We start from the raw sequence: 113578 nt of genomic DNA, 5'->3' as shown, positions 1-113578 counted from the left end.
TACTTAGGCTGTATTCCTTACTAAATGAGAAAATGATAAAGAACGCACCAAAACCTGTCAGCGACCTCCTCTGGCAGCTAGATCCATATGGGGTCCATGGGAGGTGGTCTTGGAGGGAAGGATGCTCCTCAAAGCATCTCCTGCAGAGCATCCTGGATAATACAGCTCACCCCCTCCGTGACACACTGGTCAACCTGAGGAGCACCTTCAGCAACAGACTGGTCCCACCAAGATGCAGCACAGAACGCCACAGGAGATCCTTCTTCCCTGTGGCTATCAAATTCCTCCCCCTTCTGTCGTGGGGTAGACTGACTCTCCACCACCCCCCCCCCCCCCACCCTCCAACCTTCCCCCTCCCCCATCCCCAATCTTTGCACATCCCCCATCCTTTCTGCTCGTCACTTTAATTTCATGTTTCATGTATTTTGTGTTTCTATGACAGTCGGCAGATCAATTTCCCTCCTGGGATAAATGAAGTTCAAAGGCATTGTTTCGTAAAAACAATAGGATCAACGAGAGATTAATAAATAGATCAACACAGAATAAGGGAACTTACCCCAGTTGTAATACGGGCAGCCAAGGATCGGAAGTTGCGGGAACTTCGATTATTTAAGCTTAGTTCAAAATTACCAACAGCACTGAAAGAGAGTGGGACATTAACTACAACCCGATTTTGCGTGGCTGTAGTTGGTGATGCTGTTGTACTGGCAGTTGTTGACCCAGGTGTAGTTGGTGATTCAGTTGTACCTGTGGTTGTTGGTTCAGGTGTAGTTGGTGATTCATTTGTACCAGTGGTTGTTGGTTCAGGTGTAGTTGGTGATTCAGTTGTACCAGTGGTTGTTGGTTCAGGTGTAGTAGGTGATTCAGTTGTACCAGTGGTTGTTGGTTCAGGTGTAGTTGGTGATTCAGTTGTACCAGTGGTTGTTGGTTCAGGTGTAGTAGGTGATTCAGTTGTACCAGTGGTTGATGGTTCAGGTGTAGTTGGTGATTCCGTTGTACCAGTGGTTGTTGGTTCAGGTGTAGTTGGTGATTCAGTTGTACCTGTGGTTGTTGGTTCAGGTGTAGTAGGTGATTCAGTTGTACCTGTGGTTGTTGGTTCAGGTGTAGTTGGTGATTCAGTTGTACCAGTGGTTGTTGGTTCAGGTGTAGTTGGTGATTCAGTTGTACCTATGGTTGTTGGTTCAGGTATAGTTGTTGATTCAGTTGTACCTGTGGTTGTTGGTTCAGGTGTAGTTAGTGATTCAGTTGTACTGGAAGTTGGTTCAGGTGTAGTAGGTGATTCAGTTGTACCTGTGGTTGTTGGTTCAGGTGTAGTTGGTGATTCAGTTGTACCAGTGGTTGTTGGTTCAGGTGTAGTTGGTGATTCAGTTGTACCAGTGGTTGTTGGTTCAGGTGTAGTAGGTGATTCAGTTGTACCAGTGGTTGTTGGTTCAGGTGTAGTTGGTGATTCAGTTGTACCAGTGGTTGTTGGTTCAGGTGTAGTAGGTGATTCAGTTGTACCAGTGGTTGATGGTTCAGGTGTAGTTGGTGATTCCGTTGTACCTGTGGTTGTTGGTTCAGGTGTAGTTGGTGATTCAGTTGTACCAGTTGTACTGGAGAATTGTGGTTGTGCGGAATCTGGTGGTACAATGTTGAATGAGGAAAAGAACATTATTAGTCCATAATTTTTGTCTTTTGGAAAGTTCATTTTAATCTTCCCTCTGACATTAATACTTGCATCATCCCACGACCCACAATTTTCTGCTCTATTTGTGTCCTGTTAGGTCCAGTTTCTGTACCTTCACGTCCTTTTGAGACTGATATCAGAGTATTATTGCACTATCTATGTCAGGTGAAACTAGGACTCTGGACTCCAGCAGCATGTCACACATTAAGCCTGGGTACCAGGCTTGCATTACTGGAATTCTGTTTCTTTGGCATATCTGCCTTTGGTGCAGTTACATTAGACATTTGTGGGCGGCACGGTGGCGCAACGGTAGAGTTGTTGCCTTACAGCTTTTACAGCGCTGGATACCCAGGTTCAATCCCAACTTCGGGTGCTGTCCGTACAGAGTTTGTACGTTCTCCCCTTGACCTGCTTGCGTTTTCTCTGAGATCTTCGGTTTCATCCCACACTCCAAAGACGTGCAGGTTTCTAGGTTAATTGGCTTGGTATAAATGTAAATTGTCCCTAGTGTGTGTAGGGTAGTGTTAGTGTGCGGGGGTCGCTGTTTGGTACGGACTCGGTGGGCCGAAGGGCCTGTACATCTCAAACTAAAAAACTAAAGACGGACAGTTACAATGGGTTGGGAATAATCTTTGCCCCAAGGTTCTTGGTGTAGTAAATGCTGGAGTAACTCAGCAGGTCAGGCAGCATCTCGGGAGAGAAGGAATGGGTGACGTTTCGGATCGAGACCCTTCTTCAGACTGAATATATATATATATATACACACACACACACACACACACACACACACACACACACACACATATATATACATATATATGTATGTATATATATATAATGGCTTCCGACCACTGAGCCTTACCCAATGTGTTCCATTCCCCCAGGGTAGCTTTGCATAGCATTTGTCACGTTCCTCATTATACTGATACTTAATTTTTCGACGTTATTTAGACTAAACACTTTAACTCCCCCTCCCATTCCCACACTGACATTCCTATCCTGGGCCTCCTCCACTGTCAGAGTGAGGCACAATGCAAATTAACATAGAAACATAGAAAATCGGTGCAGGAGGAGGCCATTTGGCCCTTCGAGCCAGCACGGCCATTCAACATGATCATGGCTGATCACCCAGAATCATTGGAGGAACAGCACCTCATATTTCATTGAGAGGTCACAGCGGCGGCCGATGATGGCGCCGACCGACGGGCGAGACGTCCCCGTGAAGTAAGGAAGTCGCTGCCAAGGGAAGGAACAAAGGAGGACCTGGCGTGGGGGGACCGCCCTGAAGAACAATAGACAATAGGTGCAGGAGGAGGCCATTGGACCCTTCGAGCCAGCACCGCCATTCAATGTGATCATGGCTGATCATTCTCAATCAGTACCCCGTTCCTGCCTTCTCCCCATACCCCCTGACTCCGCTATCCTTAAGAGCTCTATCTAGCTCTCTCTTGAATGCATTCAGAGAATTGGCCTCCACTGCCTTCTGAAGCAGAGAATTCCACAGATTCACAACTCTCTGACTGAAAAAGTTTTTCCTCATCTCAGTTCTAAATGGCCTACCCCTTATTCTTAAACTGTGGCCCCTTGTTCTGGACTCCCCCAACATTGGGAACATGTTTCCTGCCTCTAACGTGTCCAACACCTTAATAATCTTATACGTTTCGATAAGATCTCCTCTCATCCTTCTAAAATGGGGGGACCGCCGTTGGGGGGGGGAGGCAAGAACGAAGGGGGAACTGGTGCAGGGATGGGGGCCAAGGTATGCAAGGATAGAAGTTCACTGTGACTTGTCTCATGTGACGATAAGGTTTTCATTCATTCATTTTTTTTCAATTGATTCACAGGGTGACAACATTATTAGTGTTATGGAGGGATGTGGGAGGAATTTCCTCTTTGGAACCTTTATTTCCGACCCCTTTCACCTTTACGAGAAACATTGACCAGTCAACTTCAACCTGCTGGTTAGAGTCACAGAGTGATACATTGTGGAAACAGGCCCTTCAGCCCAACTTGCCCACACTAGTCAACGTGCCCCATTTACACTAGTCCCACCTTTGGTGCATATCCCTCCGAACCTGTCCTATCCATGTACATCAGTCTTTGCAACAATCAGGTAGCTCTTGCATTGTGAAATTTGCAGCATAATTTATAACACTTACCACCAGAACTGATGGTCACTGGAATAAGTGTGACGTTTCCTAAATCCGTGCCATTTGCTAAACTATTAACCAATTGTCTCACCACTTCTGACCCAGTGGGAAGTGGGGTGGTATTTCCATACTCTAGGGTACAGTTTGCGATAATGGATCCATTCCTAGAAAAGGTAAATTCATCTGGTTATACATCTTGAACTGTAATATCCAGTTTATTTCATATCCTGCAACTTTTGAGAACCATGTTTAGACAGGAGTTTGGAACAAATGTTGAACTAGTCATAGATAGCCATAATCATACTGCACAGAAACAGGCCCTTCGGCCCAACCCATCCGTGCTGACCAAGATGGCCCTCTCCCCATCAGAATTGCCCCCTCCATCGACTCCTTTTGGTCCAGGCTCAAAACCTATTTCTACTCCCTAGCTTTTGAGGCCCTCTGAGGGGGTGCTGTGAACTGTTTATGTATGTGCTGTTATGTTTGTGTGCCATTGTATGTTCGTCCTTAGTACCTGAACTGATGTGCAGCACTTTGGTCAACGTGGGTTGTTTTTAAATGTGCTCTACAAATAAAATTGACTTGACTTGACTTGACATTTGCCCGCATTGGGCCCATATCCCTTTAAACCTTTCCTAAGATAGACACAAAATACTGGAGTAAATCTGGAGAAAAAAGGTGGGTGATGTTTCAGGTCGAGACCCTTCTTTAGAGTCTGTAGAAGGCTCTTGACCCGAAACATCACCCATCCATGGTCTCCAGAGATGCTGCTGAGTTACTCCAGCACATGGTGCCCTTTTATATATTAACCAGCATCTGCAGTTCCTTGTTTCTAAATCCAGATGCAGAACCATCTTACCCCAAAGGTTCAAAGGACATATGTTACTCCAGCTTTTTGTGTCTCTGCATCTGCAGTTCCTTCCTACACACTTCGTCTATATTCATACCGCTGAGTTGTAAACTGAATGATGCCTAGATTAAGGAGTAATAGCTAAGCCAGGATCCCATTGACTTACAAATTTGAAAGAGAAAATTGGGTTGGATTGGACACACCCTCAGAAAACGCGCCACAAACATCACCCGGCAAGCCCTGAAATGGAACCCCCAAGGAAAAAGGAAAAGAGGTCGCCCCAGGAACAGCTGGAGAAGAGGTGTCCAGGCACAAATGTCTGGGAGTGGTTCAACTGGGGAAATCTCGAAAGACCGAGTGAGGTGGAGGACATTTGTCAACGGCCTGTGCTCCCTAGCGGAGCCAAGGGCTTAAGAAGAAGAAGTGCTGTGAGAAGAGGTTAGGCAAACTTGGATTGTTTTCTCTGAAGCATCAGAGGCTGAGGGGAGGCCTGATAAAATTCTGAGAGGCGTAGATAGGGTAGATGATATATTTTTTCCCAGCGTTGAAATGTCAAATACTAGAGGGCATAGCTTTAAGATGAGAGAGGGGGAAAGTTTAAAAGAGATATGGGAGGCAAGATTTTTACTCAGAGGGCAGTGGGTGCCTAGAACATACTGCGTGGGTGGTGGTGGAAGTAAATACGATAGCAATGTTAGAGGCATTAAGACAGAGACATGCACAGGCTGGGAATAAATGGATTTACACCAATCAGCCAAAACATTATGTCTTGATGAGCCAAAACATTATGACCACCTGCCTAATATGCTGTTGGTCCTCCGTGTGCAGCCCCATACGCAGCAGGGCGCGATGCACTGTGTATTGTGACACATTCCTCCCGTGACCACCATTAAAGTTTTCTGTGACTTGTGCCACGGTAGACCTTCTGTCGGTTCGGACCAGATGGAATACCCTTCGTTGTCCTCGCACATCGATGAGCCTTGGGCGCCCGACACCCTGTTGCCGGTTTGTGGTTTGTCCTTCCTCGGACCACTGTCCACTGGCACTCACCACTGCTGACCGGGAGCACCCCACAAGCCTTGCCATTTCAGAGATGCTCTGACCCAGTCATCTGGCCATAACAATTTGGCCCTTGTCAAAGTCGCTCAGGTCTTTACTCCTGCCCATTTCTCCTGCATCCAACACATCAACTTCAAGAACTGACTGTTCACTTGCTGCCTAATATATCCCACCCCTTGACAGGTGCCATTGTAACAAGATGACCAATGTTATTCACTTTGCCCGTCAGTGGTCATAATGTTTTGGCTGATCGGTGTATACCACGTGGAGGTAGTTGGGTTTACTTGGATGGACAACATAGTGGCCTTTTCCAGTGTGTGGGAAGGAAGTGCAGATGCTGGTTTAAACCGAAGATAGACACAAAACGCTGGAATAACTCAGCGGGACAGGCAGCATCTCTGGAGAGAAGGAATGGGTGATGTTTCGGGTCGAGCCCCTTCTTCAGACTGAAAGTCCTGTTCCTGTGTTGTACTGTGTTCTAGGGTATATTTTCTATTATCAACCTCTGTGGTCTAATGGCAGGACTCCAGCCATTAGTTGGTTCCATGCAGTGGACCTGAATTTTTTTCTATTTGCACTCCCTTTAGGTTGAGGTTAAAAAATGTTAAGTTGATTGACTACCCACAGCCAAGAGATGCAAATTGTTTATTCCTTACCTGAAACCATTGACTATTGCTCGAAGATAATTTGGGTCCGGTCTGTACACAGCATCAAGCTGCAAAAGAAATACATCTATGAGGATTCATTTGCAATCGTTTGATAAATAAACTGCAAAACTAAGAGTTGTTAACCAAACTAACATTTTGAGTGGCCATATCACCGGCCATCGTGTACTGTCTCTCCGATGACTGGATAGCACGCAACAAAAGCTTTTCACTGTACCTCTGTACACAAGACAACAAACTAGACTGAACTTTTGTCAAAAGGCAAACAAATCAGAGTGGGAGCAGGGAGGATAATTTAAAGAGACAGGTGGCTTGACTTCCCAGCCACTTCCATTGCTTCTCCTACCCAAAGCATTTCATACATCAGTTTCAAAATCGGAACAAATAGGCACAGCAAGCAGTTAGCCACCACCTACAGTGTGTTACCCCACTCAGCTAGTTGTTCCACAGCCCTGCAGCTTAAAGCAGCGCATGCTAGACATGTTTTTTTCTCTGGAGAATTATACCTTAGAAATATAGAAACATAAAAACATAGATACATAGAAAATAGGTGCAGGAGAAGGCCATTTGGCCCATCGAGCCAGCATCGCCATGGCTGATTATCCAAAATCAGTACCCCATTCCTGCTTTCTCCCCCCATCCCTTGCTTCCGTTAGCCCGAAGAGCTAAATCTAACTCTCTCTTGAAAACATCCAGTGATTTGGCCTCCACTGCCTTCTGTGGCAGGGAATTCCACAGATTCACAACTCTCTGAGTGAAACAGTTTTTTCCTCATCTCAGTCCTAAATGACACACCACTTATTTGTAACTGTGGCCCCTGGTTCTGTAATGTGTATAAGATCATGAGAGGAATAGATAGGATTAATGCAGTCTTTTACCCAGTGGGGGAATTAAAAACCAGAGGACATAGGTTTAAGGTGAGAGGGGAAATTTAATAGGAACCTGAGGGGCAACTTTTTCACTCAGAGAGTATATGATACGATACGATACAATACAATACGATAGAACTTTATTTATCCCAGGAGGAAAATTGATTTGCCAACAGTCATGAAACACAAAATACACGAAACATGAAATCAAAATGATGAGTGGAAAGGATTGGGAGATGTACAAAAATTGGGGGGGTGATTCAGTCTACCCCACGACAGAAGGGGGAGGAGTTGTACAGTTTGATAGCCACAGGGAAGAAGGATCTCCTGTGGCGTCCTGTGCTGCATCTTGGTGGAACCAGTCTGTTGCTGAAGGTGCTCCTCAGGTTGACCAGAGTGTCATGGAGAGAGAGGGTGAGCTCTATTGTCCAGGATGCTCTGCAGTTTGAGGAGCATCCTCCCCTCCAAGACCCCCTCCCATGAATCCCAGATGGAACGAGCTGCCAGTGGAGGTAGTTGAGGGAGGTACAATAGCAACATATGAAAGACACTTGATAGACACAAAATGCTGGAGTAACTCAGCATATCTGACAGAAGGAATGGGAGGCGTTTCGAGTCGAGACTTTTCCTGACAGGTGCAAGTATAGGAAAGGTTATAAAGAATATGGGGTAAATATTGGAAAATGGGACTTGCTTCAATGGGACATATTGGTTAACATGAATGACTTGGTCTGTTTCCGTGCTACATGAGTCAGGAAGGTTTAAGTTCAAAGCACACAATAAAAATACGAGAACCTCTTTCTACTTGAATGACTTTATAGTAGAAGGTAATGTTTTTTTATTTGATGAGATGGCTCTCACTGAACTTAGGAAGTTGGCAGGACAGTTGAAAGGTGTCCCCTGGTGTTCCCTGGTATGATGTATATAGACCTTGTCATAAATTCCCCTTGTAAATAAGACAATTAAACATTTTTTACTCTCTTGACTCTTGAGGTCCATTTCAGGACGCTTAATATTACATGCAAAAGGTTTAAAGAGACGTGTATCACAGCAGATGTTGGTTTAAAAAGGAGACAGAAAGTGCTGGAATGACTTAGCAGTTCAGGTGGAATTTAGTTTAAGAAAAAAACTGTAGATGCTGGTTTAAATCGAAGGTAGACACAAAATGCTGGAGTAACTCCGCAGGTCAGGCAGCATCTCTGGAGAGAAAGAATGGGTGACGTTTTGGGTCTCGCCTCGAAACGTCGCCCATTCCTTCTCTCCAGAAATGCTGCCTGACCCATTGAGTTACTCCAGCATTTTGTGTCTATCTGGCTTTTAGTTTAGTTTAGTTTAGAGATACAGCGCGGAAACTGCCCCTTTGGCCCATCGATTCCGCGCCAAAGAGCAAACCCTGTCCCACTATCCCACACGCTAGGAACAATGTTTACAAAAGCCAGTTAACCTACAAACCTGTACGTCTTTGGAGTGTGGGAGTGTGGGAGGATATTGGAGCACATGGAGAAAACCCACGCGATCACGGGGAGAACGTACAAACTCCGTACAGACAGCACCCGTAGTCTGGATTGAACCCGGGCCTCTGGCGCTGTGAGGCAGCAACTCTACCACTGCACCACCGCGCTGTCCTAGAATTTCGACAGAACGTGAATAAGTGATATTTTGGGTCGGGACAATGAGTTCGAAGAAGGGTCCCAATCTGAAACATTGCCTATTCATGTCTTTTGGAGAGGCTGCCTGACCTACTGAGTTACTCCTGCACTTTGTGTCATTCATCATCACTGAAGCATTTGCTCAGTCCTGTACAAGTATTAGACTCACGGAACATAAAGACAGGGAAGGAGGCCGTTCAGCCCAGCTGGCCCATGCTAGCAACCAGTGGGGCAAACCAGTCAACATCACTCAGCCAGTTCCCTTGCACAACATTTTCCCAAAATTGTACTCTGCATTTTTCCTTTGAAAGATTGAAATGGCTCTGTCTCTGTCAACGTGGCTTAAGATAGGAAAATCCACTCGGCAAATCTCCTTGGAGATTCAGAGATGCAACATTACTCTCCTGCACCTTCTCATACTTAAAGCACACTAAAAGAAAATATGCCATTAAACATATCTACAGTAATACTTAGGCTGTATTCCTTACTAAATGAGAAAATGATAAAGAACGCACCAAAACCTGTCAGCGACCTCCTCTGGCAGCTAGATCCATATGGGGTCCATGGGAGGTGGTCTTGGAGGGGAGGATGCTCCTCAAAGCATCTCCTGCAGAGCATCCTGGACAATACAGCTCACCCCCTCCGTGACACACTGGTCAACCTGAGGAGCACCTTCAGCAACAGACTGGTCCCACCAAGATGCAGCACAGAACGCCACAGGAGATCCTTCTTCCCTGTGGCTATCAAATTCCTCCCCCTTCTGTCGTGGGGTAGACTGACTCTCCCCCCCCCACCCCCCACCCTCCAACCTTCCCCCTCCCCCATCCCCAATCTTTGCACATCCCCCATCCTTTCTGCTCGTCACTTTAATTTCATGTTTCATGTATTTTGTGTTTCTATGACTGTCTGCAGATCAATTTCCCTTCTGGGATAAATGAAGTTCTAAGGCATTGTTTCGTAAAAACAATAGGATCAACGAGAGATTAATAAATAGATCAACACAGAATAAGGGAACTTACCCCAGTTGTAATATGGGCAGCCAAGGATCGGAAGTTGCAGGAACTTCGATTATTTAAGCTTGGTTCAAAATCACCAACAACACTGAAAGAGAGTGGGACATTAGCTACAACCCGATTTTGCGTGGTTGTAGTTGGTGATTCTGTTGTACTGGCAGTTGTTGGTCCAGATGTAGTTGGTAATTCAGTTGTACTGGAGAATTGTGATTGTGCGGAATCTGGTGGTACAATGTTGAATGAGGAAAACAACATTATTAGTTCATAATTTTTGTCTTTTGGAAAGTTCATTTTAATCTTCCCTCTGACATTAATACTTGCATCATCCCACGACCCACAATTTTCTGCTCTATTTGTGTCCTGTTAGGTCCAGTTTCTGTACCTTCACGTCCTTTTGAGACTGATATCTGAGTATTATTGCACTATCTATGTCAGGTGAAACTAGGACTCTGGACTCCAGTAGCATGTCACACATTAAGCCTGGGTACCAGGCTTGCATTACTGGAATTCTGTTTCTTTGGCATATCTGCCTTTGGTGCAGTTACATTAGACATTTGTGGGCGGCACGGTGGCGCAACGGTAGTGTTGTTGCCTTACAGCTTTTACAGCGCCGGAGACCCAGGTTCAATCCCAATTTCGGGTGCTGTCCGTACAGAGTTTGTACGTTCTCCCCTTGACCTGCTTGCGTTTTCTCTGAGATCTTCGGTTTCATCCCACACTCCAAAGGCGTGCAGGTTTCTAGGTTCATTGGCTTGGTATAAATGTAAATTGTCCCTAGTGTGTGTAGGATAGTGTAGTGTGCGGGGGTCGCTGGTTGGTACGGACTCGGTGGGCCGAAGGGCCTGTACATCTAAAACTAAAAAACTAAAGACGGACAGTTACAATGGGTTGGGAATAGTCTTTGCCCCAAGGTTCTTGGTGTAGTAAATGCTGGAGTAACTCAGCAGGTCAGGCAGCATCTCGGGAGAGAAGGAATGGGTGACGTTTCAGGTCGAGACCCTTCTTCAGACTGAATATATATATATATATATACACACACACACACACACATATATATATACATATATATATGTATGTATATATATATATATATATATATAATGGCTTCCGACCACTGAGCCTTACCCAATGTGTTCCATTCCCCCAGGGAAGCTTTGCATAGCATTTGTCACGTTAATTTTCCACATTATACTGATACTTAATTTTTGGACGTTATTTAGACTAAACACTTTAACTCCCCCTTCCATTCCCACACTGACATTCCTATCCTGGGCCTCCTCCACTGTCAGAGGCACAACGCAAATTAACATAGAAACATAGAAAATAGGTGCAGGAGGAGGCCATTTGGCCCTTCGAGCCAGCACAGCCATTCAACATGATCATGGCCGATCACCCAGAATCATTTGAGGAACAGCATCTCATATTTCATTGAGAGGTCACAGCGGCGGTCGATGATGGAGCCGACCGACGGGCGAGACGTCCCCGTGAAGTAAGGAAGTCGCTGCCAAGGGAAGGAACAAAGGAGGACCTGGCGTGGGGGGACCGCCCTGAAGAACAATAGACAATAGGTGCAGGAGGAGGCCATTCGGCCCTTCGAGTCAGCACCGCCATTCAATGTGATCATGGCTGATCATTCTCAATCAGTACCCCGTTCCTGCCTTCTCCCCATAACCCCTGACTCCGCTATCCTTAAGAGCTCTATCTAGCTCTCTCTTGAATGCATTCAGAGAATTGGCCTCCACTGCCTTCTGAGGCAGAGAATTCCACAGATTCACAACTCTGACTGAAAAAGTTTTTCCTCATCTCAGTTCTAAATGGCCTACCCCTTATTCTTAAACTGTGGCCCCTTGTTCTGGACTCCCCCAACATTGGGAACATGTTTCCTGCCTCTAACGTGTCCAATCCCTTAATAATCTTATACGTTTCGATAAGATCTCCTCTCATCCTTCTAAAATGGGGGGACCGCCGTGGGGGGGGGGGGGGGGGGGCAAGAACGAAGGGGGAACTGGTGCAGGGATGGGGGCCAAGGTATGCAAGGATAGAAGTTCACTGTGACTTGTCTCATGTGATGATAAGGTTTTCATTCATTCATTCATTCAGGTGAGTGGAGAATCTGGAGGGAATTGACAAGAAGGTGGTTAGAACAGAAAATGTGATTAATGGGTAATTGATAGTTGGCATGGACTCTGGGCCGAAGAGCCACTAAATCTTTACTATAAAGGAACATACTCTAATGCAAGTTTTTTTTCAATTGATTCACAGGGTGACAACATTATTAATGTTATGGAGGGATGTGGGAGGAATTTCCTCTTTGGAACCTTTATTTCCGACCCCTTTCACCTTTACGAGAAACATTGACCAGTCAACTTCAACCTGCTGGTTAGAGTCACAGAGTGATACATTGTGGAAACAGGCCCTTCAGCCCAACTTGCCCACACTAGTCAACGTGCCCCATTTATACTAGTCCCACCTTTGGTGCATATCCCTCCGAACCTGTCCTATCCATGTACATCAGTCTTTGCAACAATCAGGTAGCTCTTGCATTGTGAAATTTGCAGCATAATTTATAACACTTACCACCAGAACTGATGGTCCCTGGAATAAGTGTGACGTTTCCTAAATCCGTGCCATTTGCTAAACTATTAACCAATTGTCTCACCACTTCTGACCCAGTGGGAAGTGGGGTGGTATTTCCATACTCTAGGGTACAGTTTGCGATAATGGATCCATTCCTAGAAAGGGTAAATTCATCTGGTTATACATCTTGAACTGTAATATCCAGTTTATTTCATATCCAGCAACGTTTTGAGAACCATGTTTAGACAGGAGTTTGGAACAAATGTTGAACTAGTCATAGATAGCCATAATCATACTGCACAGAAACAGGCCCTTCGGCCCAACCCGTCTGTGCTGACCAAGATGGCCCTCTCCCCATCAGAATTACCCCCTCCATCGACTCCTTTAAGTCCAGGCTCAAAACCTATTTCTACTCCCTAGCTTTTGAGGCCCTCTGAGGGGGTGCTGTGAACTGTTTATGTATGTGCTGTTATGTTTGTGTGCCATTGTATGTTCGTCCTTAGTACCTGAACTGATGTACAGCACTTTGGTCAATGTGGGTTGTTTTTAAATGTGCTATACAAATAAAATTGACTTGACTTGACTTGACATTTGCCCGCATTAGGCCTGTATCCCTCTAAACCTTTCCTAAGATAGATACAAAATTCTGGAGTAAATCTGGAGAAAAAAGGTGGGTGATGTTTCAGGTCGAGACCCTTCTTTAGAGTCTGTAGAAGGCTCTCGACCCGAAACATCACCCATCCATGTTCTCCAGAGATGCTGCTGAGTTACTCCAGCACATGGTGCTCTTTTATATATTAACCAGCATCTGCAGTTCCTTGTTTCTAAAGCCAGATCCAGAACCATCTTACCCCAAAGGTTCAAAGGACATATGTTACTCCAGCTTTTTGTGTCTCTGCATCTGCAGTTCCTTCCTACACATTTCGTCTATATTCATACCGCTGAGTTGTAAACTGAATGATGCCTGGATTAAGGAGTAATAGCTAAGCCAGGATCCCATTGACTTACAAATTTGAAAGAGAAAATTGGGTTGGATTGGACACACCCTCAGAAAACGCGCCACAAACATCACCCGGCAAGCCCTGAAATGGAACCCCCAAGGAAAAAGGAAAAGAGGTGGCCCCAGGAACAGCTGGAGAAGAGGGGTCCAGGCACAAATGTCTGGGAGTGGTTCAACTGGGGAGATCTCGAAAGACCGAGGAGCCAAGGGCTTAAGAAGAAGAAGAGCTGTAAGAAGAGATTAGGCAAACTTGGATTGTTTTCTCTGAAGCATCAGAGGCTGAGGGGAGGCCTGATAGAGGTTGATAAAATTCTGAGAGGCGTAGATAGGGTAGATGATATATTTTTTCCCAGCGTTGAAATGTCAAATACTAGAGGGCATGGCTTTAAGATGAGAGAGGGGGAAAGTTTAAAAGAGATATGGGAGGCAAGATTTTTACTCAGAGGGCAGTTTGTGCCTGGAACATACTGTGTGGGTGGTGGTGGAAGTAAATACGATAGCAATGTTAGAGGCATTAAGACAGAGACATATACAGGCTGGGAATAGATGGATTTACACCAATCAGCCAAAACATTATGTCTTGATGAGCCAAAACATTATGACCACCTGCCTAATATGCTGTTGGTCCTCCATGTGCAGCCCCATACGCAGCAGGGCGCGATCCAATGTTATTCACTTTGCCCGTCAGTGGTCATAATGTTTTGGCTGATCGGTGTATACCACGTGGAGGTAGTTGGGTTTACTTGGATGGACAACATAGTGGCCTTTTCCAGTGTGTGGGAAGGAAGTGCAGATGCTGGTTTAAACCGAAGATAGACACAAAACGCTGGAATAACTCAGCGGGACAGGCAGCATCTCTGGAGAGAAGGAATGGGTGATGTTTCGGGTCGAGCCCCTTCTTCAGACTGAAAGTCCTGTTCCTGTGTTGTACTGTGTTCTAGGGTATATTTTCTATTATCAACCTCTGTGGTCTAATGGCAGGACTCCAGCCATTAGTTGGTTCCATGCAGTGGACCTGAATTTTTTTCTATTTGCACTCCCTTTAGGTTGAGGTTAAAAAATGTTAAGTTGATTGACTACCCACAGCCAAGAGATGCAAATTGTTTATTCCTTACCTGAAATTATTGACTATTGCTCGAAGATAATTTGGGTCCGGTCTGTACACAGCATCAAGCTGCAAAAGAAATACATCTATGAGGATTCATTTGCAATCGTTTGATAAATAAACTGCAAAACTAAGAAATGTTAACCAAACTAACATTTTGAGTGGCCATATCACCGGCCATCGTGTACTGTCTCTCCGATGACTGGATAGCACGCAACAAAAGCTTTTCACTGTACCTCTGTACACAAGACAACAAACTAGACTGAACTTTTGTCAAAAGGCAAACAAATCAGAGTGGGAGCAGGGAGGATAATTTAAAGAGACAGGTGGCTTGACTTCCCAGCCACTTCCATTGCTTCTCCTACCCAAAGCATTTCATACATCAGTTTCAAAATCGGAACAAATAGGCACAGCAAGCAGTTAGCCACCACCTACAGTGTGTTACCCCACTCAGCTAGTTGTTCCACAGCCCTGCAGCTTAAAGCAGCGCATGCTAGACATGTTTTTTTCTCTGGAGAATTATACCTTAGAAATATAGAAACATAAAAACATAGATACATAGAAAATAGGTGCAGGAGAAGGCCATTTGGCCCATCGAGCCAGCATCGCCATGGCTGATTATCCAAAATCAGTACCCCATTCCTGCTTTCTCCCCCCATCCCTTGCTTCCGTTAGCCCGAAGAGCTAAATCTAACTCTCTCTTGAAAACATCCAGTGATTTGGCCTCCACTGCCTTCTGTGGCAGGGAATTCCACAGATTCACAACTCTCTGAGTGAAACAGTTTTTTCCTCATCTCAGTCCTAAATGACACACCACTTATTTGTAACTGTGGCCCCTGGTTCTGTAAGGTGTATACGATCATGAGAGGAATAGATAGGATTAATGCAGTCTTTTACCCAGTGGGGGAATTAAAAACCAGAGGACATAGGTTTAAGGTGAGAGGGGAAATTTAATAGGAACCTGAGGGGCAACTTTTTCACTCAGAGAGTATATGATACGATACGATACAATACAATACGATAGAACTTTATTTATCCCAGGAGGAAAATTGATTTGCCAACAGTCATGAAACACAAAATACACGAAACATGAAATCAAAATGATGAGTGGAAAGGATTGGGAGATGTACAAAAATTGGGGGGGTGATTCAGTCTACCCCACGACAGAAGGGGGAGGAGTTGTACAGTTTGATAGCCACAGGGAAGAAGGATCTCCTGTGGCGTCCTGTGCTGCATCTTGGTGGAACCAGTCTGTTGCTGAAGGTGCTCCTCAGGTTGACCAGAGTGTCATGGAGAGAGAGGGTGAGCTCTATTGTCCAGGATGCTCTGCAGTTTGAGGAGCATCCTCCCCTCCAAGACCCCCTCCCATGAATCCCAGATGGAACGAGCTGCCAGTGGAGGTAGTTGAGGGAGGTACAATAGCAACATATGAAAGACACTTGATAGACACAAAATGCTGGAGTAACTCAGCATATCTGACAGAAGGAATGGGAGGCGTTTCGAGTCGAGACTTTTCCTGACAGGTGCAAGTATAGGAAAGGTTATAAAGAATATGGGGTAAATATTGGAAAATGGGACTTGCTTCAATGGGACATATTGGTTAACATGAATGACTTGGTCTGTTTCCGTGCTACATGAGTCAGGAAGGTTTAAGTTCAAAGCACACAATAAAAATACGAGAACCTCTTTCTACTTGAATGACTTTATAGTAGAAGGTAATGTTTTTTTATTTGATGAGATGGCTCTCACTGAACTTAGGAAGTTGGCAGGACAGTTGAAAGGTGTCCCCTGGTGTTCCCTGGTATGATGTATATAGACCTTGTCATAAATTCCCCTTGTAAATAAGACAATTAAACATTTTTTACTCTCTTGACTCTTGAGGTCCATTTCAGGACGCTTAATATTACATGCAAAAGGTTTAAAGAGACGTGTATCACAGCAGATGTTGGTTTAAAAAGGAGACAGAAAGTGCTGGAATGACTTAGCAGTTCAGGTGGAATTTAGTTTAAGAAAAAAACTGTAGATGCTGGTTTAAATCGAAGGTAGACACAAAATGCTGGAGTAACTCCGCAGGTCAGGCAGCATCTCTGGAGAGAAAGAATGGGTGACGTTTTGGGTCTCGCCTCGAAACGTCGCCCATTCCTTCTCTCCAGAAATGCTGCCTGACCCATTGAGTTACTCCAGCATTTTGTGTCTATCTGGCTTTTAGTTTAGTTTAGTTTAGAGATACAGCGCGGAAACTGCCCCTTTGGCCCATCGATTCCGCGCCAAAGAGCAAACCCTGTCCCACTATCCCACACGCTAGGAACAATGTTTACAAAAGCCAGTTAACCTACAAACCTGTACGTCTTTGGAGTGTGGGAGTGTGGGAGGATATTGGAGCACATGGAGAAAACCCACGCGATCACGGGGAGAACGTACAAACTCCGTACAGACAGCACCCGTAGTCTGGATTGAACCCGGGCCTCTGGCGCTGTGAGGCAGCAACTCTACCACTGCACCACCGCGCTGTCCTAGAATTTCGACAGAACGTGAATAAGTGATATTTTGGGTCGGGACAATGAGTTCGAAGAAGGGTCCCAATCTGAAACATTGCCTATTCATGTCTTTTGGAGAGGCTGCCTGACCTACTGAGTTACTCCTGCACTTTGTGTCATTCATCATCACTGAAGCATTTGCTCAGTCCTGTACAAGTATTAGACTCACGGAACATAAAGACAGGGAAGGAGGCCGTTCAGCCCAGCTGGCCCATGCTAGCAACCAGTGGGGCAAACCAGTCAACATCACTCAGCCAGTTCCCTTGCACAACATTTTCCCAAAATTGTACTCTGCATTTTTCCTTTGAAAGATTGAAATGGCTCTGTCTCTGTCAACGTGGCTTAAGATAGGAAAATCCACTCGGCAAATCTCCTTGGAGATTCAGAGATGCAACATTACTCTCCTGCACCTTCTCATACTTAAAGCACACTAAAAGAAAATATGCCATTAAACATATCTACAGTAATACTTAGGCTGTATTCCTTACTAAATGAGAAAATGATAAAGAACGCACCAAAACCTGTCAGCGACCTCCTCTGGCAGCTAGATCCATATGGGGTCCATGGGAGGTGGTCTTGGAGGGGAGGATGCTCCTCAAAGCATCTCCTGCAGAGCATCCTGGACAATACAGCTCACCCCCTCCGTGACACACTGGTCAACCTGAGGAGCACCTTCAGCAACAGACTGGTCCCACCAAGATGCAGCACAGAACGCCACAGGAGATCCTTCTTCCCTGTGGCTATCAAATTCCTCCCCCTTCTGTCGTGGGGTAGACTGACTCTCCCCCCCCCACCCCCCACCCTCCAACCTTCCCCCTCCCCCATCCCCAATCTTTGCACATCCCCCATCCTTTCTGCTCGTCACTTTAATTTCATGTTTCATGTATTTTGTGTTTCTATGACTGTCTGCAGATCAATTTCCCTTCTGGGATAAATGAAGTTCTAAGGCATTGTTTCGTAAAAACAATAGGATCAACGAGAGATTAATAAATAGATCAACACAGAATAAGGGAACTTACCCCAGTTGTAATATGGGCAGCCAAGGATCGGAAGTTGCAGGAACTTCGATTATTTAAGCTTGGTTCAAAATCACCAACAACACTGAAAGAGAGTGGGACATTAGCTACAACCCGATTTTGCGTGGTTGTAGTTGGTGATTCTGTTGTACTGGCAGTTGTTGGTCCAGATGTAGTTGGTAATTCAGTTGTACTGGAGAATTGTGATTGTGCGGAATCTGGTGGTACAATGTTGAATGAGGAAAACAACATTATTAGTTCATAATTTTTGTCTTTTGGAAAGTTCATTTTAATCTTCCCTCTGACATTAATACTTGCATCATCCCACGACCCACAATTTTCTGCTCTATTTGTGTCCTGTTAGGTCCAGTTTCTGTACCTTCACGTCCTTTTGAGACTGATATCTGAGTATTATTGCACTATCTATGTCAGGTGAAACTAGGACTCTGGACTCCAGTAGCATGTCACACATTAAGCCTGGGTACCAGGCTTGCATTACTGGAATTCTGTTTCTTTGGCATATCTGCCTTTGGTGCAGTTACATTAGACATTTGTGGGCGGCACGGTGGCGCAACGGTAGTGTTGTTGCCTTACAGCTTTTACAGCGCCGGAGACCCAGGTTCAATCCCAATTTCGGGTGCTGTCCGTACAGAGTTTGTACGTTCTCCCCTTGACCTGCTTGCGTTTTCTCTGAGATCTTCGGTTTCATCCCACACTCCAAAGGCGTGCAGGTTTCTAGGTTCATTGGCTTGGTATAAATGTAAATTGTCCCTAGTGTGTGTAGGATAGTGTAGTGTGCGGGGGTCGCTGGTTGGTACGGACTCGGTGGGCCGAAGGGCCTGTACATCTAAAACTAAAAAACTAAAGACGGACAGTTACAATGGGTTGGGAATAGTCTTTGCCCCAAGGTTCTTGGTGTAGTAAATGCTGGAGTAACTCAGCAGGTCAGGCAGCATCTCGGGAGAGAAGGAATGGGTGACGTTTCAGGTCGAGACCCTTCTTCAGACTGAATATATATATATATATATACACACACACACACACACATATATATATACATATATATATGTATGTATATATATATATATATATATATAATGGCTTCCGACCACTGAGCCTTACCCAATGTGTTCCATTCCCCCAGGGAAGCTTTGCATAGCATTTGTCACGTTAATTTTCCACATTATACTGATACTTAATTTTTGGACGTTATTTAGACTAAACACTTTAACTCCCCCTTCCATTCCCACACTGACATTCCTATCCTGGGCCTCCTCCACTGTCAGAGGCACAACGCAAATTAACATAGAAACATAGAAAATAGGTGCAGGAGGAGGCCATTTGGCCCTTCGAGCCAGCACAGCCATTCAACATGATCATGGCCGATCACCCAGAATCATTTGAGGAACAGCATCTCATATTTCATTGAGAGGTCACAGCGGCGGTCGATGATGGAGCCGACCGACGGGCGAGACGTCCCCGTGAAGTAAGGAAGTCGCTGCCAAGGGAAGGAACAAAGGAGGACCTGGCGTGGGGGGACCGCCCTGAAGAACAATAGACAATAGGTGCAGGAGGAGGCCATTCGGCCCTTCGAGTCAGCACCGCCATTCAATGTGATCATGGCTGATCATTCTCAATCAGTACCCCGTTCCTGCCTTCTCCCCATAACCCCTGACTCCGCTATCCTTAAGAGCTCTATCTAGCTCTCTCTTGAATGCATTCAGAGAATTGGCCTCCACTGCCTTCTGAGGCAGAGAATTCCACAGATTCACAACTCTGACTGAAAAAGTTTTTCCTCATCTCAGTTCTAAATGGCCTACCCCTTATTCTTAAACTGTGGCCCCTTGTTCTGGACTCCCCCAACATTGGGAACATGTTTCCTGCCTCTAACGTGTCCAATCCCTTAATAATCTTATACGTTTCGATAAGATCTCCTCTCATCCTTCTAAAATGGGGGGACCGCCGTGGGGGGGGGGGGGGGGGGGCAAGAACGAAGGGGGAACTGGTGCAGGGATGGGGGCCAAGGTATGCAAGGATAGAAGTTCACTGTGACTTGTCTCATGTGATGATAAGGTTTTCATTCATTCATTCATTCAGGTGAGTGGAGAATCTGGAGGGAATTGACAAGAAGGTGGTTAGAACAGAAAATGTGATTAATGGGTAATTGATAGTTGGCATGGACTCTGGGCCGAAGAGCCACTAAATCTTTACTATAAAGGAACATACTCTAATGCAAGTTTTTTTTCAATTGATTCACAGGGTGACAACATTATTAATGTTATGGAGGGATGTGGGAGGAATTTCCTCTTTGGAACCTTTATTTCCGACCCCTTTCACCTTTACGAGAAACATTGACCAGTCAACTTCAACCTGCTGGTTAGAGTCACAGAGTGATACATTGTGGAAACAGGCCCTTCAGCCCAACTTGCCCACACTAGTCAACGTGCCCCATTTATACTAGTCCCACCTTTGGTGCATATCCCTCCGAACCTGTCCTATCCATGTACATCAGTCTTTGCAACAATCAGGGAGCTCTTGCATTGTGAAATTTGCAGCATAATTTATAACACTTACCACCAGAACTGATGGTCCCTGGAATAAGTGTGACGTTTCCTAAATCCGTGCCATTTGCTAAACTATTAACCAATTGTCTCACCACTTCTGACCCAGTGGGAAGTGGGGTGGTATTTCCATACTCTAGGGTACAGTTTGCGATAATGGATCCATTCCTAGAAAGGGTAAATTCATCTGGTTATACATCTTGAACTGTAATATCCAGTTTATTTCATATCCAGCAACGTTTTGAGAACCATGTTTAGACAGGAGTTTGGAACAAATGTTGAACTAGTCATAGATAGCCATAATCATACTGCACAGAAACAGGCCCTTCGGCCCAACCCGTCTGTGCTGACCAAGATGGCCCTCTCCCCATCAGAATTACCCCCTCCATCGACTCCTTTAAGTCCAGGCTCAAAACCTATTTCTACTCCCTAGCTTTTGAGGCCCTCTGAGGGGGTGCTGTGAACTGTTTATGTATGTGCTGTTATGTTTGTGTGCCATTGTATGTTCGTCCTTAGTACCTGAACTGATGTACAGCACTTTGGTCAATGTGGGTTGTTTTTAAATGTGCTATACAAATAAAATTGACTTGACTTGACTTGACATTTGCCCGCATTAGGCCTGTATCCCTCTAAACCTTTCCTAAGATAGATACAAAATTCTGGAGTAAATCTGGAGAAAAAAGGTGGGTGATGTTTCAGGTCGAGACCCTTCTTTAGAGTCTGTAGAAGGCTCTCGACCCGAAACATCACCCATCCATGTTCTCCAGAGATGCTGCTGAGTTACTCCAGCACATGGTGCTCTTTTATATATTAACCAGCATCTGCAGTTCCTTGTTTCTAAAGCCAGATCCAGAACCATCTTACCCCAAAGGTTCAAAGGACATATGTTACTCCAGCTTTTTGTGTCTCTGCATCTGCAGTTCCTTCCTACACATTTCGTCTATATTCATACCGCTGAGTTGTAAACTGAATGATGCCTGGATTAAGGAGTAATAGCTAAGCCAGGATCCCATTGACTTACAAATTTGAAAGAGAAAATTGGGTTGGATTGGACACACCCTCAGAAAACGCGCCACAAACATCACCCGGCAAGCCCTGAAATGGAACCCCCAAGGAAAAAGGAAAAGAGGTGGCCCCAGGAACAGCTGGAGAAGAGGGGTCCAGGCACAAATGTCTGGGAGTGGTTCAACTGGGGAGATCTCGAAAGACCGAGGAGCCAAGGGCTTAAGAAGAAGAAGAGCTGTAAGAAGAGATTAGGCAAACTTGGATTGTTTTCTCTGAAGCATCAGAGGCTGAGGGGAGGCCTGATAGAGGTTGATAAAATTCTGAGAGGCGTAGATAGGGTAGATGATATATTTTTTCCCAGCGTTGAAATGTCAAATACTAGAGGGCATGGCTTTAAGATGAGAGAGGGGGAAAGTTTAAAAGAGATATGGGAGGCAAGATTTTTACTCAGAGGGCAGTTTGTGCCTGGAACATACTGTGTGGGTGGTGGTGGAAGTAAATACGATAGCAATGTTAGAGGCATTAAGACAGAGACATATACAGGCTGGGAATAGATGGATTTACACCAATCAGCCAAAACATTATGTCTTGATGAGCCAAAACATTATGACCACCTGCCTAATATGCTGTTGGTCCTCCATGTGCAGCCCCATACGCAGCAGGGCGCGATCCAATGTTATTCACTTTGCCCGTCAGTGGTCATAATGTTTTGGCTGATCGGTGTATACCACGTGGAGGTAGTTGGGTTTACTTGGATGGACAACATAGTGGCCTTTTCCAGTGTGTGGGAAGGAAGTGCAGATGCTGGTTTAAACCGAAGATAGACACAAAACGCTGGAATAACTCAGCGGGACAGGCAGCATCTCTGGAGAGAAGGAATGGGTGATGTTTCGGGTCGAGCCCCTTCTTCAGACTGAAAGTCCTGTTCCTGTGTTGTACTGTGTTCTAGGGTATATTTTCTATTATCAACCTCTGTGGTCGAATGGCAGGACTCCAGCCATTAGTTGGTTCCATGCAGTGGACCTGAATTTTTTTCTATTTGCACTCCCTTTAGGTTGAGGTTAAAAAATGTTAAGTTGATTGACTACCCACAGCCAAGAGATGCAAATTGTTTATTCCTTACCTGAAATTATTGACTATTGCTCGAAGATAATTTGGGTCCGGTCTGTACACAGCATCAAGCTGCAAAAGAAATACATCTATGAGGATTCATTTGCAATCGTTTGATAAATAAACTGCAAAACTAAGAGTTGTTAACCAAACTAACATTTTGAGTGGCCATATCACCGGCCATCGTGTACTGTCTCTCCGATGACTGGATAGCACGCAACAAAAGCTTTTCACTGTACCTCTGTACACAAGACAACAAACTAGACTGAACTTTTGTCAAAAGGCAAACAAATCAGAGTGGGAGCAGGGAGGATAATTTAAAGAGACAGGTGGCTTGACTTCCCAGCCACTTCCATTGCTTCTCCTACCCAAAGCATTTCATACATCAGTTTCAAAATCGGAACAAATAGGCACAGCAAGCAGTTAGCCACCACCTACAGTGTGTTACCCCACTCAGCTAGTTGTTCCACAGCCCTGCAGCTTAAAGCAGCGCATGCTAGACATGTTTTTTTCTCTGGAGAATTATACCTTAGAAATATAGAAACATAAAAACATAGATACATAGAAAATAGGTGCAGGAGAAGGCCATTTGGCCCATCGAGCCAGCATCGCCATGGCTGATTATCCAAAATCAGTACCCCATTCCTGCTTTCTCCCCCCATCCCTTGCTTCCGTTAGCCCGAAGAGCTAAATCTAACTCTCTCTTGAAAACATCCAGTGATTTGGCCTCCACTGCCTTCTGTGGCAGGGAATTCCACAGATTCACAACTCTCTGAGTGAAACAGTTTTTTCCTCATCTCAGTCCTAAATGACACACCACTTATTTGTAACTGTGGCCCCTGGTTCTGTAAGGTGTATACGATCATGAGAGGAATAGATAGGATTAATGCAGTCTTTTACCCAGTGGGGGAATTAAAAACCAGAGGACATAGGTTTAAGGTGAGAGGGGAAATTTAATAGGAACCTGAGGGGCAACTTTTTCACTCAGAGAGTATATGATACGATACGATACAATACAATACGATAGAACTTTATTTATCCCAGGAGGAAAATTGATTTGCCAACAGTCATGAAACACAAAATACACGAAACATGAAATCAAAATGATGAGTGGAAAGGATTGGGAGATGTACAAAAATTGGGGGGGTGATTCAGTCTACCCCACGACAGAAGGGGGAGGAGTTGTACAGTTTGATAGCCACAGGGAAGAAGGATCTCCTGTGGCGTCCTGTGCTGCATCTTGGTGGAACCAGTCTGTTGCTGAAGGTGCTCCTCAGGTTGACCAGAGTGTCATGGAGAGAGAGGGTGAGCTCTATTGTCCAGGATGCTCTGCAGTTTGAGGAGCATCCTCCCCTCCAAGACCCCCTCCCATGAATCCCAGATGGAACGAGCTGCCAGTGGAGGTAGTTGAGGGAGGTACAATAGCAACATATGAAAGACACTTGATAGACACAAAATGCTGGAGTAACTCAGCATATCTGACAGAAGGAATGGGAGGCGTTTCGAGTCGAGACTTTTCCTGACAGGTGCAAGTATAGGAAAGGTTATAAAGAATATGGGGTAAATATTGGAAAATGGGACTTGCTTCAATGGGACATATTGGTTAACATGAATGACTTGGTCTGTTTCCGTGCTACATGAGTCAGGAAGGTTTAAGTTCAAAGCACACAATAAAAATACGAGAACCTCTTTCTACTTGAATGACTTTATAGTAGAAGGTAATGTTTTTTTATTTGATGAGATGGCTCTCACTGAACTTAGGAAGTTGGCAGGACAGTTGAAAGGTGTCCCCTGGTGTTCCCTGGTATGATGTATATAGACCTTGTCATAAATTCCCCTTGTAAATAAGACAATTAAACATTTTTTACTCTCTTGACTCTTGAGGTCCATTTCAGGACGCTTAATATTACATGCAAAAGGTTTAAAGAGACGTGTATCACAGCAGATGTTGGTTTAAAAAGGAGACAGAAAGTGCTGGAATGACTTAGCAGTTCAGGTGGAATTTAGTTTAAGAAAAAAACTGTAGATGCTGGTTTAAATCGAAGGTAGACACAAAATGCTGGAGTAACTCCGCAGGTCAGGCAGCATCTCTGGAGAGAAAGAATGGGTGACGTTTTGGGTCTCGCCTCGAAACGTCGCCCATTCCTTCTCTCCAGAAATGCTGCCTGACCCATTGAGTTACTCCAGCATTTTGTGTCTATCTGGCTTTTAGTTTAGTTTAGTTTAGAGATACAGCGCGGAAACTGCCCCTTTGGCCCATCGATTCCGCGCCAAAGAGCAAACCCTGTCCCACTATCCCACACGCTAGGAACAATGTTTACAAAAGCCAGTTAACCTACAAACCTGTACGTCTTTGGAGTGTGGGAGTGTGGGAGGATATTGGAGCACATGGAGAAAACCCACGCGATCACGGGGAGAACGTACAAACTCCGTACAGACAGCACCCGTAGTCTGGATTGAACCCGGGCCTCTGGCGCTGTGAGGCAGCAACTCTACCACTGCACCACCGCGCTGTCCTAGAATTTCGACAGAACGTGAATAAGTGATATTTTGGGTCGGGACAATGAGTTCGAAGAAGGGTCCCAATCTGAAACATTGCCTATTCATGTCTTTTGGAGAGGCTGCCTGACCTACTGAGTTACTCCTGCACTTTGTGTCATTCATCATCACTGAAGCATTTGCTCAGTCCTGTACAAGTATTAGACTCACGGAACATAAAGACAGGGAAGGAGGCCGTTCAGCCCAGCTGGCCCATGCTAGCAACCAGTGGGGCAAACCAGTCAACATCACTCAGCCAGTTCCCTTGCACAACATTTTCCCAAAATTGTACTCTGCATTTTTCCTTTGAAAGATTGAAATGGCTCTGTCTCTGTCAACGTGGCTTAAGATAGGAAAATCCACTCGGCAAATCTCCTTGGAGATTCAGAGATGCAACATTACTCTCCTGCACCTTCTCATACTTAAAGCACACTAAAAGAAAATATGCCATTAAACATATCTACAGTAATACTTAGGCTGTATTCCTTACTAAATGAGAAAATGATAAAGAACGCACCAAAACCTGTCAGCGACCTCCTCTGGCAGCTAGATCAATATGGGGTCCATGGGAGGTGGTCTTGGGGGGGAGGATGCTCCTCAAAGCATCTCCTGCAGAGCATCCTGGACAATACAGCTCACCCCCTCCGTGACACACTGGTCAACCTGAGGAGCACCTTCAGCAACAGACTGGTCCCACCAAGATGCAGCACAGAACGCCACAGGAGATCCTTCTTCCCTGTGGCTATCAAATTCCTCCCCCTTCTGTCGTGGGGTAGACTGACCCTCCACCCACCCCCCCCCCCCCTCCAACCTTCCCCCTCCCCCATCCCCAATCTTTGCACATCCCCCATCCTTTCTGCTCGTCACTTTAATTTCATGTTTCATGTATTTTGTGTTTCTATGACTGTCTGCAGATCAATTTCCCTCCTGGGATAAATGAAGTTCTAAGGCATTGTTTCGTAAAAACAATAGGATCAACGAGACATTAATAAATAGATCAACACAGAATAAGGGAACTTACCCCAGTTGTAATACTGGCAGCCAAGGATCGGAAGTTGCGGGAACTTCGATTATTTAAGCTTGGTTCAAAATCACCAACAACACTGAAAGAGAGTGGGACATTAGCTACAACCCGATTTTGCGTGGTTGTAGTTGGTGATTCTGTTGTACTGGCAGTTGTTGGTCCAGATGTAGTTGGTAATTCAGTTGTACTGGAGAATTGTGATTGTGCGGAATCTGGTGGTACAATGTTGAATGAGGAAAACAACATTATTAGTTCATAATTTTTGTCTTTTGGAAAGTTCATTTTAATCTTCCCTCTGACATTAATACTTGCATCATCCCACGACCCACAATTTTCTGCTCTATTTGTGTCCTGTTAGGTCCAGTTTCTGTACCTTCACGTCCTTTTGAGACTGATATCTGAGTATTATTGCACTATCTATGTCAGGTGAAACTAGGACTCTGGACTCCAGTAGCATGTCACACATTAAGCCTGGGTACCAGGCTTGCATTACTGGAATTCTGTTTCTTTGGCATATCTGCCTTTGGTGCAGTTACATTAGACATTTGTGGGCGGCACGGTGGCGCAACGGTAGTGTTGTGGCCTTACAGCTTTTACAGCGCCGGAGACCCAGGTTCAATCCCAATTTCGGGTGCTGTCCGTACAGAGTTTGTACGTTCTCCCCTTGACCTGCTTGCGTTTTCTCTGAGATCTTCGGTTTCATCCCACACTCCAAAGGCGTGCAGGTTTCTAGGTTAATTGGCTTGGTATAAATGTAAATTGTCCCTAGTGTGTGTAGGATAGTGTAGTGTGCGGGGGTCGCTGGTTGGTACGGACTCGGTGGGCCGAAGGGCCTGTACATCTAAAACTAAAAAACTAAAGACGGACAGTTACAATGGGTTGGGAATAGTCTTTGCCCCAAGGTTCTTGGTGTAGTAAATGCTGGAGTAACTCAGCAGGTCAGGCAGCATCTCGGGAGAGAAGGAATGGGTGACGTTTCAGGTCGAGACCCTTCTTCAGACTGAATATATATATATATATATACACACACACACACACACACATATATATATACATATATATATGTATGTGTATATATATATATATATATATATATAATGGCTTCCGACCACTGAGCCTTACCCAATGTGTTCCATTCCCCCAGGGAAGCTTTGCATAGCATTTGTCACGTTAATTTTCCACATTATACTGATACTTAATTTTTGGACGTTATTTAGACTAAACACTTTAACTCCCCCTTCCATTCCCACACTGACATTCCTATCCTGGGCCTCCTCCACTGTCAGAGGCACAACGCAAATTAACATAGAAACATAGAAAATAGGTGCAGGAGGAGGCCATTTGGCCCTTCAAGCCAGCACAGCCATTCAACATGATCATGGCTGATCACCCAGAATCATTTGAGGAACAGCATCTCATATTTCATTGAGAGGTCACAGCGGCGGTCGATGAAGGCGCCGACCGACGGGCGAGACGTCCCCGTGAAGTAAGGAAGTCGCTGCCACGGGAAGGAACAAAGGAGGACCTGGCGTGGGGGGACCGCCCTGAAGAACAATAGACAATAGGTGCAGGAGGAGGCCATTCGGCCCTTCGAGTCAGCACCGCCATTCAATGTGATCATGGCTGATCATTCTCAATCAGTACCCCGTTCCTGCCTTCTCCCCGTACCCCCTGACTCCGCTATCCTTAAGAGCTCTATCTAGCTCTCTCTTGAATGCATTCAGAGAATTGGCCTCCACTGCCTTCTGAGGCAGAGAATTCCACAGATTCACAACTCTGACTGAAAAAGTTTTTCCTCATCTCAGTTCTAAATGGCCTACCCCTTATTCTTAAACTGTGGCCCCTTGTTCTGGACTCCCCCAACATTGGGAACATGTTTCCTGCCTCTAACGTGTCCAATCCCTTAATAATCTTATACGTTTCGATAAGATCTCCTCTCATCCTTCTAAAATGGGGGGACCGCCGTGGGGGGGGGGGGGGGGCAAGAACGAAGGGGGAACTGGTGCAGGGATGGGGGCCAAGGTATGCAAGGATAGAAGTTCACTGTGACTTGTCTCATGTGACGATAAGGTTTTCATTCATTCATTCATTCATTCATTCATTCATTCATTCATTCAGGTGAGTGGAGAATCTGGAGGGAATTGACAAGAAGGTGGTTAGAACAGAAAATGTGATTAATGGGTAATTGATAGTTGGCATGGACTCTGGGCCGAAGAGCCACTAAATCTTTACTATAAAGGAACATACTCTAATGCAAGTTTTTTTTCAATTGATTCACAGGGTGACAACATTATTAATGTTATGGAGGGATGTGGGAGGAATTTCCTCTTTGGAACCTTTATTTCCGACCCCTTTCACCTTTACGAGAAACATTGACCAGTCAACTTCAACCTGCTGGTTAGAGTCACAGAGTGATACATTGTGGAAACAGGCCCTTCAGCCCAACTTGCCCACACTAGTCAACGTGCCCCATTTATACTAGTCCCACCTTTGGTGCATATCCCTCCGAACCTGTCCTATCCATGTACATCAGTCTTTGCAACAATCAGGTAGCTCTTGCATTGTGAAATTTGCAGCATAATTTATAACACTTACCACCAGAACTGATGGTCCCTGGAATAAGTGTGACGTTTCCTAAATCCGTGCCATTTGCTAAACTATTAACCAATTGTCTCACCACTTCTGACCCATTGGGAGGTGGGGTGGTATTTCCATACTCTAGGGTACAGTTTGCGATAATGGATCCATTCCTAGAAAAAGTAAATTCATCTGGTTATACATCTTGAACTGTAATATCCAGTTTATTTCATATCCAGCAACGTTTTGAGAACCATGTTTAGACAGGAGTTTGGAACAAATGTTGAACTAGTCATAGATAGCCATAATCATACTGCACAGAAACAGGCCCTTCGGCCCAACCCGTCCGTGCTGACCAAGATGGCCCTCTCCCCATCAGAACTACCCCCTCCATCGACTCCTTTAAGTCCAGGCTCAAAACCTATTTCTACTCCCTAGCTTTTGAGGCCCTCTGAGGGTGTGCTGTGAACTGTTTATGTATGTGCTGTTATGTTTGTGTGCCATTGTATGTTCGTCCTTAGTACCTGAACTGATGTACAGCACTTTGGTCAATGTGGGTTGTTTTTAAATGTGCTATACAAATAAAATTGACTTGACTTGACATTTGCCCGCATTGGGCCTGTATCCCTCTAAATCTTTCCTAAGATAGATACAAAATTCTGGAGTAAATCTGGAGAAAAAAGGTGGGTGATGTTTCAGGTCGAGACCCTTCTTTAGAGTCTGTAGAAGGCTCTCGACCCGAAACATCACCCATCCATGTTCTCCAGAGATGCTGCTGAGTTACTCCAGCACATGGTGCCCTTTTATATATTAACCAGCATCTGCAGTTCCTTGTTTCTAAAGCCAGATCCAGAACCATCTTACCCCAAAGGTTCAAAGGACATATGTTACTCCAGCTTTTTGTGTCTCTGCATCTGCAGTTCCTTCCTACACATTTCGTCTATATTCATACCGCTGAGTTGTAAACTGAATGATGCCTGGATTAAGGAGTAATAGCTAAGCCAGGATCCCATTGACTTACAAATTTGAAAGAGAAAATTGGGTTGGATTGGACACACCCTCAGAAAACGCGCCACAAACATCACCCGGCAAGCCCTGAAATGGAACCCCCAAGGAAAAAGGAAAAGAGGTGGCCCCAGGAACAGCTGGAGAAGAGGGGTCCAGGCACAAATGTCTGGGAGTGGTTCAACTGGGGAGATCTCGAAAGACCGAGGAGCCAAGGGCTTAAGAAGAAGAAGAGCTGTAAGAAGAGATTAGGCAAACTTGGATTGTTTTCTCTGAAGCATCAGAGGCTGAGGGGAGGCCTGATAGAGGTTGATAAAATTCTGAGAGGCGTAGATAGGGTAGATGATATATTTTTTCCCAGCGTTGAAATGTCAAATACTAGAGGGCATGGCTTTAAGATGAGAGAGGGGGAAAGTTTAAAAGAGATATGGGAGGCAAGATTTTTACTCAGAGGGCAGTTTGTGCCTGGAACATACTGCGTGGGTGGTGGTGGAAGTAAATACGATAGCAATGTTAGAGGCATTAAGACAGAGACATATACAGGCTGGGAATAGATGGATTTACACCAATCAGCCAAAACATTATGTCTTGATGAGCCAAAACATTATGACCACCTGCCTAATATGCTGTTGGTCCTCCATGTGCAGCCCCATACGCAGCAGGGCGCGATCCAATGTTATTCACTTTGCCCGTCAGTGGTCATAATGTTTTGGCTGATCGGTGTATACCACGTGGAGGTAGTTGGGTTTACTTGGATGGACAACATAGTGGCCTTTTCCAGTGTGTGGGAAGGAAGTGCAGATGCTGGTTTAAACCGAAGATAGACACAAAACGCTGGAATAACTCAGCGGGACAGGCAGCATCTCTGGAGAGAAGGAATGGGTGATGTTTCGGGTCGAGCCCCTTCTTCAGACTGAAAGTCCTGTTCCTGTGTTGTACTGTGTTCTAGGGTATATTTTCTATTATCAACCTCTGTGGTCTAATGGCAGGACTCCAGCCATTAGTTGGTTCCATGCAGTGGACCTGAATTTTTTTCTATTTGCACTCCCTTTAGGTTGAGGTTAAAAAATGTTAAGTTGATTGACTACCCACAGCCAAGAGATGCAAATTGTTTATTCCTTACCTGAAATTATTGACTATTGCTCGACGGTAATTTGGGTCCGGTCTGTACACAGCATCAAGCTGCAAAAGAAATACATCTATGAGGATTCATTTGCAATCGTTTGATAAATAAACTGCAAAACTAAGAGTTGTTAACCAAACTAACATTTTGAGTGGCCATATCACCGGCCATCGTGTACTGTCTCTCCGATGACTGGATAGCACGCAACAAAAGCTTTTCACTGTACCTCTGTACACAAGACAACAAACTAGACTGAACTTTTGTCAAAAGGCAAACAAATCAGAGTGGGAGCAGGGAGGATAATTTAAAGAGACAGGTGGCTTGACTTCCCAGCCACTTCCATTGCTTCTCCTACCCAAAGCATTTCATACATCAGTTTCAAAATCGGAACAAATAGGCACAGCAAGCAGTTAGCCACCACCTACAGTGTGTTACCCCACTCAGCTAGTTGTTCCACAGCCCTGCAGCTTAAAGCAGCGCATGCTAGACATGTTTTTTTCTCTGGAGAATTATACCTTAGAAATATAGAAACATAAAAACATAGATACATAGAAAATAGGTGCAGGAGAAGGCCATTTGGTCCTTTGAGCCAACATCGCCATGGCTGATTATCCAAAATCAGTACCCCATTCCTGCTTTCTCCCCCCATCCCTTGCTTCCGTTAGCCCGAAGAGCTAAATCTAACTCTCTCTTGAAAACATCCAGTGATTTGGCCTCCACTGCCTTCTGTGGCAGGGAATTCCACAGATTCACAACTCTCTGAGTGAAACAGTTTTTTCCTCATCTCAGTCCTAAATGACACACCACTTATTTGTAACTGTGGCCCCTGGTTCTGTAAGGTGTATAAGATCATGAGAGGAATAGATAGGATTAATGCAGTCTTTTACCCAGTGGGGGAATTAAAAACCAGAGGACATAGGTTTAAGGTGAGAGGGGAAATTTAATAGGAACCTGAGGGGCAACTTTTTCACTCAGAGAGTATATGATACGATACGATACAATACAATACGATAGAACTTTATTTATCCCAGGAGGAAAATTGATTTGCCAACAGTCATGAAACACAAAATACACGAAACATGAAATCAAAATGATGAGTGGAAAGGATTGGGAGATGTACAAAAATTGGGGGGGTGATTCAGTCTACCCCACGACAGAAGGGGGAGGAGTTGTACAGTTTGATAGCCACAGGGAAGAAGGATCTCCTGTGGCGCCCTGTGCTGCATCTTGGTGGAACCAGTCTGTTGCTGAAGGTGCTCCTTAGGTTGACCAGAGTGTCATGGAGAGAGAGGGTGAACTGTATTGTCCAGGATGCTCTGCAGTTTGAGGAGCATCCTCCCCTCCAAGACCCCCTCCCATGAATCCCAGATGGAACGAGCTGCCAGTGGAGGTAGTTGAGGGAGGTACAATAGCAACATATGAAAGACACTTGATAGACACAAAATGCTGGAGTAACTCAGCATATCTGACAGAAGGAATGGGAGGCGTTTCGAGTCGAGACTTTTCCTGACAGGTGCAAGTATAGGAAAGGTTATAAAGAATATGGGGTAGATATTGGAAAATGGGACTTGCTTCAATGGGACATATTGGTTAACATGAATGACTTGGTCTGTTTCCGTGCTACATGAGTCAGGAAGGTTTAAGTTCAAAGCACACAATAAAAATACGAGAACCTCTTTCTACTTGAATGACTTTATAGTAGAAGGTAATGTTTTTTTATTTGATGAGATGGCTCTCACTGAACTTAGGAAGTTGGCAGGACAGTTGAAAGGTGTCCCCTGGTGTTCCCTGGTATGATGTATATAGACCTTGTCATAAATTCCCCTTGTAAATAAGACAATTAAACATTTTTTACTCTCTTGACTCTTGAGGTCCATTTCAGGACGCTTAATATTACATGCAAAAGGTTTAAAGAGACGTGTATCACAGCAGATGTTGGTTTAAAAAGGAGACAGAAAGTGCTGGAATGACTTAGCAGTTCAGGTGGAATTTAGTTTAAGAAAAAAACTGTAGATGCTGGTTTAAATCGAAGGTAGACACAAAATGCTGGAGTAACTCCGCAGGTCAGGCAGCATCTCTGGAGAGAAAGAATGGGTGACGTTTTGTGTCTCGTCTCGAAACGTCGCCCATTCCTTCTCTCCAGAAATGCTGCTTGACCCATTGAGTTACTCCAGCATTTTGTGTCTATCTGGCTTTTAGTTTAGTTTAGTTTAGAGATACAGCGCAGAAACTGCCCCTTTGGCCCATCGATTCCGCGCCAAAGAGCAAACCCTGTAAACCATCACTATCCCACACGCTAGGAACAATGTTTACAAAAGCCAGTTAACCTACAAACCTGTACGTCTTTGGAGTGTGGGAGGATATTGGAGCACATGGAGAAAACCCACGCGATCACGGGGAGAACGTACAAACTCCGTACAGACAGCACCCGTAGTCTGGATTGAACTCGGGCCTCTGGCGCTGTGAGGCAGCAACTCTACCACTGCACCACAGCGCTGTCCTAGAATTTCGACAGAACGTGAATAAGTGATATTTTGGGTCGGGACAATGAGTTCGAAGAAGGGTCCCAATCTGAAACATTGCCTATTCATGTCTTTTGGAGAGGCTGCCTGACCTACTGAGTTACTCCTGCACTTTGTGTCATTCATCATCACTGAAGCATTTGCTCAGTCCTGTACAAGTATTAGACTCACGGAACATAAAGACAGGGAAGGAGGCCGTTCAGCCCAGCTGGCCCATGCTAGCAACCAGTGGGGCAAACCAGTCAACATCACTCAGCCAGTTCCCTTGCACAACATTTTCCCAAAATTGTACTCTGCATTTTTCCTTTGAAAGATTGAAATGGCTCTGTCTCTGTCAACGTGGCTTAAGATAGGAAAATCCACTCGGCAAATCTCCTTGGAGATTCAGAGATGCAACATTACTCTCCTGCACCTTCTCATACTTAAAGCACACTAAAAGAAAATATGCCATTAAACATATCTACAGTAATACTTAGGCTGTATTCCTTACTAAATGAGAAAATGATAAAGAACGCACCAAAACCTGTCAGCGACCTCCTCTGGCAGCTAGATCCATATGGGGTCCATGGGAGGTGGTCTTGGAGGGGAGGATGCTCCTCAAAGCATCTCCTGCAGAGCATCCTGGACAATACAGCTCACCCCCTCCGTGACACACTGGTCAACCTGAGGAGCACCTGCAGCAACAGACTGGTCCCACCAAGATGCAGCACAGAACGCCACAGGAGATCCTTCTTCCCTGTGGCTATCAAATTCCTCCCCCTTCTGTCGTGGGGTAGACTGACCCTCCACCCCCCCCCCCACCCTCCAACCTTCCCCCTCCCCCATCCCCAATCTTTGCACATCCCCCATCCTTTCTGCTCGTCACTTTAATTTCATGTTTCATGTATTTTGTGTTTCTATGACTGTCTGCAGATCAATTTCCCTCCTGGGATAAATGAAGTTCTAAGGCATTGTTTCGTAAAAACAATAGGATCAACGAGAGATTAATAAATAGATCAACACAGAATAAGGGAACTTACCCCAGTTGTAATACTGGCAGCCAAGGATCGGAAGTTGCGGGAACTTCGATTATTTAAGCTTGGTTCAAAATCACCAACAACACTGAAAGAGAGTGGGACATTAGCTACAACCCGATTTTGCGTGGTTGTAGTTGGTGATTCTGTTGTACTGGCAGTTGTTGGTCCAGATGTAGTTGGTAATTCAGTTGTACTGGAGAATTGTGATTGTGCGGAATCTGGTGGTACAATGTTGAATGAGGAAAACAACATTATTAGTTCATAATTTTTGTCTTTTGGAAAGTTCATTTTAATCTTCCCTCTGACATTAATACTTGCATCATCCCACGACCCACAATTTTCTGCTCTATTTGTGTCCTGTTAGGTCCAGTTTCTGTACCTTCACGTCCTTTTGAGACTGATATCTGAGTATTATTGCACTATCTATGTCAGGTGAAACTAGGACTCTGGACTCCAGTAGCATGTCACACATTAAGCCTGGGTACCAGGCTTGCATTACTGGAATTCTGTTTCTTTGGCATATCTGCCTTTGGTGCAGTTACATTAGACATTTGTGGGCGGCACGGTGGCACAACGGTAGTGTTGTTGCCTTACAGCTTTTACAGCGCCGGAGACCCAGGTTCAATCCCAATTTCGGGTGCTGTCCGTACAGAGTTTGTACGTTCTCCCCTTGACCTGCTTGCGTTTTCTCTGAGATCTTCGGTTTCATCCCACACTCCAAAGGCGTGCAGGTTTCTAGGTTAATTGGCTTGGTATAAATGTAAATTGTCCCTAGTGTGTGTAGGATAGTGTAGTGTGCGGGGGTCGCTGGTTGGTACGGACTCGGTGGGCCGAAGGGCCTGTACATCTAAAACTAAAAAACTAAAGACGGACAGTTACAATGGGTTGGGAATAGTCTTTGCCCCAAGGTTCTTGGTGTAGTAAATGCTGGAGTAACTCAGCAGGTCAGGCAGCATCTCGGGAGAGAAGGAATGGGTGACGTTTCAGGTCGAGACCCTTCTTCAGACTGAATATATATATATATATATACACACACACACACACACACACACATATATATATACATATATATATGTATGTATATATATATATATATATATATATATATATAATGGCTTCCGACCACTGAGCCTTACCCAATGTGTTCCATTCCCCCAGGGAAGCTTTGCATAGCATTTGTCACGTTAATTTTCCACATTATACTGATACTTAATTTTTGGACGTTATTTAGACTAAACACTTTAACTCCCCCTTCCATTCCCACACTGACATTCCTATCCTGGGCCTCCTCCACTGTCAGAGGCACAACGCAAATTAACATAGAAACATAGAAAATAGGTGCAGGAGGAGGCCATTTGGCCCTTCGAGCCAGCACAGCCATTCAACATGATCATGGCTGATCACCCAGAATCATTTGAGGAACAGCATCTCATATTTCATTGAGAGGTCACAGCGGCGGTCGATGATGGAGCCGACCGACGGGCGAGACGTCCCCGTGAAGTAAGGAAGTCGCTGCCAAGGGAAGGAACAAAGGAGGACGTGGCGTGGGGGGACCGCCCTGAAGAACAATAGACAATAGGTGCAGGAGGAGGCTATTCGGCCCTTCGAGTCAGCACCGCCATTCAATGTGATCATGGCTGATCATTCTCAATCAGTACCCCGTTCCTGCCTTCTCCCCATACCCCCTGACTCCGCTATCCTTAAGAGCTCTATCTAGCTCTCTCTTGAATGCATTCAGAGAATTGGCCTCCACTGCCTTCTGAGGCAGAGAATTCCACAGATTCACAACTCTGACTGAAAAAGTTTTTCCTCATCTCAGTTCTAAATGGCCTACCCCTTATTCTTAAACTGTGGCCCCTTGTTCTGGACTCCCCCAACATTGGGAACATGTTTCCTGCCTCTAACGTGTCCAATCCCTTAATAATCTTATACGTTTCGATAAGATCTCCTCTCATCCTTCTAAAATGGGGGGACCGCCGTGGGGGGGGGCAAGAACGAAGGGGGAACTGGTGCAGGGATGGGGGCCAAGGTATGCAAGGAAAGAAGTTCACTGTGACTTGTCTCATGTGATAATAAGGTTTTCATTCATTCATTCATTCAGGTGAGTGGAGAATCTGGAGGGAATTGACAAGAAGGTGGTTAGAACAGAAAATGTGATTAATGGGTAATTGATAGTTGGCATGGACTCTGGGCCGAAGAGCCACTAAATCTCTCCATCACCCTGTGACTTACTATAAAGGAACATACTCTAATGCAAGTTTTTTTTCAATTGATTCACAGGGTGACAACATTATTAATGTTATGGAGGGATGTGGGAGGAATTTCCTCTTTGGAACCTTTATTTCCGACCCCTTTCACCTTTACGAGAAACATTGACCAGTCAACTTCAACCTGCTGGTTAGAGTCACAGAGTGATACATTGTGGAAACAAGCCCTTCAGCCCAACTTGCCCACACTAGTCAACGTGCCCCATTTATACTAGTCCCACCTTTGGTGCATATCCCTCCGAACCTGTCCTATCCATGTACATCAGTCTTTGCAACAATCAGGTAGCTCTTGCATTGTGAAATTTGCAGCATAATTTATAACACTTACCACCAGAACTGATGGTCCCTGGAATAAGTGTGACGTTTCCTAAATCCGTGCCATTTGCTAAACTATTAACCAATTGTCTCACCACTTCTGACCCATTGGGAGGTGTGGTGGTATTTCCATACTCTAGGGTACAGTTTGCGATAATGGATCCATTCCTAGAAAAAGTAAATTCATCTGGTTATACATCTTGAACTGTAATATCCAGTTTATTTCATATCCAGCAACGTTTTGAGAACCATGTTTAGACAGGAGTTTGGAACAAATGTTGAACTAGTCATAGATAGCCATAATCATACTGCACAGAAACAGGCCCTTCGGCCCAACCCGTCCGTGCTGACCAAGATGGCCCTCTCCCCATCAGAACTACCCCCTCCATCGACTCCTTTAAGTCCAGGCTCAAAACCTATTTCTACTCCCTAGCTTTTGAGGCCCTCTGAGGGTGTGCTGTGAACTGTTTATGTATGTGCTGTTATGTTTGTGTGCCATTGTATGTTCGTCCTTAGTACCTGAACTGATGTACAGCACTTTGGTCAATGTGGGTTGTTTTTAAATGTGCTATACAAATAAAATTGACTTGACTTGACATTTGCCCGCATTGGGCCTGTATCCCTCTAAATCTTTCCTAAGATAGATACAAAATTCTGGAGTAAATCTGGAGAAAAAAGGTGGGTGATGTTTCAGGTCGAGACCCTTCTTTAGAGTCTGTAGAAGGCTCTCGACCCGAAACATCACCCATCCATGTTCTCCAGAGATGCTGCTGAGTTACTCCAGCACATGGTGCCCTTTTATATATTAACCAGCATCTGCAGTTCCTTGTTTCTAAAGCCAGATCCAGAACCATCTTACCCCAAAGGTTCAAAGGACATATGTTACTCCAGCTTTTTGTGTCTCTGCATCTGCAGTTCCTTCCTACACATTTCGTCTATATTCATACCGCTGAGTTGTAAACTGAATGATGCCTGGATTAAGGAGTAATAGCTAAGCCAGGATCCCATTGACTTACAAATTTGAAAGAGAAAATTGGGTTGGATTGGACACACCCTCAGAAAACGCGCCACAAACATCACCCGGCAAGCCCTGAAATGGAACCCCCAAGGAAAAAGGAAAAGAGGTGGCCCCAGGAACAGCTGGAGAAGAGGGGTCCAGGCACAAATGTCTGGGAGTGGTTCAACTGGGGAGATCTCGAAAGACCGAGGAGCCAAGGGCTTAAGAAGAAGAAGAGCTGTAAGAAGAGATTAGGCAAACTTGGATTGTTTTCTCTGAAGCATCAGAGGCTGAGGGGAGGCCTGATAGAGGTTGATAAAATTCTGAGAGGCGTAGATAGGGTAGATGATATATTTTTTCCCAGCGTTGAAATGTCAAATACTAGAGGGCATGGCTTTAAGATGAGAGAGGGGGAAAGTTTAAAAGAGATATGGGAGGCAAGATTTTTACTCAGAGGGCAGTTTGTGCCTGGAACATACTGCGTGGGTGGTGGTGGAAGTAAATACGATAGCAATGTTAGAGGCATTAAGACAGAGACATATACAGGCTGGGAATAGATGGATTTACACCAATCAGCCAAAACATTATGTCTTGATGAGCCAAAACATTATGACCACCTGCCTAATATGCTGTTGGTCCTCCATGTGCAGCCCCATACGCAGCAGGGCGCGATCCAATGTTATTCACTTTGCCCGTCAGTGGTCATAATGTTTTGGCTGATCGGTGTATACCACGTGGAGGTAGTTGGGTTTACTTGGATGGACAACATAGTGGCCTTTTCCAGTGTGTGGGAAGGAAGTGCAGATGCTGGTTTAAACCGAAGATAGACACAAAACGCTGGAATAACTCAGCGGGACAGGCAGCATCTCTGGAGAGAAGGAATGGGTGATGTTTCGGGTCGAGCCCCTTCTTCAGACTGAAAGTCCTGTTCCTGTGTTGTACTGTGTTCTAGGGTATATTTTCTATTATCAACCTCTGTGGTCTAATGGCAGGACTCCAGCCATTAGTTGGTTCCATGCAGTGGACCTGAATTTTTTTCTATTTGCACTCCCTTTAGGTTGAGGTTAAAAAATGTTAAGTTGATTGACTACCCACAGCCAAGAGATGCAAATTGTTTATTCCTTACCTGAAATTATTGACTATTGCTCGACGGTAATTTGGGTCCGGTCTGTACACAGCATCAAGCTGCAAAAGAAATACATCTATGAGGATTCATTTGCAATCGTTTGATAAATAAACTGCAAAACTAAGAGTTGTTAACCAAACTAACATTTTGAGTGGCCATATCACCGGCCATTGTGTACTGTCTCTCCGATGACTGGATAGCACGCAACAAAAGCTTTTCACTGTACCTCTGTACACAAGACAACAAACTAGACTGAACTTTTGTCAAAAGGCAAACAAATCAGAGTGGGAGCAGGGAGGATAATTTAAAGAGACAGGTGGCTTGACTTCCCAGCCACTTCCATTGCTTCTCCTACCCAAAGCATTTCATACATCAGTTTCAAAATCGGAACAAATAGGCACAGCAAGCAGTTAGCCACCACCTACAGTGTGTTACCCCACTCAGCTAGTTGTTCCACAGCCCTGCAGCTTAAAGCAGCGCATGCTAGACATGTTTTTTTCTCTGGAGAATTATACCTTAGAAATATAGAAACATAAAAACATAGATACATAGAAAATAGGTGCAGGAGAAGGCCATTTGGTCCTTTGAGCCAACATCGCCATGGCTGATTATCCAAAATCAGTACCCCATTCCTGCTTTCTCCCCCCATCCCTTGCTTCCGTTAGCCCGAAGAGCTAAATCTAACTCTCTCTTGAAAACATCCAGTGATTTGGCCTCCACTGCCTTCTGTGGCAGGGAATTCCACAGATTCACAACTCTCTGAGTGAAACAGTTTTTTCCTCATCTCAGTCCTAAATGACACACCACTTATTTGTAACTGTGGCCCCTGGTTCTGTAAGGTGTATAAGATCATGAGAGGAATAGATAGGATTAATGCAGTCTTTTACCCAGTGGGGGAATTAAAAACCAGAGGACATAGGTTTAAGGTGAGAGGGGAAATTTAATAGGAACCTGAGGGGCAACTTTTTCACTCAGAGAGTATATGATACGATACGATACAATACAATACGATAGAACTTTATTTATCCCAGGAGGAAAATTGATTTGCCAACAGTCATGAAACACAAAATACACGAAACATGAAATCAAAATGATGAGTGGAAAGGATTGGGAGATGTACAAAAATTGGGGGGGTGATTCAGTCTACCCCACGACAGAAGGGGGAGGAGTTGTACAGTTTGATAGCCACAGGGAAGAAGGATCTCCTGTGGCGCCCTGTGCTGCATCTTGGTGGAACCAGTCTGTTGCTGAAGGTGCTCCTTAGGTTGACCAGAGTGTCATGGAGAGAGAGGGTGAACTGTATTGTCCAGGATGCTCTGCAGTTTGAGGAGCATCCTCCCCTCCAAGACCCCCTCCCATGAATCCCAGATGGAACGAGCTGCCAGTGGAGGTAGTTGAGGGAGGTACAATAGCAACATATGAAAGACACTTGATAGACACAAAATGCTGGAGTAACTCAGCATATCTGACAGAAGGAATGGGAGGCGTTTCGAGTCGAGACTTTTCCTGACAGGTGCAAGTATAGGAAAGGTTATAAAGAATATGGGGTAGATATTGGAAAATGGGACTTGCTTCAATGGGACATATTGGTTAACATGAATGACTTGGTCTGTTTCCGTGCTACATGAGTCAGGAAGGTTTAAGTTCAAAGCACACAATAAAAATACGAGAACCTCTTTCTACTTGAATGACTTTATAGTAGAAGGTAATGTTTTTTTATTTGATGAGATGGCTCTCACTGAACTTAGGAAGTTGGCAGGACAGTTGAAAGGTGTCCCCTGGTGTTCCCTGGTATGATGTATATAGACCTTGTCATAAATTCCCCTTGTAAATAAGACAATTAAACATTTTTTACTCTCTTGACTCTTGAGGTCCATTTCAGGACGCTTAATATTACATGCAAAAGGTTTAAAGAGACGTGTATCACAGCAGATGTTGGTTTAAAAAGGAGACAGAAAGTGCTGGAATGACTTAGCAGTTCAGGTGGAATTTAGTTTAAGAAAAAAACTGTAGATGCTGGTTTAAATCGAAGGTAGACACAAAATGCTGGAGTAACTCCGCAGGTCAGGCAGCATCTCTGGAGAGAAAGAATGGGTGACGTTTTGTGTCTCGTCTCGAAACGTCGCCCATTCCTTCTCTCCAGAAATGCTGCTTGACCCATTGAGTTACTCCAGCATTTTGTGTCTATCTGGCTTTTAGTTTAGTTTAGTTTAGAGATACAGCGCAGAAACTGCCCCTTTGGCCCATCGATTCCGCGCCAAAGAGCAAACCCTGTAAACCATCACTATCCCACACGCTAGGAACAATGTTTACAAAAGCCAGTTAACCTACAAACCTGTACGTCTTTGGAGTGTGGGAGGATATTGGAGCACATGGAGAAAACCCACGCGATCACGGGGAGAACGTACAAACTCCGTACAGACAGCACCCGTAGTCTGGATTGAACTCGGGCCTCTGGCGCTGTGAGGCAGCAACTCTACCACTGCACCACAGCGCTGTCCTAGAATTTCGACAGAACGTGAATAAGTGATATTTTGGGTCGGGACAATGAGTTCGAAGAAGGGTCCCAATCTGAAACATTGCCTATTCATGTCTTTTGGAGAGGCTGCCTGACCTACTGAGTTACTCCTGCACTTTGTGTCATTCATCATCACTGAAGCATTTGCTCAGTCCTGTACAAGTATTAGACTCACGGAACATAAAGACAGGGAAGGAGGCCGTTCAGCCCAGCTGGCCCATGCTAGCAACCAGTGGGGCAAACCAGTCAACATCACTCAGCCAGTTCCCTTGCACAACATTTTCCCAAAATTGTACTCTGCATTTTTCCTTTGAAAGATTGAAATGGCTCTGTCTCTGTCAACGTGGCTTAAGATAGGAAAATCCACTCGGCAAATCTCCTTGGAGATTCAGAGATGCAACATTACTCTCCTGCACCTTCTCATACTTAAAGCACACTAAAAGAAAATATGCCATTAAACATATCTACAGTAATACTTAGGCTGTATTCCTTACTAAATGAGAAAATGATAAAGAACGCACCAAAACCTGTCAGCGACCTCCTCTGGCAGCTAGATCCATATGGGGTCCATGGGAGGTGGTCTTGGAGGGGAGGATGCTCCTCAAAGCATCTCCTGCAGAGCATCCTGGACAATACAGCTCACCCCCTCCGTGACACACTGGTCAACCTGAGGAGCACCTTCAGCAACAGACTGGTCCCACCAAGATGCAGCACAGAACGCCACAGGAGATCCTTCTTCCCTGTGGCTATCAAATTCCTCCCCCTTCTGTCGTGGGGTAGACTGACCCTCCACCCCCCCCCCCACCCTCCAACCTTCCCCCTCCCCCATCCCCAATCTTTGCACATCCCCCATCCTTTCTGCTCGTCACTTTAATTTCATGTTTCATGTATTTTGTGTTTCTATGACTGTCTGCAGATCAATTTCCCTCCTGGGATAAATGAAGTTCTAAGGCATTGTTTCGTAAAAACAATAGGATCAACGAGAGATTAATAAATAGATCAACACAGAATAAGGGAACTTACCCCAGTTGTAATACTGGCAGCCAAGGATCGGAAGTTGCGGGAACTTCGATTATTTAAGCTTGGTTCAAAATCACCAACAACACTGAAAGAGAGTGGGACATTAGCTACAACCCGATTTTGCGTGGTTGTAGTTGGTGATTCTGTTGTACTGGCAGTTGTTGGTCCAGATGTAGTTGGTAATTCAGTTGTACTGGAGAATTGTGATTGTGCGGAATCTGGTGGTACAATGTTGATTGAGGAAAACAACATTATTAGTTCATAATTTTTGTCTTTTGGAAAGTTCATTTTAATCTTCCCTCTGACATTAATACTTGCATCATCCCACGACCCACAATTTTCTGCTCTATTTGTGTCCTGTTAGGTCCAGTTTCTGTACCTTCACGTCCTTTTGAGACTGATATCTGAGTATTATTGCACTATCTATGTCAGGTGAAACTAGGACTCTGGACTCCAGTAGCATGTCACACATTAAGCCTGGGTACCAGGCTTGCATTACTGGAATTCTGTTTCTTTGGCATATCTGCCTTTGGTGCAGTTACATTAGACATTTGTGGGCGGCACGGTGGCACAACGGTAGTGTTGTTGCCTTACAGCTTTTACAGCGCCGGAGACCCAGGTTCAATCCCAATTTCGGGTGCTGTCCGTACAGAGTTTGTACGTTCTCCCCTTGACCTGCTTGCGTTTTCTCTGAGATCTTCGGTTTCATCCCACACTCCAAAGGCGTGCAGGTTTCTAGGTTAATTGGCTTGGTATAAATGTAAATTGTCCCTAGTGTGTGTAGGATAGTGTAGTGTGCGGGGGTCGCTGGTTGGTACGGACTCGGTGGGCCGAAGGGCCTGTACATCTAAAACTAAAAAACTAAAGACGGACAGTTACAATGGGTTGGGAATAGTCTTTGCCCCAAGGTTCTTGGTGTAGTAAATGCTGGAGTAACTCAGCAGGTCAGGCAGCATCTCGGGAGAGAAGGAATGGGTGACGTTTCAGGTCGAGACCCTTCTTCAGACTGAATATATATATATATATATACACACACACACACACACACACACATATATATATACATATATATATGTATGTATATATATATATATATATATATATATATATAATGGCTTCCGACCACTGAGCCTTACCCAATGTGTTCCATTCCCCCAGGGAAGCTTTGCATAGCATTTGTCACGTTAATTTTCCACATTATACTGATACTTAATTTTTGGACGTTATTTAGACTAAACACTTTAACTCCCCCTTCCATTCCCACACTGACATTCCTATCCTGGGCCTCCTCCACTGTCAGAGGCACAACGCAAATTAACATAGAAACATAGAAAATAGGTGCAGGAGGAGGCCATTTGGCCCTTCAAGCCAGCACAGCCATTCAACATGATCATGGCTGATCACCCAGAATCATTTGAGGAACAGCATCTCATATTTCATTGAGAGGTCACAGCGGCGGTCGATGATGGCGCCGACCGACGGGCGAGACGTCCCCGTGAAGTAAGGAAGTCGCTGCCACGGGAAGGAACAAAGGAGGACCTGGCGTGGGGGGACCGCCCTGAAGAACAATAGACAATAGGTGCAGGAGGAGGCCATTCGGCCCTTCGAGTCAGCACCGCCATTCAATGCGATCATGGCTGATCATTCTCAATCAGTACCCCGTTCCTGCCTTCTCCCCGTACCCCCTGACTCCGCTATCCTTAAGAGCTCTATCTAGCTCTCTCTTGAATGCATTCAGAGAATTGGCCTCCACTGCCTTCTGAGGCAGAGAATTCCACAGATTCACAACTCTGACTGAAAAAGTTTTTCCTCATCTCAGTTCCAAATGGCCTACCCCTTATTCTTAAACTGTGGCCCCTTGTTCTGGACTCCCCCAACATTGGGAACATGTTTCCTGCCTCTAACGTGTCCAATCCCTTAATAATCTTATACGTTTCGATAAGATCTCCTCTCATCCTTCTAAAATGGGGGGACCGCCGTGGGGGGGGGGGGGGGGGGCAAGAACGAAGGGGGAACTGGTACAGGGATGGGGGCCAAGGTATGCAAGGATAGAAGTTCACTGTGACTTGTCTCATGTGACGATAAGGTTTTCATTCATTCATTCATTCATTCATTCATTCATTCATTCATTCATTCATTCATTCATTCATTCATTCATTCAGGTGAGTGGAGAATCTGGAGGGAATTGACAAGAAGGTGGTTAGAACAGAAAATGTGATTAATGGGTAATTGATAGTTGGCATGGACTCTGGGCCGAAGAGCCACTAAATCTCTCCATCACCCTGTGACTTACTATAAAGGAACATACTCTAATGCAAGTTTTTTTTCAATTGATTCACAGGGTGACAACATTATTAATGTTATGGAGGGATGTGGGAGGAATTTCCTCTTTGGAACCTTTATTTCCGACCCCTTTCACCTTTACGAGAAACATTGACCAGTCAACTTCAACCTGCTGGTTAGTGTCACAGAGTGATACATTGTGGAAACAAGCCCTTCAGCCCAACTTGCCCACACTAGTCAACGTGCCCCATTTATACTAGTCCCACCTTTGGTGCATATCCCTCCGAACCTGTCCTATCCATGTACATCAGTCTTTGCAACAATCAGGTAGCTCTTGCATTGTGAAATTTGCAGCATAATTTATAACACTTACCACCAGAACTGATGGTCCCTGGAATAAGTGTGACGTTTCCTAAATCCGTGCCATTTGCTAAACTATTAACCAATTGTCTCACCACTTCTGACCCATTGGGAGGTGTGGTGGTATTTCCATACTCTAGGGTACACTTTGCGATAATGGATCCATTCCTAGAAAAAGTAAATTCATCTGGTGATACATCTTGAACTGTAATATCCAGTTTATTTCATATCCAGCAACGTTTTGAGAACCATGTTTAGACAGGAGTTTGGAACAAATGTTGAACTAGTCATAGATAGCCATAATCATACTGCACAGAAACAGGCCCTTCGGCCCAACCCGTCTGTGCTGACCAAGATGGCCCTCTCCCCATCAGAACTACCCCCTCCATCGACTCCTTTAAGTCCAGGCTCAAAACCTATTTCTACTCCCTAGCTTTTGAGGCCCTCTGAGGGGGTGCTGTGAACTGTTTATGTATGTGCTGTTATGTTTGTGTGCCATTGTATGTTCGTCCTTAGTACCTGAACTGATGTACAGCACTTTGGTCAATGTGGGTTGTTTTTAAATGTGCTATACAAATAAAATTGACTTGACTTGACTTGACATTTGCCCGCATTGGGCCTGTATCCCTCTAAATCTTTCCTAAGATAGATACAAAATTCTGGAGTAAATCTGGAGAAAAAAGGTGGGTGATGTTTCAGGTCGAGACCCTTCTTTAGTCTGTAGAAGGCTCTCGACCCGAAACATCACCCATCCATGTTCTCCAGAGATGCTGCTGAGTTACTCCAGCACATGGTGCCCTTTTATATATTAACCAGCATCTGCAGTTCCTTGTTTCTAAAGCCAGATCCAGAACCATCTTACCCCAAAGGTTCAAAGGACATATGTTACTCCAGCTTTTTGTGTCTCTGCATCTGCAGTTCCTTCCTACACATTTCGTCTATATTCATACCGCTGAGTTGTAAACTGAATGATGCCTGGATTAAGGAGTAATAGCTAAGCCAGGATCCCATTGATTTACAAATTTGAAAGAGAAAATTGGGTTGGATTGGACACACCCTCAGAAAACGCGCCACAAACATCACCCGGCAAGCCCTGAAATGGAACCCCCAAGGAAAAAGGAAAAGAGGTGGCCCCAGGAACAGCTGGAGAAGAGGGGTCCAGGCACAAATGTCTGGGAGTGGTTCAACTGGGGAGATCTCGAAAGACCGAGGAGCCAAGGGCTTAAGAAGAAGAAGAGCTGTAAGAAGAGATTAGGCAAACTTGGATTGTTTTCTCTGAAGCATCAGAGGCTGAGGGGAGGCCTGATAGAGGTTGATAAAATTCTGAGAGGCGTAGATAGGGTAGATGATATATTTTTTCCCAGCGTTGAAATGTCAAATACTAGAGGGCATGGCTTTAAGATGAGAGAGGGGGAAAGTTTTAAAGAGATATGGGAGGCAAGATTTTTACTCAAAGGGCAGTTTGTGCCTGGAACATACTGCGTGGGTGGTGGTGGAAGTAAATACGATAGTGTAGCGCGTCGATAAAGGCAAGGAGCCAGGTATTTCGGGAAGGTATATTTATTGTATCGTGGGTCTCAGACGGGTCTAGTCTGCCGGAATGGCTTGGCGCCCAAACCTTGTCCTTATATACCTGAGTCCAGGACCGCCTCCCGGGACTGGTCCATTCCCGTGCCGAGGGGTCGGTAGTCGTATGGCCCGACCTTTGGGAGCCGCCACAGTACCCCCCCCAGATCCGGAGGCACGAAACGCACTGGTGGTCGCACAACCCGACCGGACCGCGTACGGTAATCGGTCGACAGAGGGGCCGGCGGAGGCACAGTTGGAGGGACAGGCGGTGGGACCCGCAAAGGGGGGCGACCTCGTGGCCGAGGCTCGGCCACCCGCACCGGTTGGTCGGTCTAAGTGGGCCGGCTTCAGGCGGTCAATTGACACGGCCTCCGGCCGGCCCCCCATGTCCAAAACAAAGGTTGTCTGCCCGTGCTCCAGCACCCGGTACGGGCCTTCATACGGCCTCTGGAGTGGCGCCTGGTGGGCGTCACGGCGCAGGAACACAAAGGCGCAGTCCTGGAGGGCCGATGGCACGTAAGGGCGGAATGTCCCATGGCGGGACGTCGGCACGGGTGCGAGCTTGCCAACTCGCTCTCAGAGGCGCTGTAGGGTGGATGAGGGCGGTTCCTCTCGCCCCGGCAACGAGGGCACGAACTCCCCGGGCACCGTGAGCGGAGACCCGTAGACGAGCTCCGCTGATGATGAAGCCAGGTCTTCCTTGGGCGCAGTCCGGATGCCCAGCAAAACCCATGGTAGCTCGTCCATCCAGTCGGGGCCGGCGAGTCGCGCCTTCAGCGCTGCCTTCAGCTGCCGGTGGAACCTCTCCACCAAGCCGTTTGCCTGCGGGTGATAGGCCGTGGTGTGGTGCAGCCGCACGCCCAACAGGTGGGCCATGGCCGGCCACAGCTCGGAGGTGAACTGTGGCCCCCGGTCCGATGAGATGACCACCGGCACACCAAAGCGAGCAATCCAGTGCGCGGCCAACGCACGAGCGCATGTGGCTGTAGACGTATCAGCCAGTGGTATGGCCTCCGGCCACCGCGTGAAGCGGTCCACCACCGTGAAGAGGTGGGTGATGCCCCGGGACGGCGGGAGCGGGCCCACAATGTCCACGTGCAGGTGGTCGAAACGGCGGCAGGGTAGATCCCTTGGAGTGGCGCCCGGACGTGGCGTTGAATTTTTGACGTCTGGCACGGAATGCAGGTGCGGGCCCATTGGCCAACCTGCTTGCGCAGACCATGCCACATGAACCGCGCAGCTACCAATGAGATCGTTGCCCGGATGGATGGGTGAGCCAGCCCGTGGACCACGTCGAACACCCTCCTGCGCCACGCGGCCGGGACGATGGGGCGCGGCTGACCTGCCGACACATCGCAAAGTATCGTCGTCGCTCCGGGGCCGAGGGGAACATCCACAAGGCGGAGGCCAGAGATGGCAGTCCGGTAGGCGGGCATCTCCCCGTCCGTTAGTTGGGCCTCCGCCAGGGCAGAATAATCAATGCCGGGTGCCACTTCTAACACGGCATTGATGGCGGGGCGAGACAATGCGTCGGCCACCCGGTTTTCCTTCCCCTCGATAAAGCGGATGGAGGTGGTGAATTCTGATATGTAGGCCAACTGGCGCTGCTGTCGGGCGGACCATGGGTCGGAGACCTTTGCCAGGGCGAAAGTGAGCGGCTTGTGGTCCGTGTAAGCGGTGAACGGGCGGCCCTCCAGAAAATAGCGGAAGTGACGAACGGCCAGGTACAGGGCGAGGAGCTCGCGGTCGAAAGCGCTGTACTTCCTCTGGGCGTTGTCGAGGTGCCGGCTGAAGAAGGCCAGGGGGCACCAACCCCCGTCCGTGAGTTGCTCCAGTACGGCACCAACCGCCAACTCTGAGGCGTCCACCGTAAGGGCTGTCGGGGCATCCTCCCGTGGGTGAACAAGCAGCACAGCCCGAGCCAGGGCCTCCTTCGCGCCGTCAAAGGCTGTTACGGCCTCGTCGGTCCACACGACGGTCTTACGCTTGCCCGCCAGCAGCTCGTATAGCGGCCGCATGATGTGGGCCGCGGATGGCAGGAACCGGTGATAAAAGGCCACCATGCCGACGAACTCCTGCAGGCCACGCACCGAGGATGGACGGGGAAACCGGCGGATGGCGTCTACTTTGTCCGGCAGGGGAACCGCTCCTTGCGAGGACACACGGTGGCCGAGAAAGTCGATTGTGGCCACGCCAAAGCGGCACTTGGCGAGGTTTATGGCCAACCCGTGCTCGCTGAGCCGCTGGAAAAGCTGCCGGAGGTGGGCACAGTGCTCCTGCCGCGAGCGGCTGGCTACCAACATGTCGTCAAGGTAGACAAATAGGAAATCCAGCCCGCGACACACGCCGTTCATTAACCGCTGAAATGACTGCGCGGCGTTCTTGAGGCCGAACGGCATCCGTACGAACTCGTAGAGTCCGAACGGCGTGATGATTGCCGTCTTGGGTACATCCTCCGGGTGGACCGGGATCTGGTTGTAACCTCGCACCAGATCCACCTTTGAAAATATCGTGGCCCCAGCCAAATGGGCGTTGAAGTCCTGGATGTGGGGCACGGGGTATCGGTCCTCGGCGGTAGCGACGTTCAGCCGCCGATAATCCCCGCAAGGCCTCCAGCCCCCGTTTGCCTTGGGGACCATGTGGAGTGGAGATGCCCATGGGCTGTTGGAAGGGCGGACGATCCCCAAGGACTCCATCGTGCGGAACTCCTGTCGTGCCAGGCGTAGTTTCTCAGGCGGGAGTCGGCGTGCTCGTGCGTGGAGGGGTGGGCCGGTAGTTGTGATATAATGGTACACCCCATGCTTGGGGGTCGACGACCGGAATTGCGGGGCCATAATATCCGGAAAGTCCGCCAGCACCCGAGCGAAATGGGAGTCCACGGACGACAGCGGGCGTATAATGGGGTCATTCAGCCGCAACGCGATGGGCTCCATCGTGGCGGAGTGGACCAAGCGCTGCTGCCTGACGTCCACGAGGAGAGAATGCGCCCGCAGAAAATCGGCCCCGAGCAACGGCTGGGAGACGTCGGCGATCGTAAACAGCCACGTAAAATGACTGGCGCCGAAAACGATGTGGACCGTGCGGACGCCATATGTTTGAATAATGCTCCCATTTGCCGCGGTGAGGATGGGCCCCCGCTTCCCAGAACGAATGTCCAGCGGCGAAGGGGGCAGGACGCTCAGCTCCGCCCCGGTATCCACGAGGAAGCGGCTCCCGGACCGCCGATCCCAGGCGAAGAGGCGGTGAATCTGGCCGGCCACCGCAGGGACTATTGGTAGCCGGCCCGGGCGTTTTCCGGAAATGTGCACGGCTGGCGGCATTGTCGGGCTGCCGCACCCCAGCGCTGGTGGTAATAACACCAGTACCTCTTGCTGGTGCTGGCTGGAGCCTGCTGGTGTGGGACTGCAGGTGCACGACCCGCAATGGCCACCGGGGGCGATCTCGCAGGCCTCCGGGACGTAGCTGTCACTCCTTCCACAGCTCCCCCGCCCGACCGGAGAAAATCGGGCGCTTCTCGAGTGACGTTAAGCGCACTGACGTCATCACGGCGCGCCGCCCACAGCGCGTCCGCGCGCCTGCCGAGGGCCCGGGTGTCTGCAAAGGAGGCGTCGGTGAGCTGCAGGCGAATGTCGGCCGGCAGCAGGTGCAGGTATGTATATTCAAACATCAGGCACGGTCTGTGCCCGTCGAGCAGCGCGACCATCTCCTTCAGGAGGCTAGATGGGCGCCGGTCACCGAGGCCTGGCATGTGGAGGAGCCTTTCGGCCCGCTCCATTCGGGTTAGCCCGTAGGTTTGGAGCAGCAGCTCCTTAAGGGCTTCATATTTACCGTCGGCCGGTGGGTCCTGGAGGAACTCCGTTACCTCTTCGGCCGTGTCCTGGTCAAGGGCTCCCACCAGGTGGAAAAACCGGGTGTTATCCACTGTGATGCCCTGCAGCTGGAACTGGGCCTCCGCTTGGTAAAACCAAACGCGAGCCCGGGTGGTCCAGAAGGTCGGGAGCTTGATTCCTACCGCGTCGACAGCTGGGGCCATGGTCGGCCTGCGAGCCGGACGGGCGGTCGGCTTTTGCTTTTGTGCCCATCCTAATGAATGGACCGTCGAGGTCATCAATGTAGCACGTCGATAAAGGCAAGGAGCCAGGTATTTCGGGAAGGTATATTTTTTGTATCGTGGGTCTCAGACGGGTCTAGTCTGCCGGAATGGCTTGGCGCCCAAACCTTGTCCTTATATACCTGAGTCCAGGACCGCCTCCCGGGACTGGTCCATTCCCGTGCCGAGGGGTCGGTAGTCGTATGGCCCGACCTTTGGGAGCCGCCATAATAGCAATGTTAGAGGCATTAAGACAGAGACATATACAGGCTGGGAATAGATGGATTTACACCAATCAGCCAAAACATTATGTCTTGATGAGCCAAAACATTATGACCACCAGCCTAATATGCTGTTGGTCCTCCATGTGCAGCCCCATACGCAGCAGGGCGCGATCCAATGTTATTCACTTTGCCCGTCAGTGGTCATAATGTTTTGGCTGATCGGTGTATACCACGTGGAGGTAGTTGGGTTTACTTGGATGGACAACATAGTGGCCTTTTCCAGTGTGTGGGAAGGAAGTGCAGATGCTGGTTTAAACCGAAGATAGACACAAAACGCTGGAATAACTCAGCGGGACAGGCAGCATCTCTGGAGAGAAGGAATGGGTGATGTTTCGGGTCGAGCCCCTTCTTCAGACTGAAAGTCCTGTTCCTGTGTTGTACTGTGTTCTAGGGTATATTTTCTATTATCAACCTCTGTGGTCTAATGGCAGGACTCCAGCCATTAGTTGGTTCCATGCAGTGGACCTGAATTTTTTTCTATTTGCACTCCCTTTAGGTTGAGGTTAAAAAATGTTAAGTTGATTGACTACCCACAGCCAAGAGATGCAAATTGTTTATTCCTTACCTGAAATTATTGACTATTGCTCGAAGGTAATTTGGGTCCGGTCTGTACACAGCATCAAGCTGCAAAAGAAATACATCTATGAGGATTCATTTGCAATCGTTTGATAAATAAACTGCAAAACTAAGAGTTGTTAACCAAACTAACATTTTGAGTGGCCATATCACCGGCCATCGTGTACTGTCTCTCCGATGACTGGATAGCACGCAACAAAAGCTTTTCACTGTACCTCTGTACACAAGACAACAAACTAGACTGAACTTTTGTCAAAAGGCAAACAAATCAGAGTGGGAGCAGGGAGGATAATTTAAAGAGACAGGTGGCTTGACTTCCCAGCCACTTCCATTGCTTCTCCTACCCAAAGCATTTCATACATCAGTTTCAAAATCGGAACAAATAGGCACAGCAAGCAGTTAGCCACCACCTAGTGTGTTACCCCACTCAGCTAGTTGTTCCACAGCCCTGCAGCTTAAAGCAGCGCATGCTAGACATGTTTTTTTCTCTGGAGAATTATACCTTAGAAATATAGAAACATAAAAACATAGATACATAGAAAATAGGTGCAGGAGAAGGCCATTTGGCCCTTTGAGCCAACATCGCCATGGCTGATTATCCAAAATCAGTACCCCATTCCTGCTTTCTCCCCCCATCCCTTGCTTCCGTTAGCCCGAAGAGCTAAATCTAACTCTCTCTTGAAAACATCCAGTGATTTGGCCTCCACTGCCTTCTGTGGCAGGGAATTCCACAGATTCACAACTCTCTGAGTGAAACAGTTTTTTCCTCATCTCAGTCCTAAATGACACACCACTTATTTGTAACTGTGGCCCCTGGTTCTGTAAGGTGTATAAGATCATGAGAGGAATAGATAGGATTAATGCAGTCTTTTACCCAGTGGGGGAATTAAAAACCAGAGGACATAGGTTTAAGGTGAGAGGGGAAATTTAATAGGAACCTGAGGGGCAACTTTTTCACTCAGAGAGTATATGATACGATACGATACAATACAATACGATAGAACTTTATTTATCCCAGGAGGAAAATTGATTTGCCAACAGTCATGAAACACAAAATACACGAAACATGAAATCAAAATGATGAGTGGAAAGGATTGGGAGATGTACAAAAATTGGGGGGGTGATTCAGTCTACCCCACGACAGAAGGGGGAGGAGTTGTACAGTTTGATAGCCACAGGGAAGAAGGATCTCCTGTGGCGCCCTGTGCTGCATCTTGGTGGAACCAGTCTGTTGCTGAAGGTGCTCCTTAGGTTGACCAGAGTGTCATGGAGAGAGAGGGTGAGCTGTATTGTCCAGGATGCTCTGCAGTTTGAGGAGCATCCTCCCCTCCAAGACCCCCTCCCATGAATCCCAGATGGAACGAGCTGCCAGTGGAGGTAGTTGAGGGAGGTACAATAGCAACATATGAAAGACACTTGATAGACACAAAATGCTGGAGTAACTCAGCATATCTGACAGAAGGAATGGGAGGCGTTTCGAGTCGAGACTTTTCCTGACAGGTGCAAGTATAGGAAAGGTTATAAAGAATATGGGGTAAATATTGGAAAATGGGACTTGCTTCAATGGGACATATTGGTTAACATGAATGACTTGGTCTGTTTCCGTGCTACATGAGTCAGGAAGGTTTAAGTTCAAAGCACACAATAAAAATACGAGAACCTCTTTCTACTTGAATGACTTTATAGTAGAAGGTAGTGTTTTTTTATTTGATGAGATGGCTCTCACTGAACTTAGGAAGTTGGCAGGACAGTTGAAAGGTGTCCCCTGGTGTTCCCTGGTATGATGTATATAGACCTTGTCATAAATTCCCCTTGTAAATAAGACAATTAAACATTTTTTACTCTCTTGACTCTTGAGGTCCATTTCAGGACGCTTAATATTACATGCAAAAGGTTTAAAGAGACGTGTATCACAGCAGATGTTGGTTTAAAAAGGAGACAGAAAGTGCTGGAATGACTTAGCAGTTCAGGTGGAATTTAGTTTAAGAAAAAAACTGTAGATGCTGGTTTAAATCGAAGGTAGACACAAAATGCTGGAGTAACTCCGCAGGTCAGGCAGCATCTCTGGAGAGAAAGAATGGGTGACGTTTTGGGTCTCGCCTCGAAACGTCGCCCATTCCTTCTCTCCAGAAATGCTGCCTGACCCATTGAGTTACTCCAGCATTTTGTGTCTATCTGGCTTTTAGTTTAGTTTAGTTTAGAGATACAGCGCGGAAACTGCCCCTTTGGCCCATCGATTCCGCGCCAAAGAGCAAACCCTGTAAACCATCACTATCCCACACGCTAGGAACAATGTTTACAAAAGCCAGTTAACCTACAAACCTGTACGTCTTTGGAGTGTGGGAGGATATTGGAGCACATGGAGAAAACCCACGCGATCACGGGGAGAACGTACAAACTCCGTACAGACAGCACCCGTAGTCTGGATTGAACCCGGGCCTCTGGCGCTGTGAGGCAGCAACTCTACCACTGCACCACCGCGCTGTCCTAGAATTTCGACAGAACGTGAATAAGTGATATTTTGGGTCGGGACAATGAGTTCGAAGAATGGTCCCAATCTGAAACATTGCCTATTCATGTCTTTTGGAGAGGCTGCCTGACCTACTGAGTTACTCCTGCACTTTGTGTCATTCATCATCACTGAAGCATTTGCTCAGTCCTGTACAAGTATTAGACTCACGGAACATAAAGACAGGGAAGGAGGCCGTTCAGCCCAGCTGGCCCATGCTAGCAACCAGTGGGGCAAACCAGTCAACATCACTCAGCCAGTTCCCTTGCACAACATTTTCCCAAAATTGTACTCTGCATTTTTCCTTTGAAAGATTGAAATGGCTCTGTCTCTGTCAACGTGGCTTAAGATAGGAAAATCCACTCGGCAAATCTCCTTGGAGATTCAGAGATGCAACATTACTCTCCTGCACCTTCTCATACTTAAAGCACACTAAAAGAAAATATGCCATTAAACATATCTACAGTAATACTTAGGCTGTATTCCTTACTAAATGAGAAAATGATAAAGAACGCACCAAAACCTGTCAGCGACCTCCTCTGGCAGCTAGATCCATATGGGGTCCATGGGAGGTGGTCTTGGAGGGGAGGATGCTCCTCAAAGCATCTCCTGCAGAGCATCCTGGACAATACAGCTCACCCCCTCCGTGACACACTGGTCAACCTGAGGAGCACCTGCAGCAACAGACTGGTCCCACCAAGATGCAGCACAGAACGCCACAGGAGATCCTTCTTCCCTGTGGCTATCAAATTCCTCCCCCTTCTGTCGTGGGGTAGACTGACCCTCCACCCCCCCCCCCACCCTCCAACCTTCCCCCTCCCCCATCCCCAATCTTTGCACATCCCCCATCCTTTCTGCTCGTCACTTTAATTTCATGTTTCATGTATTTTGTGTTTCTATGACTGTCTGCAGATCAATTTCCCTCCTGGGATAAATGAAGTTCTAAGGCATTGTTTCGTAAAAACAATAGGATCAACGAGAGATTAATAAATAGATCAACACAGAATAAGGGAACTTACCCCAGTTGTAATACTGGCAGCCAAGGATCGGAAGTTGCGGGAACTTCGATTATTTAAGCTTGGTTCAAAATCACCAACAACACTGAAAGAGAGTGGGACATTAGCTACAACCCGATTTTGCGTGGTTGTAGTTGGTGATTCTGTTGTACTGGCAGTTGTTGGTCCAGATGTAGTTGGTAATTCAGTTGTACTGGAGAATTGTGATTGTGCGGAATCTGGTGGTACAATGTTGAATGAGGAAAACAACATTATTAGTTCATAATTTTTGTCTTTTGGAAAGTTCATTTTAATCTTCCCTCTGACATTAATACTTGCATCATCCCACGACCCACAATTTTCTGCTCTATTTGTGTCCTGTTAGGTCCAGTTTCTGTACCTTCACGTCCTTTTGAGACTGATATCTGAGTATTATTGCACTATCTATGTCAGGTGAAACTAGGACTCTGGACTCCAGTAGCATGTCACACATTAAGCCTGGGTACCAGGCTTGCATTACTGGAATTCTGTTTCTTTGGCATATCTGCCTTTGGTGCAGTTACATTAGACATTTGTGGGCGGCACGGTGGCACAACGGTAGTGTTGTTGCCTTACAGCTTTTACAGCGCCGGAGACCCAGGTTCAATCCCAATTTCGGGTGCTGTCCGTACAGAGTTTGTACGTTCTCCCCTTGACCTGCTTGCGTTTTCTCTGAGATCTTCGGTTTCATCCCACACTCCAAAGGCGTGCAGGTTTCTAGGTTAATTGGCTTGGTATAAATGTAAATTGTCCCTAGTGTGTGTAGGATAGTGTAGTGTGCGGGGGTCGCTGGTTGGTACGGACTCGGTGGGCCGAAGGGCCTGTACATCTAAAACTAAAAAACTAAAGACGGACAGTTACAATGGGTTGGGAATAGTCTTTGCCCCAAGGTTCTTGGTGTAGTAAATGCTGGAGTAACTCAGCAGGTCAGGCAGCATCTCGGGAGAGAAGGAATGGGTGACGTTTCAGGTCGAGACCCTTCTTCAGACTGAATATATATATATATATATACACACACACACACACACACACACATATATATATACATATATATATGTATGTATATATATATATATATATATATATATATATAATGGCTTCCGACCACTGAGCCTTACCCAATGTGTTCCATTCCCCCAGGGAAGCTTTGCATAGCATTTGTCACGTTAATTTTCCACATTATACTGATACTTAATTTTTGGACGTTATTTAGACTAAACACTTTAACTCCCCCTTCCATTCCCACACTGACATTCCTATCCTGGGCCTCCTCCACTGTCAGAGGCACAACGCAAATTAACATAGAAACATAGAAAATAGGTGCAGGAGGAGGCCATTTGGCCCTTCGAGCCAGCACAGCCATTCAACATGATCATGGCTGATCACCCAGAATCATTTGAGGAACAGCATCTCATATTTCATTGAGAGGTCACAGCGGCGGTCGATGATGGAGCCGACCGACGGGCGAGACGTCCCCGTGAAGTAAGGAAGTCGCTGCCAAGGGAAGGAACAAAGGAGGACGTGGCGTGGGGGGACCGCCCTGAAGAACAATAGACAATAGGTGCAGGAGGAGGCTATTCGGCCCTTCGAGTCAGCACCGCCATTCAATGTGATCATGGCTGATCATTCTCAATCAGTACCCCGTTCCTGCCTTCTCCCCATACCCCCTGACTCCGCTATCCTTAAGAGCTCTATCTAGCTCTCTCTTGAATGCATTCAGAGAATTGGCCTCCACTGCCTTCTGAGGCAGAGAATTCCACAGATTCACAACTCTGACTGAAAAAGTTTTTCCTCATCTCAGTTCTAAATGGCCTACCCCTTATTCTTAAACTGTGGCCCCTTGTTCTGGACTCCCCCAACATTGGGAACATGTTTCCTGCCTCTAACGTGTCCAATCCCTTAATAATCTTATACGTTTCGATAAGATCTCCTCTCATCCTTCTAAAATGGGGGGACCGCCGTGGGGGGGGGCAAGAACGAAGGGGGAACTGGTGCAGGGATGGGGGCCAAGGTATGCAAGGAAAGAAGTTCACTGTGACTTGTCTCATGTGATAATAAGGTTTTCATTCATTCATTCATTCAGGTGAGTGGAGAATCTGGAGGGAATTGACAAGAAGGTGGTTAGAACAGAAAATGTGATTAATGGGTAATTGATAGTTGGCATGGACTCTGGGCCGAAGAGCCACTAAATCTCTCCATCACCCTGTGACTTACTATAAAGGAACATACTCTAATGCAAGTTTTTTTTCAATTGATTCACAGGGTGACAACATTATTAATGTTATGGAGGGATGTGGGAGGAATTTCCTCTTTGGAACCTTTATTTCCGACCCCTTTCACCTTTACGAGAAACATTGACCAGTCAACTTCAACCTGCTGGTTAGAGTCACAGAGTGATACATTGTGGAAACAAGCCCTTCAGCCCAACTTGCCCACACTAGTCAACGTGCCCCATTTATACTAGTCCCACCTTTGGTGCATATCCCTCCGAACCTGTCCTATCCATGTACATCAGTCTTTGCAACAATCAGGTAGCTCTTGCATTGTGAAATTTGCAGCATAATTTATAACACTTACCACCAGAACTGATGGTCCCTGGAATAAGTGTGACGTTTCCTAAATCCGTGCCATTTGCTAAACTATTAACCAATTGTCTCACCACTTCTGACCCATTGGGAGGTGTGGTGGTATTTCCATACTCTAGGGTACAGTTTGCGATAATGGATCCATTCCTAGAAAAAGTAAATTCATCTGGTTATACATCTTGAACTGTAATATCCAGTTTATTTCATATCCAGCAACGTTTTGAGAACCATGTTTAGACAGGAGTTTGGAACAAATGTTGAACTAGTCATAGATAGCCATAATCATACTGCACAGAAACAGGCCCTTCGGCCCAACCCGTCCGTGCTGACCAAGATGGCCCTCTCCCCATCAGAACTACCCCCTCCATCGACTCCTTTAAGTCCAGGCTCAAAACCTATTTCTACTCCCTAGCTTTTGAGGCCCTCTGAGGGTGTGCTGTGAACTGTTTATGTATGTGCTGTTATGTTTGTGTGCCATTGTATGTTCGTCCTTAGTACCTGAACTGATGTACAGCACTTTGGTCAATGTGGGTTGTTTTTAAATGTGCTATACAAATAAAATTGACTTGACTTGACATTTGCCCGCATTGGGCCTGTATCCCTCTAAATCTTTCCTAAGATAGATACAAAATTCTGGAGTAAATCTGGAGAAAAAAGGTGGGTGATGTTTCAGGTCGAGACCCTTCTTTAGAGTCTGTAGAAGGCTCTCGACCCGAAACATCACCCATCCATGTTCTCCAGAGATGCTGCTGAGTTACTCCAGCACATGGTGCCCTTTTATATATTAACCAGCATCTGCAGTTCCTTGTTTCTAAAGCCAGATCCAGAACCATCTTACCCCAAAGGTTCAAAGGACATATGTTACTCCAGCTTTTTGTGTCTCTGCATCTGCAGTTCCTTCCTACACATTTCGTCTATATTCATACCGCTGAGTTGTAAACTGAATGATGCCTGGATTAAGGAGTAATAGCTAAGCCAGGATCCCATTGACTTACAAATTTGAAAGAGAAAATTGGGTTGGATTGGACACACCCTCAGAAAACGCGCCACAAACATCACCCGGCAAGCCCTGAAATGGAACCCCCAAGGAAAAAGGAAAAGAGGTGGCCCCAGGAACAGCTGGAGAAGAGGGGTCCAGGCACAAATGTCTGGGAGTGGTTCAACTGGGGAGATCTCGAAAGACCGAGGAGCCAAGGGCTTAAGAAGAAGAAGAGCTGTAAGAAGAGATTAGGCAAACTTGGATTGTTTTCTCTGAAGCATCAGAGGCTGAGGGGAGGCCTGATAGAGGTTGATAAAATTCTGAGAGGCGTAGATAGGGTAGATGATATATTTTTTCCCAGCGTTGAAATGTCAAATACTAGAGGGCATGGCTTTAAGATGAGAGAGGGGGAAAGTTTAAAAGAGATATGGGAGGCAAGATTTTTACTCAGAGGGCAGTTTGTGCCTGGAACATACTGCGTGGGTGGTGGTGGAAGTAAATACGATAGCAATGTTAGAGGCATTAAGACAGAGACATATACAGGCTGGGAATAGATGGATTTACACCAATCAGCCAAAACATTATGTCTTGATGAGCCAAAACATTATGACCACCTGCCTAATATGCTGTTGGTCCTCCATGTGCAGCCCCATACGCAGCAGGGCGCGATCCAATGTTATTCACTTTGCCCGTCAGTGGTCATAATGTTTTGGCTGATCGGTGTATACCACGTGGAGGTAGTTGGGTTTACTTGGATGGACAACATAGTGGCCTTTTCCAGTGTGTGGGAAGGAAGTGCAGATGCTGGTTTAAACCGAAGATAGACAAAAAACGCTGGAATAACTCAGCGGGACAGGCAGCATCTCTGGAGAGAAGGAATGGGTGATGTTTCGGGTCGAGCCCCTTCTTCAGACTGAAAGTCCTGTTCCTGTGTTGTACTGTGTTCTAGGGTATATTTTCTATTATCAACCTCTGTGGTCTAATGGCAGGACTCCAGCCATTAGTTGGTTCCATGCAGTGGACCTGAATTTTTTTCTATTTGCACTCCCTTTAGGTTGAGGTTAAAAAATGTTAAGTTGATTGACTACCCACAGCCAAGAGATGCAAATTGTTTATTCCTTACCTGAAATTATTGACTATTGCTCGACGGTAATTTGGGTCCGGTCTGTACACAGCATCAAGCTGCAAAAGAAATACATCTATGAGGATTCATTTGCAATCGTTTGATAAATAAACTGCAAAACTAAGAGTTGTTAACCAAACTAACATTTTGAGTGGCCATATCACCGGCCATTGTGTACTGTCTCTCCGATGACTGGATAGCACGCAACAAAAGCTTTTCACTGTACCTCTGTACACAAGACAACAAACTAGACTGAACTTTTGTCAAAAGGCAAACAAATCAGAGTGGGAGCAGGGAGGATAATTTAAAGAGACAGGTGGCTTGACTTCCCAGCCACTTCCATTGCTTCTCCTACCCAAAGCATTTCATACATCAGTTTCAAAATCGGAACAAATAGGCACAGCAAGCAGTTAGCCACCACCTACAGTGTGTTACCCCACTCAGCTAGTTGTTCCACAGCCCTGCAGCTTAAAGCAGCGCATGCTAGACATGTTTTTTTCTCTGGAGAATTATACCTTAGAAATATAGAAACATAAAAACATAGATACATAGAAAATAGGTGCAGGAGAAGGCCATTTGGTCCTTTGAGCCAACATCGCCATGGCTGATTATCCAAAATCAGTACCCCATTCCTGCTTTCTCCCCCCATCCCTTGCTTCCGTTAGCCCGAAGAGCTAAATCTAACTCTCTCTTGAAAACATCCAGTGATTTGGCCTCCACTGCCTTCTGTGGCAGGGAATTCCACAGATTCACAACTCTCTGAGTGAAACAGTTTTTTCCTCATCTCAGTCCTAAATGACACACCACTTATTTGTAACTGTGGCCCCTGGTTCTGTAAGGTGTATAAGATCATGAGAGGAATAGATAGGATTAATGCAGTCTTTTACCCAGTGGGGGAATTAAAAACCAGAGGACATAGGTTTAAGGTGAGAGGGGAAATTTAATAGGAACCTGAGGGGCAACTTTTTCACTCAGAGAGTATATGATACGATACGATACAATACAATACGATAGAACTTTATTTATCCCAGGAGGAAAATTGATTTGCCAACAGTCATGAAACACAAAATACACGAAACATGAAATCAAAATGATGAGTGGAAAGGATTGGGAGATGTACAAAAATTGGGGGGGTGATTCAGTCTACCCCACGACAGAAGGGGGAGGAGTTGTACAGTTTGATAGCCACAGGGAAGAAGGATCTCCTGTGGCGCCCTGTGCTGCATCTTGGTGGAACCAGTCTGTTGCTGAAGGTGCTCCTTAGGTTGACCAGAGTGTCATGGAGAGAGAGGGTGAACTGTATTGTCCAGGATGCTCTGCAGTTTGAGGAGCATCCTCCCCTCCAAGACCCCCTCCCATGAATCCCAGATGGAACGAGCTGCCAGTGGAGGTAGTTGAGGGAGGTACAATAGCAACATATGAAAGACACTTGATAGACACAAAATGCTGGAGTAACTCAGCATATCTGACAGAAGGAATGGGAGGCGTTTCGAGTCGAGACTTTTCCTGACAGGTGCAAGTATAGGAAAGGTTATAAAGAATATGGGGTAGATATTGGAAAATGGGACTTGCTTCAATGGGACATATTGGTTAACATGAATGACTTGGTCTGTTTCCGTGCTACATGAGTCAGGAAGGTTTAAGTTCAAAGCACACAATAAAAATACGAGAACCTCTTTCTACTTGAATGACTTTATAGTAGAAGGTAATGTTTTTTTATTTGATGAGATGGCTCTCACTGAACTTAGGAAGTTGGCAGGACAGTTGAAAGGTGTCCCCTGGTGTTCCCTGGTATGATGTATATAGACCTTGTCATAAATTCCCCTTGTAAATAAGACAATTAAACATTTTTTACTCTCTTGACTCTTGAGGTCCATTTCAGGACGCTTAATATTACATGCAAAAGGTTTAAAGAGACGTGTATCACAGCAGATGTTGGTTTAAAAAGGAGACAGAAAGTGCTGGAATGACTTAGCAGTTCAGGTGGAATTTAGTTTAAGAAAAAAACTGTAGATGCTGGTTTAAATCGAAGGTAGACACAAAATGCTGGAGTAACTCAGCGGGTCAGGCAGCATCTCTGGAGAGAAAGAATGGGTGACGTTTTGTGTCTCGTCTCGAAACGTCGCCCATTCCTTCTCTCCAGAAATGCTGCTTGACCCATTGAGTTACTCCAGCATTTTGTGTCTATCTGGCTTTTAGTTTAGTTTAGTTTAGAGATACAGCGCAGAAACTGCCCCTTTGGCCCATCGATTCCGCGCCAAAGAGCAAACCCTGTAAACCATCACTATCCCACACGCTAGGAACAATGTTTACAAAAGCCAGTTAACCTACAAACCTGTACGTCTTTGGAGTGTGGGAGGATATTGGAGCACATGGAGAAAACCCACGCGATCACGGGGAGAACGTACAAACTCCGTACAGACAGCACCCGTAGTCTGGATTGAACTCGGGCCTCTGGCGCTGTGAGGCAGCAACTCTACCACTGCACCACAGCGCTGTCCTAGAATTTCGACAGAACGTGAATAAGTGATATTTTGGGTCGGGACAATGAGTTCGAAGAAGGGTCCCAATCTGAAACATTGCCTATTCATGTCTTTTGGAGAGGCTGCCTGACCTACTGAGTTACTCCTGCACTTTGTGTCATTCATCATCACTGAAGCATTTGCTCAGTCCTGTACAAGTATTAGACTCACGGAACATAAAGACAGGGAAGGAGGCCGTTCAGCCCAGCTGGCCCATGCTAGCAACCAGTGGGGCAAACCAGTCAACATCACTCAGCCAGTTCCCTTGCACAACATTTTCCCAAAATTGTACTCTGCATTTTTCCTTTGAAAGATTGAAATGGCTCTGTCTCTGTCAACGTGGCTTAAGATAGGAAAATCCACTCGGCAAATCTCCTTGGAGATTCAGAGATGCAACATTACTCTCCTGCACCTTCTCATACTTAAAGCACACTAAAAGAAAATATGCCATTAAACATATCTACAGTAATACTTAGGCTGTATTCCTTACTAAATGAGAAAATGATAAAGAACGCACCAAAACCTGTCAGCGACCTCCTCTGGCAGCTAGATCCATATGGGGTCCATGGGAGGTGGTCTTGGAGGGGAGGATGCTCCTCAAAGCATCTCCTGCAGAGCATCCTGGACAATACAGCTCACCCCCTCCGTGACACACTGGTCAACCTGAGGAGCACCTTCAGCAACAGACTGGTCCCACCAAGATGCAGCACAGAACGCCACAGGAGATCCTTCTTCCCTGTGGCTATCAAATTCCTCCCCCTTCTGTCGTGGGGTAGACTGACCCTCCACACCCCCCCCACCCTCCAACCTTCCCCCTCCCCCATCCCCAATCTTTGCACATCCCCCATCCTTTCTGCTCGTCACTTTAATTTCATGTTTCATGTATTTTGTGTTTCTATGACTGTCTGCAGATCAATTTCCCTCCTGGGATAAATGAAGTTCTAAGGCATTGTTTCGTAAAAACAATAGGATCAACGAGAGATTAATAAATAGATCAACACAGAATAAGGGAACTTACCCCAGTTGTAATACTGGCAGCCAAGGATCGGAAGTTGCGGGAACTTCGATTATTTAAGCTTGGTTCAAAATCACCAACAACACTGAAAGAGAGTGGGACATTAGCTACAACCCGATTTTGCGTGGTTGTAGTTGGTGATTCTGTTGTACTGGCAGTTGTTGGTCCAGATGTAGTTGGTAATTCAGTTGTACTGGAGAATTGTGATTGTGCGGAATCTGGTGGTACAATGTTGATTGAGGAAAACAACATTATTAGTTCATAATTTTTGTCTTTTGGAAAGTTCATTTTAATCTTCCCTCTGACATTAATACTTGCATCATCCCACGACCCACAATTTTCTGCTCTATTTGTGTCCTGTTAGGTCCAGTTTCTGTACCTTCACGTCCTTTTGAGACTGATATCTGAGTATTATTGCACTATCTATGTCAGGTGAAACTAGGACTCTGGACTCCAGTAGCATGTCACACATTAAGCCTGGGTACCAGGCTTGCATTACTGGAATTCTGTTTCTTTGGCATATCTGCCTTTGGTGCAGTTACATTAGACATTTGTGGGCGGCACGGTGGCACAACGGTAGTGTTGTTGCCTTACAGCTTTTACAGCGCCGGAGACCCAGGTTCAATCCCAATTTCGGGTGCTGTCCGTACAGAGTTTGTACGTTCTCCCCTTGACCTGCTTGCGTTTTCTCTGAGATCTTCGGTTTCATCCCACACTCCAAAGGCGTGCAGGTTTCTAGGTTAATTGGCTTGGTATAAATGTAAATTGTCCCTAGTGTGTGTAGGATAGTGTAGTGTGCGGGGGTCGCTGGTTGGTACGGACTCGGTGGGCCGAAGGGCCTGTACATCTAAAACTAAAAAACTAAAGACGGACAGTTACAATGGGTTGGGAATAGTCTTTGCCCCAAGGTTCTTGGTGTAGTAAATGCTGGAGTAACTCAGCAGGTCAGGCAGCATCTCGGGAGAGAAGGAATGGGTGACGTTTCAGGTCGAGACCCTTCTTCAGACTGAATATATATATATATATATACACACACACACACACACACACACATATATATATACATATATATATGTATGTATATATATATATATATATATATATATATATAATGGCTTCCGACCACTGAGCCTTACCCAATGTGTTCCATTCCCCCAGGGAAGCTTTGCATAGCATTTGTCACGTTAATTTTCCACATTATACTGATACTTAATTTTTGGACGTTATTTAGACTAAACACTTTAACTCCCCCTTCCATTCCCACACTGACATTCCTATCCTGGGCCTCCTCCACTGTCAGAGGCACAACGCAAATTAACATAGAAACATAGAAAATAGGTGCAGGAGGAGGCCATTTGGCCCTTCAAGCCAGCACAGCCATTCAACATGATCATGGCTGATCACCCAGAATCATTTGAGGAACAGCATCTCATATTTCATTGAGAGGTCACAGCGGCGGTCGATGATGGCGCCGACCGACGGGCGAGACGTCCCCGTGAAGTAAGGAAGTCGCTGCCACGGGAAGGAACAAAGGAGGACCTGGCGTGGGGGGACCGCCCTGAAGAACAATAGACAATAGGTGCAGGAGGAGGCCATTCGGCCCTTCGAGTCAGCACCGCCATTCAATGCGATCATGGCTGATCATTCTCAATCAGTACCCCGTTCCTGCCTTCTCCCCGTACCCCCTGACTCCGCTATCCTTAAGAGCTCTATCTAGCTCTCTCTTGAATGCATTCAGAGAATTGGCCTCCACTGCCTTCTGAGGCAGAGAATTCCACAGATTCACAACTCTGACTGAAAAAGTTTTTCCTCATCTCAGTTCCAAATGGCCTACCCCTTATTCTTAAACTGTGGCCCCTTGTTCTGGACTCCCCCAACATTGGGAACATGTTTCCTGCCTCTAACGTGTCCAATCCCTTAATAATCTTATACGTTTCGATAAGATCTCCTCTCATCCTTCTAAAATGGGGGGACCGCCGTGGGGGGGGGGGGGGGGGGCAAGAACGAAGGGGGAACTGGTACAGGGATGGGGGCCAAGGTATGCAAGGATAGAAGTTCACTGTGACTTGTCTCATGTGACGATAAGGTTTTCATTCATTCATTCATTCATTCATTCATTCATTCATTCATTCATTCATTCATTCATTCATTCATTCATTCAGGTGAGTGGAGAATCTGGAGGGAATTGACAAGAAGGTGGTTAGAACAGAAAATGTGATTAATGGGTAATTGATAGTTGGCATGGACTCTGGGCCGAAGAGCCACTAAATCTCTCCATCACCCTGTGACTTACTATAAAGGAACATACTCTAATGCAAGTTTTTTTTCAATTGATTCACAGGGTGACAACATTATTAATGTTATGGAGGGATGTGGGAGGAATTTCCTCTTTGGAACCTTTATTTCCGACCCCTTTCACCTTTACGAGAAACATTGACCAGTCAACTTCAACCTGCTGGTTAGTGTCACAGAGTGATACATTGTGGAAACAAGCCCTTCAGCCCAACTTGCCCACACTAGTCAACGTGCCCCATTTATACTAGTCCCACCTTTGGTGCATATCCCTCCGAACCTGTCCTATCCATGTACATCAGTCTTTGCAACAATCAGGTAGCTCTTGCATTGTGAAATTTGCAGCATAATTTATAACACTTACCACCAGAACTGATGGTCCCTGGAATAAGTGTGACGTTTCCTAAATCCGTGCCATTTGCTAAACTATTAACCAATTGTCTCACCACTTCTGACCCATTGGGAGGTGTGGTGGTATTTCCATACTCTAGGGTACACTTTGCGATAATGGATCCATTCCTAGAAAAAGTAAATTCATCTGGTGATACATCTTGAACTGTAATATCCAGTTTATTTCATATCCAGCAACGTTTTGAGAACCATGTTTAGACAGGAGTTTGGAACAAATGTTGAACTAGTCATAGATAGCCATAATCATACTGCACAGAAACAGGCCCTTCGGCCCAACCCGTCTGTGCTGACCAAGATGGCCCTCTCCCCATCAGAACTACCCCCTCCATCGACTCCTTTAAGTCCAGGCTCAAAACCTATTTCTACTCCCTAGCTTTTGAGGCCCTCTGAGGGGGTGCTGTGAACTGTTTATGTATGTGCTGTTATGTTTGTGTGCCATTGTATGTTCGTCCTTAGTACCTGAACTGATGTACAGCACTTTGGTCAATGTGGGTTGTTTTTAAATGTGCTATACAAATAAAATTGACTTGACTTGACTTGACATTTGCCCGCATTGGGCCTGTATCCCTCTAAATCTTTCCTAAGATAGATACAAAATTCTGGAGTAAATCTGGAGAAAAAAGGTGGGTGATGTTTCAGGTCGAGACCCTTCTTTAGTCTGTAGAAGGCTCTCGACCCGAAACATCACCCATCCATGTTCTCCAGAGATGCTGCTGAGTTACTCCAGCACATGGTGCCCTTTTATATATTAACCAGCATCTGCAGTTCCTTGTTTCTAAAGCCAGATCCAGAACCATCTTACCCCAAAGGTTCAAAGGACATATGTTACTCCAGCTTTTTGTGTCTCTGCATCTGCAGTTCCTTCCTACACATTTCGTCTATATTCATACCGCTGAGTTGTAAACTGAATGATGCCTGGATTAAGGAGTAATAGCTAAGCCAGGATCCCATTGATTTACAAATTTGAAAGAGAAAATTGGGTTGGATTGGACACACCCTCAGAAAACGCGCCACAAACATCACCCGGCAAGCCCTGAAATGGAACCCCCAAGGAAAAAGGAAAAGAGGTGGCCCCAGGAACAGCTGGAGAAGAGGGGTCCAGGCACAAATGTCTGGGAGTGGTTCAACTGGGGAGATCTCGAAAGACCGAGGAGCCAAGGGCTTAAGAAGAAGAAGAGCTGTAAGAAGAGATTAGGCAAACTTGGATTGTTTTCTCTGAAGCATCAGAGGCTGAGGGGAGGCCTGATAGAGGTTGATAAAATTCTGAGAGGCGTAGATAGGGTAGATGATATATTTTTTCCCAGCGTTGAAATGTCAAATACTAGAGGGCATGGCTTTAAGATGAGAGAGGGGGAAAGTTTTAAAGAGATATGGGAGGCAAGATTTTTACTCAAAGGGCAGTTTGTGCCTGGAACATACTGCGTGGGTGGTGGTGGAAGTAAATACGATAGTGTAGCGCGTCGATAAAGGCAAGGAGCCAGGTATTTCGGGAAGGTATATTTATTGTATCGTGGGTCTCAGACGGGTCTAGTCTGCCGGAATGGCTTGGCGCCCAAACCTTGTCCTTATATACCTGAGTCCAGGACCGCCTCCCGGGACTGGTCCATTCCCGTGCCGAGGGGTCGGTAGTCGTATGGCCCGACCTTTGGGAGCCGCCACAGTACCCCCCCCAGATCCGGAGGCACGAAACGCACTGGTGGTCGCACAACCCGACCGGACCGCGTACGGTAATCGGTCGACAGAGGGGCCGGCGGAGGCACAGTTGGAGGGACAGGCGGTGGGACCCGCAAAGGGGGGCGACCTCGTGGCCGAGGCTCGGCCACCCGCACCGGTTGGTCGGTCTAAGTGGGCCGGCTTCAGGCGGTCAATTGACACGGCCTCCGGCCGGCCCCCCATGTCCAAAACAAAGGTTGTCTGCCCGTGCTCCAGCACCCGGTACGGGCCTTCATACGGCCTCTGGAGTGGCGCCTGGTGGGCGTCACGGCGCAGGAACACAAAGGCGCAGTCCTGGAGGGCCGATGGCACGTAAGGGCGGAATGTCCCATGGCGGGACGTCGGCACGGGTGCGAGCTTGCCAACTCGCTCTCAGAGGCGCTGTAGGGTGGATGAGGGCGGTTCCTCTCGCCCCGGCAACGAGGGCACGAACTCCCCGGGCACCGTGAGCGGAGACCCGTAGACGAGCTCCGCTGATGATGAAGCCAGGTCTTCCTTGGGCGCAGTCCGGATGCCCAGCAAAACCCATGGTAGCTCGTCCATCCAGTCGGGGCCGGCGAGTCGCGCCTTCAGCGCTGCCTTCAGCTGCCGGTGGAACCTCTCCACCAAGCCGTTTGCCTGCGGGTGATAGGCCGTGGTGTGGTGCAGCCGCACGCCCAACAGGTGGGCCATGGCCGGCCACAGCTCGGAGGTGAACTGTGGCCCCCGGTCCGATGAGATGACCACCGGCACACCAAAGCGAGCAATCCAGTGCGCGGCCAACGCACGAGCGCATGTGGCTGTAGACGTATCAGCCAGTGGTATGGCCTCCGGCCACCGCGTGAAGCGGTCCACCACCGTGAAGAGGTGGGTGATGCCCCGGGACGGCGGGAGCGGGCCCACAATGTCCACGTGCAGGTGGTCGAAACGGCGGCAGGGTAGATCCCTTGGAGTGGCGCCCGGACGTGGCGTTGAATTTTTGACGTCTGGCACGGAATGCAGGTGCGGGCCCATTGGCCAACCTGCTTGCGCAGACCATGCCACATGAACCGCGCAGCTACCAATGAGATCGTTGCCCGGATGGATGGGTGAGCCAGCCCGTGGACCACGTCGAACACCCTCCTGCGCCACGCGGCCGGGACGATGGGGCGCGGCTGACCTGCCGACACATCGCAAAGTATCGTCGTCGCTCCGGGGCCGAGGGGAACATCCACAAGGCGGAGGCCAGAGATGGCAGTCCGGTAGGCGGGCATCTCCCCGTCCGTTAGTTGGGCCTCCGCCAGGGCAGAATAATCAATGCCGGGTGCCACTTCTAACACGGCATTGATGGCGGGGCGAGACAATGCGTCGGCCACCCGGTTTTCCTTCCCCTCGATAAAGCGGATGGAGGTGGTGAATTCTGATATGTAGGCCAACTGGCGCTGCTGTCGGGCGGACCATGGGTCGGAGACCTTTGCCAGGGCGAAAGTGAGCGGCTTGTGGTCCGTGTAAGCGGTGAACGGGCGGCCCTCCAGAAAATAGCGGAAGTGACGAACGGCCAGGTACAGGGCGAGGAGCTCGCGGTCGAAAGCGCTGTACTTCCTCTGGGCGTTGTCGAGGTGCCGGCTGAAGAAGGCCAGGGGGCACCAACCCCCGTCCGTGAGTTGCTCCAGTACGGCACCAACCGCCAACTCTGAGGCGTCCACCGTAAGGGCTGTCGGGGCATCCTCCCGTGGGTGAACAAGCAGCACAGCCCGAGCCAGGGCCTCCTTCGCGCCGTCAAAGGCTGTTACGGCCTCGTCGGTCCACACGACGGTCTTACGCTTGCCCGCCAGCAGCTCGTATAGCGGCCGCATGATGTGGGCCGCGGATGGCAGGAACCGGTGATAAAAGGCCACCATGCCGACGAACTCCTGCAGGCCACGCACCGAGGATGGACGGGGAAACCGGCGGATGGCGTCTACTTTGTCCGGCAGGGGAACCGCTCCTTGCGAGGACACACGGTGGCCGAGAAAGTCGATTGTGGCCACGCCAAAGCGGCACTTGGCGAGGTTTATGGCCAACCCGTGCTCGCTGAGCCGCTGGAAAAGCTGCCGGAGGTGGGCACAGTGCTCCTGCCGCGAGCGGCTGGCTACCAACATGTCGTCAAGGTAGACAAATAGGAAATCCAGCCCGCGACACACGCCGTTCATTAACCGCTGAAATGACTGCGCGGCGTTCTTGAGGCCGAACGGCATCCGTACGAACTCGTAGAGTCCGAACGGCGTGATGATTGCCGTCTTGGGTACATCCTCCGGGTGGACCGGGATCTGGTTGTAACCTCGCACCAGATCCACCTTTGAAAATATCGTGGCCCCAGCCAAATGGGCGTTGAAGTCCTGGATGTGGGGCACGGGGTATCGGTCCTCGGCGGTAGCGACGTTCAGCCGCCGATAATCCCCGCAAGGCCTCCAGCCCCCGTTTGCCTTGGGGACCATGTGGAGTGGAGATGCCCATGGGCTGTTGGAAGGGCGGACGATCCCCAAGGACTCCATCGTGCGGAACTCCTGTCGTGCCAGGCGTAGTTTCTCAGGCGGGAGTCGGCGTGCTCGTGCGTGGAGGGGTGGGCCGGTAGTTGTGATATAATGGTACACCCCATGCTTGGGGGTCGACGACCGGAATTGCGGGGCCATAATATCCGGAAAGTCCGCCAGCACCCGAGCGAAATGGGAGTCCACGGACGACAGCGGGCGTATAATGGGGTCATTCAGCCGCAACGCGATGGGCTCCATCGTGGCGGAGTGGACCAAGCGCTGCTGCCTGACGTCCACGAGGAGAGAATGCGCCCGCAGAAAATCGGCCCCGAGCAACGGCTGGGAGACGTCGGCGATCGTAAACAGCCACGTAAAATGACTGGCGCCGAAAACGATGTGGACCGTGCGGACGCCATATGTTTGAATAATGCTCCCATTTGCCGCGGTGAGGATGGGCCCCCGCTTCCCAGAACGAATGTCCAGCGGCGAAGGGGGCAGGACGCTCAGCTCCGCCCCGGTATCCACGAGGAAGCGGCTCCCGGACCGCCGATCCCAGGCGAAGAGGCGGTGAATCTGGCCGGCCACCGCAGGGACTATTGGTAGCCGGCCCGGGCGTTTTCCGGAAATGTGCACGGCTGGCGGCATTGTCGGGCTGCCGCACCCCAGCGCTGGTGGTAATAACACCAGTACCTCTTGCTGGTGCTGGCTGGAGCCTGCTGGTGTGGGACTGCAGGTGCACGACCCGCAATGGCCACCGGGGGCGATCTCGCAGGCCTCCGGGACGTAGCTGTCACTCCTTCCACAGCTCCCCCGCCCGACCGGAGAAAATCGGGCGCTTCTCGAGTGACGTTAAGCGCACTGACGTCATCACGGCGCGCCGCCCACAGCGCGTCCGCGCGCCTGCCGAGGGCCCGGGTGTCTGCAAAGGAGGCGTCGGTGAGCTGCAGGCGAATGTCGGCCGGCAGCAGGTGCAGGTATGTATATTCAAACATCAGGCACGGTCTGTGCCCGTCGAGCAGCGCGACCATCTCCTTCAGGAGGCTAGATGGGCGCCGGTCACCGAGGCCTGGCATGTGGAGGAGCCTTTCGGCCCGCTCCATTCGGGTTAGCCCGTAGGTTTGGAGCAGCAGCTCCTTAAGGGCTTCATATTTACCGTCGGCCGGTGGGTCCTGGAGGAACTCCGTTACCTCTTCGGCCGTGTCCTGGTCAAGGGCTCCCACCAGGTGGAAAAACCGGGTGTTATCCACTGTGATGCCCTGCAGCTGGAACTGGGCCTCCGCTTGGTAAAACCAAACGCGAGCCCGGGTGGTCCAGAAGGTCGGGAGCTTGATTCCTACCGCGTCGACAGCTGGGGCCATGGTCGGCCTGCGAGCCGGACGGGCGGTCGGCTTTTGCTTTTGTGCCCATCCTAATGAATGGACCGTCGAGGTCATCAATGTAGCACGTCGATAAAGGCAAGGAGCCAGGTATTTCGGGAAGGTATATTTTTTGTATCGTGGGTCTCAGACGGGTCTAGTCTGCCGGAATGGCTTGGCGCCCAAACCTTGTCCTTATATACCTGAGTCCAGGACCGCCTCCCGGGACTGGTCCATTCCCGTGCCGAGGGGTCGGTAGTCGTATGGCCCGACCTTTGGGAGCCGCCATAATAGCAATGTTAGAGGCATTAAGACAGAGACATATACAGGCTGGGAATAGATGGATTTACACCAATCAGCCAAAACATTATGTCTTGATGAGCCAAAACATTATGACCACCAGCCTAATATGCTGTTGGTCCTCCATGTGCAGCCCCATACGCAGCAGGGCGCGATCCAATGTTATTCACTTTGCCCGTCAGTGGTCATAATGTTTTGGCTGATCGGTGTATACCACGTGGAGGTAGTTGGGTTTACTTGGATGGACAACATAGTGGCCTTTTCCAGTGTGTGGGAAGGAAGTGCAGATGCTGGTTTAAACCGAAGATAGACACAAAACGCTGGAATAACTCAGCGGGACAGGCAGCATCTCTGGAGAGAAGGAATGGGTGATGTTTCGGGTCGAGCCCCTTCTTCAGACTGAAAGTCCTGTTCCTGTGTTGTACTGTGTTCTAGGGTATATTTTCTATTATCAACCTCTGTGGTCTAATGGCAGGACTCCAGCCATTAGTTGGTTCCATGCAGTGGACCTGAATTTTTTTCTATTTGCACTCCCTTTAGGTTGAGGTTAAAAAATGTTAAGTTGATTGACTACCCACAGCCAAGAGATGCAAATTGTTTATTCCTTACCTGAAATTATTGACTATTGCTCGAAGGTAATTTGGGTCCGGTCTGTACACAGCATCAAGCTGCAAAAGAAATACATCTATGAGGATTCATTTGCAATCGTTTGATAAATAAACTGCAAAACTAAGAGTTGTTAACCAAACTAACATTTTGAGTGGCCATATCACCGGCCATCGTGTACTGTCTCTCCGATGACTGGATAGCACGCAACAAAAGCTTTTCACTGTACCTCTGTACACAAGACAACAAACTAGACTGAACTTTTGTCAAAAGGCAAACAAATCAGAGTGGGAGCAGGGAGGATAATTTAAAGAGACAGGTGGCTTGACTTCCCAGCCACTTCCATTGCTTCTCCTACCCAAAGCATTTCATACATCAGTTTCAAAATCGGAACAAATAGGCACAGCAAGCAGTTAGCCACCACCTAGTGTGTTACCCCACTCAGCTAGTTGTTCCACAGCCCTGCAGCTTAAAGCAGCGCATGCTAGACATGTTTTTTTCTCTGGAGAATTATACCTTAGAAATATAGAAACATAAAAACATAGATACATAGAAAATAGGTGCAGGAGAAGGCCATTTGGCCCTTTGAGCCAACATCGCCATGGCTGATTATCCAAAATCAGTACCCCATTCCTGCTTTCTCCCCCCATCCCTTGCTTCCGTTAGCCCGAAGAGCTAAATCTAACTCTCTCTTGAAAACATCCAGTGATTTGGCCTCCACTGCCTTCTGTGGCAGGGAATTCCACAGATTCACAACTCTCTGAGTGAAACAGTTTTTTCCTCATCTCAGTCCTAAATGACACACCACTTATTTGTAACTGTGGCCCCTGGTTCTGTAAGGTGTATAAGATCATGAGAGGAATAGATAGGATTAATGCAGTCTTTTACCCAGTGGGGGAATTAAAAACCAGAGGACATAGGTTTAAGGTGAGAGGGGAAATTTAATAGGAACCTGAGGGGCAACTTTTTCACTCAGAGAGTATATGATACGATACGATACAATACAATACGATAGAACTTTATTTATCCCAGGAGGAAAATTGATTTGCCAACAGTCATGAAACACAAAATACACGAAACATGAAATCAAAATGATGAGTGGAAAGGATTGGGAGATGTACAAAAATTGGGGGGGTGATTCAGTCTACCCCACGACAGAAGGGGGAGGAGTTGTACAGTTTGATAGCCACAGGGAAGAAGGATCTCCTGTGGCGCCCTGTGCTGCATCTTGGTGGAACCAGTCTGTTGCTGAAGGTGCTCCTTAGGTTGACCAGAGTGTCATGGAGAGAGAGGGTGAGCTGTATTGTCCAGGATGCTCTGCAGTTTGAGGAGCATCCTCCCCTCCAAGACCCCCTCCCATGAATCCCAGATGGAACGAGCTGCCAGTGGAGGTAGTTGAGGGAGGTACAATAGCAACATATGAAAGACACTTGATAGACACAAAATGCTGGAGTAACTCAGCATATCTGACAGAAGGAATGGGAGGCGTTTCGAGTCGAGACTTTTCCTGACAGGTGCAAGTATAGGAAAGGTTATAAAGAATATGGGGTAAATATTGGAAAATGGGACTTGCTTCAATGGGACATATTGGTTAACATGAATGACTTGGTCTGTTTCCGTGCTACATGAGTCAGGAAGGTTTAAGTTCAAAGCACACAATAAAAATACGAGAACCTCTTTCTACTTGAATGACTTTATAGTAGAAGGTAGTGTTTTTTTATTTGATGAGATGGCTCTCACTGAACTTAGGAAGTTGGCAGGACAGTTGAAAGGTGTCCCCTGGTGTTCCCTGGTATGATGTATATAGACCTTGTCATAAATTCCCCTTGTAAATAAGACAATTAAACATTTTTTACTCTCTTGACTCTTGAGGTCCATTTCAGGACGCTTAATATTACATGCAAAAGGTTTAAAGAGACGTGTATCACAGCAGATGTTGGTTTAAAAAGGAGACAGAAAGTGCTGGAATGACTTAGCAGTTCAGGTGGAATTTAGTTTAAGAAAAAAACTGTAGATGCTGGTTTAAATCGAAGGTAGACACAAAATGCTGGAGTAACTCCGCAGGTCAGGCAGCATCTCTGGAGAGAAAGAATGGGTGACGTTTTGGGTCTCGCCTCGAAACGTCGCCCATTCCTTCTCTCCAGAAATGCTGCCTGACCCATTGAGTTACTCCAGCATTTTGTGTCTATCTGGCTTTTAGTTTAGTTTAGTTTAGAGATACAGCGCGGAAACTGCCCCTTTGGCCCATCGATTCCGCGCCAAAGAGCAAACCCTGTAAACCATCACTATCCCACACGCTAGGAACAATGTTTACAAAAGCCAGTTAACCTACAAACCTGTACGTCTTTGGAGTGTGGGAGGATATTGGAGCACATGGAGAAAACCCACGCGATCACGGGGAGAACGTACAAACTCCGTACAGACAGCACCCGTAGTCTGGATTGAACCCGGGCCTCTGGCGCTGTGAGGCAGCAACTCTACCACTGCACCACCGCGCTGTCCTAGAATTTCGACAGAACGTGAATAAGTGATATTTTGGGTCGGGACAATGAGTTCGAAGAATGGTCCCAATCTGAAACATTGCCTATTCATGTCTTTTGGAGAGGCTGCCTGACCTACTGAGTTACTCCTGCACTTTGTGTCATTCATCATCACTGAAGCATTTGCTCAGTCCTGTACAAGTATTAGACTCACGGAACATAAAGACAGGGAAGGAGGCCGTTCAGCCCAGCTGGCCCATGCTAGCAACCAGTGGGGCAAACCAGTCAACATCACTCAGCCAGTTCCCTTGCACAACATTTTCCCAAAATTGTACTCTGCATTTTTCCTTTGAAAGATTGAAATGGCTCTGTCTCTGTCAACGTGGCTTAAGATAGGAAAATCCACTCGGCAAATCTCCTTGGAGATTCAGAGATGCAACATTACTCTCCTGCACCTTCTCATACTTAAAGCACACTAAAAGAAAATATGCCATTAAACATATCTACAGTAATACTTAGGCTGTATTCCTTACTAAATGAGAAAATGATAAAGAACGCACCAAAACCTGTCAGCGACCTCCTCTGGCAGCTAGATCCATATGGGGTCCATGGGAGGTGGTCTTGGAGGGGAGGATGCTCCTCAAAGCATCTCCTGCAGAGCATCCTGGACAATACAGCTCACCCCCTCCGTGACACACTGGTCAACCTGAGGAGCACCTTCAGCAACAGACTGGTCCCACCAAGATGCAGCACAGAACGCCACAGGAGATCCTTCTTCCCTGTGGCTATCAAATTCCTCCCCCTTCTGTCGTGGGGTAGACTGACCCTCCACCCCCCCCCCCCCCTCCAACCTTCCCCCTCCCCCATCCCCAATCTTTGCACATCCCCCATCCTTTCTGCTCGTCACTTTAATTTCATGTTTCATGTATTTTGTGTTTCTATGACTGTCTGCAGATCAATTTCCCTCCTGGGATAAATGAAGTTCTAAGGCATTGTTTCGTAAAAACAATAGGATCAACGAGAGATTAATAAATAGATCAACACAGAATAAGGGAACTTACCCCAGTTGTAATACTGGCAGCCAAGGATCGGAAGTTGCGGGAACTTCGATTATTTAAGCTTGGTTCAAAATCACCAACAACACTGAAAGAGAGTGGGACATTAGCTACAACCCGATTTTGCGTGGTTGTAGTTGGTGATTCTGTTGTACTGGCAGTTGTTGGTCCAGATGTAGTTGGTAATTCAGTTGTACTGGAGAATTGTGATTGTGCGGAATCTGGTGGTACAATGTTGAATGAGGAAAACAACATTATTAGTTCATAATTTTTGTCTTTTGGAAAGTTCATTTTAATCTTCCCTCTGACATTAATACTTGCATCATCCCACGACCCACAATTTTCTGCTCTATTTGTGTCCTGTTAGGTCCAGTTTCTGTACCTTCACGTCCTTTTGAGACTGATATCTGAGTATTATTGCACTATCTATGTCAGGTGAAACTAGGACTCTGGACTCCAGTAGCATGTCACACATTAAGCCTGGGTACCAGGCTTGCATTACTGGAATTCTGTTTCTTTGGCATATCTGCCTTTGGTGCAGTTACATTAGACATTTGTGGGCGGCACGGTGGCGCAACGGTAGTGTTGTTGCCTTACAGCTTTTACAGCGCCGGAGACCCAGGTTCAATCCCAATTTCGGGTGCTGTCCGTACAGAGTTTGTACGTTCTCCCCTTGACCTGCTTGCGTTTTCTCTGAGATCTTCGGTTTCATCCCACACTCCAAAGGCGTGCAGGTTTCTAGGTTAATTGGCTTGGTATAAATGTAAATTGTCCCTAGTGTGTGTAGGATAGTGTAGTGTGCGGGGGTCGCTGGTTGGTACGGACTCGGTGGGCCGAAGGGCCTGTACATCTAAAACTAAAAAACTAAAGACGGACAGTTACAATGGGTTGGGAATAGTCTTTGCCCCAAGGTTCTTGGTGTAGTAAATGCTGGAGTAACTCAGCAGGTCAGGCAGCATCTCGGGAGAGAAGGAATGGGTGACGTTTCAGGTCGAGACCCTTCTTCAGACTGAATATATATATATATATATATACACAGACACACACACACACACACACACATATATATATACATATATATATGTATGTATATATATATATATATATATATATATATAATGGCTTCCGACCACTGAGCCTTACCCAATGTGTTCCATTCCCCCAGGGAAGCTTTGCATAGCATTTGTCACGTTAATTTTCCACATTATACTGATACTTAATTTTTGGACGTTATTTAGACTAAACACTTTAACTCCCCCTTCCATTCCCACACTGACATTCCTATCCTGGGCCTCCTCCACTGTCAGAGGCACAACGCAAATTAACATAGAAACATAGAAAATAGGTGCAGGAGGAGGCCATTTGGCCCTTCAAGCCAGCACAGCCATTCAACATGATCATGGCTGATCACCCAGAATCATTTGAGGAACAGCATCTCATATTTCATTGAGAGGTCACAGCGGCGGTCGATGATGGCGCCGACCGACGGACGAGACGTCCCCGTGAAGTAAGGAAGTCGCTGCCACGGGAAGGAACAAAGGAGGACCTGGCGTGGGGGGACCGCCCTGAAGAACAATAGACAATAGGTGCAGGAGGAGGCCATTCGGCCCTTCGAGTCAGCACCGCCATTCAATGTGATCATGGCTGATCATTCTCAATCAGTACCCCGTTCCTGCCTTCTCCCCGTACCCCCTGACTCCGCTATCCTTAAGAGCTCTATCTAGCTCTCCCTTGAATGCATTCAGAGAATTGGCCTCCACTGCCTTCTGAGGCAGAGAATTCCACAGATTCACAACTCTGACTGAAAAAGTTTTTCCTCATCTCAGTTCTAAATGGCCTACCCCTTATTCTTAAACTGTGGCCCCTTGTTCTGGACTCCCCCAACATTGGGAACATGTTTCCTGCCTCTAACGTGTCCAATCCCTTAATAATCTTATACGTTTCGATAAGATCTCCTCTCATCCTTCTAAAATGGGGGGACCGCCGTGGGGGGGGGGGGGGGGGGGGGCAAGAACGAAGGGGGAACTGGTGCAGGGATGGGGGCCAAGGTATGCAAGGATAGAAGTTCACTGTGACTTGTCTCATGTGACGATAAGGTTTTCATTCATTCATTCATTCAGGTGAGTGGAGAATCTGGAGGGAATTGACAAGAAGGTGGTTAGAACAGAAAATGTGATTAATGGGTAATTGATAGTTGGCATGGACTCTGGGCCGAAGAGCCACTAAATCTCTCCATCACCCTGTGACTTACTATAAAGGAACATACTCTAATGCAAGTTTTTTTTCAATTGATTCACAGGGTGACAACATTATTAATGTTATGGAGGGATGTGGGAGGAATTTCCTCTTTGGAACCTTTATTTCCGACCCCTTTCACCTTTACGAGAAACATTGACCAGTCAACTTCAACCTGCTGGTTAGAGTCACAGAGTGATACATTGTGGAAACAAGCCCTTCAGCCCAACTTGCCCACACTAGTCAACGTGCCCCATTTATACTAGTCCCACCTTTGGTGCATATCCCTCCGAACCTGTCCTATCCATGTACATCAGTCTTTGCAACAATCAGGTAGCTCTTGCATTGTGAAATTTGCAGCATAATTTATAACACTTACCACCAGAACTGATGGTCCCTGGAATAAGTGTGACGTTTCCTAAATCCGTGCCATTTGCTAAACTATTAACCAATTGTCTCACCACTTCTGACCCATTGGGAGGTGTGGTGGTATTTCCATACTCTAGGGTACAGTTTGCGATAATGGATCCATTCCTAGAAAAAGTAAATTCATCTGGTTATACATCTTGAACTGTAATATCCAGTTTATTTCATATCCAGCAACGTTTTGAGAACCATGTTTAGACAGGAGTTTGGAACAAATGTTGAACTAGTCATAGATAGCCATAATCATACTGCACAGAAACAGGCCCTTCGGCCCAACCCGTCCGTGCTGACCAAGATGGCCCTCTCCCCATCAGAACTACCCCCTCCATCGACTCCTTTAAGTCCAGGCTCAAAACCTATTTCTACTCCCTAGCTTTTGAGGCCCTCTGAGGGGGTGCTGTGAACTGTTTATGTATGTGCTGTTATGTTTGTGTGCCATTGTATGTTCGTCCTTAGTACCTGAACTGATGTACAGCACTTTGGTCAATGTGGGTTGTTTTTAAATGTGCTATACAAATAAAATTGACTTGACTTGACTTGACATTTGCCCGCATTGGGCCTGTATCCCTCTAAACCTTTCCTAAGATAGATACAAAATTCTGGAGTAAATCTGGAGAAAAAAGGTGGGTGATGTTTCAGGTCGAGACCCTTCTTTAGAGTCTGTAGAAGGCTCTCGACCCGAAACATCACCCATCCATGTTCTCCAGAGATGCTGCTGAGTTACTCCAGCACATGGTGCCCTTTTATATATTAACCAGCATCTGCAGTTCCTTGTTTCTAAAGCCAGATCCAGAACCATCTTACCCCAAAGGTTCAAAGGACATATGTTACTCCAGCTTTTTGTGTCTCTGCATCTGCAGTTCCTTCCTACACATTTCGTCTATATTCATACCGCTGAGTTGTAAACTGAATGATGCCTGGATTAAGGAGTAATAGCTAAGCCAGGATCCCATTGACTTACAAATTTGAAAGAGAAAATTGGGTTGGATTGGACACACCCTCAGAAAACGCGCCACAAACATCACCCGGCAAGCCCTGAAATGGAACCCCCAAGGAAAAAGGAAAAGAGGTGGCCCCAGGAACAGCTGGAGAAGAGGGGTCCAGGCACAAATGTCTGGGAGTGGTTCAACTGGGGAGATCTCGAAAGACCGAGGAGCCAAGGGCTTAAGAAGAAGAAGAGCTGTAAGAAGAGATTAGGCAAACTTGGATTGTTTTCTCTGAAGCATCAGAGGCTGAGGGGAGGCCTGATAGAGGTTGATAAAATTCTGAGAGGCGTAGATAGGGTAGATGATATATTTTTTCCCAGCGTTGAAATGTCAAATACTAGAGGGCATGGCTTTAAGATGAGAGAGGGGGAAAGTTTAAAAGAGATATGGGAGGCAAGATTTTTACTCAGAGGGCAGTTTGTGCCTGGAACATACTGTGTGGGTGGTGGTGGAAGTAAATACGATAGCAATGTTAGAGGCATTAAGACAGAGACATATACAGGCTGGGAATAGATGGATTTACACCAATCAGCCAAAACATTATGTCTTGATGAGCCAAAACATTATGACCACCTGCCTAATATGCTGTTGGTCCTCCATGTGCAGCCCCATACGCAGCAGGGCGCGATCCAATGTTATTCACTTTGCCCGTCAGTGGTCATAATGTTTTGGCTGATCGGTGTATACCACGTGGAGGTAGTTGGGTTTACTTGGATGGACAACATAGTGGCCTTTTCCAGTGTGTGGGAAGGAAGTGCAGATGCTGGTTTAAACCGAAGATAGACACAAAACGCTGGAATAACTCAGCGGGACAGGCAGCATCTCTGGAGAGAAGGAATGGGTGATGTTTCGGGTCGAGCCCCTTCTTCAGACTGAAAGTCCTGTTCCTGTGTTGTACTGTGTTCTAGGGTATATTTTCTATTATCAACCTCTGTGGTCTAATGGCAGGACTCCAGCCATTAGTTGGTTCCATGCAGTGGACCTGAATTTTTTTCTATTTGCACTCCCTTTAGGTTGAGGTTAAAAAATGTTAAGTTGATTGACTACCCACAGCCAAGAGATGCAAATTGTTTATTCCTTACCTGAAATTATTGACTATTGCTCGAAGATAATTTGGGTCCGGTCTGTACACAGCATCAAGCTGCAAAAGAAATACATCTATGAGGATTCATTTGCAATCGTTTGATAAATAAACTGCAAAACTAAGAGTTGTTAACCACACTAACATTTTGAGTGGCCATATCACCGGCCATCGTGTACTGTCTCTCCGATGACTGGATAGCACGCAACAAAAGCTTTTCACTGTACCTCTGTACACAAGACAACAAACTAGACTGAACTTTTGTCAAAAGGCAAACAAATCAGAGTGGGAGCAGGGAGGATAATTTAAAGAGACAGGTGGCTTGACTTCCCAGCCACTTCCATTGCTTCTCCTACCCAAAGCATTTCATACATCAGTTTCAAAATCGGAACAAATAGGCACAGCAAGCAGTTAGCCACCACCTACAGTGTGTTACCCCACTCAGCTAGTTGTTCCACAGCCCTGCAGCTTAAAGCAGCGCATGCTAGACATGTTTTTTTCTCTGGAGAATTATACCTTAGAAATATAGAAACATAAAAACATAGATACATAGAAAATAGGTGCAGGAGAAGGCCATTTGGCCCTTTGAGCCAACATCGCCATGGCTGATTATCCAAAATCAGTACCCCATTCCTGCTTTCTCCCCCCATCCCTTGCTTCCGTTAGCCCGAAGAGCTAAATCTAACTCTCTCTTGAAAACATCCAGTGATTTGGCCTCCACTGCCTTCTGTGGCAGGGAATTCCACAGATTCACAACTCTCTGAGTGAAACAGTTTTTTCCTCATCTCAGTCCTAAATGACACACCACTTATTTGTAACTGTGGCCCCTGGTTCTGTAAGGTGTATAAGATCATGAGAGGAATAGATAGGATTAATGCAGTCTTTTACCCAGTGGGGGAATTAAAAACCAGAGGACATAGGTTTAAGGTGAGAGGGGAAATTTAATAGGAACCTGAGGGGCAACTTTTTCACTCAGAGAGTATATGATACGATACGATACAATACAATACGATAGAACTTTATTTATCCCAGGAGGAAAATTGATTTGCCAACAGTCATGAAACACAAAATACACGAAACATGAAATCAAAATGATGAGTGGAAAGGATTGGGAGATGTACAAAAATTGGGGGGGTGATTCAGTCTACCCCACGACAGAAGGGGGAGGAGTTGTACAGTTTGATAGCCACAGGGAAGAAGGATCTCCTGTGGCGCCCTGTGCTGCATCTTGGTGGAACCAGTCTGTTGCTGAAGGTGCTCCTCAGGTTGACCAGAGTGTCATGGAGAGAGAGGGTGAGCTGTATTGTCCAGGATGCTCTGCAGTTTGAGGAGCATCCTCCCCTCCAAGACCCCCTCCCATGAATCCCAGATGGAACGAGCTGCCAGTGGAGGTAGTTGAGGGAGGTACAATAGCAACATATGAAAGACACTTGATAGACACAAAATGCTGGAGTAACTCAGCATATCTGACAGAAGGAATGGGAGGCGTTTCGAGTCGAGACTTTTCCTGACAGGTGCAAGTATAGGAAAGGTTATAAAGAATATGGGGTAAATATTGGAAAATGGGACTTGCTTCAATGGGACATATTGGTTAACATGAATGACTTGGTCAGTTTCCGTGCTACATGAGTCAGGAAGGTTTAAGTTCAAAGCACACAATAAAAACACGAGAACCTCTTTCTACTTGAATGACTTTATAGTAGAAGGTAATGTTTTTTTATTTGATGAGATGGCTCTCACTGAACTTAGGAAGTTGGCAGGACAGTTGAAAGGTGTCCCCTGGTGTTCCCTGGTATGATGTATATAGACCTTGTCATAAATTCCCCTTGTAAATAAGACAATTAAACATTTTTTACTCTCTTGACTCTTGAGGTCCATTTCAGGACGCTTAATATTACATGCAAAAGGTTTAAAGAGACGTGTATCACAGCAGATGTTGGTTTAAAAAGGAGACAGAAAGTGCTGGAATGACTTAGCAGTTCAGGTGGAATTTAGTTTAAGAAAAAAACTGTAGATGCTGGTTTAAATCGAAGGTAGACACAAAATGCTGGAGTAACTCCGCAGGTCAGGCAGCATCTCTGGAGAGAAAGAATGGGTGACGTTTTGGGTCTCGCCTCGAAACGTCGCCCATTCCTTCTCTCCAGAAATGCTGCCTGACCCATTGAGTTACTCCAGCATTTTGTGTCTATCTGGCTTTTAGTTTAGTTTAGTTTAGAGATACAGCGCGGAAACTGCCCCTTTGGCCCATCGATTCCGCGCCAAAGAGCAAACCCTGTAAACCATCACTATCCCACACGCTAGGAACAATGTTTACAAAAGCCAGTTAACCTACAAACCTGTACGTCTTTGGAGTGTGGGAGGATATTGGAGCACATGGAGAAAACCCACGCGATCACGGGGAGAACGTACAAACTCCGTACAGACAGCACCCGTAGTCTGGATTGAACCCGGGCCTCTGGCGCTGTGAGGCAGCAACTCTACCACTGCACCACCGCGCTGTCCTAGAATTTCGACAGAACGTGAATAAGTGATATTTTGGGTCGGGACAATGAGTTCGAAGAAGGGTCCCAATCTGAAACATTGCCTATTCATGTCTTTTGGAGAGGCTGCCTGACCTACTGAGTTACTCCTGCACTTTGTGTCATTCATCATCACTGAAGCATTTGCTCAGTCCTGTACAAGTATTAGACTCACGGAACATAAAGACAGGGAAGGAGGCCGTTCAGCCCAGCTGGCCCATGCTAGCAACCAGTGGGGCAAACCAGTCAACATCACTCAGCCAGTTCCCTTGCACAACATTTTCCCAAAATTGTACTCTGCATTTTTCCTTTGAAAGATTGAAATGGCTCTGTCTCTGTCAACGTGGCTTAAGATAGGAAAATCCACTCGGCAAATCTCCTTGGAGATTCAGAGATGCAACATTACTCTCCTGCACCTTCTCATACTTAAAGCACACTAAAAGAAAATATGCCATTAAACATATCTACAGTAATACTTAGGCTGTATTCCTTACTAAATGAGAAAATGATAAAGAACGCACCAAAACCTGTCAGCGACCTCCTCTGGCAGCTAGATCCATATGGGGTCCATGGGAGGTGGTCTTGGAGGGGAGGATGCTCCTCAAAGCATCTCCTGCAGAGCATCCTGGACAATACAGCTCACCCCCTCCGTGACACACTGGTCAACCTGAGGAGCACCTTCAGCAACAGACTGGTCCCACCAAGATGCAGCACAGAACGCCACAGGAGATCCTTCTTCCCTGTGGCTATCAAATTCCTCCCCCTTCTGTCGTGGGGTAGACTGACTCTCCACCCCCCCCCCCCACCCTCCAACCTTCCCCCTCCCCCATCCCCAATCTTTGCACATCCCCCATCCTTTCTGCTCGTCACTTTAATTTCATGTTTCATGTATTTTGTGTTTCTATGACTGTCTGCAGATCATTTTCCCTCCTGGGATAAATGAAGTTCTAAGGCATTGTTTCGTAAAAACAATAGGATCAACGAGACATTAATAAATAGATCAACACAGAATAAGGGAACTTACCCCAGTTGTAATACTGGCAGCCAAGGATCGGAAGTTGCGGGAACTTCGATTATTTAAGCTTGGTTCAAAATCACCAACAACACTGAAAGAGAGTGGGACATTAGCTACAACCCGATTTTGCGTGGTTGTAGTTGGTGATTCTGTTGTACTGGCAGTTGTTGGTCCAGATGTAGTTGGTAATTCAGTTGTACTGGAGAATTGTGATTGTGCGGAATCTGGTGGTACAATGTTGAATGAGGAAAACAACATTATTAGTTCATAATTTTTGTCTTTTGGAAAGTTCATTTTAATCTTTCCTCTGACATTAATACTTGCATCATCCCACGACCCACAATTTTCTGCTCTATTTGTGTCCTGTTAGGTCCAGTTTCTGTACCTTCACGTCCTTTTGAGACTGATATCTGAGTATTATTGCACTATCTATGTCAGGTGAAACTAGGACTCTGGACTCCAGTAGCATGTCACACATTAAGCCTGGGTACCAGGCTTGCATTACTGGAATTCTGTTTCTTTGGCATATCTGCCTTTGGTGCAGTTACATTGGACATTTGTGGGCGGCACGGTGGCGCAACGGTAGTGTTGTTGCCTTACAGCTTTTACAGCGCCGGAGACCCAGGTTCAATCCCAATTTCGGGTGCTGTCCGTACAGAGTTTGTACGTTCTCCCCTTGACCTGCTTGCGTTTTCTCTGAGATCTTCGGTTTCATCCCACACTCCAAAGGCGTGCAGGTTTCTAGGTTAATTGGCTTGGTATAAATGTAAATTGTCCCTAGTGTGTGTAGGATAGTGTAGTGTGCGGGGGTCGCTGGTTGGTACGGACTCGGTGGGCCGAAGGGCCTGTACATCTAAAACTAAAAAACTAAAGACGGACAGTTACAATGGGTTGGGAATAGTCTTTGCCCCAAGGTTCTTGGTGTAGTAAATGCTGGAGTAACTCAGCAGGTCAGGCAGCATCTCGGGAGAGAAGGAATGGGTGACGTTTCAGGTCGAGACCCTTCTTCAGACTGAATATATATATATATATATATACACACACACACACACACATATATATATACATATATATATGTATGTGTATATATATATATATATATATATAATGGCTTCCGACCACTGAGCCTTACCCAATGTGTTCCATTCCCCCAGGGAAGCTTTGCATAGCATTTGTCACGTTAATTTTCCACATTATACTGATACTTAATTTTTGGACGTTATTTAGACTAAACACTTTAACTCCCCCTTCCATTCCCACACTGACATTCCTATCCTGGGCCTCCTCCACTGTCAGAGGCACAACGCAAATTAACATAGAAACATAGAAAATAGGTGCAGGAGGAGGCCATTTGGCCCTTCAAGCCAGCACAGCCATTCAACATGATCATGGCTGATCACCCAGAATCATTTGAGGAACAGCATCTCATATTTCATTGAGAGGTCACAGCGGCGGTCGATGATGGTGCCGACCGACGGGCGAGACGTCCCCGTGAAGTAAGGAAGTCGCTGCCACGGGAAGGAACAAAGGAGGACCTGGCGTGGGGGGACCGCCCTGAAGAACAATAGACAATAGGTGCAGGAGGAGGCCATTCGGCCCTTCGAGTCAGCACCGCCATTCAATGTGATCATGGCTGATCATTCTCAATCAGTACCCCGTTCCTGCCTTCTCCCCGTACCCCCTGACTCCGCTATCCTTAAGAGCTCTATCTAGCTCTCTCTTGAATGCATTCAGAGAATTGGCCTCCACTGCCTTCTGAGGCAGAGAATTCCACAGATTCACAACTCTGACTGAAAAAGTTTTTCCTCATCTCAGTTCTAAATGGCCTACCCCTTATTCTTAAACTGTGGCCCCTTGTTCTGGACTCCCCCAACATTGGGAACATGTTTCCTGCCTCTAACGTGTCCAATCCCTTAATAATCTTATACGTTTCGATAAGATCTCCTCCCATCCTTCTAAAATGGGGGGACCGCCGTGGGGGGGGGGGGGGGGGGCAAGAACGAAGGGGGAACTGGTGCAGGGATGGGGGCCAAGGTATGCAAGGATAGAAGTTCACTGTGACTTGTCTCATGTGACGATAAGGTTTTCATTCATTCATTCATTCATTCATTCATTCATTCATTCATTCAGGTGAGTGGAGAATCTGGAGGGAATTGACAAGAAGGTGGTTAGAACAGAAAATGTGATTAATGGGTAATTGATAGTTGGCATGGACTCTGGGCCGAAGAGCCACTAAATCTCTCCATCACCCTGTGACTTACTATAAAGGAACATACTCTAATGCAAGTTTTTTTTCAATTGATTCACAGGGTGACAACATTATTAATGTTATGGAGGGATGTGGGAGGAATTTCCTCTTTGGAACCTTTATTTCCGACCCCTTTCACCTTTACGAGAAACATTGACCAGTCAACTTCAACCTGCTGGTTAGTGTCACAGAGTGATACATTGTGGAAACAAGCCCTTCAGCCCAACTTGCCCACACTAGTCAACGTGCCCCATTTATACTAGTCCCACCTTTGGTGCATATCCCTCCGAACCTGTCCTATCCATGTACATCAGTCTTTGCAACAATCAGGTAGCTCTTGCATTGTGAAATTTGCAGCATAATTTATAACACTTACCACCAGAACTGATGGTCCCTGGAATAAGTGTGACGTTTCCTAAATCCGTGCCATTTGCTAAACTATTAACCAATTGTCTCACCACTTCTGACCCATTGGGAGGTGGGGTGGTATTTCCATACTCTAGGGTACAGTTTGCGATAATGGATCCATTCCTAGAAAAAGTAAATTCATCTGGTTATACATCTTGAACTGTAATATCCAGTTTATTTCATATCCAGCAACGTTTTGAGAACCATGTTTAGACAGGAGTTTGGAACAAATGTTGAACTAGTCATAGATAGCCATAATCATACTGCACAGAAACAGGCCCTTCGGCCCAACCCGTCCGTGCTGACCAAGATGGCCCTCTCCCCATCAGAACTACCCCCTCCATCGACTCCTTTAAGTCCAGGCTCAAAACCTATTTCTACTCCCTAGCTTTTGAGGCCCTCTGAGGGTGTGCTGTGAACTGTTTATGTATGTGCTGTTATGTTTGTGTGCCATTGTATGTTCGTCCTTAGTACCTGAACTGATGTACAGCACTTTGGTCAATGTGGGTTGTTTTTAAATGTGCTATACAAATAAAATTGACTTGACTTGACATTTGCCCGCATTGGGCCTGTATCCCTCTAAATCTTTCCTAAGATAGATACAAAATTCTGGAGTAAATCTGGAGAAAAAAGGTGGGTGATGTTTCAGGTCGAGACCCTTCTTTAGAGTCTGTAGAAGGCTCTCGACCCGAAACATCACCCATCCATGTTCTCCAGAGATGCTGCTGAGTTACTCCAGCACATGGTGCCCTTTTATATATTAACCAGCATCTGCAGTTCCTTGTTTCTAAAGCCAGATCCAGAACCATCTTACCCCAAAGGTTCAAAGGACATATGTTACTCCAGCTTTTTGTGTCTCTGCATCTGCAGTTCCTTCCTACACATTTCGTCTATATTCATACCGCTGAGTTGTAAACTGAATGATGCCTGGATTAAGGAGTAATAGCTAAGCCAGGATCCCATTGACTTACAAATTTGAAAGAGAAAATTGGGTTGGATTGGACACACCCTCAGAAAACGCGCCACAAACATCACCCGGCAAGCCCTGAAATGGAACCCCCAAGGAAAAAGGAAAAGAGGTGGCCCCAGGAACAGCTGGAGAAGAGGGGTCCAGGCACAAATGTCTGGGAGTGGTTCAACTGGGGAGATCTCGAAAGACCGAGGAGCCAAGGGCTTAAGAAGAAGAAGAGCTGTAAGAAGAGATTAGGCAAACTTGGATTGTTTTCTCTGAAGCATCAGAGGCTGAGGGGAGGCCTGATAGAGGTTGATAAAATTCTGAGAGGCGTAGATAGGGTAGATGATATATTTTTTCCCAGCGTTGAAATGTCAAATACTAGAGGGCATGGCTTTAAGATGAGAGAGGGGGAAAGTTTAAAAGAGATATGGGAGGCAAGATTTTTACTCAGAGGGCAGTTTGTGCCTGGAACATACTGTGTGGGTGGTGGTGGAAATAAATACGATAGCAATGTTAGAGGCATTAAGACAGAGACATATACAGGCTGGGAATAGATGGATTTACACCAATCAGCCAAAACATTATGTCTTGATGAGCCAAAACATTATGACCACCTGCCTAATATGCTGTTGGTCCTCCATGTGCAGCCCCATACGCAGCAGGGCGCGATCCAATGTTATTCACTTTGCCCGTCAGTGGTCATAATGTTTTGGCTGATCGGTGTATACCACGTGGAGGTAGTTGGGTTTACTTGGATGGACAACATAGTGGCCTTTTCCAGTGTGTGGGAAGGAAGTGCAGATGCTGGTTTAAACCGAAGATAGACACAAAACGCTGGAATAACTCAGCGGGACAGGCAGCATCTCTGGAGAGAAGGAATGGGTGATGTTTCGGGTCGAGCCCCTTCTTCAGACTGAAAGTCCTGTTCCTGTGTTGTACTGTGTTCTAGGGTATATTTTCTATTATCAACCTCTGTGGTCTAATGGCAGGACTCCAGCCATTAGTTGGTTCCATGCAGTGGACCTGAATTTTTTTCTATTTGCACTCCCTTTAGGTTGAGGTTAAAAAATGTTAAGTTGATTGACTACCCACAGCCAAGAGATGCAAATTGTTTATTCCTTACCTGAAATTATTGACTATTGCTCGAAGATAATTTGGGTCCGGTCTGTACACAGCATCAAGCTGCAAAAGAAATACATCTATGAGGATTCATTTGCAATCGTTTGATAAATAAACTGCAAAACTAAGAGTTGTTAACCACACTAACATTTTGAGTGGCCATATCACCGGCCATCGTGTACTGTCTCTCCGATGACTGGATAGCACGCAACAAAAGCTTTTCACTGTACCTCTGTACACAAGACAACAAACTAGACTGAACTTTTGTCAAAAGGCAAACAAATCAGAGTGGGAGCAGGGAGGATAATTTAAAGAGACAGGTGGCTTGACTTCCCAGCCACTTCCATTGCTTCTCCTACCCAAAGCATTTCATACATCAGTTTCAAAATCGGAACAAATAGGCACAGCAAGCAGTTAGCCACCACCTACAGTGTGTTACCCCACTCAGCTAGTTGTTCCACAGCCCTGCAGCTTAAAGCAGCGCATGCTAGACATGTTTTTTTCTCTGGAGAATTATACCTTAGAAATATAGAAACATAAAAACATAGATACATAGAAAATAGGTGCAGGAGAAGGCCATTTGGCCCTTTGAGCCAACATCGCCATGGCTGATTATCCAAAATCAGTACCCCATTCCTGCTTTCTCCCCCCATCCCTTGCTTCCGTTAGCCCGAAGAGCTAAATCTAACTCTCTCTTGAAAACATCCAGTGATTTGGCCTCCACTGCCTTCTGTGGCAGGGAATTCCACAGATTCACAACTCTCTGAGTGAAACAGTTTTTTCCTCATCTCAGTCCTAAATGACACACCACTTATTTGTAACTGTGGCCCCTGGTTCTGTAAGGTGTATAAGATCATGAGAGGAATAGATAGGATTAATGCAGTCTTTTACCCAGTGGGGGAATTAAAAACCAGAGGACATAGGTTTAAGGTGAGAGGGGAAATTTAATAGGAACCTGAGGGGCAACTTTTTCACTCAGAGAGTATATGATACGATACGATACAATACAATACGATAGAACTTTATTTATCCCAGGAGGAAAATTGATTTGCCAACAGTCATGAAACACAAAATACACGAAACATGAAATCAAAATGATGAGTGGAAAGGATTGGGAGATGTACAAAAATTGGGGGGGTGATTCAGTCTACCCCACGACAGAAGGGGGAGGAGTTGTACAGTTTGATAGCCACAGGGAAGAAGGATCTCCTGTGGCGCCCTGTGCTGCATCTTGGTGGAACCAGTCTGTTGCTGAAGGTGCTCCTCAGGTTGACCAGAGTGTCATGGAGAGAGAGGGTGAGCTGTATTGTCCAGGATGCTCTGCAGTTTGAGGAGCATCCTCCCCTCCAAGACCCCCTCCCATGAATCCCAGATGGAACGAGCTGCCAGTGGAGGTAGTTGAGGGAGGTACAATAGCAACATATGAAAGACACTTGATAGACACAAAATGCTGGAGTAACTCAGCATATCTGACAGAAGGAATGGGAGGCGTTTCGAGTCGAGACTTTTCCTGACAGGTGCAAGTATAGGAAAGGTTATAAAGAATATGGGGTAAATATTGGAAAATGGGACTTGCTTCAATGGGACATATTGGTTAACATGAATGACTTGGTCAGTTTCCGTGCTACATGAGTCAGGAAGGTTTAAGTTCAAAGCACACAATAAAAATACGAGAACCTCTTTCTACTTGAATGACTTTATAGTAGAAGGTAATGTTTTTTTATTTGATGAGATGGCTCTCACTGAACTTAGGAAGTTGGCAGGACAGTTGAAAGGTGTCCCCTGGTGTTCCCTGGTATGATGTATATAGACCTTGTCATAAATTCCCCTTGTAAATAAGACAATTAAACATTTTTTACTCTCTTGACTCTTGAGGTCCATTTCAGGACGCTTAATATTACATGCAAAAGGTTTAAAGAGACGTGTATCACAGCAGATGTTGGTTTAAAAAGGAGACAGAAAGTGCTGGAATGACTTAGCAGTTCAGGTGGAATTTAGTTTAAGAAAAAAACTGTAGATGCTGGTTTAAATCGAAGGTAGACACAAAATGCTGGAGTAACTCCGCAGGTCAGGCAGCATCTCTGGAGAGAAAGAATGGGTGACGTTTTGGGTCTCGCCTCGAAACGTCGCCCATTCCTTCTCTCCAGAAATGCTGCCTGACCCATTGAGTTACTCCAGCATTTTGTGTCTATCTGGCTTTTAGTTTAGTTTAGTTTAGAGATACAGCGCGGAAACTGCCCCTTTGGCCCATCGATTCCGCGCCAAAGAGCAAACCCTGTAAACCATCACTATCCCACACGCTAGGAACAATGTTTACAAAAGCCAGTTAACCTACAAACCTGTACGTCTTTGGAGTGTGGGAGGATATTGGAGCACATGGAGAAAACCCACGCGATCACGGGGAGAACGTACAAACTCCGTACAGACAGCACCCGTAGTCTGGATTGAACCCGGGCCTCTGGCGCTGTGAGGCAGCAACTCTACCACTGCACCACCGCGCTGTCCTAGAATTTCGACAGAACGTGAATAAGTGATATTTTGGGTCGGGACAATGAGTTCGAAGAATGGTCCCAATCTGAAACATTGCCTATTCATGTCTTTTGGAGAGGCTGCCTGACCTACTGAGTTACTCCTGCACTTTGTGTCATTCATCATCACTGAAGCATTTGCTCAGTCCTGTACAAGTATTAGACTCACGGAACATAAAGACAGGGAAGGAGGCCGTTCAGCCCAGCTGGCCCATGCTAGCAACCAGTGGGGCAAACCAGTCAACATCACTCAGCCAGTTCCCTTGCACAACATTTTCCCAAAATTGTACTCTGCATTTTTCCTTTGAAAGATTGAAATGGCTCTGTCTCTGTCAACGTGGCTTAAGATAGGAAAATCCACTCGGCAAATCTCCTTGGAGATTCAGAGATGCAACATTACTCTCCTGCACCTTCTCATACTTAAAGCACACTAAAAGAAAATATGCCATTAAACATATCTACAGTAATACTTAGGCTGTATTCCTTACTAAATGAGAAAATGATAAAGAACGCACCAAAACCTGTCAGCGACCTCCTCTGGCAGCTAGATCCATATGGGGTCCATGGGAGGTGGTCTTGGAGGGGAGGATGCTCCTCAAAGCATCTCCTGCAGAGCATCCTGGACAATACAGCTCACCCCCTCCGTGACACACTGGTCAACCTGAGGAGCACCTTCAGCAACAGACTGGTCCCACCAAGATGCAGCACAGAACGCCACAGGAGATCCTTCTTCCCTGTGGCTATCAAATTCCTCCCCCTTCTGTCGTGGGGTAGACTGACCCTCCACCCCCCCCCCCCCCTCCAACCTTCCCCCTCCCCCATCCCCAATCTTTGCACATCCCCCATCCTTTCTGCTCGTCACTTTAATTTCATGTTTCATGTATTTTGTGTTTCTATGACTGTCTGCAGATCAATTTCCCTCCTGGGATAAATGAAGTTCTAAGGCATTGTTTCGTAAAAACAATAGGATCAACGAGAGATTAATAAATAGATCAACACAGAATAAGGGAACTTACCCCAGTTGTAATACTGGCAGCCAAGGATCGGAAGTTGCGGGAACTTCGATTATTTAAGCTTGGTTCAAAATCACCAACAACACTGAAAGAGAGTGGGACATTAGCTACAACCCGATTTTGCGTGGTTGTAGTTGGTGATTCTGTTGTACTGGCAGTTGTTGGTCCAGATGTAGTTGGTAATTCAGTTGTACTGGAGAATTGTGATTGTGCGGAATCTGGTGGTACAATGTTGAATGAGGAAAACAACATTATTAGTTCATAATTTTTGTCTTTTGGAAAGTTCATTTTAATCTTCCCTCTGACATTAATACTTGCATCATCCCACGACCCACAATTTTCTGCTCTATTTGTGTCCTGTTAGGTCCAGTTTCTGTACCTTCACGTCCTTTTGAGACTGATATCTGAGTATTATTGCACTATCTATGTCAGGTGAAACTAGGACTCTGGACTCCAGTAGCATGTCACACATTAAGCCTGGGTACCAGGCTTGCATTACTGGAATTCTGTTTCTTTGGCATATCTGCCTTTGGTGCAGTTACATTAGACATTTGTGGGCGGCACGGTGGCGCAACGGTAGTGTTGTTGCCTTACAGCTTTTACAGCGCCGGAGACCCAGGTTCAATCCCAATTTCGGGTGCTGTCCGTACAGAGTTTGTACGTTCTCCCCTTGACCTGCTTGCGTTTTCTCTGAGATCTTCGGTTTCATCCCACACTCCAAAGGCGTGCAGGTTTCTAGGTTAATTGGCTTGGTATAAATGTAAATTGTCCCTAGTGTGTGTAGGATAGTGTAGTGTGCGGGGGTCGCTGGTTGGTACGGACTCGGTGGGCCGAAGGGCCTGTACATCTAAAACTAAAAAACTAAAGACGGACAGTTACAATGGGTTGGGAATAGTCTTTGCCCCAAGGTTCTTGGTGTAGTAAATGCTGGAGTAACTCAGCAGGTCAGGCAGCATCTCGGGAGAGAAGGAATGGGTGACGTTTCAGGTCGAGACCCTTCTTCAGACTGAATATATATATATATATATACACACACACACACACACACACACATATATATATACATATATGTATGTATATATATATATATATATATATATATATATATAATGGCTTCCGACCACTGAGCCTTACCCAATGTGTTCCATTCCCCCAGGGAAGCTTTGCATAGCATTTGTCACGTTAATTTTCCACATTATACTGACTTGACTTGACTTACTTAATTTTTGGACGTTATTTAGACTAAACACTTTAACTCCCCCTTCCATTCCCACACTGACATTCCTATCCTGGGCCTCCTCCACTGTCAGAGGCACAACGCAAATTAACATAGAAACATAGAAAATAGGTGCTGGAGGAGGCCATTTGGCCCTTCGAGCCAGCACAGCCATTCAACATGATCATGGCTGATCATCCAGAATCATTGGAGGAACAACATCTCATATTTCATTGAGAGGTCACAGCGGCGGTCGATGATGGTGCCGACCGACGGGCGAGACGTCCCCGTGAAGTAAGGAAGTCACTGCCAAGGGAAGGAACAAAGGAGGACCTGGCGTGGGGGGACCGCCCTGAAGAACAATAGACAATAGGTGCAGGAGGAGGCCATTCGGCCCTTCGAGTCAGCACCGCCATTCAATGTGATCATGGCTGATCATTCTCAATCAGTACCCCGTTCCTGCCTTCTCCCCATACCCCCTGACTCCGCTATCCTTAAGAGCTCTATCTAGCTCTCTCTTGAATGCATTCAGAGAATTGGCCTCCACTGCCTTCTGAGGCAGAGAATTCCACAGATTCACAACTCTGACTGAAAAAGTTTTTCCTCATCTCAGTTCTAAATGGCCTACCCCTTATTCTTAAACTGTGGCCCCTTGTTCTGGACTCCCCCAACATTGGGAACATGTTTCCTGCCTCTAACGTGTCCAATCCCTTAATAATCTTATACGTTTCGATAAGATCTCCTCTCATCCTTCTAAAATGGGGGGACCGCCGTGGGGGGGGGGGGGGGCAAGAACGAAGGGGGAACTGGTGCAGGGATGGGGGCCAAGGTATGCAAGGATAGAAGTTCACTGTGACTTGTCTCATGTGACGATAAGGTTTTCATTCATTCATTCATTCAGGTGAGTGGAGAATCTGGAGGGAATTGACAAGAAGGTGGTTAGAACAGAAAATGTGATTAATGGGTAATTGATAGTTGGCATGGACTCTGGGCCGAAGAGCCACTAAATCTCTCCATCACCCTGTGACTTACTATAAAGGAACATACTCTAATGCAAGTTTTTTTTCAATTGATTCACAGGGTGACAACATTATTAATGTTATGGAGGGATGTGGGAGGAATTTCCTCTTTGGAACCTTTATTTCCGACCCCTTTCACCTTTACGAGAAACATTGACCAGTCAACTTCAACCTGCTGGTTAGAGTCACAGAGTGATACATTGTGGAAACAGGCCCTTCAGCCCAACTTGCCCACACTAGTCAACGTGCCCCATTTATACTAGTCCCACCTTTGGTGCATATCCCTCCGAACCTGTCCTATCCATGTACATCAGTCTTTGCAACAATCAGGTAGCTCTTGCATTGTGAAATTTGCAGCATAATTTATAACACTTACCACCAGAAATGATGGTCACTGGAATAAGTGTGACGTTTCCTAAATCCGTGCCATTTCTTAAACTATTAACCAATTGTCTCACCACTTCTGACCCATTGGGAGGTGTGGTGGTATTTCCATACTCTAGGGTACAGTTTGCGATAATGGATCCATTCCTAGAAAAAGGTAAATTCATCTGGTTATACATCTTGAACTGTAATATCCAGTTTATTTCATATCCAGCAACGTTTTGAGAACCATGTTTAGACAGGAGTTTGGAACAAATGTTGAACTAGTCATAGATAGCCATAATCATACTGCACAGAAACAGGCCCTTCGGCCCAACCCGTCCGTGCTGACCAAGATGGCCCTCTCCCCATCAGAACTACCCCCTCCATCGACTCCTTTAAGTCCAGGCTCAAAACCTATTTCTACTCCCTAGCTTTTGAGGCCCTCTGAGGGGGTGCTGTGAACTGTTTATGTATGTGCTGTTATGTTTGTGTGCCATTGTATGTTCGTCCTTAGTACCTGAACTGATGTACAGCACTTTGGTCAATGTGGGTTGTTTTTAAATGTGCTATACAAATAAAATTGACTTGACTTGACTTGACATTTGCCCGCATTGGGCCTGTATTCCTCTAAACCTTTCCTAAGATAGATACAAAATTCTGGATTAAATCTGGAGAAAAAAGGTGGGTGATGTTTCAGGTCGAGACCCTTCTTTAGAGTCTGTAGAAGGCTCTCGACCCGAAACATCACCCATCCATGTTCTCCAGAGATGCTGCTGAGTTACTCCAGCACATGGTGCCCTTTTATATATTAACCAGCATCTGCAGTTCCTTGTTTCTAAAGCCAGATCCAGAACCATCTTACCCCAAAGGTTCAAAGGACATATGTTACTCCAGCTTTTTGTGTCTCTGCATCTGCAGTTCCTTCCTACACATTTCGTCTATATTCATACCGCTGAGTTGTAAACTGAATGATGCCTGGATTAAGGAGTAATAGCTAAGCCAGGATCCCATTGACTTACAAATTTGAAAGAGAAAATTGGGTTGGATTGGACACACCCTCAGAAAACGTGCCACAAACATCACCCGGCAAGCCCTGAAATGGAACCCCCAAGGAAAAAGGAAAAGAGGTGGCCCCAGGAACAGCTGGAGAAGAGGGGTCCAGGCACAAATGTCTGGGAGTGGTTCAACTGGGGAGATCTCGAAAGACCGAGGAGCCAAGGGCTTAAGAAGAAGAAGAGCTGTAAGAAGAGATTAGGCAAACTTGGATTGTTTTCTCTGAAGCATCAGAGGCTGAGGGGAGGCCTGATAGAGGTTGATAAAATTCTGAGAGGCGTAGATAGGGTAGATGATATATTTTTTCCCAGCGTTGAAATGTCAAATACTAGAGGGCATGGCTTTAAGATGAGAGAGGGGGAAAGTTTAAAAGAGATATGGGAGGCAAGATTTTTACTCAGAGGGCAGTTTGTGCCTGGAACATACTGCGTGGGTGGTGGTGGAAGTAAATACGATAGCAATGTTAGAGGCATTAAGACAGAGACATATACAGGCTGGGAATAGATGGATTTACACCAATCAGCCAAAACATTATGTCTTGATGAGCCAAAACATTATGACCACCTGCCTAATATGCTGTTGGTCCTCCATGTGCAGCCCCATACGCAGCAGGGCGCGATCCAATGTTATTCACTTTGCCCGTCAGTGGTCATAATGTTTTGGCTGATCGGTGTATACCACGTGGAGGTAGTTGGGTTTACTTGGATGGACAACATAGTGGCCTTTTCCAGTGTGTGGGAAGGAAGTGCAGATGCTGGTTTAAACCGAAGATAGACACAAAACGCTGGAATAACTCAGCGGGACAGGCAGCATCTCTGGAGAGAAGGAATGGGTGATGTTTCGGGTCGAGCCCCTTCTTCAGACTGAAAGTCCTGTTCCTGTGTTGTACTGTGTTCTAGGGTATATTTTCTATTATCAACCTCTGTGGTCTAATGGCAGGACTCCAGCCATTAGTTGGTTCCATGCAGTGGACCTGAATTTTTTTCTATTTGCACTCCCTTTAGGTTGAGGTTAAAAAATGTTAAGTTGATTGACTACCCACAGCCAAGAGATGCAAATTGTTTATTCCTTACCTGAAATTATTGACTATTGCTCGACGGTAATTTGGGTCCGGTCTGTACACAGCATCAAGCTGCAAAAGAAATACATCTATGAGGATTCATTTGCAATCGTTTGATAAATAAACTGCAAAACTAAGAGTTGTTAACCACACTAACATTTTGAGTGGCCATATCAACGGCCATCGTGTACTGTCTCTCCGATGACTGGATAGCACGCAACAAAAGCTTTTCACTGTACCTCTGTACACAAGACAACAAACTAGACTGAACTTTTGTCAAAAGGCAAACAAATCAGAGTGGGAGCAGGGAGGATAATTTAAAGAGACAGGTGGCTTGACTTCCCAGCCACTTCCATTGCTTCTCCTACCCAAAGCATTTCATACATCAGTTTCAAAATCGGAACAAATAGGCACAGCAAGCAGTTAGCCACCACCTACAGTGTGTTACCCCACTCAGCTAGTTGTTCCACAGCCCTGCAGCTTAAAGCAGCGCATGCTAGACATGTTTTTTTCTCTGGAGAATTATACCTTAGAAATATAGAAACATAAAAACATAGATACATAGAAAATAGGTGCAGGAGAAGGCCATTTGGCCCTTTGAGCCAACATCGCCATGGCTGATTATCCAAAATCAGTACCCCATTCCTGCTTTCTCCCCCCATCCCTTGCTTCCGTTAGCCCGAAGAGCTAAATCTAACTCTCTCTTAGAAAACATCCAGTGATTTGGCCTCCACTGCCTTCTGTGGCAGGGAATTCCACAGATTCACAACTCTCTGAGTGAAACAGTTTTTTCCTCATCTCAGTCCTAAATGACCTACCACTTATTTGTAACTGTGGCCCCTGGTTCTGTAAGGTGTATAAGATCATGAGAGGAATAGATAGGATTAATGCAGTCTTTTACCCAGTGGGGGAATTAAAAACCAGAGGACATAGGTTTAAGGTGAGAGGGGAAATTTAATAGGAACCTGAGGGGCAACTTTTTCACTCAGAGAGTATATGATACGATACGATACAATACAATACGATAGAACTTTATTTATCCCAGGAGGAAAATTGATTTGCCAACAGTCATGAAACACAAAATACACGAAACATGAAATCAAAATGATGAGTGGAAAGGATTGGGAGATGTACAAAAATTGGGGGGGTGATTCAGTCTACCCCACGACAGAAGGGGGAGGAGTTGTACAGTTTGATAGCCACAGGGAAGAAGGATCTCCTGTGGCGCCCTGTGCTGCATCTTGGTGGAACCAGTCTGTTGCTGAAGGTGCTCCTTAGGTTGACCAGAGTGTCATGGAGAGAGAGGGTGAACTGTATTGTCCAGGATGCTCTGCAGTTTGAGGAGCATCCTCCCCTCCAAGACCCCCTCCCATGAATCCCAGATGGAACGAGCTGCCAGTGGAGGTAGTTGAGGGAGGTACAATAGCAACATATGAAAGACACTTGATAGACACAAAATGCTGGAGTAACTCAGCATATCTGACAGAAGGAATGGGAGGCGTTTCGAGTCGAGACTTTTCCTGACAGGTGCAAGTATAGGAAAGGTTATAAAGAATATGGGGTAAATATTGGAAAATGGGACTTGCTTCAATGGGACATATTGGTTAACATGAATGACTTGGTCTGTTTCCATGCTACATGAGTCAGGAAGGTTTAAGTTCAAAGCACACAATAAAAATACGAGAACCTCTTTCTACTTGAATGACTTTATAGTAGAAGGTAATGTTTTTTTATTTGATGAGATGGCTCTCACTGAACTTAGGAAGTTGGCAGGACAGTTGAAAGGTGTCCCCTGGTGTTCCCTGGTATGATGTATATAGACCTTGTCATAAATTCCCCTTGTAAATAAGACAATTAAACATTTTTTACTCTCTTGACTCTTGAGGTCCATTTCAGGACGCTTAATATTACATGCAAAAGGTTTAAAGAGACGTGTATCACAGCAGATGTTGGTTTAAAAAGGAGACAGAAAGTGCTGGAATGACTTAGCAGTTCAGGTGGAATTTAGTTTAAGAAAAAAACTGTAGATGCTGGTTTAAATCGAAGGTAGACACAAAATGCTGGAGTAACTCCGCAGGTCAGGCAGCATCTCTGGAGAGAAAGAATGGGTGACGTTTTGTGTCTCGTCTCGAAACGTCGCCCATTCCTTCTCTCCAGAAATGCTGCTTGACCCATTGAGTTACTCCAGCATTTTGTGTCTATCTGGCTTTTAGTTTAGTTTAGTTTAGAGATACAGCGCGGAAACTGCCCCTTTGGCCCATCGATTCCGCGCCAAAGAGCAAACCCTGTAAACCATCACTATCCCACACGCTAGGAACAATGTTTACAAAAGCCAGTTAACCTACAAACCTGTACGTCTTTGGAGTGTGGGAGGATATTGGAGCACATGGAGAAAACCCACGCGATCACGGGGAGAACGTACAAACTCCGTACAGACAGCACCCGTAGTCTGGATTGAACTCGGGCCTCTGGCGCTGTGAGGCAGCAACTCTACCACTGCACCACAGCGCTGTCCTAGAATTTCGACAGAACGTGAATAAGTGATATTTTGGGTCGGGACAATGAGTTCGAAGAAGGGTCCCAATCTGAAACATTGCCTATTCATGTCTTTTGGAGAGGCTGCCTGACCTACTGAGTTACTCCTGCACTTTGTGTCATTCATCATCACTGAAGCATTTGCTCAGTCCTGTACAAGTATTAGACTCACGGAACATAAAGACAGGGAAGGAGGCCGTTCAGCCCAGCTGGCCCATGCTAGCAACCAGTGGGGCAAACCAGTCAACATCACTCAGCCAGTTCCCTTGCACAACATTTTCCCAAAATTGTACTCTGCATTTTTCCTTTGAAAGATTGAAATGGCTCTGTCTCTGTCAACGTGGCTTAAGATAGGAAAATCCACTCGGCAAATCTCCTTGGAGATTCAGAGATGCAACATTACTCTCCTGCACCTTCTCATACTTAAAGCACACTAAAAGAAAATATGCCATTAAACATATCTACAGTAATACTTAGGCTGTATTCCTTACTAAATGAGAAAATGATAAAGAACGCACCAAAACCTGTCAGCGACCTCCTCTGGCAGCTAGATCCATATGGGGTCCATGGGAGGTGGTCTTGGAGGGGAGGATGCTCCTCAAAGCATCTCCTGCAGAGCATCCTGGACAATACAGCTCACCCCCTCCGTGACACACTGGTCAACCTGAGGAGCACCTTCAGCAACAGACTGGTCCCACCAAGATGCAGCACAGAACGCCACAGGAGATCCTTCTTCCCTGTGGCTATCAAATTCCTCCCCCTTCTGTCGTGGGGTAGACTGACCCTCAACCACCCCCCCCCCCCCCCACCCTCCAACCTTCCCCCTCCCCCATCCCCAATCTTTGCACATCCCCCATCCTTTCTGCTCGTCACTTTAATTTCATGTTTCATGTATTTTGTGTTTCTATGACTGTCTGCAGATCAATTTCCCTCCTGGGATAAATGAAGTTCTAAGGCATTGTTTCGTAAAAACAATAGGATCAACGAGACATTAATAAATAGATCAACACAGAATAAGGGAACTTACCCCAGTTGTAATACTGGCAGCCAAGGATCGGAAGTTGCGGGAACTTCGATTATTTAAGCTTGGTTCAAAATTACCAAAAACACTGAAAGAGAGTGGGACATTAGCTACAACCCGATTTTGCGTGGTTGTAGTTGGTGATTCTGTTGTACTGGCAGTTGTTGGTCCAGATGTAGTTGGTAATTCAGTTGTACTGGAGAATTGTGATTGTGCGGAATCTGGTGGTACAATGTTGAATGAGGAAAACAACATTATTAGTTCATAATTTTTGTCTTTTGGAAAGTTCATTTTAATCTTCCCTCTGACATTAATACTTGCATCATCCCACGACCCACAATTTTCTGCTCTATTTGTGTCCTGTTAGGTCCAGTTTCTGTACCTTCACGTCCTTTTGAGACTGATATCTGAGTATTATTGCACTATCTATGTCAGGTGAAACTAGGACTCTGGACTCCAGTAGCATGTCACACATTAAGCCTGGGTACCAGGCTTGCATTACTGGAATTCTGTTTCTTTGGCATATCTGCCTTTGGTGCAGTTACATTAGACATTTGTGGGCGGCACGGTGGCGCAACGGTAGTGTTGTTGCCTTACAGCTTTTACAGCGCCGGAGACCCAGGTTCAATCCCAATTTCGGGTGCTGTCCGTACAGAGTTTGTACGTTCTCCCCTTGACCTGCTTGCGTTTTCTCTGAGATCTTCGGTTTCATCCCACACTCCAAAGGCGTGCAGGTTTCTAGGTTAATTGGCTTGGTATAAATGTAAATTGTCCCTAGTGTGTGTAGGATAGTGTAGTGTGCGGGGGTCGCTGGTTGGTACGGACTCGGTGGGCCGAAGGGCCTGTACATCTAAAACTAAAAAACTAAAGACGGACAGTTACAATGGGTTGGGAATAGTCTTTGCCCCAAGGTTCTTGGTGTAGTAAATGCTGGAGTAACTCAGCAGGTCAGGCAGCATCTCGGGAGAGAAGGAATGGGTGACGTTTCAGGTCGAGACCCTTCTTCAGACTGAATATATATATATATATATACACACACACACACACACACACATATATATATACATATATATATGTATGTATATATATATATATATATATATAATGGCTTCCGACCACTGAGCCTTACCCAATGTGTTCCATTCCCCCAGGGAAGCTTTGCATAGCATTTGTCACGTTAATTTTCCACATTATACTGATACTTAATTTTTGGACGTTATTTAGACTAAACACTTTAACTCCCCCTTCCATTCCCACACTGACATTCCTATCCTGGGCCTCCTCCACTGTCAGAGGCACAACGCAAATTAACATAGAAACATAGAAAATAGGTGCAGGAGGAGGCCATTTGGCCCTTCGAGCCAGCACAGCCATTCAACATGATCATGGCCGATCACCCAGAATCATTTGAGGAACAGCATCTCATATTTCATTGAGAGGTCACAGCGGCGGTCGATGATGGAGCCGACCGACGGGCGAGACGTCCCCGTGAAGTAAGGAAGTCGCTGCCAAGGGAAGGAACAAAGGAGGACCTGGCGTGGGGGGACCACCCTGAAGAACAATAGACAATAGGTGCAGGAGGAGGCCATTCGGCCCTTCGAGTCAGCACCGCCATTCAATGTGATCATGGCTGATCATTCTCAATCAGTACCCCGTTCCTGCCTTCTCCCCATACCCCCTGACTCCGCTATCCTTAAGAGCTCTATCTAGCTCTCTCTTGAATGCATTCAGAGAATTGGCCTCCACTGCCTTCTGAGGCAGAGAATTCCAAAGATTCACAACTCTGACTGAAAAAGTTTTTCCTCATCTCAGTTCTAAATGGCCTACCCCTTATTCTTAAACTGTGGCCCCTTGTTCTGGACTCCCCCAACATTGGGAACATGTTTCCTGCCTCTAACGTGTCCAATCCCTTAATAATCTTATACGTTTCGATAAGATCTCCTCTCATCCTTCTAAAATGGGGGGACCGCCGTGGGGGGGGGGGGGGGGCAAGAACGAAGGGGGAACTGGTGCAGGGATGGGGGCCAAGGTATGCAAGGATAGAAGTTCACTGTGACTTGTCTCATGTGACAATAAGGTTTTCATTCATTCATTCATTCAGGTGAGTGGAGAATCTGGAGGGAATTGACAAGAAGGTGGTTAGAACAGAAAATGTGATTAATGGGTAATTGATAGTTGGCATGGACTCTGGGCCGAAGAGCCACTAAATCTCTCCATCACCCTGTGACTTACTATAAAGGAACATACTCTAATGCAAGTTTTTTTTCAATTGATTCACAGGGTGACAACATTATTAATGTTATGGAGGGATGTGGGAGGAATTTCCTCTTTGGAACCTTTATTTCCGACCCCTTTCACCTTTACGAGAAACATTGACCAGTCAACTTCAACCTGCTGGTTAGAGTCACAGAGTGATACATTGTGGAAACAGGCCCTTCAGCCCAACTTGCCCACACTAGTCAACGTGCCCCATTTATACTAGTCCCACCTTTGGTGCATATCCCTCCGAACCTGTCCTATCCATGTACATCAGTCTTTGCAACAATCAGGTAGCTCTTGCATTGTGAAATTTGCAGCATAATTTATAACACTTACCACCAGAACTGATGGTCCCTGGAATAAGTGTGACGTTTCCTAAATCCGTGCCATTTGCTAAACTATTAACCAATTGTCTCACCACTTCTGACCCAGTGGGAAGTGGGGTGGTATTTCCATACTCTAGGGTACAGTTTGCGATAATGGATCCATTCCTAGAAAGGGTAAATTCATCTGGTTATACATCTTGAACTGTAATATCCAGTTTATTTCATATCCAGCAACGTTTTGAGAACCATGTTTAGACAGGAGTTTGGAACAAATGTTGAACTAGTCATAGATAGCCATAATCATACTGCACAGAAACAGGCCCTTCGGCCCAACCCGTCTGTGCTGACCAAGATGGCCCTCTCCCCATCAGAATTACCCCCTCCATCGACTCCTTTAAGTCCAGGCTCAAAACCTATTTCTACTCCCTAGCTTTTGAGGCCCTCTGAGGGGGTGCTGTGAACTGTTTATGTATGTGCTGTTATGTTTGTGTGCCATTGTATGTTCGTCCTTAGTACCTGAACTGATGTACAGCACTTTGGTCAATGTGGGTTGTTTTTAAATGTGCTATACAAATAAAATTGACTTGACTTGACTTGACATTTGCCCGCATTAGGCCTGTATCCCTCTAAACCTTTCCTAAGATAGATACAAAATTCTGGAGTAAATCTGGAGAAAAAAGGTGGGTGATGTTTCAGGTCGAGACCCTTCTTTAGAGTCTGTAGAAGGCTCTCGACCCGAAACATCACCCATCCATGTTCTCCAGAGATGCTGCTGAGTTACTCCAGCACATGGTGCTCTTTTATATATTAACCAGCATCTGCAGTTCCTTGTTTCTAAAGCCAGATCCAGAACCATCTTACCCCAAAGGTTCAAAGGACATATGTTACTCCAGCTTTTTGTGTCTCTGCATCTGCAGTTCCTTCCTACACATTTCGTCTATATTCATACCGCTGAGTTGTAAACTGAATGATGCCTGGATTAAGGAGTAATAGCTAAGCCAGGATCCCATTGACTTACAAATTTGAAAGAGAAAATTGGGTTGGATTGGACACACCCTCAGAAAACGCGCCACAAACATCACCCGGCAAGCCCTGAAATGGAACCCCCAAGGAAAAAGGAAAAGAGGTGGCCCCAGGAACAGCTGGAGAAGAGGGGTCCAGGCACAAATGTCTGGGAGTGGTTCAACTGGGGAGATCTCGAAAGACCGAGGAGCCAAGGGCTTAAGAAGAAGAAGAGCTGTAAGAAGAGATTAGGCAAACTTGGATTGTTTTCTCTGAAGCATCAGAGGCTGAGGGGAGGCCTGATAGAGGTTGATAAAATTCTGAGAGGCGTAGATAGGGTAGATGATATATTTTTTCCCAGCGTTGAAATGTCAAATACTAGAGGGCATGGCTTTAAGATGAGAGAGGGGGAAAGTTTAAAAGAGATATGGGAGGCAAGATTTTTACTCAGAGGGCAGTTTGTGCCTGGAACATACTGTGTGGGTGGTGGTGGAAGTAAATACGATAGCAATGTTAGAGGCATTAAGACAGAGACATATACAGGCTGGGAATAGATGGATTTACACCAATCAGCCAAAACATTATGTCTTGATGAGCCAAAACATTATGACCACCTGCCTAATATGCTGTTGGTCCTCCATGTGCAGCCCCATACGCAGCAGGGCGCGATCCAATGTTATTCACTTTGCCCGTCAGTGGTCATAATGTTTTGGCTGATCGGTGTATACCACGTGGAGGTAGTTGGGTTTACTTGGATGGACAACATAGTGGCCTTTTCCAGTGTGTGGGAAGGAAGTGCAGATGCTGGTTTAAACCGAAGATAGACACAAAACGCTGGAATAACTCAGCGGGACAGGCAGCATCTCTGGAGAGAAGGAATGGGTGATGTTTCGGGTCGAGCCCCTTCTTCAGACTGAAAGTCCTGTTCCTGTGTTGTACTGTGTTCTAGGGTATATTTTCTATTATCAACCTCTGTGGTCTAATGGCAGGACTCCAGCCATTAGTTGGTTCCATGCAGTGGACCTGAATTTTTTTCTATTTGCACTCCCTTTAGGTTGAGGTTAAAAAATGTTAAGTTGATTGACTACCCACAGCCAAGAGATGCAAATTGTTTATTCCTTACCTGAAATTATTGACTATTGCTCGAAGATAATTTGGGTCCAGTCTGTACACAGCATCAAGCTGCAAAAGAAATACATCTATGAGGATTCATTTGCAATCGTTTGATAAATAAACTGCAAAACTAAGAGTTGTTAACCAAACTAACATTTTGAGTGGCCATATCACCGGCCATCGTGTACTGTCTCTCCGATGACTGGATAGCACGCAACAAAAGCTTTTCACTGTACCTCTGTACACAAGACAACAAACTAGACTGAACTTTTGTCAAAAGGCAAACAAATCAGAGTGGGAGCAGGGAGGATAATTTAAAGAGACAGGTGGCTTGACTTCCCAGCCACTTCCATTGCTTCTCCTACCCAAAGCATTTCATACATCAGTTTCAAAATCGGAACAAATAGGCACAGCAAGCAGTTAGCCACCACCTACAGTGTGTTACCCCACTCAGCTAGTTGTTCCACAGCCCTGCAGCTTAAAGCAGCGCATGCTAGACATGTTTTTTTCTCTGGAGAATTATACCTTAGAAATATAGAAACATAAAAACATAGATACATAGAAAATAGGTGCAGGAGAAGGCCATTTGGCCCTTTGAGCCAACATCGCCATGGCTGATTATCCAAAATCAGTACCCCATTCCTGCTTTCTCCCCCCATCCCTTGCTTCCGTTAGCCCGAAGAGCTAAATCTAACTCTCTCTTGAAAACATCCAGTGATTTGGCCTCCACTGCCTTCTGTGGCAGGGAATTCCACAGATTCACAACTCTCTGAGTGAAACAGTTTTTTCCTCATCTCAGTCCTAAATGACCTACCACTTATTTGTAACTGTGGCCCCTGGTTCTGTAAGGTGTATACGATCATGAGAGGAATAGATAGGATTAATGCAGTCTTTTACCCAGTGGGGGAATTAAAAACCAGAGGACATAGGTTTAAGGTGAGAGGGGAAATTTAATAGGAACCTGAGGGGCAACTTTTTCACTCAGAGAGTATATGATACGATACGATACAATACAATACGATAGAACTTTATTTATCCCAGGAGGAAAATTGATTTGCCAACAGTCATGAAACACAAAATACACGAAACATGAAATCAAAATGATGAGTGGAAAGGATTGGGAGATGTACAAAAATTGGGGGGGTGATTCAGTCTACCCCACGACAGAAGGGGGAGGAGTTGTACAGTTTGATAGCCACAGGGAAGAAGGATCTCCTGTGGCGCCCTGTGCTGCATCTTGGTGGAACCAGTCTGTTGCTGAAGGTGCTCCTCAGGTTGACCAGAGTGTCATGGAGAGAGAGGGTGAGCTGTATTGTCCAGGATGCTCTGCAGTTTGAGGAGCATCCTCCCCTCCAAGACCCCCTCCCATGAATCCCAGATGGAACGAGCTGCCAGTGGAGGTAGTTGAGGGAGGTACAATAGCAACATATGAAAGACACTTGATAGACACAAAATGCTGGAGTAACTCAGCATATCTGACAGAAGGAATGGGAGGCGTTTCGAGTCGAGACTTTTCCTGACAGGTGCAAGTATAGGAAAGGTTATAAAGAATATGGGGTAAATATTGGAAAATGGGACTTGCTTCGATGGGACATATTGGTTAACATGAATGACTTGGTCTGTTTCCGTGCTACATGAGTCAGGAAGGTTTAAGTTCAAAGCACACAATAAAAATACGAGAACCTCTTTCTACTTGAATGACTTTATAGTAGAAGGTAATGTTTTTTTATTTGATGAGATGGCTCTCACTGAACTTAGGAAGTTGGCAGGACAGTTGAAAGGTGTCCCCTGGTGTTCCCTCGTATGATGTATATAGACCTTGTCATAAATTCCCCTTGTAAATAAGACAATTAAACATTTTTTACTCTCTTGACTCTTGAGGTCCATTTCAGGACGCTTAATATTACATGCAAAAGGTTTAAAGAGACGTGTATCACAGCAGATGTTGGTTTAAAAAGGAGACAGAAAGTGCTGGAATGACTTAGCAGTTCAGGTGGAATTTAGTTTAAGAAAAAAACTGTAGATGCTGGTTTAAATCGAAGGTAGACACAAAATGCTGGAGTAACTCCGCAGGTCAGGCAGCATCTCTGGAGAGAAAGAATGGGTGACGTTTTGTGTCTCGTCTCGAAACGTCGCCCATTCCTTCTCTCCAGAAATGCTGCCTGACCCATTGAGTTACTCCAGCATTTTGTGTCTATCTGGCTTTTAGTTTAGTTTAGTTTAGAGATACAGCGCGGAAACTGCCCCTTTGGCCCATCGATTCCGCGCCAAAGAGCAAACCCTGTAAACCATCACTATCCCACACGCTAGGAACAATGTTTACAAAAGCCAGTTAACCTACAAACCTGTACGTCTTTGGAGTGTGGGAGGATATTGGAGCACATGGAGAAAACCCACGCGATCACGGGGAGAACGTACAAACTCCGTACAGACAGCACCCGTAGTCTGGATTGAACTCGGGCCTCTGGCGCTGTGAGGCAGCAACTCTACCACTGCACCACAGCGCTGTCCTAGAATTTCGACAGAACGTGAATAAGTGATATTTTGGGTCGGGACAATGAGTTCGAAGAAGGGTCCCAATCTGAAACATTGCCTATTCATGTCTTTTGGAGAGGCTGCCTGACCTACTGAGTTACTCCTGCACTTTGTGTCATTCATCATCACTGAAGCATTTGCTCAGTCCTGTACAAGTATTAGACTCACGGAACATAAAGACAGGGAAGGAGGCCGTTCAGCCCAGCTGGCCCATGCTAGCAACCAGTGGGGCAAACCAGTCAACATCACTCAGCCAGTTCCCTTGCACAACATTTTCCCAAAATTGTACTCTGCATTTTTCCTTTGAAAGATTGAAATGGCTCTGTCTCTGTCAACGTGGCTTAAGATAGGAAAATCCACTCGGCAAATCTCCTTGGAGATTCAGAGATGCAACATTACTCTCCTGCACCTTCTCATACTTAAAGCACACTAAAAGAAAATATGCCATTAAACATATCTACAGTAATACTTAGGCTGTATTCCTTACTAAATGAGAAAATGATAAAGAACGCACCAAAACCTGTCAGCGACCTCCTCTGGCAGCTAGATCCATATGGGGTCCATGGGAGGTGGTCTTGGAGGGGAGGATGCTCCTCAAAGCATCTCCTGCAGAGCATCCTGGACAATACAGCTCACCCCCTCCGTGACACACTGGTCAACCTGAGGAGCACCTTCAGCAACAGACTGGTCCCACCAAGATGCAGCACAGAACGCCACAGGAGATCCTTCTTCCCTGTGGCTATCAAATTCCTCCCCCTTCTGTCGTGGGGTAGACTGACTCTCCACCCCCCCCCCCCCCCCCCCCCCCCTCCAACCTTCCCCCTCCCCCATCCCCAATCTTTGCACATCCCCCATCCTTTCTGCTCGTCACTTTAATTTCATGTTTCATGTATTTTGTGTTTCTATGACTGTCTGCAGATCAATTTCCCTCCTGGGATAAATGAAGTTCTAAGGCATTGTTTCGTAAAAACAATAGGATCAACGAGAGATTAATAAATAGATCAACACAGAATAAGGGAACTTACCCCAGTTGTAATACTGGCAGCCAAGGATCGGAAGTTGCGGGAACTTCGATTATTTAAGCTTGGTTCAAAATCACCAACAACACTGAAAGAGAGTGGGACATTAGCTACAACCCGATTTTGCGTGGTTGTAGTTGGTGATTCTGTTGTACTGGCAGTTGTTGGTCCAGATGTAGTTGGTAATTCAGTTGTACTGGAGAATTGTGATTGTGCGGAATCTGGTGGTACAATGTTGAATGAGGAAAACAACATTATTAGTTCATAATTTTTGTCTTTTGGAAAGTTCATTTTAATCTTCCCTCTGACATTAATACTTGCATCATCCCACGACCCACAATTTTCTGCTCTATTTGTGTCCTGTTAGGTCCAGTTTCTGTACCTTCACGTCCTTTTGAGACTGATATCTGAGTATTATTGCACTATCTATGTCAGGTGAAACTAGGACTCTGGACTCCAGTAGCATGTCACACATTAAGCCTGGGTACCAGGCTTGCATTACTGGAATTCTGTTTCTTTGGCATATCTGCCTTTGGTGCAGTTACATTAGACATTTGTGGGCGGCACGGTGGCACAACGGTAGTGTTGTTGCCTTACAGCTTTTACAGCGCCGGAGACCCAGGTTCAATCCCAATTTCGGGTGCTGTCCGTACAGAGTTTGTACGTTCTCCCCTTGACCTGCTTGCGTTTTCTCTGAGATCTTCGGTTTCATCCCACACTCCAAAGGCGTGCAGGTTTCTAGGTTAATTGGCTTGGTATAAATGTAAATTGTCCCTAGTGTGTGTAGGATAGTGTAGTGTGCGGGGGTCGCTGGTTGGTACGGACTCGGTGGGCCGAAGGGCCTGTACATCTAAAACTAAAAAACTAAAGACGGACAGTTACAATGGGTTGGGAATAGTCTTTGCCCCAAGGTTCTTGGTGTAGTAAATGCTGGAGTAACTCAGCAGGTCAGGCAGCATCTCGGGAGAGAAGGAATGGGTGACGTTTCAGGTCGAGACCCTTCTTCAGACTGAATATATATATATATATATATATATATACACACACACACACACATATATATATACATATATATATGTATGTATATATATATATATATATATATATATATAATGGCTTCCGACCACTGAGCCTTACCCAATGTGTTCCATTCCCCCAGGGAAGCTTTGCATAGCATTTGTCACGTTAATTTTCCACATTATACTGATACTTAATTTTTGGACGTTATTTAGACTAAACACTTTAACTCCCCCTTCCATTCCCACACTGACATTCCTATCCTGGGCCTCCTCCACTGTCAGAGGCACAACGCAAATTAACATAGAAACATAGAAAATAGGTGCAGGAGGAGGCCATTTGGCCCTTCGAGCCAGCACAGCCATTCAACATGATCATGGCTGATCACCCAGAATCATTTGAGGAACAGCATCTCATATTTCATTGAGAGGTCACAGCGGCGGTCGATGATGGAGCCGACCGACGGGCGAGACGTCCCCGTGAAGTAAGGAAGTCGCTGCCAAGGGAAGGAACAAAGGAGGACGTGGCGTGGGGGGACCGCCCTGAAGAACAATAGACAATAGGTGCAGGAGGAGGCTATTCGGCCCTTCGAGTCAGCACCGCCATTCAATGTGATCATGGCGGATCATTCTCAATCAGTACCCCGTTCCTGCCTTCTCCCCATATCCTGTCTAGCTCTCTCTTGAATGCATTCAGAGAATTGGCCTCCACTGCCTTCTGAGGCAGAGAATTCCACAGATTCACAACTCTCTGACTGAAAAAGTTTTTCCTCATCTCAGTTCTAAATGGCCTACCCCTTATTCATAAAATGTGGCCCCTTGTTCTGGACTCCCCCAACATTGGGAACATGTTTCCTGCCTCTAACGTGTCCAACACCTTATTAATCTTATACGTTTCGATAAGATCTCCTCTCATCCTTCTAAAATGGGGGAACCGCCTTTGGGGGGGGGGGGCAAGAACGAAGGGGGAACTGGTGTAGGGATGGGGGCCAAGGTATGCAAGGATAGAAGTTCACTGTGACTTGTCTCATGTGACAATAAGGTTTTCATTCATTCATTCATTCATTCATTCATTCAGGTGAGTGGAGAATCTGGAGGGAATTGACAAGAAGGTGGTTAGAACTGAAAATGTGATTAATGGGTAATTGATAGTTGGCATGGACTCTGGGCCGAAGAGCCACTAAATCTCTCCATCACCCTGTGACTTACTATAAAGGAACATATTCTAATGTCCAATCCCTTAAGAATTTTATATGTTCCTATAAGATCCCCTCTCATCCTTCTAAATTCCAGTGAATATAAGCCCAGTTGATCCATTCTTTCATCATAGTTGTGTAGGAAAATAACTGCAGATGTTGGTACAAATCGAAGGTATCACAAAATGCTGGAGTAACTCAGCAGGTCAGGCAGCATCTAGGAGAGAAGAAATGGGTGACGTTTCGGGTCGGGTCTGAAGAAGGGTCTCGACCCAAAACGTCACCCATTCCTTCTCTCCTAGATGCTGCCTGACCTGCTGAGTTACTCCAGCATTTTGTGATACATTCGTCCGTCATATATCAGTCCCACTATCCCGGGGATTAACCTACGCTGCAGTCCCTCAAGAGCAACAATAGCAACATACTTGTGTTGGTGAGGGCGTTGACATCGAAACGTAGACCCGCACTGGCAAACAGTGCTGTGTTATTAGCCAGTGTTTGGGCTACCTCAGCTAGCGATATGGTGTTTGGTTGCACACTGATAGTTGTGCTGCTCACAACTGAACCACTCCTAGATAAATAGAAACAGAACCAAAAACAAGCGTTGACATGACATGCAATTGTTCAATATCAATACAAATCAATTAATATTCAGCGTTAGATCAATTAAGCATTTGATGGCACTGGACCTGTACTCGCTGGAGGTCAGAAGAATGAGGAGGGACCTCATTGAAATGTACGGAATAGTGAAAGGCCTGGATAGAGTGGATGTGGAGAGGATGTTTCCACTAGTGGGAGAGTCTGGGACCAGAGGGCACAGCCTCAGAATTAAAGGACGTTCTTTTAGGAAGGAGAGGAGGAGGAATTTCTTTAGTCAGAGGGTGGTGAATCTGTGGAATTCTTTGCCACAGAAGGTTGTGGAGGCCAAATCGATGGATATTTTTCAGAGAGAGATAGATAGATTCTTGATTAGTAAGGGTGTCAGGGGTAATGGAGAGAAGGCAGGAGAATGGGTTTAGGAGGGAGTGGAGGGATATGGATCACGTGCAGGCAGTGAAGAATAGTTTATCTAGGCAACATGTTTAGCACAGATGTGGTGGACTGAAAGGCCTGTTCCTGTGCTGTACTGTTTAGGGTTGCCAACTGTCCCGTATTAGCCGGGACATCCCGTATTTTAGGCTCAATTAGTTTGTCCCGTAAGGGACCGCCCTTGTCCCGTATTAGTAGGGTTGCCAACTTCCTCACTCCCAAATACGGGACAGAGGGTGGCATCACCGCCCCATGCCAATCAGTGATTGGAGCAGAATTAGGCCATTCGGCCCATCAAGTCTATTCCGCCATTCAATCACGGCTGATCTATCTCCCCCTCCTAAACCCAATCTCCTGCCTTCTCCCCGTAACCTCTGACACCCGTAAAGACAGCCACAAAATGCTGGAGTAACTCAGCGGGATGGGCAGCATCTCTGGAGAGAAGGAACCACACTTTCTTTGAGTGATGGAGGAGCATGGTACTTACCTAAATTCATTAACTACGATATCGACGAAGTTGGGATTATTCATGTAGATCTTGTTCACCTAGAACACAAAAGCACATGTTTTAACAGAAGCAAAGCCACAGCAGAGAGCACTGTGTAAAACAGTCACACACTTCACATTAAACAGAATGTTTTTGTCACCTTGTCAGACATAAAAAGGAGTGAACATGCGGGGAATGGAGGGATAAGGATCATGTTTAATTGATCTTGGCATAATGTACAGCACAGACTTTACGGGATGAAGGGCATGTTCCTGTGCTGCACTGATCCATGTTCCAGTAC

At 46.2% G+C, this 113578-nt stretch overlaps 1 protein-coding gene and 10 long non-coding RNA genes across 11 annotated transcripts; all 11 read right to left on the bottom strand.

Moving 5' to 3' along the window:
- Positions 1–6391: 6391 nt before the first annotated feature.
- On the bottom strand, positions 6392–12637 carry LOC144590847 (uncharacterized). Its single transcript, XR_013546590.1, has 3 exons — positions 12499–12637; positions 9928–10142; positions 6392–6440 (listed from the first exon to the last, which is right to left on the bottom strand). It is a non-coding gene; the product is annotated as an uncharacterized LOC144590847 (long non-coding RNA).
- A 1986-nt stretch (positions 12638–14623) lies between these two features.
- On the bottom strand, positions 14624–20869 carry LOC144590856 (uncharacterized). Its single transcript, XR_013546598.1, has 3 exons — positions 20731–20869; positions 18160–18374; positions 14624–14672 (listed from the first exon to the last, which is right to left on the bottom strand). It is a non-coding gene; the product is annotated as an uncharacterized LOC144590856 (long non-coding RNA).
- Positions 20870–22854: 1985 nt separating this feature from the next.
- On the bottom strand, positions 22855–29102 carry LOC144590855 (uncharacterized). The gene is made up of 3 exons (XR_013546597.1): positions 28990–29102; positions 26392–26606; positions 22855–22904 (listed from the first exon to the last, which is right to left on the bottom strand). It is a non-coding gene; the product is annotated as an uncharacterized LOC144590855 (long non-coding RNA).
- A 2032-nt stretch (positions 29103–31134) lies between these two features.
- LOC144590848 (uncharacterized) lies at positions 31135–37353 on the bottom strand. Its single transcript, XR_013546591.1, has 3 exons — positions 37233–37353; positions 34641–34855; positions 31135–31158 (listed from the first exon to the last, which is right to left on the bottom strand). It is a non-coding gene; the product is annotated as an uncharacterized LOC144590848 (long non-coding RNA).
- A 2024-nt stretch (positions 37354–39377) lies between these two features.
- LOC144590852 (uncharacterized) lies at positions 39378–45657 on the bottom strand. The gene is made up of 3 exons (XR_013546595.1): positions 45537–45657; positions 42884–43098; positions 39378–39401 (listed from the first exon to the last, which is right to left on the bottom strand). It is a non-coding gene; the product is annotated as an uncharacterized LOC144590852 (long non-coding RNA).
- Positions 45658–52066: 6409 nt separating this feature from the next.
- LOC144590849 (uncharacterized) lies at positions 52067–58283 on the bottom strand. The gene is made up of 3 exons (XR_013546592.1): positions 58163–58283; positions 55571–55785; positions 52067–52090 (listed from the first exon to the last, which is right to left on the bottom strand). It is a non-coding gene; the product is annotated as an uncharacterized LOC144590849 (long non-coding RNA).
- Positions 58284–60307: 2024 nt separating this feature from the next.
- LOC144590850 (uncharacterized) lies at positions 60308–66586 on the bottom strand. The gene is made up of 3 exons (XR_013546593.1): positions 66466–66586; positions 63813–64027; positions 60308–60331 (listed from the first exon to the last, which is right to left on the bottom strand). It is a non-coding gene; the product is annotated as an uncharacterized LOC144590850 (long non-coding RNA).
- A 6409-nt stretch (positions 66587–72995) lies between these two features.
- Positions 72996–79227, bottom strand: LOC144590851 (uncharacterized). The gene is made up of 3 exons (XR_013546594.1): positions 79107–79227; positions 76499–76713; positions 72996–73019 (listed from the first exon to the last, which is right to left on the bottom strand). It is a non-coding gene; the product is annotated as an uncharacterized LOC144590851 (long non-coding RNA).
- A 2003-nt stretch (positions 79228–81230) lies between these two features.
- Positions 81231–87491, bottom strand: LOC144590854 (uncharacterized). The gene is made up of 3 exons (XR_013546596.1): positions 87379–87491; positions 84764–84978; positions 81231–81280 (listed from the first exon to the last, which is right to left on the bottom strand). It is a non-coding gene; the product is annotated as an uncharacterized LOC144590854 (long non-coding RNA).
- Positions 87492–89497: 2006 nt separating this feature from the next.
- LOC144590846 (uncharacterized) lies at positions 89498–95780 on the bottom strand. Its single transcript, XR_013546589.1, has 3 exons — positions 95637–95780; positions 93029–93243; positions 89498–89547 (listed from the first exon to the last, which is right to left on the bottom strand). It is a non-coding gene; the product is annotated as an uncharacterized LOC144590846 (long non-coding RNA).
- Positions 95781–97748: 1968 nt separating this feature from the next.
- On the bottom strand, positions 97749–113336 carry LOC144590845 (uncharacterized; the record flags this gene model as incomplete). The annotated part of the gene is made up of 4 exons (XM_078395237.1): positions 97749–97811; positions 109556–109770; positions 112187–112332; positions 113278–113336. Coding segments are annotated over 4 exons (483 nt in total), but the record flags the coding sequence as incomplete, so codon positions are not given.
- Between the last annotated feature and the right edge of the window lie 242 nt (positions 113337–113578).

Source organism: Rhinoraja longicauda, unplaced genomic scaffold, assembly GCF_053455715.1.
Source record: "Rhinoraja longicauda isolate Sanriku21f unplaced genomic scaffold, sRhiLon1.1 Scf000353, whole genome shotgun sequence".
NCBI classification, from domain to species: domain Eukaryota; kingdom Metazoa; phylum Chordata; class Chondrichthyes; order Rajiformes; family Arhynchobatidae; genus Rhinoraja; species Rhinoraja longicauda.
Note: the sequence above shows the minus strand (reverse complement) of the source record. Positions and strands in the feature narration are given on the sequence as shown.